This window comes from Phocoena phocoena, chromosome X (genome assembly GCF_963924675.1).
Source record: "Phocoena phocoena chromosome X, mPhoPho1.1, whole genome shotgun sequence".
Classification (NCBI taxonomy): domain Eukaryota; kingdom Metazoa; phylum Chordata; class Mammalia; order Artiodactyla; family Phocoenidae; genus Phocoena; species Phocoena phocoena.
In genome coordinates, this window is record NC_089240.1 from 87,033,936 (window position 1) to 87,178,114 (window position 144,179).

At 42.0% G+C, this 144,179-nt stretch overlaps 1 protein-coding gene and 2 pseudogenes across 1 annotated transcript; 1 reads left to right on the forward strand and 2 right to left on the reverse strand.

Annotated features, from left to right (window-relative positions):
* The first annotated feature begins 24,919 nt into the window (after nt 1-24,919).
* LOC136142209 (AFG1-like ATPase pseudogene) lies at nt 24,920-28,186 on the forward strand (annotated as a pseudogene).
* Nucleotides 28,187-47,778: 19,592 nt separating this feature from the next.
* LOC136142210 (nuclear RNA export factor 2-like) lies at nt 47,779-55,047 on the reverse strand (annotated as a pseudogene).
* A 14,364-nt stretch (nt 55,048-69,411) lies between these two features.
* Nucleotides 69,412-92,865, reverse strand: LOC136142211 (nuclear RNA export factor 3-like). Its single transcript, XM_065900230.1, is given in 21 exon segments — nt 69,412-69,995; nt 72,324-72,382; nt 77,598-77,780; nt 78,318-78,390; nt 78,997-79,039; nt 79,135-79,250; nt 79,359-79,417; nt 79,524-79,631; nt 79,775-79,830; nt 79,916-79,984; nt 80,350-80,386; nt 81,264-81,373; nt 81,538-81,645; nt 81,768-81,856; nt 82,011-82,080; nt 82,186-82,266; nt 82,391-82,495; nt 82,603-82,686; nt 83,310-83,463; nt 83,684-83,840; nt 92,694-92,865. Coding segments are annotated over 21 exon segments (2,517 nt in total).
* Nucleotides 92,866-144,179: the final 51,314 nt, after the last annotated feature.

Below are 144,179 nucleotides of genomic sequence, written 5' to 3' on the forward strand. Positions count from 1 at the left end.
ATATCAAAAAGAATAAAATAATTAAGAATAAACATTACCAAGGAGTTGAAAGATTGGACATTGAAAACTACAAAATCTTCCTGAAAAAAATTTAAGGATACACAAATAATTGAAAAGACATTCTGTGTTCATGGATTGGTAGACTCAATACTGCTAAAATGTCAGTAATACCCAACAAGATCTATGGATTCAATACAATTGCTATCAAAATCAAAATCCCAATGATCTTGGTTTTTTTGCAGAAATAGAAAAACTCATTCTGTTTTTCATATGGAATCTCAAGAGACCCTGATTAGTCAAAACAGTCTTGAGAAGAACAAAGTTGGAGGTCTCTCACTTCCTCATTTCAAACTTAAGACAAATTTACAGTGATAAAAACAGTGTGATACTGGCAGAAGACAGGCATATAGATGAATGTAATAGAACAGGAAATCCAGAAACAAACTCTGGCATAAATGGACAAATGTTTTTCAACAACTGTGTCAAGACCATTCAATGGGAAAAGTACCATCTTTTCAACAAATATGAGGAAAATAGATATCCACATGGGAAATAATGAATTAATAATCTTACATTAAACCATGTGCAAAAATTAACTCAAAATGGATGAAAGACCTAAACACGAGAGCTAAAAGTATAAAACTCTTAAAAGAAAACATAAGAGACAAGCTTCATGACATTGGATCTGGCAATGATTTCTTAAGCATGACTCCAAAGCACAGGCAACAATGGAAAATAATAGATTAGACTACATCAGAATTAAAAATTTGGTACATCAGAAGTCACTATCAACAGAGTAAAAAGGGAAAATATTTGCAAATAAGATACCAAATAGGGGATTAATATCCAGAATATATAAAGAACTACAATCCAACAACAACAACAAAAACCCAATTCAAAAATGGATAAAGGACTTATAAAGACATTTCTCCAAAGGAGATATACAAACAGTAATAATCATATGAAAAGAAAAGATACTTGACATTATTAATCACTTGGGAAATGCAAACTAAAACCACAATGAAATACCACCTCACACCCATTAGAATGACCACTATAAAAAACAAAACAAAATAAAACAAAACAATCAAAAACCCAGAAAATAACAAATGGTGACAAGGATGTGGAGAAATTGAAGCCCTACTATGTGGCTAATGGGAATGTAAAATGGTGTATCTGTGGAACACAGTATGGCAACTCCTCAAAAAATTAAGTGTAGAGTTACCATATGATACATCAATTCCACTTCTGGCTATATACACAAAAGAATCTGTCAGATATTTGTACACCTATGTTCATAGCATTATTAGTCACAATAGCCTAAAAGTGAAAATAGCCAAGATGTCCATTTGATAGATTAATGTATAAATATAATGTGGTATATATATATATATATATATATATATATATATATATATGTATATATATACACATGCACACACAATGGAACATTATTCATCCTTAAAATAGAAAGATATTGTGATACAAGCTACAATATGGATGACCTTTGAAGAAATTTTTCTGAGTGAAATAAGATAGTCACAAAGGACAAATATCATATGATTCAACTTATATGAGGTACCTAGATTGGTCAGATAAGTAGAGACAGAAAGTGGAATGGTGGTTGCCAGAATCTGGGTGAGGGGAGAAGAGAGAGTTATTATTTAATGTGTACAGAATTTCAGTTCGGAAAGATAAAATTGTTCTAGAGCTGGAAAGCAGTGATGTTTGCACAACAATGTGAATATTCTTAATGCCACTGAACTGTATGCTTAAAATGGTTAAAATGGTAAGATTTTGTATTGTGTATATTTCACCACAATTTTTAAAACCTGAAATACTTACGTGTAAATTTTACAAAACATGTACAAGGCTTGTATGCTGCAAATTACAAAATAATTATAAAGGAAATAAAAATGATCTAAATAAATGGAGAGACATACTGTGTTAATAGACCAGAAGACACAACATAATAAAGATACAAAGTGGTGGGAAGAAAATTCTCTGAATAGGACACAAACTTCTAACACCAGATGTGGATGGGCGTAGCTCATAACATGAGTTTGCTGGCCGACATTTGAGGTCTGTGGGGTTTTTCCTTACCAAGTACTCATACGTGGTTTAATTCCATTGACTACAGTTTGTTTCATTTAGTGTTCCTCACATTGCATTTTGAAAGCAAGCTTGTTAAAAAACACACTTTGAGAATAACACACTCATTGATAAAAACTGTAAGCTAATTTCTAGCCTAGAAATTTCAGTTTCTATCATAGAGGATAACATTAAACAAGAGAACACCCCAAAAATGATCTAGACAGGCAGTAGGTATCTCTTTTTTTTTACATCTTTATTGGAGTATAATTTATTTACAATTGTGTGTTAGTTTTGCTTTATAACAAAGTGAATCAGTTATACATATACATATATCCCCATATCTCCTCCCTCCTGCGTCTCCCTCACACCCTCCCTATCCCACACCTCTATGTGGTCACAAAGCACCGAGCTGATCACCCCGTGCTATGTCGCTGCTTCCCACTAGCTATCTATTTTACATTTGGTAGTATATATATGTACATGCTACTCTCTCACTTCGTCCCAGCTTACCATTCCCCCTCCCTGTGTCCTCGAGCCCATTCTTTATGTCTGTGTCTTTATTCCTGTCCTGCCCCTAGGTTCTTCAGAACCTGTTTTTTTCTTTTTAGATTCCATATATATATGTTAGCATACGGTATTTGTTTTCCTTTTTCTGACTTACTTCACTCTGTATGACAGACTCTAGATCCATCCAACTCACTACAAATAACTCAGTTTCATTTCTTTTTATGTCTGAGTAATATTCCATTGTATATATGTGCCACATCCTTATCCATTCATTTGTCGATGGACACTTAGGTTGCTTCCATGTCCTGGCTATTGTAAATAGATCTGCAATGAACATTGTGGTCCGTGATTCTTTTAGAATTATGGTTTTCTCAGGGTATATGCCCAGGAGTGGGATTGCTGGGTCATATGGTATTTCTATTTTTAGGTTTTTAAGGAAACTCCATACTGTTCTTGATAGTGGCTGTAACAATTTACATTCCCACCAACAGTTCAAGAGGGTTCCTTTTTCTCCACATCCTCTCCAGCATTTATTGTTTATACATTTTTTGATGATGGCCATTCTGACTGCCGTGAGGTGATACCTCATTGTAGTTTTGATTTGCACTTCTCTAATGAGTACTGATGTTGAGCATCCTTTCATGTGTTTGCTGGTAATCTATATATCTTCTTTGGAGAAAAGTCTATTTAGGTCTTCTGCCCATTTTTGGATTGGGGTTTTTGGTTTTTGATATCTAACTGCATGAGCTGCTTGTAAATTTTGGAGATTAATCCTTTGTCAGTTGCTTCATTTGCAAATATTTTCTCCCATGATGAGAGTTGTCTTTTCGTCTTTTTCCCTTTGCTGTGAAAAACCTTTTAAGTTTCATTAGGTCCTATTGTTTATTTTTGTTTTTATTTCCATTTCTCTAGGAGGTTGGTCAAAAAGGATCTTGCTGTGATGTATGTCATAGAGTATTCTGCCTATGTTTTCCTCTAAGAGTTTGATAGTGTCTGCCCTTAAATTTAGGTCTTTCATACATTTTGAGTTTATTTTTGTGTATGGTGTTAGGGAGTGTTCTAATTTCATTCTTTTACATGTAGCTATCCAGTTTTCCAAGCACCACTTATTGCAGAGGCTGTCTTTTCTCCATTGTATATTCTTGCCTCCTTTATCAAAGATAAGGTGACCATATGTGTGTGGGTTTATCTCTGGGCTTTCTATCCTGTTCCATTGATCTATATTTCTGTTTTTGTGACAGTACCATACTGTCTTGATTACTGTAATTTTGTAGTATAGTCTGAAGTCCTGGAGCCTGATTCCTCCAGCTCCATATTTCTTTCTCAAGATTGCTTAGGCTATTCAGGATATTTTGTGTTTCCATACAAACTGTGAAACTTTTTGTTCTAGTTCTGTGAAAAATGCCATTGGTAGACTGGTAGGGATTGCACTGAATCTGTAGATTGCTTTGGATAATATAGTTATTTTCACAATGTTGATAATTCCAATCCAAGAACATGGTATATGTCTCCATCTGTTTGTATCATCTTTAATCATCTTTAATTTCTTTCATCAGTGTCATAATTTTCTGCATACAGGTCTTTTGTCTCCTTAGGTAGGTTTATTCCTAGATATTTTATTCTTTTTGTTGCAATGGTAAATGGGAGTGTTTTCTTGATTTCACTTTCAGATTTTTCATCATTAGTGTATAGGAATGCCAGAGATTTCTGTGCATTAATTTTGTATCCTGCTACTTTACCAAATTCATTGATTAGCTATAGTAGTTTTCTGGTGGCATCTTTAGGATTTTCTATGTATAGTAGCATGTCATCTGCAAACAGTGACAGTTTTACTTCTTCTTTTCCAATTTGTATTCCTTTTATTTCTTTATCTTCTCTGATTGCTGTGGCTAAAACTTCCAAAACTATGTTGAAAAATAGTGGTGAGAGTCAGCACCCTTGTCTTCTTCCTGATCTAAGTGGAAATAGTTTCAGTTTTTCACCATTGAGAATGAATTTGGCTGTGGGTTTATTGTATATGGCTTTTATTATATTGAGGTAGGTTCCCTCTATGCCCACTTTCTGGAGAGTTTTTTATCATAAATCGGTGTTGAATTTTGTCAAAAGCTTCTTCTGTATCTTTTGAGATGGCCATATGTTTTTTATCCTTCAATTTGTTAATATGGTGTATCACATTGATTGATTTGCATATATTGAAGAATTCTTGCATTCCTGGGATAAACCCCACTTGATCATGGTGTATGATCCTTTTAATGTGCTTTCAGATTCTGTTTGCTAGTATTTTGTTGAGGATTTTTGCATCAGTGTTCATCAGTGATATTGGCCCGTAGTTTTCTTTTTTTGTGATATCTTTGTCTGGTTTTGGTATCAGGGTGATGGTGGCCTCATAGAATGAATTTGGATGTGTCCCTCCCTCTGCTATCTTTTGGAGTTTGAGAAGGATAGGTGTTAGCTCTTCTTTAAATGTTTGATAGAATTCACTTGTTAATCCATCTGGCCCTGGGCTTTGGTTTGTTGGAAGATTTTTACTCACAGTTTCAAGTTCAGTGCTTGTGATTGGTCTGTTCGTATTTTCTATTTATTCCTGGTCCAGTCTTGGAGCATCGTGCTTTTCTAAGAATTTGTCCATTTCTTCCAGGTTGTCCATTTTATTGGCATATAGTTGCTTGTAGTAGTCCCTCATGGTCCTTTTATTTCTGCAGTGTCAGTTGTTACTTCTCCTTCTTCATTTCTAATTCTGTTGATTTGAATCTTCTCCCTTTTTTCCTGATAAGTCTGGCTAATGGTTTATCAGTTTCCTTTATCTCCTCAAAGAACCAGCCTTTAGTTTTATTGATCTTTACTATTGTTTTCTTAATTTGTTTTTCATTTATTTCTGATCTGATCTTTATGATTTCTTTCCTTCTGCTAAATTTGGAGGTTTTTTGTTCTTCTTTCTCTAATTGCTTTAGGTGTAAGATTAGGTTGTTTATTTGAGGTGTTTCTTCTTTCTTGAGGTAGGATTATATTTCTATAAACTTCTGTCTTAGAACTGCTTTTGCTGCATCCCATAGGTTTTGGGTCATCATGTTTTCATTTTCATTTGTTTCTAGGTATTTTTTGACTTCCTCTTTGATTTCTTAAGTGATCTCTTAGTTATTTAGTAGCTTATTGTTTAGCTTCCATGTGTTTTTATTTTTTACAGTTTTTGTCCTGTAATTGATAACTAGTCTCATAGTGTTGTGGTTGGAAAAGATGCTTGATATGATTTCAATTTTCTAAAATTACCAAGGCTTGATTTGTGACTCAAGATGTGATCTATCCTGGAGAATGTTCCGTCTGTACTTGAGAAGAAAGTGTATTCTGTTGATTTTGGATGGAATTTCTTGTAAATATTGATTAAGTCAATTTGGTCTAATTGTCATTTAAAGCTTGTATTTCCTTATTTATTTTCTGTTTGGATGATCTTTCCATTAGTGTATGTGGGGTGTTAAGGTCCCCTTCTATTATTGTGTTACTGTCAGTTTCCCCTTTTATGGCTGTTAACATTTGTCTTATGTATTGAGGTACTCCTATGTTGGGTACATAGATATTTACAATTGCTATATCTTCTTCTTGGATTGATCCCTTGATCATTATATAGTGTTCTTCCTTGCTTCTTGTGATATCCTTTATTTTAAAGTCTATTTTGTCTGATATGAGTATTCCTCCTCCAGCTTTCTTTTGATTTCTATTTGTGTGGAATATCTTTTTCTATCCCCTCACTTTCAGTCTGTATGAGTCCCTAGATCTGAAGTGGGTCTCTTGTAGACAGCATATAGGGATCGTGTTTTTGTATCCAGTCAGCCAGTCTGTGTCTTTTGGTTGGAACATTTAATGGATTGATATTTAAGGTAATTATTGATACGTATGTTCCTATTACCATTTTACTAATTGTTTCGGGTTTTTTTTATTTATGTACTTTATTTATTTTTGGCTGTGTTGGGTCTTTTGTTGCTGCACATGGGCTTTCTCTAGTTGTGGGGGGGGTTCCCCCTTCGTTGTGGTGCTCAGCCTTCTCATTGCAGTGGCTTCTTTTGTTGTGGAGCATGGGCTCTAGGCACGCTTAGGTTTCAGTAGTTGTGTCGCATGGGCTCAGTAGTTGTGGCTCGCCGACTCTAGAGTGCAGGCTCAGTAGTTGTGGTGCACGGGTTTAGTTGCTCCACAGCATGTGGGATCTTCCCAAACCAGGGCTCAAACCCATATCCCCTGCATTGGCAGGCGGATTCTTAACCACTGCACCACCAGGGAAGCCCCTTGGGTTTGTTTTTATAGGTCTTTTCTTTCTCTTGTGTTTCCTGCCTAGAGAAGTTCCTTTAGTTTTTGTTGTAAAGCTGTTTTCTGTGGTGCTGAATTCTCTTAACTTTTGCTTGTCTCTAAAGCTTTTGATTTCTCCATCGAATCTGAATGAGATCCTTGCTGGGTAGAGTAATCTTGGTTGTAGGTTTTTCCCTTTCATCACTTTAAATATGTCCTGCCACTCCCTTCTGGCCTGCAAAGTTTCTGCTGAAAGATCAGCTGTTTGTCACATGTGAATTCCCATGTATGTTATTTGTTGCTTTTCCCTTGCTGCTTTTTTTTTTTTTTTTTTGCGGTACGTGGGCCTCTCACTGTTGTTGTGGCCTCTCCCGTTGCGGAGCACAGGCTCTGGACGCGCAGGCTCAGGGGCCATGGCTCACGGGCCCAGCCGCTCCGCGGCATGTGGAATCTTCCCAGACCGGGGCACGAACCCATGTCCCCTGCATCAGCAGGCAGACTCTCAACCACTGCGCCACCAGGGAAGCCCTCCCTTGCTGCTTTTAATAGTTTTTCTTCATGTTTAATTTTTGTTAGTTTGATTAATATGTGTCTTGGCATGTTTCTCCTTGGGTTTATGCTGTATGGGACTCTGTGTGCTTCCTGGACTTGATTGAGTATTTCCTTTCCCATGTTGGGGAAGTTTTTGACTATATTCTCTTCAAATATTTTCTCAGACCCTTTCTTTTTTCCTTCTTCTCCTGGGATGCCTATAATGCTAATGTCAGTGCCCTTAATGTTGTCCCAGAGGTCTCTAGACTGTCGTCCATTCTTTTCATTCTTTTTTCTTTATTCTGCTCTGTGATAGTTATTTCCACCATTCTATCTTCCAGCTCACTTATCCGTTCTTCTGCCTCGGTTATTCTGATATTGATTCCTTCTAGAGTATTTTTTTTTTCATTTTTTGTGTTGTTCATTACTGTTTGTTTGCTCTTTAGCTCTTCTAGTTCCTTGTTAAATGTTTCTTGTATTTTCTCTATTCTATTTCCGAGATTTTGGATCATCTTTACTATCACTACTTTGAATTTTTTTTCAGATACATTGCCTATTTCCTCTTCATTTATTTGGTTTTGTGGGTTTTTATCTTGCTCCTTTGTCTGCAAGATATTTCTCTGTCTTCTCTTTTTGCCTAATTTACAGTATTTGAGGTCTCCTTTCCCTAGGCTGCAGAGGTGTAGTTCCTCTTGCTTCTGTTCTCTGCCCCCGGTGGTGAGGTTGACCCAGTGTGTTGTGTAGGCTTCCTGATGGGAGGGCCTGGTGCCTGTGTTCTGGTGGGTGGTGCTAAGAATTTTCCCTCTGATGAGCAGGGCCAGTATCAGGTGGTGAGTTTTGGGGTGTCTGTGAGCTTAGTATGACTTTAGGTAGTCTGTGTGCTGATGGATGGGTTTGTGTTCCTGCCTCTCTTGCTGTTTGGTGTGAGGTTTCCAGCACTGGGAGCTGCAGGCAGGTGGGTGGAGCTGGGTCTTGGGTTCAGAGAGAGGCCTCTGTGAGAGCTCTCGGTGATTAATCTTCCCTTGGGCCAGAAATTCTCTAGTATTCCAGCGTCCAGGACTTCATATTCCCACCCCAGAGCCTCAGGGCCAACTTCCGGTCGAGGAACCAAGACCCTGCAAGCCACTCGTCATGGCAGTAAAGGGGATATAACAAAAAAAAGTAATCAAAGCCCCAGACAAATCATAAAACGTAGAATCAAACAAACAAAACAGAAACAAGGAAATACACACACACACGAAACAAAAACAGAACCAAATAAAACAGAAAGGAAGGGAACAAAAGCAAAAGAACTGAAGAATGAAATCACACAATTTAAAAGAAAAGTAAAAAAAAAAAAAACGAAACCAAAGCAGAGTACCAACTGATATGTGAAGCTAAGAAAAAACAAACTGACAAAAATGATTTTAAAAAATTAAAAAAAGAGAAAGGGGAAACAAGACAGAACAATAGAAAAGCAATGTAGAAATAGAAACATAAAAAATTAATATATATATATTAAAGAATGAAAAAAAGACAAAAAAATACCCCCAGAGAAATGGTAAAAACAAAATCAAACAAACAAAAAGAGAAACAAGGAAACACACACATGCAAAAGAAACAAAAACAGAACCAAATAAGACAAAAAGCGAGAGAACCACCAGACAAACAGAACTCCCAAACGAAATCAAACAATTTGAGTCACAACTCAGAAAAACACAAAACCTATAAACAAAACCATAGCAGTGTGCCAATTGAAGAATAAAGCAAGGAAACAGAACAATCTGATAAAACTGATTTTAAAAAAATAAAATAAAATGAAAACGGAAAAAACACAGAACAACAGAAGAGGAAAGTAGAAATGGAAATATATAAAAAAAATAAAATATGCTATAAAACACAAAGATCTCAAAAGACTGAATAGGGCTTACGTGGTGGCGCAGTGGTTGAGAGTCCACCTGCTGATGCAGGGGACACAGGTTCGTGCCACGGTCCGGGAAGATCCCACATGCTGTGGAGCAGCTGGGCCCGTGAGCTATGGCTGCTGAGCCTGCGCGTCTGGAGCCTGTGCTCCGCAACAAGAGAGGCCACAGCAGTAAGAGACCCACGTACCGCAAAAAAAGGAAAAAAAAAAAGACTGAATAAAAAAATTTTTTTTAATATGAAAACGGACTTCCCTGGTGGCGCAGTGGTTATGAATCTGCCTGCCAATGCAGGTGACATGGGTTAGAGCCCATGACCAGGAAGATCCCACACACCATGGAGCAACTAAGCCCATGTGCCACAACTAATGAGCCTGTGCTCTAGAGCCCACGAGCTACAACTACTGAGCCCATGTGCCACAACTACTAAAGCTCACACACCTAGAGTATGTGCTTCATAACAAAAGAAGCCACTGCAATGAGAAACCCACACACCACAATGAAGAGTAGCCCCCGCTCGCCATAACTAGAGAAAGCCTGCATGCAGCAATGAGGACCCAATGCAGCCAAAAGTAAATAAATAAGTAAACAAATACTAAAACAACAACAAAAAACAAACAAAAAAGTGCTTATATAAATTAAGTACACTTTTTTCAGAAGTATAGAAACTAACTGAAATATTTTTCAAATTCAAGTGATCTAGGTTAATCTTTAGTAAATAAAAAGCTAAATTTGTTGGTTTAATTAAAATAAACACATCAGAGTAATCATTATTAAATATAATGCAGATATACAACTTTCATTTTATCTGGGTATAGTAGTCATAAGTTCAAGTTATCTGTTACAGAATTTGTTGGCAAGAAAAATAAATTAAGATTCTTTAAAACGTGGCAACAGGTCCAAAATGGAGTCACTTATGGTAAGCCCTGCCAAACCAAGACTTCATTACTGTTTTGGCTTTCCCAGAAATGGAACCTTATACCAGTCAATCAGGAATTGCCTGATCAGCACTTGTTTGGTAATCTGCCTAATAGATCTCTTCTGTCCTCTGAAGAAAAGTAATCTGGCAATAACCAATCTACTTTGTTGCCTATATAACCTCCTTATTCCTACTCTCTTCCATGTATAAGTCATTTTCTACAGCTCTTCAGAGCTACTTTCTATCTGCTAGATTGAATACTGCCCAATTCATAAATTACTGAATAAAGCCAATAAGATCTTTAAAATATATTCAGTTGAATTTTGTTTTTTAACAAGATGATGGTTAGCTGTTTAATACCTCATGAAATTTTCATGAGTAACCTAAACATAATTGTTAAGAATAAGTAAAATAAATAGAGGTAAGTAAGATAAAAGTTTACAAATGAACATTTCAATAATAACTATGCTTTATGGTATATCTACTTACAAATAGTCTCCAAAATCTTTTTGGTAGCTTGAAACCTTAAAGTAACTAAATTAAGTTAAATGATGAATATTCATTGAATATCTAGATAATTTCCATATAAGATAATATACTGAAACATTGGTTACTGAACATAGGCTTACCTACTTTTTATTACAGAGGAACTAAAGATATTTGGGTCAGTTAGTCAATATATTTTATGGCAAATTAAAAAAATTTACTATGAAGAGGAATATACTTCTAGAAATTATGAAATGTATCTATAAATTTGCTAATCCACAGAATGGTAATTTAACAGGCAGTCCACGATTACTTCTTGGTTTTAACTAGAAATTAAGAATTCTAAGGGTTAAGAATTCTTATCAGTGTATGTAATTAAAACTTTCAAAGTAATAAGGGCAAAAGAAAACAACTGCTTAAGAAAAGTGGGTAAGGATATTAGAATGTGTTTTTTGAATAAGGAAAGGTATGAAGGACATGTTTTTTTCCTGAGGGAAAAGGAAAGTAATTTTGTCCTAAAGTAGACTGGCTGGCTGTTCCAGAATGAAAGAGAAGAGAAAATACAGTACAAAACCTGAATGTATAGAAGGTTTGTGGAAAAGGAATCTTGAGAAAATAATTGTATGTGTGGTCAAGCTTGTTAAATTGGAATGAATTTATTTTTGTTTTTAAAGAATGAGTCTTAATATCAAAATTACATTGGTGTAAAATCAGAATTTGGTTTTCTCTCTGTTAAAAAAAAACATTTTCTTGGACTATTGGTCTTATCTTGATAGCTGTTGGGAAAGGTTTTTCTTCACCTTTTCGTAGTCTGCCTGGTCAACAAAGATTTTATGTCATACCAAAATGATTTCCTGTGCTTCTTGTTGTCTTTATCAGGTCTTTGGTTACTTGGGAAAACTGAGTCTTCTCGATATTAAAAGTGTGAAGTTTTCTTCACAACTATGTCACCTTCTGTATTTGCCTTTAAAATCTTCTATTGTCACTTTGGTTAAATAAATAATTAGTTATTTCATAATGATCTATGATCCTATTTAATCAAATGCTCAAACCTTTTGACATTTTTGACAACTTCCCAAAACCAAATTATGAATGGAATCTTTTTAACCTTAAATTAACTTTGAGATTTCTCAGAGGGCTTCTGGAAAATCTCAAAGGTTTTGTCTCTCACCTGGTAAGATGTTAAAATTATTAGGTTTATTGGATATGGTGAAATACATGGGAAGCATTGTCAAATAAGTGATACTAAACCTTCTTAGGTTATATCTGTATGGATATATGTTTTTAATATGTGTTCCAGAAATTGTATGAAAGTCCCAGAAATCTAGTATGTCCTGGTATAATGTTATCAGTCATAATTCTGGTTATTATCTTGATATGTTTTATGTCACATAAATAACCAAATTTCATAGTCAATTTCATTATAATAAACTCTCATCAGGTATTTAATCATGGGCATTTAAAATTTTTTTTGTCATTTACAGACAGTTGTTGTTTTACTCTGATGCTTTTGCAAAAGTGATTCATCTTCATAGAGATTCATGGAGAAAACTCTGAAAAGTACTATAGAATACAGGTTTCTGAAAACTTTAAGGGCATACTACTGACTGGGTAAGAATTTCCAGAGCTCTAATGGAAAAAATAGATTCAAGCAGAACAAGAATTAATAACATGGGTTGAATGAACTGATGGGGATGATTATAATTTTCATGACTTTTTTATGACTTTTTATGTTAAACACTGCTGGTTCTTTAATGTTTTTATTTACAAGTTTAAAGAAACCTTTTTCTTTTAAGCTGTCTATGATGTATAGCAATTTGATAAAGTATACCTTTGTGAACAGAATTGAAACATTTCATTTTTCTCCGTATCTGATCCCTCCAGAATTAGGAAATTTGTTGAGTGTTCTTATTTTCATGGCTATTTAGTTATTTGTATAAATTCAGTAAGAATCTGTTTTTAGAATACAATTTGAAACATTGTTTATATTATGGCTTTGACAGAATATCATAATTCAGAATATGCATAGAATATAGACCACACAACTTTAAGGAACTGAGGCTGACTTTATGGAGCCAGTAAAGCCTCTTGGAAAACCAGCCTGTTACCTTGCTTGCTGGGTTCCCAGCAGCTTTCCCAGGTAAGGAAGGAAGGTCTCTTCCTGCAGGTCCGGAAACCTCAAGAAATTGAGGAGACTTCAAGAAGAAAGGAATTAACCCAGATCTATAGGTATTGTAGGCAAAGTTTGATGGCAAGTCTTAGGCTTGGCTTCTTAGCCTCAAGAGGCTTTTAAATGTCCAACTGAGATTCCTTTTAAAAAGTTCCAGCAAAGAAAAATTTAAAATAGCCTCTGTGGTCAGTCACTACTCTTGCTACAGTTATGCAAACATCAGGCCGAGTTTAATGAGACTAGACCTGTTTTGCAAACAAATTGGTCTTACTGTGATTATCTTTAATAGAAGTGGTTGTAGAGAGAAGAAGATGTTTAGTAAAAAAGTATAAGACATCCTTGTGGATATCAGGTTCTATTCATGTTCATTATCTTTGGGGTTTTGTTATCTACCTGTAAATTGGACTGGATCCTGAATTCTTCCAGTTTCCTCAGATACTGGCTACAACTCTCCAAACTAACACTTCCAATTTTCTCCCACCCTTCTGACATGAAATCAATAAGAACAAAGACTTCCTTTCAACCTCCTTGAAAGGGACCATACCATGTCCCCCTCACTATCCAGATAGCAGCCAAACTGCAGGCACTCGAATCTTGACCCAAGATTCAAGAGTCAAGTTTCAGGAATTACTTCCAGACTCTTGAAACTGCATAAGGGCTGGAGATCTAAACTTAAAATTGACTAGGGAGGTTCCTCAGCATCTTGAGGCATCTAGAGGTGGACAGCTCTCCCAAGATCACAGGTCAAGATCCTCATCTCCAATATGAAACTTTTATTCCTCTTGCCTTTTTGGTACTTGCTTTTTCTCTCTGTTAATGCATGGGAAGACAATGCCTCTTAACTCTGGCAACTATTGCTGAATACAAAAGAAAGGTCATAGTTATACAACAGAGTCCCTAGACTTTTCTTGCTAAGATGGCTTTAGATAAGAGATTTCCTTTAGATTACTTATTGGCTGAACAAGGAGCAGTCTGTGCCATAACAAATACCTATTGTGGTACCTGGATAAACACCTCTGGTATTGTAGCCAATACAAGGAATTAACAAACAAGACACTTAGCTAAAACAAGTTGATGCCTTTCCAGGTACATTCTTTGATTTATTTGATGCCAACTGGTTTGGTTCATGGGGGCCCTAGCTAAAGAGTATACATTACTCTCTTGGTATTATCCTCCTGATAGTCATCATTGTAGTCTCCCTGGTGCTCTGTGTTCTCTCAAAGGTCTTAAATGCATGTTCACAGCCATCAGATGGTCTCACTGTGCTTGAAGAAACAGGAACAAGATGAACAATGAGATAAATAGCAAAAGTAATTCGTCTGTGGACCTGATATGATAATCTACAAGTTTTCATGGTGAGACAGGAACAATTTTGATGGTGACTGAGAGTGCCACTCATACCAAAAGGTGGAATTGTTAAAGTAATTAAACAAGGGGGCCATTAGAGGTGGCCCTAATGCCATGGTGGCCCATGTAAGCAAACCAAAATCTAAGCCTGTAAATGCCTCAAGGTTACAAAATCAAAAACCAAGGACAACCAACCACAAACAGCCAAGTGAGCCTTAAGCTGTTGCCAGCCAAATAATTTCTTTTCTTTGTTTCCGTACCTTCCCTAAGTAACCCATTCTACTGGCTCCTGTCAGTGGAGCACTCCTATTCACTTCCCATTTGGTGCTCAATTAGAATCAATCTTTGTTCAATTAAATTTGTAAAAATTTTAATATGCCTCAGTTTATCTTTTAACAGAACTCAAGAAAAGAAGAATAGTCTATTATCTTTTCCCAGATATTTACCATCCTGTTCCTTTTCCTCTGCAGGTATAGTCATACTTCTGTCTAAAAATAAAATTTCATCTTTCTTACAGTGTTATACCCTGCCTTTCTTCACTCGCAACACAAATTGAATGTCATTCAATGTCAATAAACATCCATTTGCATCATAATTTCAGTGCTTACAAGAATACTAATGGCCCATAAAAACATGCAAGTATTAAAATTAGCCAACATTTGTTTTGGGTCAAGTAACATTTATTCTCAGAATTGCAGTGTGACATTTTTCATCCTTATTTTACAGATGAAGATAGTAAAGAACTGGGAGGTTAAGTACTTTGCCTAAGCTAGCATACTTAGAAAGTGACACATCATGGATTTGGACCCAAATAGCATGGCTCCAGAGCCCATGAATATTTAGGGTGATAGAACTTGAGGCACAGAAGCACACAGATTAACTATCAAGTTTCAGCCACATAAACCCAAACTGAGACACACTTATACATACAAATGCATTATCAAAAATTGTACTCAGCTTCTTTCCTCCATAAATGGGTATTCCTTGAATATATTTCCAAAACACTAAAATCTCAAGTAACTTATTTATCTGTAAAAAGTATTTTCTATTTTCAAATTTTTCTCTTAATAAATTTTCCTGTTTACAATTCTTCAAACAATACAGAAATGTATATTTATAATATGAAATTACCCTGACTCTCCCTTCTGCTTGATACCTGTTCTCTAACCCAAAGGTGTCCACTCTCAATAGATTGGTGCATTTTCTCCAGATGTGTTTGTCTGTAGGTGAAATATTATCGTAATCAGAGATACACAAAAATATTTATTCATACATGTTTTCTTTTTCAGTACAGAATCCCATTATTCATATTCTGCAACTTGCTTTTTTTTCATTGAAAATAACAGCTCTTTATGTTTTCATGTATTTTGTTAGCTAATGTGTCTTCAAATGGTACTTGGTATATATATTGTTCTTTACATGAATACTCCATTTATATTTGTACTATCCATTGCTGTGAAGGGTAACAGAACATGCCACCCAAAATGTGCTTCTGTGGTGTAAGGAATATTTTGAGCTGATAATTTTAAGAAACAGCAGACACAAGAAAATCTCTAAAAACAGAGTAGAAGTTACCCTTTTGTAAGGAACATTTACATTTATAACGGAAATCTCCACTAGTAAGTGTCTCCCTCTCTGTTCTTCCCTCTGAAGGAGGACTTGAAATCACATGAAACACTTGTCAATGGAGAAGGCACCAACTTTAATCGGCATAACAAACCTTACCCTTGTTAACCTTGCTTTTCTTGGTAACCTCGAATAACTGGCCTCTCCTCCCACCCCCAACATCTTTCTTTGCCTTTGGCTGAAGATTGTTTTAAAGGTGGTGGCTTGAGCCATCTCAAGGAGTTATTCAGTTTCCCTGGGTATCTCCCATGTGTACATGAAGTATACATATTAACAAACTTATTTGTTTTTCTCTTGTTAATGTCTTTTATTACAGGGGGTCTCAGCCAAGAGCTCTGAAGGGTAAAGGGAAAATTATTTTTCCTCTCCTACCATTTTGGCAACCATGAAGGGCTCCACTGGGGCACCTCACTTGCTCTGGAGTCTACAGATGGGATCCTGAAAAACTGGCAGAAGCTGGCTAAGGGTAAGAATTCTTACCAAAGTCAGCTCTCCTGGATCTCTGCCTGTAGTGTCCAGTCAAGAGGGGAAGGTTAAAATCTTACAGTGTCTCTTCATTTCCAAATTCCAATTGGCAGAAGAAAGACATTTGTAAGATTTAATTCTTTGAATTGTGACTGGTGAATTTGGTTTTAGGTACCTGTTGGCTATTGATCCTTTTCCTCCCAGGGACAGCTATCACTTTCCTGTTTGTCTTGTATGTTCTGAGAACTTGGCTTGGCTTTCTGCCTGCCCAGGGCACATAAGTTGTCATTTCTTGTGTGTGCGGGTGGTTCGAACGTCAGGATATAGGCCCCAAGAATATAGTCAGAAAGAAATGTGGGTTGCACCCCATTTGCAGCTAGTGTCCTACTGACTGTTGCCTACTCTTAGGGGACATATCGATAATTACCTTGAATGTAAATGGATTAAATGCTCCAACCAAAAGAAACAGACTGGCTGAATGGATACAAAAACGAGACTCATATATATGTTGTCTACAAGAGACCCACTTCAGACCTAGGGACACATACAGACTGAAAGTGAGGGGATGGAAAATATATATACCATGCAAATGGAGATCAAAGGAACGCTGGAGTAGCAATACTCATATCAGATAAAATAGACTTTAAAATAAAGACTGTTACAAGAGATAAGGAAGGACACTACGTAATCAAGGGATTGATCCAAGAAGAAGACATAACAATTGTAAATATTTATGCACCCAACATAGGAGCACCTTGATACATAAGGCAAATGCTAACGGCCATAAAAGAAGAAATCGACCATAACACAATAATAGTGGGGGACTTTAACACCCCACTTACACCAATGGACAGATCATCCAGACAGAAAATAAATAAGGAAACACAAGCTTTAAATGACACAGTAGACCAGATAGATTTAATTGATATTTATAGGACATTCCACCCACAAGCAGCAGAATACATTTTCTTCTCAAGTGCACACGGAACATTCTCCAGGATAGATCACATCTTGGGTCACAGATCAAGCCTCGGAAAATTTAAGAAAATTGAAATCATGTCAAACATCTTTTCTGACCACAATGCTATGAGAGTAGAAATCAATTACAGGAAAAAATATATATAAAAAACACAAACACATGGAGGCTAAACAATATGCTACTAAATAAGAGATCACTGAAGAAATCAAAGAGGAAATTAAAAAAATACATAGAAACAAATGACAAAGAAAAAGAAGGAACATTTAAACAATAATTATCCTAGGCCTTTGATAATAGGCAAATATGCACCAAAACTCATTCTTAGAGAAAATTTACATCTTTTCTCAGTGCCTTTGAGATGTTGACTTTCAACTCTGTCTTCTCTAGGACCTGAGAGCATCTCTTTTAAATGCAAAGTTCAGGGAGGTGATTCTTGTCAGAAGTTAAAGAAATAAAAAAGGAGCTATTTAGAAACTAGACAAATGAAAAAATCTTAAAAGTCTTCTCTAAAAATAGTGGTAAAAAGCTTTAGCCATCTGAGCAGATAACCTTAACTTTTCCATCTGCCAGAAACACAGTTTGAATCCAAGTGTTTTATTATAAATTAGTGAGTTTTAAACTATTGTACCTATATCATTGCTAAATTTAAAAATGAAAGCTATATCTTTATTTGTCTGTATGTCTATGTGTATGTTAGAGATGTGTGATACTTCTCTACCTCCAAATGGTAAAAGATTTGTAAAAGATCTCTATTTGATTGGCTTAAAGTAAAATAAGTACTTATATAAATTAAGTATCGCTAAACTCTCAGAAATAAAATAGAAACTAACACAAATGTTTTTCAAGTTCACATGATCTGAGATAATCTAAAGTAAATAAAAACTGGTTTGTTTGTTGGATTAATTAAGACAGACATGTCTTCAGAGGTATCAACATTAAATATAATGCAGATACAACTTTTGTTCTACCTAGATGTACGAGTCATAAGTTCATGTTATGTCTTACAATATGTGCCAGCAAGAAAAATAACAAGATTATGGCTAGCTGCTTAATGTCTTGTTAAAATTTCATGAGTGATCTCAACATAATTGTTAAGAGCAAATGAATTAAGTAAATGTACATAAGATAAAAGTGTATAAAAGAACTTTCAAACAGTAATTATTTTTTAAAAAAATATTTATTTAATTTATTTTTGGCTGTGTCAGGTCTTAGTTGTGGCACGTGGGATCTTTCGTTGTGGCACGCAGGCTCTTCATTGCAGCACGCGAACTTCTCTCTAGTTGTGGTGTGTTGACTCCAGAGCACGTGGGCTCAGTAGTTGGGGTGCGCAGACTCTCTAGTTGTGGTGCATGGGCTCCAGAGTGTGTGGGCTCTGTAGTTGTGGAGTAATTATGTTTTATAATGTCTCCTTAAAAATAGTTTCCCAAATTAGTAACTTTTAGTAACTTACAACCTTAGAATTTTGCTGAGTTAAATTATGGATATTCTTGTAATATCTAGATCATTTCAAAATAATACACTGAAACATTAATGGCTAAACATATGTCTAGGTTTACCTACTTTTGTCCCGTTATTAAAAAGGAACAAAAGATATTTGGTCTTGTTAGCAAAAATGTCTTGTGCCACATTGAAAGTTTGTACTATGAGGAAGCACATGCTTTTAAAAATTATCAAATGTATTCATAAATTTGCCAATCTACAAACTGTTGGTACGGAACAGACAGTTCACAATTGCTTACTTCCTAGTTTTCACTAGAGCTTACGGTTTGTAAGCATTAAGAATTCTAATTAATGCATATAATTAAAACTGCTAAAATTACTATGGGAAATTATTTCATCTCTGTATGTAAGAAAAGTAGGATGTTTGGGGATAAGAAAAGGTGTGAGGTATGGAGATGCATTTTTGGTAAAGAAAAAGCTAATTTTGTCCTACAGTAGAAGGACTTGTTGTTTCAGAATGAGAAAGAGGAGAATACAGGACACACTAAATGGATATAGAAAGTAGAGGAGAGAGAAAGAGAAATTTACTTTGTATGGTCGAGCTGGCTAAAATTGAATGAATTTATTATAAAGGTTTAATTTTTTATTTTATTTTTTTGGATATATTTTTTTAACTTTTTATTTTATATTGGTGTATAGCTCATTAACAATGTTGTGATAGTTTCAGGTGCACAGCAAAGCGACTTGGCCATACATATACATGTATCCATTCTCCCCAAAACTCCCCTCCCATTCAGTCTGCCACATAACATTGAGCAGAGTTCCCTGTGCTATACAGTACACCCTTGTTGGTGATCCATTTTAAATATAGCAGTGTGTACATGTCAATCCCAAACTCCCTAACTATCCCTTCCCTCCATCCTTCCCTCCTGGTAACCATAAGTCTGTTCTGTAAGTCTGTGAATCTGTTTCTGTTTTGGAAATAAGTTCGTTTGTATCATTTCTTTTTAGATTCCACATATAAGCGGTATCATGCAATATTTCTCTTTCCTGTCTGACTTACTTCACTCAGTATGACAGTCTCTAGGTCCATCCATGTTGCTGAGAATGGCATTATTTCATTCCTTTTTACGGCTGGGTAATATTCCATTGTATATCTGTACCACAACTTCTCTATCCATTCCTGTGTCGATGGACATTTAGGTTGCTTCCGTGTCTTGGCTATTGTAAGCAGTGCTGCAATGAACATTGGGGTGTGTGCATCCTTTAGGACCATATTTTTCTCTGGATGAATACCGATGGGTAGGATTGCAAGATCATATGGTAGCTCTATTTTTAGTTCTTTAAGGAACCTCCATATTGTTCTCCATAGTGGCTGTACCAATTTACATTCCCACCAACAGTGTAGGAGGGTTCCCTTCTCTCCACACCCTCTCCAGCATTTATTGTTTGTAGACTTTTTGGTGATGGCCGTTCTGACTGGTGTGAGGTGATATCTCATTGTAGTTTTGATTTGCATTTCTCTAATAATTAGCGACGCTGAACATCTTTTCCTGTGCTTGTTGGCAATCTGTATGTCTTCTTTGAAGAAATGTCTATTTAGGTGCTCTGCCCATTTTTGATTGGGTTGTTTGTTTTGATGATATTAAGCCACATGAGCTATTTGTATATTTTGGAGACTAATCCCTTGTCAATCACATCATTTGCAAACATTTTCTCCCAACCTGTGGGTCGTCTTTTCGTTTTATTTATGGTTTCATTTGCTGTGCAAAAGCTTTTGAGTTTAATTAGGTCCCATTTGTTTATTTTTCTTTTTATTTCTATTACTCTGGGAGACGGATTGAAAAAGATATTGCTGCAATTTATGTCAGTGTGTTCTGCCTATGTTTTCCTCTAGGAGTTGTCCCGTCTCATATTTAAGTCTTTAATCCATTTTGACCTTATTTTTGTGTATGGTGTTAAAGAATGATATAATTTTATTTTTCTTACATGTAGCTGTTCAGTTTTTCCAGCAACATTTGTTGAAGAGACTGTCTTTCCACCATCGTATAGTCTTGCCTCCACTGTCATAGATTAATTGACCATAGGTGCATGGGTTTATTTCTGGGCTTTCTATCCTGTTCCATTGATCTATATTTCTATTTTCATGCCAGTACCATACTGTTTTGATGACTGTAACTTTGTAGTATAGTCTGAAGTCAGGGAGCCTGATTCCTCCAGCTCCATTTTTCTTTCTCAAGATTGCTGTGGCTATTCAGGGTCTTTTGTGTCTCCATACAACTTTTAAGATATTTTGTTCTAGTTCTGTGAAAAAATGCCATTGGTAATTTGATAAGGATTGCATTGAATCTGTAGATTGCCTTGGGTAGTGTAGTCATTTTGACAATATTGATTCTTCAAATCCAGGAACATGGTATATCCTTCCATCTGTTTGTCTCTTCTTCGATTTTCCCATCAGCATCTTATAGTTTTTGGAGTACAGGTCTTTTGTCTCCTTAGGTAGGTTTATTCCTAGGTATTTTATTCTTTTTGATGTGATGGTAAATGGGATTTTTTCTTGAATTTCACATTCTGATCTTTCATTGTTAGTGTATAGAAATACCACAGTTTTCTGTGTATTAATATTGTAGCCTGCAACTTTACCAGATTCATTGATGAGCTCAGGTAGTTTTCTGGTAGCATCTTTAGGATTTTCTATACATAGTATCATCTGCAAACTGTGACAGTTTTACTTCTTCTTTTCCAACTTGGATTCCATTTATTTCTTTTTCTTCTCTGATTGCCATAGCTAGGACTTCCAAAAACTATGTTGAATAAAAGTTGTGAGAGTGGACACCCTTGTCTTGTTCCTGATTGAAGTGGAAATGCTTTCAGCTATTCACTATTGAGTATGATGTTAGCTGTAGGTTTGTCATATAAGGCCTTTATTGTGTTGAGCTATGTTCCCTCTGTGCCAACTTTCTGGAGAGCTTTTATCATAAATGGGTGCTGAATTTTGTCAAAAGCTTTTTCTGCATCTATTGAAATGATCATGTGGTTTTTATTCTTCAATTTGTTGATGTGGTGTATCACACTGATTGATTTGTTGATATTGAAAAATCCATGCATCCCTGGGATAAATCCCACTTGATCATGTTGTATGAACCATTTAATGTATTGTTGGATTCGAATTGCTAGTATTGTGTTGAGGATTTTTGCATCTATGTTCATCAGTGATATTGGCCAGTAATTTTCTTTTTTTGTGGTATCTCTGTCTGGTTTTGGTATCAGGGTTATGGTGGCCTCACTTGAATGAGTTTGGGAGTGTTCCTTCCTCTGCAATTTTTTGGAACAGCTTGAGAAGGATAGGTGTTAGCTCTTCTCTAAATGTTTGATAGAATTCGCCTGTGAAGCCATGTGGTCCTGGGCTTTTGTTTGTTGGAAGATTTTTAATCACAGTCTCAATTTCAGTGCTTGTGATTGGTCTGTTCATATTTTCTATTTGTTCCTGGTTCAGTCTTGGGAGACTGGACCTTACTAAGAAGTTGTGCATTTCTTCCAGGTTGTCCATTTTATTGGCATAGAGTTGCTTGTAGTAATGTCTCATAATCCTTCGTATTTCTGTGGTGTCAGTTGTAACTTCTCCTTTTTCATTTCTAATATTATTGATTTGAGTCCTCTCCCTTTTTATCTCGATTAGTCTGTCTAAAGGTTTATCAATTCTGTTTATCTTTTCAAAGAACCAGCCTTTAGTTTCATTGATCTTTGCTGTTGTCTTCTTTGTCTCTATTTCATTTACTTCTGATCTGATCTTTATGATTTCTTTCCTTCTACTAACTTTAGGTTTTCTTTATTCTTTCTCTAGTTGCTTTTGGTGTAAGGTTAGGTTGTTTATCTGAGATTTTTCTTGTTTCCTGAGGTAAGATTGTATTGCTATAAACTTTCCTCTTAGAACGGCCTTTGCTGAATCCCATAGGTTTTGGATCATTGTGTTTTCATTTTCATTTGTCTCTAGGTATTTTTTTATTTTCTCTTTGATTTCTTCAGTGAACCATTGCTTGTTTAGTGGCATATTGTTTAGCCTCCATGTGTTTGTGTTCTCTATAGTTTTTTTCTTGTAGTTTATTCCTAATCTCATAGCATTGTGGCTGGAAAAGATGCTTGATATATTTTCAATTTTCTTAAATATACCAAAGCTTGCTTTGTGGCCCAGCATGTCATCAGTCCTGGAGAATATTCCACGTGCACTTGAGAAGAATGTGTATTCTGCTGCTTTTGGATGAAATGCTCTATGAATATCAATTAAGTCCATGTGGTCTAATGTATCATTTAAGACCTGTATTTCCTTATTGGTTTTCTGTCTGGATGATCTGTCCATTGATGAAAGTGGGGTATTAAAGTCCCCCACTCTTATTGTGTTACTGTCAATTTCTCCCTTTATTGCTGTTAATATTCCCCTTAAATATTGAGGTGCTCCTATGTTGGATGCCTATATATTTACAATTGTTATATTTTCTTCTTGAATTGATCTCTTGATCATTATGTAGTGTCCTTCTTTGTCTCTTATAACAGTCTTTATTTTAAAGTCTACTTTTTTCTGATATGAGTATTGCGACTCCAGCTTTCTTTTGATTTCCATTTGCATGGCATACCTTCTTCTGTCCCATCACTTTCAGTCTGTATGTGTCCCTAGGTCTGAGGTGGGTCTCTTGTAGACAGCATATATACGGGTCTTGTTTTTGTATCCATTAAGCCAGTCTGGGTCTTTTGGTTGGTGCATTTAGTCCATCTACATTTAAGGTAATTATTGATATGTGTGTTCCCATTGCCATTTTCTTAATTGTTTCGGGTTTGTTTTTGTAGGTCTTTTTTCTTCCCTTCCTCTTTTGCTCTCTTTCCTTGTGATTTGCTGACCATCTTTAGTGTTGTGTTTGGGTTACTTTTTCTTTTTTGTGTCTGTATCTATTGTAGTTTTTGGGTTCGCTGTTCGCATGAGGTTGTGATATAGCCGTCTATATATGTACAGGGTTGTTTTAAGTTGCTAGTCTCTTTCCCACCTAGAGGAGTTCCTTTAGCATTTGTTGCAAAGCTGGTCTGCTGGTGCTGAATTCTCTTTGCTTTCGCTTGTCTGTAAAGCTTGTGGTTTCTCCATTAAATCTGAATTAGAGCCTTGCTGTGTAGAGTATCTTGGCTATAGGTTCTTCCCTTTCATCACTTTAAACATATTGTGCCATTCCCTTCTGGCTTTCAGAGTTTCTGCTGAGAAATCAGCTGATAACCTTATGGGAGTTCCCTTGTATGTTATTTGTCATTTTTCCCTTGTTGCTTTTAGTATTGTTTCTTTGTCTTTAATTTTTGTCAATTTGATCACTATGTGTCTCGGCGTGTTCCTCCTTGGGTTTTTCCTGCCTGGAACTCTGCGCTTCCTGGACTTGGTTGACTGTTTCCTTTCACATGTTGGGGAATTTTTCAGCTATTATCTCTTCAAATATTTTCTTGGGTCCTTTCTCTCTCCTCCTTCTGTGACCCTGTAACGCGCATGTTGATGTGTTTAATGTTGTCCCAGAGGTCTCTTAGGCTGTCTTCATTTCTTTTTTCTTTATTCTGTTCCATGGCTGTGATTTCCACCATTCTGTCTTCCAGGTTACTTATCCGTTCTTCTGCCTCAGTTATTCTGTTATTAATTCCTTCTAGTGTATTTTTAATTTCAGTTATTGTATTGTTCATCTCTGTTTGTTCTTTAGTTCTTCTAGGTCTTTTTCAAACATTTCTTGCATCTTCTCCATCCTTGCCTCCATTCTTTTTCCGAGATCCTGGATCACCTTCACTTTCACCATTCTGAATTCTTTTTCTTGAAGGTTTCCTATCTCCACTTCATTTAGTTCTTTTTCTGGGGTTTTATCTTGTTCCTTCATCTAGGACATAATCATTTTGTCTAACTTTCTGTGGTTGTGGTTTTCATTCTGCAGGCTGCAGGACTGTAGTACTTCTTTCTTCTTCCGTCTGCCCTCTGGTGGATGAGGCTATCTAAGAGGCTTGTGCAAGCATCCTGATGAGTGGAACTGGTGGTGGGTAGGCAGGGCATGCTCAGTAAAACTTTAATCCACTTGTCTGCTGATGGGAGGGGTGTGTTCCCTCCCTGTTGGTGTTTGGCCTGAGGCAACCCCACACTGGAGCCTGCAAGCTGTTTGGTGGGGCTAATGGGGGCCTCCGGGAGGGTTCACACCAAAGAGTACTTCCCAGAACTGGTGCTGCCAGTGTCCTTGTCCCCATGGTGAGCCAAAGCCACCCCCCACCTCTGCAGGAGACCCTCCAACACTAGCAGGTAGGTTTGGTTCAGTCTCCTGTGGGGTCACTGCTCCTTTCCCCTGGGTCCTGGTGTGCATGAGACTTTGTGTGTGCCCTCCAAGAGTGGAGTCTCTTGTTTCCCCCAGTCCTGTGGAAGTCCTGCAATCACATCCTGCTGGCCTTCAAAGTCCTGTTCCCTGGGGATTCCTTCTCCTCTTGCCGAGCCCCCAGGTTGGGAAGCCTGACACGTGGCTCAGAACCGTCACTCCAGTGGGAGAACTTCTGTAGTATAATGGTTCTCCAGTTTGTGAGTCGCCCACCCAGCAATTATGGGATTTGATTTTTTCATGGTTGTGCCCCTCCTACCATCTCATTGTGGCTTCTCCTTTGTCTTTGGATGTGGGGTATCTTTATTTGTGGGTTCCAGCGTCTTCCTCTCAATGGTTATTCAGAAGATAGTTGTGATTCCAGTACTCTGGCAAGAAGGGGTGAGCACACATCCTTCTACTCCCCCATCTTGAGCCAATCTTCCATAAATGTTTAAATAATAAGCTTTAATATCAATAGTATATTTATGTTAAAATAAAACTTAATTTTCTTTCATCTGCTATGAAGACAGGGTTTCTTTGACTGTAGGTCTGCTCTTGATAAGAGATTGGGAAAGGTTTTTCTGTACCTTTTAAATAATCTGCCTAGAAAGGTGATAGTTTTTCTCCTTCCAAAATAATTTCCTGTGCTTCATGTTGTGTTTATCATGTCTTTCATTACATAAGAAAACTGTCTTCTCAGTATTAAAATAGCTAAGTTTTGCTCACAACTATGTAACCTGCTGTATTTGCTTTTAAATTCTTTTATTGTCACTTTGGTTAAATAGATAATTAAGTATTGCTCCATAATGATCTGTGATCCCATTTAGTCAAATGTCCCTTTCTCTTAAACTATCTATAACCCCATGTTACTTTGGGGATCTCAAGAAGAGATAAAAAGAGCAAAAATCATTAGAAAACCTTGGTGTCTACTATTCATGGATAAGTACTCTTAAGAGGTGAGTGTATATTTGTTTTCAGAAATTTTGTTATGCAAATATAACCTGCAGTTTTAAGATGAGCAATGAGATGATACCCTACATACGGTTTTGTAAACTGCTTTTTTTCTACAAACATCATATTATGGAGGTCAATTCAAGCCAATCAGTATAAGCCCACATAATAATAAAATGGCCTTAAGCACTAATGGTCAATTTAGGTATGATAATAATAAGAATGGTTAATATTATTACTGACTTCCTCTGGCCCTACAGTGTTGTAAGTGCTAAACCTATACTTGGTCATTTAATTCCCACCACGTCCTGTGAGGAGAAGCTACTGTTTCTGAACTGTAACCATCAGGGAACTGAGGCACAGTGATGGCAGTGCTAGCCAGTCACAAGATTAAGATATGAACCAATTCTGCATGGCAGCTGAGCCCCACACCTAACTAGTGCACACTAGTGCTTCTCATCTGATAACATTACTGTTCATCAGGGCACAGCGAAATAAAACTAACGTCCCATGGTTTTTTCTCAGTTAGCTGGGCAAAAGTTTAAACGACAGATCTTAATCAGTGTGGTTTGGAATTTGGAGACCTGTGTCCCGTTATATTGTGGAAGGGGCTCCTCCAACATTCTGTCTCCCTTCCTGTGCCTCAGGGATGTTCCCCTACTAAAGTGGATAACTTCCCTGTGCTTGGAGCAGAAAATGTTTATGTTTCTCCAGCCTTTTTAATATTTTGTATAATTTCAAGGGCAATGGGAATTTATCACAGTTAAAAATAGATAACATACAAAGGGAAATAAGATAATAATACCTCAAAGCCCACCATCTGAAGAAAAGCCCTTCTAGGCGCTTAGCGCCGAGCCGGCTGAGAGGAAGATGTGTTGGGTGCAGGGCTTGGGCTGCTGCCCTCGCCCCTTCGGTCACCGCCCCTGGAAGCCCCTTTTGTAAAGCCTATACAGTTCAGACCCCCAAGAGTATGTCTCCAACTGCTGCTACAGAGGTTTATTCAAAAGCTTTAGCTGTTTGCCATGGACCACTGGACCTCTGTGACTTTCTGATCAAAGCTCGTGAGCTAAAGGACGATGAACATCACAGAAGAGTCATACAGTGTTTGCAGGAATTACATGAGGACCTTAAAGGATACAGTATAGAGGTAGAAGGCCTTTTCTTTCTAAGGTACAGGGAAAACAATGGTGATGGACGTGTTTTATGCTTATGTGGAAACGAAGAGGAAAAAACGGGTTCATTTTCATGGTTTCATGCTAGATGTTCACAAAAGAATACACCACCTTAAACAGAGTTTGCCATAAAGGAAACCAGGACTCATGGCTAAATCATACGATCCAATAGCTCCTATAGCTGAAGAAATCAGTGAAGAAGCATGTCTCTTATGCTTTGATGAATTTCAGGTCACTGACATTGCTGATGCCATGATTCTGAAACAGCTTTTTGAAAATCTGTTCAAAAATGGGGGTCATCGGGCTTCCCTGGTGGCGCAGTGGTTGAGAGTCCGCCTGCCGATGCAGGGGACACGGGTTCGTGCCCCAGTCCAGGAAGATCCCACATGCCGTGGAGCGGCTGGGCCTGTGAGCCATGGCCGCTGAGCCTGCGCATCTGGAGCCTGTGCTCCGCGACGGGAGAGGCCACAACAGTGAGAGGCCCGTGTACCGAAAAAAAAAAAAGGGGGTCGTTGTTGTGGCAACATCCAACAGGCCACCAGATGTTCTCTATTAAAATGGACCCCAAAGAGCTAACTTTGTACCATTCATAGCTGTCCTGAAGGTCTCTGAGGCAATGAGAGAGTGGAATGCATGTATGCGGGCAATGCTGTATTTCTTTCTGGAATACTGTAATATGGTCCAGCTAGATTCTGGGATAGATGATCAGAAAAGGGAACTTCCTGCTGCATGAGATCTCTACTATCTCACAAGTGAAGCTGACTTGGAGGCTGTCATGGATAAGTTGTTTGATGAGCTGGCTCAGAAACAAAGTGATTTAACTAGACCAAGGATTCTAAAAGTGCAAGGCAGAGAGCTGCGGCTGAATAAAGCCTGTGGAACCGCTGCCGACTGCACATTTGAAGAGCTATGTGAGAGAGATCCCATCCAGGATACCACATTACCTTTAGTCATCATGCCTCCTTAGATTCCTCTTAGTTGTGACAATTTCTCAGACTTTCCTTCTTTTTGATGACCCTGACAGTTTTGGGGAATACTGGTCAGTTATTTTGTAGACTGTCCCTCGAATGGGATTTGTCTGATGTTTTTCTCATGATTTGACTGGAATTGTGGGCTTTGGGAGGAAGACCACGGAGGTCAAGTGCTATTTTCATTAGATCATATCAAGGGCACATATGATCAATGTGACTTAACACTGTTGATGTTAACCTTGATCACACTTGTCTGAGGTAGTGTTTGTCTCCACTATAAAGTTACTCTTTTCCCCCTCTTTCCATAGTGAACTCTTTGGAAGGAAGTTCTTGCTGAGTTTTCATGTAGCAACAAAGAAGAAAATCCACAATTATTTAACAAGGCTGTTAAAATACTTTCCCCTTTTCCAGCTACATATTTGTGTGAGGCTAGATTTTCTTATATGACTCAACCAAAGCAACATATAACAATAGTCTGACTGTAGAAGCAGGTATGAGAATTCCACTACCTCCTATTACGCCAGACATTAAAGAGGTTTGCCCAAAGCATAAAACAATGCTACTCTTCTTACTATTTTCATTTTAGAAGTATAATTATTTTCATAAAAATGTTATTTCTGTTAATTTTATGGGTTGAATATAATGGTTTTATCATTGTTATTTTAAATAAATTAATAAATATTTTATTTTTAAAAAGCCCTTCTAATGTTTTCATCTGCATTATATTCCTCCAGAATTATACTTATCCAGGTATTATATATTTATACATGTATGCATACATTTATATATTTACATACAAATCATAAGATCTCATCTTACGCTTAATCTTATAACTTATCTCACTGTAGTGGGTTGAATTGGGTGCCCCCCAATATTTCCAAATCATAGCACCCCCATACCTTAGTTGGACATAGGGTCTTTGCGGATATAATGGTTAAAGATCTCAAGAGATGATCGGATTTAGGATGGTCCCTAAACCCAATGACTAATGTCCTTATAAAAGAAAGGAGGGAGATTTCACACACAGAGGGAAGGCCATGTGAAGACAGAGGCAGAGACTGGAGTTATGCTGCCACAAACCAAGGGAAGCCAGGAGCCACCAGAAGCTGGAAGAGGAAAGGAAGAATTCTCCTCTGGGGCTTCCTTGGTGGCGCAGTGGTTGAGAGTCCACCTGCCGATGCAGGGGACGCGGGTTTGTGCCCCGGTCCGGGAAGATCCCACATGCCGCGGAGCGGCTGGGCCCGTGAGCCATGGCCGCTGCCTGCCAACACCTTGATTTCAGATTTCCGGTCTCTAAAACTATGGGATAATGCATTTCTGTTGTTCTAAGCCACGAAGTTCCTGTTAATTAGTAACAGCAGCCCTAGGAAACAAACACACTCACTAACCGTATACCCCAAATGTCATTGATTGTGAATAAACACCACTCTGTATCCTGTGTTTTTGTGTGTGCCTGTGGGGATAGTAATGATAATAAAGATATATGCAAAAAATAAATATGGCTAAATTTTTAAACTCCTAATGATTTTTACTGTATTGATTCATTTAATGCTCCAGGCACCCCTAAGAGGTAGATACAGTTGCTCAACCCCATTTTCTGGATGAAAAACTGAGGGACGGAGAGAACTTGGCCTAGGACTACACAGTTAGAGAACAGGACAGCTTGGGTTTGTACCTCACGCTCCAGAGCCTGGGAAACTGTCAAAGATTTGTTGTTAAGTAACAGAAGCAGTCTGCATAGCATGTATAATTTAGGAGGTCATTAAGGCAATTTTCATGTATTAACATATTTAAACAAATAGCTGGACCTAGTGACCTTGGTGAGAGCACGTTCATTGCAAGATTCAATAGTGCAGTGAGATAAGAGGTTAGTGGGAAGTGAAGAATGTTAACCGGGAATGCAGAAAATGCTTTCTGGAACTTTGATTTTGAAGGACGGGGGAGAAAGGGAGAGAGAAACAGAGGCAGACAGAGAGAGAGAGAGAGAGAGAGAGAGACAGACAGACAGACACAGAAAGAGAGAAGGCCTGTGACTGAATGGGGAAAAGGGGTCCAAAGAGGGATTTTCTTTTACATCTTCAGTTCCTTGAAAGTATAAAAGTTAACATTGCAGGAGTCATGTCATCTCAGATTTAACCTTTGAAAGAAATTTCCCATATTTCCCTCTTATTTCCACTTTAGAGTTAATGGGATGCCTCCAATGAACAGTATGGGTTTTTGAGCTCAATATATATTGAGCTATGAGTGATAGGAAGAATGGATAATTGTGTGTCAAAGAAATGGTAGTAATTTGTGGATCTTTGCCTCTCAGGGAGGCAGCAGGTGGCTGAAATCCTGGTGCGACATGATCTGAGGACCCCTGCACAGTTGAATGGGAAACAAGTATAGAATTTTCCTATAAACGTATTAACATACAGAGCCGTCCAGGAGAAGCAATTAGACAAACACCGCAACTCGCTGCCCTGGTGCCATCTCTCACTGAGCTCACCAGGTGAATCAAAGGCAAGCCTGTCTTCCCAGCGTGGGGAACTGGGTTAGGGTCTGCTCAGAGGCACAATGTTGGGCAGCTCTTAGGAGCTTCTGAGTCTCCCACGAAACTAGAGATCCTTCTGTCTTTAAAACTTTGAACTCAAGGCATACCAGAGAGAGATTTGCTTCCTTCATAAACATATCTACATTCTCATTAGGAGAAAGACTGAAAAATACCTTTCTACAGTGCCTGCCTTAGCCCTAAGACTCAGCCAGCCCCTGCTACTGAGTCTTGACGTTTAAAGAGCCCTTGAAGTCCCACAATGTACCATATACTTTGAACAGGTTTTCTCATTTTCTCCTTGGGATGGCTGTGTGACAAAAGGATCCCAAGTCCCATTTCATAGACAACAAAGCTCAGGCTCATAGAACCGACAGCACCTCTCCAGATAAGTGGCAGGATTCAAATGAAGTTACATCCCTTGCCCTAAGGAGAGAGAGGACACAGGGCAGCCTCCCTTTGAGAAAATGGGCTTCCAAGGCTTGAGAAGTGAGCATCTTACACTCCCCTGATATTGTGGCCCCATGGGTACTCACCCAAAAATCCCTCTTGACGATGAAGATGATAGGGCACGTATGTGTGCACATACATTCTTCACGTTATAAACATTCATTACATTCAATTTTATAGAAGAACAAAGTAGCTTTTAAAATTGAATTGACGGTGTGTGTATGTGTGTGTTTCTATATGTCCTATGGCTTGTACACTCCACTTCACAATCTTTATCTTCATATCGGACCAGAGCTTGATTCCTATCTCAGATTTAGATATGCCAGAAAAATGGTAGATGCAGAGAAATTGCCACCAGTAAGTGAGAAAAATTCCGGAAAACACTGGCTAACACCATTAACCCAGAGCCCAAACTTCGTCCTCACTCTCCTCGGCCAAGCTCCCTGGTCGGAGCCTCAGAGCTGCAATCCTGGACCTGACCAGCAGGTGGCTTCCACCTCCATTTTTCTTTTACAAAGAAAATGAGCACATGAGGCCAAGAATAAGAAGATCTTGGAATGTTTTGTTTACTAAGACACTAATTATGTTTGTGAAACTTATATGTATTACTAGAGCAGTCCCATCTGCTGTTGACCCGAAAAGAACATCGAGTTCATTGAGGTATCTCCTTCCGTCCTAAGCGTAGGTTGAAGTGTCCACACTGCAGACGGGGGGGTCCCTCCCAGAGAGTAGGGTGTTCACCCTCCACCCCCACCCACCCCGTAGAGTCTGTCCAGAACTTTTCCCACTCCCTGTCATACCCTGTCCATGACACTGGACACAGCCGCCAAGACCCCGCTCTGGAGCCCCATTCTCTCTTCCACCTCCCACCAGTCCTGTAAAGCCCTTCAACAGCCGACCGTGGCCAACACGCTACTGCCACCTGCTATTTCGTCTTCGTATTCAAGACCCGGAGTATATGTTTTTACACTCTTCTTTTACACCTAACAGGTTTTTCAGACAAAATTAGAATCATTCTATACATAGGTTCATGGGCTGGGTTTTGAGGAAGAGGATGGTATTTTTTTGCTCTTTGAATGAACGTCTTTGTAGAGAAGTTTGACAATGGAGGTACGATGGTGCCACCTCGTGACAGTGGACTGAACTGCAGCATGAACATCGCTGAGCCAGAAGGTGGGAGGGAAAGGCCTAAATCCAGAGAGCTTTCTGGAAGTCTGGGTGGAAAAGGGACACACTCCGGGTACAGGGATACTGAGGTATCTAGACAGAAAGTGCAGCCTCTTTCTACGCTGAGTAGAGCTGAGTAGAGTAAAGCTCTATGCGATTTCAACAGAACCATTTTTATTTTTATGTTTTAACAGAAAGATTTTTTTTTATTTTTAAAGACCTCTGGATAAAGAGGTATACACCTGTATAAGCAAAACTGGATCCCTGTCATTTATGATCATTGTAACCCATCTTGGCATTTATTGTGACCATATTTCCATGTAGATGAGTTTCTGTGATAACATTTTAAGTTACTTGACAATAAAATTTCACTTTTTGTGTGTGTGTGTGTGTGTGGGGTACACGGGCCTCTCATTGTTGTGGCCTCTCCCGTTGTGGAGCACAGGCTCCGGACGCGCAGGCTCAGCGGCCATGGCTCACGGGCTCAGCCGCTCCGCGGCATGTGGGATCTTCCCAGACCGGGGCACGAACCCGTGTCCCCTGCATTGGCAGGTGGACTCTCAACCACTGCGCCACCAGGGAAGCCCTCACTTATTTTTTTATATTGGCCTGTTGTTGCATTATATGAATGCTCCAGAATTCACTTTTCCAGTACTAGTGATGTAAATATAGTTCCTTTACCACGTTTTCTATTACAAACTATAGTGCGCTTAACATTCTTGTTCATATAGATGCAGATATCTTAGTAAGCATTTTTATAAGTTCCGGAGGTGTTCTTTCAAAACAATGAAAAAACTATTTTATTTGAACAAACTCTTACTATTTTATATTTCTAACAATACTATATGAAAATTCCTGTTTCTGCACACTTTAGAAATAATGTGAATCGCTGCTAATCTGATAGGCAACAAATCCTCCCTCCTTGTCGTCACTATAACTCGTTTTTGCTGCCTGACTAGAATTCCATCCTATGGATGTGACATAATGGAGTCTCACAACCTCGTGTCATTTGGAATTCAGTGTTCCTTATATTCCCCATTGTCAAGGCTGTGTGGATGGCATTTAACTGCGCTGAAGGGCACAGTTCAGGATTCATGTGGCTATTTGCACATGAGCGGAATGTGTCCTCTTTGAGCACACATTGCGCTCTCTTGTGAGAGTCCTAGGATTCAAAATGCAGCCTGGTCGATGTATGTATATGGTGTGAGTGTGTCAGTGTATGGGTGCATGTGTGTGTGTGCGCACTGGCAACCACATTTCCTTCTGTTTCTTTCAACCCCTTCATGGCCTTGCTTCTCATTCGCTCTCCCTTCCTAAATCCAGGCCCAGGAATGAAGGTAGGGAATTATCAGGATGGCAATCCTTATAACCAGCTCCTATCACCATCCTTAACTACGTCCGTCCTGAATGTAACTTGCTTGTTATGGTGGTACAAAAGAAGACCAGGCCAACATCATACTTTATTTTTCATTTTTAAATTTTAAACAGCTTTCTTTGGGTAAAGTTTACAGGCAATAACGTTCACACATTTTAAGGGTACAGTGTGATGATTTTTAGTAAATGCATGCAACCATCACCATAACTGAATTTTAGGCATTTCTGTAGTTCCCAAAACTTCCATAATGCTTGAAAACACTGAAGCCCCGTACCCATACTTAGTACCAGGCAAGCACTGATTTGCTGTCTGTCTCTATGGGTTTGCCTATTTTGAACATTCCCTATAAATTGAATCATATAGTATTTGGTATTTTATGTTTGACTTTTCACTTAGCATAATGGTATCAAGGATCGTATATGTTGTACATGTATCAGTGCTTCATTCATTTCATGGCTGAATAATAGTTTGTTGTATGACTATGCCAAATTTCACTTGTGCATTTCTCAATTGATAGGCATGTGAGTTGTTTCCACTTTTCGGGTGTTATGAGTAATGTTACTATGAATATTTTTCTCCGATTTTTTATGAAGACGTGTTTTTATTTCTCTTGAGTATGTAACTAGAACCGGAACTGCTGGGCCATACGGCCCCTCAACACGTGAGACAACATTAAAATTTCAGATGACTTCATTCCATAATTGGAAATACCTTGAGAAAAAAAAAAAAGAGACAGGTGAGACAGAGTCTAGTGAGGAGACCCTAATAAACATTGTTATCCTGCTGTAGACCTATTTGTAAAATCCCTTTCAATGATGCAAAAGTATGAGACATGTGGGGGACATTTTCAACTTCATTTGAAAGCCTACTGTCTATAGCACACACTTCCCCATTACCTGACTTGGTCTCCATGGAAGGTGTTTTACAGTTCTAGATTTCAGGTAACTGACAGTATCAGTTTGCAATGTAATCCTTGTCTGTAGACAAGCAACTTAATTGTATCCTGGCTAGGGAAACCTCTGTCTCCATTTGGCCATGCATTTCAACACTCATGATGTATAAATGTGACAAAAAGGTGGTTGTTGACTTTGGCAAGATAAATTTCAGTGGAGGAGTGGAGGGACGTCCCCATTAGATGAGAGATGAAGACTGAGTTGCAGGGGAGGTCGGGGGATGTGAACTGAGTATCAAGAATTCATTGTAGATCTTTAGTTGCAGAGTGCAGAATATATATGTAAAGAGGTCAGTAGCCAGAAATGTGGACAGAGGCCCACAGCATTAAATGATGTTCTATAATCACCATTTATAAGATACTTGAGCAGCTTGAAATCTCAATGAGAAGGATCTATCTCTTCTTAGATTTAACATCTGAATTGACCACACCAGCCTTCCCACACTTTATTTCCTTGTTTCCATTCTGGAGAAGCCTAAAACTTACTGAAGGGATAGTGTAGAGTTTCTTCTTAATGTCTGTTAAACGTATGAACGGATGAATAGGTGAATGCACGACGTGTCAAAGATGTGCTAAGAATTTAAGGATTTTTATCCCTGAGTGCAGAGCTCCTCATGCAGATGACTGAGCCCATGGTGGTGGGTGGCTGAGAGGATGCAGCTTCTCAGGACTCTGCAACTGACAGCTGCAAGATGGGAGCCCTCAACTTCAGTGTTCAGAGGCACATTTAGGCAGACTGCCACACCTTATGTCCTGGAGGGATCCATCCCTGACCTGAGCAGGTGAGTTCACAGACAGGCTTGCCTTCCATCTGGGGGAACGAGACTACTGTCTGCTCAGAAGCTTGCTGTGGTCCAACTCTTGTGCCATTTCGAAAGACTCAAGAACGAGCAGATCCAGCTCCTCTCTAAACTTGAGCTCAACATATATCACAAAGAGATATTCTCAATCTCTTTCTAGGGATACACATTGTCCTTAGGAGGCCCCAGAGGACACACACACACACACACACACACACACCCTGGAGCCTTCATGCAGGCAGTAGCCCTAGGAGAACTTGCTGGCTTATAAGGCCGTCACTCATGGTTTGTTAGGTTGCCGATGTCACTGGACCTTTTTGCATTAATAACTAATGCAAATGATGATTAGCAGAAGAGTCTGCATACTAGGGATACTTTTAAATAACCTTACTATCCAATTAAATCTGATGACAATAAGAGAATTTCTATGTTCATGTTTTTCAAGTGTAACAATAAACTACTGAGAATTTCCAGTGTGGGGGTGCATATGGGGAATCCTACAAAGTCTGATATTGCTGATGTACAATACAACTTTTTCACAGGTTGATTTATCAATATGCATTAATGAATCCAGGAACTTTTGACCTTCATGCATTTGGAGACTGTTCCTTCAATTATTCATCCTCAGCATAACACCTGTCCCTCTATTATACTGTGCATATTCCTTATGTTGTCTGGGAATTCACTTTCAAACACTAATGACCTAACCACATTCCCTTGTCTCTACAGAACAGGAAATTGAAGTACAGTGATGTTCACCGACTTGCATAAATACAAGCAGGACTATCAGCCTGGCACCGGAAGTGAAGACAGATTTCAGAAGTGACCCAGATCAGCAGGAAAGCAAGACTTATTTGAATACAGTGTCGTGTGTAGCTGAGCATCATGCAGTCTGCACTTGGACATACAGGGTGTCAGTCTCTGCTTTTCCTCTTAAGAGAAGGATGACCCCCAGCCAAGTTGCTTAACCTCTGTACATTACTGTTTCTCCAGCTACAACATGATGTAAAGACATGTTATTCTCTACCTTCCAGGAATGTTGTGGAAAATACATGAGATAGAAAAAATGCATGCATTCACAATAGATAAGTCCCTATGATTTTCTGGGCCAGAGGTCCTGCCCTAACATATAACGCTTCCGTTCCAACCACCCTAAGACTATTCACAAATGGCCGTTCAAGTACAAAGTAATGCAAGGACTTATGCCTACTGAATTCATTCAACACAGAGTATAATAATGTCTGAAGTGTAGATTGGAAAGGAATTACGTAGAAATAATAGCTTCTTCCATCCCATCTAAGGTCTCCAAAGTGCTTTCCCAGATGGTACCTCATTAGCCTCTACATCTGAGAGGTTTTATCCAAAAGAATGGCCAGCATAGGGGAAACGATTTACCCAAGAACCTATGATGTGCCTGGCCCCCAGTGATTTACTGTAGTGTTCTTCTGCAAAGCCCATTCTGGCTGGGTTACAGTACATGTTATTCTTTTTTTTTATTATTGAAGTATAGTTGATTTACAATGTTGTGTCAATTTCTGCTGTACAGCAAAGTGATTCAGTTACACATATATATTCCTTTTGACATTCTTTTCCATTATGGTTTATTACAGGATATTGAATATAGTCTCCTGTGCTATACAGTAGGACCTTGTCGTTTATCCATTCTATGTATAAATAGTTTGCATCGGATAATTCCAAACTCCCAATTCGTCCCTTCCCCACCCCCTCTCCCGCTTGCCAACCACAAGTGTGTTCTCTGTCTGTGAGTCTGTTTCTGTTTGATAGGTAAGTTCGTTTGAGTACACATGTTATTCTTAAGAAATTAACATAATTATTAAAAGTGGAATGGGAAAAGATATGAAATAATGTGAAATGGACCAATGGTTTTCTTTCACACACCCAATGGAAATGCTGGAGTCAGTTTTCCTTTCTCCTAAATTATCTGAGAAATGACTCCAGCACAGAGAAATGACACTGAAGTGAATACGTAATGAAAACTTATACGTTTCCCTTCCATTTAATATTTCCACATTATTGTCTTATAATCATGCTGTTTGGATTGTATCAAGGGGATCTCCTTTAAAGGAAGGTCAGGTACGAGATAAGACTATTCATCCCTATTCAGCACTATATGTATCATCTGCCCAACTGACCTTTTGCTCCTCACAGTAATTGTCTAATATGGATAGAATTGTTTCCATTTTACAAGTGAGGAAAGGCAAATTCAGAGATACTGTGACGCAGCTTTTATAAAATTTCCCATCTGCTTTTCACATCCCTTTTTTGCAGCCTCTAATGATCATTGCCTCGAGCTACATTTCATAAAAGGTTGCAAAAGCATGACGTACAAATTCTTTAATTGCTTCTGCATGTATTGGCGGAAATTCTTTGATAAAAGAATTCTTCCCTCAACAACTATGCGTAGGTATAACAAGCACAGGAAAGGCAACGTGTATATACAGTTCACTGGCAATATTTGCACTTTCAAAAATCAGGTGTTTCCCTAGGATTCTCAAAGGTGAGCAGTGAGATGGTTTTGTTGGCTTTTTTTTTAGAGTGTCATAGATGTTTCTATATTTGACGTGTTTTAGTGCATCATAGTCATTAATATTTTTGATGTTCAAATTGTTCTGTCTTTGGCCAATGGGAGGCCCTGAGGTTATGAGTCTTTCTGATATAATTTCTGGTATGAGAGTTCAGTCCAGACTCACCTGGTACAATCCTTACCTAGACCAAAAATCAGGCATTTCTCCAAGGAAGCCTGGTTCTTTTAGTGGGAAATTCAGTCTAGGGACTACAGTTACTGATTACTACTGTGTTGGTCATTGTTTCTTGCCCTTTCAGTGCATACAGCCAGTAATATAGGTTTCATATTTAAGAGAATCTACGTCATTGGCTTGCATCCTGGGCTGCTCTTCTGTCCCCTTATAGGTACGCATTTTTATCATCTTTTGTATTAACTGTACAGTTCTTAAAATATAAGGAAATATAACATACACTTGTTTTCTCCCCTTTCATATGTAAAAGCTGTCATATTCTACACCAGTGCTCTCCAACAGAAACTTCTGTGGAGATGGGAATGTTCTGTATCTGTGCTGTTCAACACAGCAGTCATTAAGTACCTGAGTCTTATTCAGGAATTGAACCTTTAGCACCTAAAACGTGGTAACTCTGAGTAACTGATTTTTTAATTTCATGTAATTTGAGTTTAATTTACTGTAAATAGCTACTTGAGGCTAGTGGCCGTCATATTGGACAGCAGCAGCTCCACACACTTCTCTGCACCTGGCTTTTATCACTGAACAATATATCCTGGAGATGACTCCACAACAGTACAGAGAAGGAGTCTTCATTGCTTTTTACAACTGCACAGTCCTCTCAGATGTAGATGGACCACAGTTTATTTAACCAGCCCCTTATTGGTGGATATGTCTTGTTTCTGGCCTTCTGCTGTATGAATTGTTCTGGCAGGAATGGCTTTGTGTTTATGTCTTTTTACATTGTTAGTTTGGGATAGGTTCTTAGGAGAGACATTGCTGGTTCCAAGGGTAAGTACCCTGGTAATTTCATAACACCGTATCAAATCCCCTGGCTAGGAGTTATACCATGTTACATTACCACCAGCAATGTACGTGATTGTCTATTTCTTCACTGACTATGTAAATGATGAGAAGAGGCATCTCGGCTTTTTGGTTTGTTTGTTTTTTTCTTTGCATCTCTTAATCCAGAGTTAGGTTTCACACTTTTTAACATGTTTAAGGAACATTTTTCGGGGAAATCCTTTTTGTATCTAGTGCCCTTTCTCCTTCAGAATGTTCTAATTTGCCCTTGCTTTTCCATAATCTTTCTACTACAAGGTAGATAACCTTTGTCATTGATGTAAGTTGTATGTTTCCCAATTTGTAATTTTTCAGTTTAATTTGCTGATGGGATGCTTTCTGCCTTACAATTTTTAATGAAATCAGGTGTACTATGGTTTTCCCTTATTGCTTCTGGATTTGAAGCCATATTTAGAAAACTTTTCTTCACCACTAGCTTTTAGAGGAATTTATTGTGGATATATGTTTGTGGACAGGAGAGAGAGAAAGGGATCATATTTGAGCGTCAGGTGTAAGAGGAACCCAGAAAAGAAGTGACCGTCATGTGAGAAATATGTGAAAACCATTTCACTAAGAAGTCAAGAGAATTAGGCATTTGGACCAGAGTCTTGGTCCTGTGTTTGTCTTGATAGCTCGGTCTCTACTCTTTTCTGTCTCTTGTGGGTATGGATCCAGGCTCCCCCTGACTGGCAGAGAAGATCTTCATGAAGCAGGAACTCCATGTCACCTCAAATGGACCTGTCAGATGACTAAATGGATAGAACCACCCTCTTAGGGATAAAACATACAAAACCAGTTCCGAAATGTACCACTCTGACAGAGCAAAGGTCTAAGAGAAAGTAAAACCTCCAGCTGGAGCCTGTGAGGAGAAGCAAAACTGAAAGCAACACTGTTCACCTCATCCTTGACTCTCTGAGTGATGTCCCGTCCGGGAAGGTTAAGAGCCTACTCGTCCTATGCAAAAGGACGGGGGTTTGAGTTAGAAGGTGCCACAGTTTCCCAAGTTATAGCCTCTCCCACTAAGCTACATCATTTCCTGTTTCCATGCTGGTTTCCAGGACCCAGGGTCAAGCTTGGACTAATCGTGCTTAGAATGGAGCCTGAGGTCATGGGGCTCCATAGGGTGGGCACTAACATCCATCTGGTTTCCTGGGGGCTTTTCCAGTTATGCAGGTCTGGAGATGAAGAGAGGGAGGTTGGGATGCAGATAAGGAATTGGACTGACAGTTCCTGCCACATGGTAAACACTACACATTAATAAATGAATGAGAAGCAGGGTAGAAACTACACATACGCCCTTTTAGTCTTTCTATACACATCTGAATGTTTCAAAGTAAGTTAAGATCACACTGTACTTGTTTTTTTCCAACAGACTTTGAGGAAACTTTTCACTTCTGTTTTTAAAATATATATTTTCCATTGAGGGGAAAAAGAAAAATGTGTAGAAAATGGAGAGCGATGCCACCTAGTGACCAAAGTCAGAACTGCAGGTGTAAAAGTCTGAACTGGGGGCTTGGCAAAGGATGGGGGATGGAAAGGACTGTGGTGGTGGTGGGGAGGCGAATGAATTTCATCCTAAAGGCAAGATTTCTAGACTTCACACTGGCAGCGATCCTTCTGTATTCATGCCCATGCTGGGATCTTCAAGCACTGGGACTGGAAATCTGGCCCCTAAGTGAACTGAGTAGAAAGCTGCATGAGTTAGTGTATGAATAATTGGTGTAAAGAAATTTGAGACAAAGGGACATATACAAATACACACACATACAAAAAAACTGTCAAGTTAATTCTTTTGATCTGCTTCCGAAGCCATGAATATATGAATAGCGTATTGGTAATCAGTTTGCAATCTTTTGTATTTTCAAACAAACCAAACGTTGTATTTTACTCAATGTTTCCATTCGGGAAACAGCATAGAAATGCAAAGTTATAAAATAAAAACATCTTCTACCTTCAACAATCCACACTCAGTGATTTATTATCAAAGAAATCTGTTTAGTGTCTAAGTCAATAAATGTATTTCTACACTATTATTTTGTGACTTGGCTGCTGATATACCTGTTTAACAAAACTTTATCTCAGTACTTTGTTAGGGCACCAATGAATACTTCTCTTTGTTTAACACGTATGGAAAAATATAGACATGCGTTTTTAGAAACCAAAATTACATTGCCACACCCATCTGTCCCTACCTTTTGCCCACCATAATACAAAGAGAGCTTCTCTTAACTTATAGGTGCCTACTTTCCAGATTTTTCTCTGTATGTAATGCACTAACATATTTAATCACCCTCATATACCCATGTTCATATATATTCTTTTGCAGAAAAAGGGTCATCATATTTTACTTTGTACATCATGACAACCCTGTTCGCTTAATATGATTCATTTCCTATTAATTTATTTAGTTTGGTTTCTTTCCAAGTGGTTTTTCTGTGCATCCGCTCTTGATATCATTGACCTAACTCTACTGTTTAAGAATATTTTGTACATTGAAGAGATAAACCTACGTCTGAATACAATATCCCCCAGATTTTCATACACCTTTTGTGACTTTTGAAATGCACAGGATATCTAATCCTTTTTAATGAGCTTTAGTGTTTTTATTTCACTTCACGTTGTTTTAGAGAGAACTGAATAATAATGCCTTCTGAGATGTCGAATGTCAGTTCACAGGGTAATATGTAACTCCAGATTACTTTGTGTAACTCCAGAGTACTTTGTGTAACTCCAGATTATGAATCCTGGAGCAGCAATTGGTAAGGTTGTTTCTAGGTCACGTTACTTAACTTGTAAGTTCTGTTCCCTGAAATGAATTCAGCAAGGTAGCAGGGTAAAAGATTAATATACAGAAATCTGTTGCATTTCATTACACTAATAATGAAATATCAGAAAGGAAAGTAAACAAATAATCCCATTTAAAATCCCATCAAAAAATGCAATACCTAAGAATAAACTTAACCAAGAGGTGAAAGACCTATATGATGAAAACTATAGGACATTGATAAAAGAAATGGAAGGTGATTCAAAGATATGGAAAGGTGTCCCATGCTCTTAGACTGGAAGACTTAATATTGTTAAAATGGCCATACTACCCAAATCAATCCACAGACTTAATGTAATCCCTATCAAAATACCTGTTACATTCTTCACAGAACTAGAAATAATAATCCAAAAATTTATATGGCACCACAAAAGACCCAGAATTGCCAAAGAAATCCTGAGGAAAAGAACAGAGCTGGAGGCATAACCTTCCCAGACTTCAGGTTATACTACAAAACTACAGTAATCAAAACAGCATGGTACTGGCACAAAAACAGACATATAGATCAATGGATAGAATAAATAGCCTAGGAATAAACCCACCCACCTATGGTCAAGTAATTTTCAATAAAGGAGGCAAGAATATACAATGGAGAAAAGACTGTCTCTCCAACAAGTGATGCTGGGAAAGCTGGACAGCTCCATGTAAATCAATGAAATCAGAACACTCCCTCACACTATATACAAAAATAAACTTGAAATGATTTAAAGACCTAAATATAAGACGTGACACCATAAAACTCCTAGAAGAGAACATAGGTGAACCAATCTCTGACATAAATCGTAGCAATATTTTCTCAGATCAGGGTCCCAAGGCAAAATAAATTAAAGCAAAAATAAACAAATGGGACCTAATTTAAAATCTTTTGCACAGCCAAGGAAGCCATCAACAAAATGAAAAGACAACTTATGGAATGGGAGAAAAATGCTTGCAAGTGATGTGACTGACAAGGGGTTAATATCCAAAAATATACAACTCCATATCAAAATATAAACAACTCAATCAAAAAATGTGCAGAAGATCTAAATAGATATTTTTCCAAAGGAGACATAAAGACGGCCAACAGGCACATGAAAAGATGCTCAACATCACTAATTACTAGAGAAATGCAAATCAAAACCTCACGAGTCAGAATGGTTATCATCGAAAAGTCTGCAAATAATAAATGCTGGAGAGGGTGCGGAGAAAAGGGAACCTCCTACACTGTTGGTTCGAATGTAAATTGGTGCAGCCACGTGGAGAGCAGTATGGAGGTTTCTTAAATAGCTAAACACAGAGCTGCCATAGGATCCAGCAATCCCACTCCTGGGTGTATATCCAGAAAGAAATGAAAACTCATACACACACACACACACACACACACACACACACACACACAGGACTATTACTCAGCCATTTGCAGCAACATAGTTGGACTTAGAGAATATTATACTTACTGAAGTCAGACAGAGAAAGACAAATATTATATGATATCACTTATATGTGGAATCTAAAAAATAATACAAATGAATCTATATACAAAACAGAAACAGTCTCACAGACATAGAATACAAACTTATGGTTAGCAAAGGGGAGAAGGAGGGGGGCGGGACAAATTAGGAGTATGAGACTGACAGATACAAGCTACTATACATAAAATAGATAAAGTAACAAGGAGTTATGGTAATAAAGTACGGGGAATTGTAATCAATATTTTTTAATAACATAATGGGAAATAATCTGATATCCGAATCACTTTGCTGTGCACCTGAAACTAACACAATACTGTAAATCAACTGTACTTCAATTTTAAAAAATACACACAAAAAATTCTGATTCTGATCATTTATAAGTACCTATTGGTCTTGAAAAGAGTCTAGGATTAAATGAGATAAAATGTAAAATCCCTTTCATATAGTAGTTGTGTACATGTTAATATCCTACCATTCAGGTTCTCTTTCCAAAGGGCAACAGCTTGTGCTGCTTTCTGGGTCCAGTTCAGCACCTCAAGAATCAACTAGTCATTGTGGCCCCCACACCCAGTCCTCTTGGCCCACGGAGTAGGATTTCATCCCTACCATCATCTTCATGTCCAATGGGGAGCATGACACAGCCCAGATTCCACATCAGGCGAGGTTTCCACTATCAGTCTTTTAAGCCCTGGAATTCTATCATCTAAAACAGGAGGCTGCTGCTTGATCTGTGTAGAGGGCAAAGTGTAGACATGTGACCCTGGAAAATTTACACATTCCGTGAGTCTGAGGTTGGCCCTCTGTAAAATGGGACTAAGGGCGCCTACTTCTCGACTTGTAAGAAGAAAAGGAGAAAACCTCAAAGAATGTCTGGCAGGCAAGAGGACTTTGAGATATATTACTCCTGGCCCACCTTGCCTCCTCTGTCCTATAAAATAGATTTGAAACAGCATCTGGAAATGTAGCAGCAAGAAGTGAACTTTGGTGCCATCTCATCATTTCCTTTTTCCTCATGCTTTCTTGTCCCCTTTTTTTCATTCTAGTTTGACCAGAGGCAATTTCTTATTGAGCCCCAGGAAGAAGGATTAGCACAGAAGAGCAAAGAACAGGAACAGGTCAGCTAGACAGAAGTCATCAAACGTATGTCCAGTTCCAGAGCCATCAACTGACCACAGGACCTGGGTTGAGTCTCTTCCCCTGTGTCGGCCTGAGTCCTAACATAGAAGTACACTCAATATAGAAACAGGGGTTAGGGGTGGGGCCTTTTCGGTCAGAAGACCAGGATTTGATACTGGCAACCATTACTGGCTGGTTGACTTATCTTGAGCAAGTAATTTATCTAATATGTGTGCCATAATTGTTGCTATCTTTTATTACTATTGTGGGTTTATTCTTTCAGTTTTACGAGTATTATTATTTTTCTTACCACCCAGCCAAGTGTGAATGGTAGGAGTGGTGATTAGCACAAAGTTAGGGACGAACCCAACTGAGGCTGGAGAATATAGGAAGTGAAGACAGAGAATGGAGGTGAAGTAAGCAGACAAGCCCTGGGCTCTCTCTGGGTGCCAGGCCCTGTGCCCAACCTTTCACGACTCAGGGAAGGTTCTTACCCAACAGCACTCCTGGTTCTCAGCTGCAGACAGTGGCGACCTGGGGGCTGCCAGGGAGGTGCCCAGATGAAGGACTATACCCTTATTAGCTCCCTCCCCACTGAAGACCACCAGAGCTGCCTCTCCATTGCCATCTCCCTGCTCTTGGCTTCTGGGTATTGGAGTAGGTACCCCGTGGAAACTTCCACACCTGACCCTTGAAGGGCTTTCTCCTCATACAAAAGATACTCTACCTTCCTCAGTCCTCAAAGGTTGTCCTGAACAACTTACATTCCCACCAACAGTGCAAGAGGGTTATGACACAGCAATCCCACTACTGGGCATATACCCTGAGAAAACCATAATTCAAACAGAGTCAGGTAGCACAATGTTCACTGCAACACTATTTACAATAGCCAGGACATGGAAGCAACCTACGTGGCCACTGACAAATGAATGGATAAAGAAGATGTGACACATATATACAATGGAATATTTACTCAGCCATAAAAGGAAACGAAATTGAGTTATTTGTAGTGAGGTGGATGGACCTAGAGTCTGTCATACAGAGTGAAGTAAGTCAGAAAGAGAAAAACAAATACCGTATGCTAACACATGTATATGGAATCTCAAAACCAAAAACGGTTCTGAAGAAACTAGGGGCAGGACAGGAATAAAGACGCAGACGTAGAGAACGGACTTGAGGACATGGGGAAGGGAAGGGTAAGCTGGGACGAAGTGCGAGAGTGGCATGGACTTATATACACTACCAAATGTAAAACAGACAGCTAGTGGGAAGCAGCTGCATAGCACAGGGAGATCAGCTCGGTGCTTGGTGACCACCTAGAGGGGTGGGTTAGGGAGGGAGGGAGGGAGATGCAAGAGGGAGGCGATATAGGGATATATATATATATATATATATATATATATGTAAATATATACATATGTATATATATATATATATATATACATATATATATATACACATACAGGATTCACTTTCTTACACAGCAGAAACTAACACAACGTTGTAAAGCAATTATACTCCAATAAAGATGTTTAAAAAAAAAAGTTGTCCTGCACACTAAGGAAGGGGGACTCTGAGGTAAAGAAGGAAGTGCCTGCCTCTCAGAGGTATGTCATCTCCACGTTTTTACCTGACATATTGTACTTTTATCACTAATGACTTTATACATTTCCTATACACAGCCCGTCGATACACACACACAAACACACACACACACGGAGATATGCTGTCAACTCCATTTGGTTCTACTTTACCTCCCCCGTGAAACTGAGCACAGTGAATGCTTTTCCAAGTTAATGAATGCATGTGCGCGTGTATGTGCACTATCATATTCATCAGTAGGGGTTTTGAGGGAGTACCCCTTGGGCCTGTTATATCCGGGGAGAACAAAAGGACCATTTCTCCAGGCCTGGAAGCCCACTGTCTAAAAGGGAGGCTGCTCCACTGTCCTCTAGAGAGGGCGAGGGATGGAACCTCATTCCCAAACTCCCACTTACCTGGATAGGTGATAGAAGCTATATGAGGAGGAGTCTGTCATCTGTGAAATGGGACTAATCTTTAACACAGAGCTGTCCTGACGGGTGAATGAGAAAACCTGGGGCCAAGGCAGGCACTGTGGAAAGGTGTTTCTCATTGTTTCTCCTAATGAGAATATAGATATCTTTATGAAGGAAGCAAATCTCCCTCTGGTATGCCTTGAGTTCAAAGTTTTAACGACAGAAGGATCTTCTTGGGAGACTCAGAAGCTCCTAAGAGCTGCCCCACATCGTGCCTCTGAGCAGACCCTAACCCAGTTCCCCACGCTGGGAAGACAGGCTTGCCTTTGATTCACCTGGTGAGCTCAGTGAGCGATGGCACCAGGGCAGCCAGCCGTAGTGTTTGCCTAACTGCTGCTCCTGGACTGCTCCGCCTGCTAATACGTTTATAGGAACATTCTAGACCTGTCTCCCATTCAACAGTGCAGGGGTCCTCAGATCATGCGTCATCCAGCCACGTCACACCACAGTTTCAACCATCTGCTGCCTCCCTGTGACACAAAAACCTAAAAAGTACTACCATTTCACTGAAATACGATTGTCCCTTCTTTCATTCACTAATAACTAAATATATATTCCGCTTAAAATTTATACTATTCCATTTGAGGTGTCTCATTAGCTCTGTAGTAGAAATAGGATAAGAAGGAAAATTAATATATGGGCAAATTTAAGAGTTAAAAATGAGCTGAGATGGCTCCTTCACATTAGCTGTTAACTTGCTCAAGTTTCAAGGCACTGAAGATTAAATAATCCCTCCTTGGACCCCTCTTCCCCATTCAGCTACAAGCCTCTCTTTCTCATTGTCTCAGTCTCTCTATTTCCTTCTCTCTCTCCCTCTCATGATGAGATCTCATTTTCTGTAGATAAATATAGAAATATATAAACGTGCATAATAAATATGTAAACACCTATGTAAGCAAACTTACAGGAAGATATGATGAAGGTGAAAACATTCAACGGTTACCTCTGGGAGGTATGTTTTGGGGTAATGATATTTTTCCCTTCCACATACACTGTGACATATATGGTGGAATGAACCTCATGCACACTCCTGAACACCCAACTGTCTGTTAATACAGAAGCAGCATCCATGAAATTAATAAAAATAATACAAGGCTGCTCAAAATAACTAGGTAGCATTATATGTACCACGGATGAAATGTTCAGATTAAAAATGACTGAAATAAACAAGGAAAACAAATTACCTTCAAGTTCCCATTAATCACTCCTCTACTCCTCCCAGCTCCCTCCTATCCCCATGCAACCCCAGCACTCACTTCTGAGACCACTAGCGGTTCATCTCAGATGGGGTGGAGGATGCCTGCATAATGTTCTGCTGCTGCTGGGAGAGGGGTGCATGGAGCTGGAGGTGGGTGTAGACAGTGGGGTGGAGAACACACTGTGGGTCTCACTGGGGTCGGCATCCCTCACAAACAGCTCGTCATTCACGATGCACAGACTGAAGGAAAAATGGGCCCTCAGACAACTGATGGATGCACACCCACACCCCCAACACTGACTCTGCTCCCACTGGCACTCAGCAACCAGATTCCTTCCACGCGCCTCCCGTTTCTGTCTCCCAGGTTCCTTGACTGGTACCTCCGCCCCTCCCCGCAGAGCCCACCTTTGGAGGGACTGTCTACCACCTTCACTTGATTTATAGGTTCATCCCCAACCCAGGGGCAATTTCGCATTTACCCTTTACCACAGTGCAAGGAGTGGACAGTCTGATCCCCATTCTCGGAAGACAACACTGAGTCACACAGAGGTCATGTGAATTGACCAAGGTCACACAGCGAGTGAGTGTTGGGTCAAGGAAAGAACCCATAGGCCGATCCCAGAGCCCACGCTCTTCCTAACCACTAGGCTACACTGCTCCTGGGATCTCCCTGCTGGCTTTCCACAATACTGAGTAAACCTAAGGTCTGCACCACCACATTCCCACGCCCCTGAGTCCAAGCGGGGATGGGCATTCCCGCCCACAACAGGGCTCTCACCTGGCGTAGCGGGCAGGGGTAGCGATGAAGGTCCGGGTGAAGGCACGCACACAGCCCTGAGAACTTCCTTCCACTTCAACAACAAACAAATTACAGCACCCCTTACAGCTGCATGTGCTGTACACGCTCACATGGCGGTCCCCAGTCAGGGTGTGACTGGACACTCATGCTGAGAGGGCAGTTGTTCACGGGGGCCAGGGTGTCGGGAATGGGGAGGGCAACTGTAGGAGCAGTCTGCGCCCAGTGACAGGGCCCCTGACGACCACTACACAAGTTCATGGGATGCATTTTTCACAGCTGCCCAAGAGGTGGATACTACTACCCAATTTTGCAAATGAGGAAACTGAGACCTTAAGTAACGGCCCAAGTTCTCAGAGTAAGTATCTGGGTTGAGAGCCACCAAATGCCACAGCCTGTGTCCCCAAAGCCCAGGGTGTGCAGGGCAGACAGGCATGGACACAGCTCAGACCTGGATTGTCTGTGGGAAGCCTGAGGGCAGGAGAACACAGTGGGGAAGGGGAGGGGAGAGGAGGGGCGGGGAGAGTAGGGGAGGGGAGGTGGGGGAGGGCAGGTGGGGAGGGGAGGGGTGGAATGCAGGGAAGGGAAGGGAAGGGACAGGAGGGGGAGGGGAAGGGAAGAGAAGAGAAGGGGAAGGGAAGGGAAGGGGTCAGGGAAGCTAGGTGGTTCTGGGAGTGAGCCTGGCCAGGGGGAGGCAGCAGTGGGGCATCTGCGCTGGGGGTCTACACACACTCACCTGCCTTGAACACCCCGCTGACGGAGAAGCAGAGCATCGTTTTCTGAAAGGGAAGAGCCCAGGTGCCCAGTCACCACCTCCACCTCCCACCCACCTGCGGCTTCCTGGGCCCACCCGAGGGAGGAAGCAGGCGCTCACCGTCTGGAACCACGTGTCCACCACGAAGGAGCTGAAGGCATGCTGAGTCTTGGGCAACACACAGAGGGTGTGCACAATGACACGTTTTGTGTGCTTCAGCAGCTGGACCCGCAGGTCTGTGAGGGGAGGGGAAGCGAGCGAAGGTCAGGGGCTGCCACGCCCTGGGCCCTATGATTGACCCCTTCACCACCCTTTCCCACCCAGTCTTCCCATCACACACTCACAGGGGTGCTTGAGCTTCTTCATATTCCTGCTGTCCTTGAAATACTCGCACAACCTGCTTCTAGGAGACAAAGAGCAACAGTGGGTGGTGGGTGATTGCAGGAGCTGGCCTGTGTCTGCTAGGGAGCCACACGGCCTGGGAGCACAGCCTGTGCTGTGATACTCACGGGGCTGGGTCCTCGGGGTGGAAGGGAATCGTCAGGGAGAAGCAGGCCTCCTCGTGATAAGCACCCGCGAGAACCTGTCTGTCTCCATAGTCATGGATCAAGTAGTACCTAAGGAGGAGCAATGAAGACAGTCTATCTGTGTGGTCTGGACCTCAAATGAGACTTGAAAACTCCCCTGAGCAGACCCGTGCTTAGGTGGCCTCACCTGTCCTAGCCCTCCCCTTGCTCAGCTTCCCTGAGGTACTTACTGCTTCAGGAATTGCAGGACTAGGCTCTTCAGCTTATCAGATACAAAGCAGCTTCCCTGGAATCAAATGGCACTTGAGACTATGCAGTAGAGAAAGGCTCCCTGCAACACCCCAAATGTTTGATCCTCTTCCTCACCTTGCAGGGCTTTACTATGTAGGGAGTGTCAACGTCAACGGTCACTGGTGACGGTAACTCCTGGCCATCCTGGAGAAGGGAAGAGGAAGTCAGCAGTGGAGACCAGGGGAGTGGCCCTGGATGATCCGGGAAAAGGATGGGCCCAGGAGGGTGAGGGTCAGAGGTCAGGTGTGAAAGGGCCCTGGAAATTCCATGGGAAAGCTTACAGTGGATGTCTTCATCATGAGGTCCTGGAAGTCTCTAGTGTTATATTCAACTTGTGTGTGTGCGTGTGTGTACTTATGGGTATTTTCCCAGCAAGTGTATCCATGTCATTTTCAGGAGTCCATGTCCCCCAAAATGGTTAAGGTTCCGATGCTAATATGTGATCTAGGCAAGACCCAAAGGGCTTGAGGGCAGGTGCAGAGGCCACCGACATTCGAAAGAGACAATGATTTACGTAGGCACTTACCAGGCGTAACAACTTCGGGAAACATTCTCTGATGGCCCTGTCCAAAACCAAAAATAGAGAACAGGTGGTTGATAGTTCAAGGTTGCAATGCTTCCTTTGAGTTAAAACAGTAATACCATAAACAGAGATCAGTGTGTTCTGGCCAATCCAGCAGCACCCTTTGCCCACCTCTGCTCCTGATTTTAAGGGTTTTCAGTCCACTTGCCTGTTGAGCACTGAGCATCTGTCATCTTACTGTATGAAAGGCACTGTCTCCTCATCTCTCTCAGTACCTTCACTTTAATATTCCTTCCCTTCCTCCCTTCCTCTCCTTCGCCTAGGTAGCTCCCACCCAGATTACTCGGACTCCCTTCTCCAGTGCCACAGGGACCAGCATTTCAAACCCGTGCTGCAGGGCTTCCTTCTCCTCCCTCCTTTCCTCCAGGGCCCACTGAAGGCTGTGGGGAGAAGAGGGGATGGAGTGGGAGCCCGGGGCTCTGCTACCTCACTGGGGGTCCAGCACTCTGGCAAGACCTGGACACCCCCCAGGGATGGCCCAGGATGCTGGGCCCGCGAGGTGAGTGAGGTGGGGCTCAGGGAGGGAGATGGAGGGGATGAAGACAGAAAGGGAGTGAAGGTAGGAAGGGAGAGATGAAAGAGACATAGGGGCACAGAGACAGGGGAGAGAGAGACAACAAAGGGAAGGGAAAGAAGCTCTCCCGTGGTCGGGGTCAGGGAAGAAGAGAGAAGGAAGGGGAAACGGCACACCGGTTGCGGCTCTTCACCTGCCCCAGAATCGCCCAGACACACCGGGTAGGAATGGAAAATATGCACATGTTGGGCTGGGGGCCCACTGGATGCTAGCTGAAACTTTGTCACCTGTGTGAGCTCAGCCAGACTTGGGCATGGGAAACCGAGCAGCCATGGGGGCAGATCTTCCTCAGAAAGAGGAAAGGGTCAGGTCCCAGCTCAGTATGGGGCTGAGGATCCGTGGCCCCCTCTGATGATCACTGTCTTCTCTCCCGATGACCCCTGCACCTGTCTGAGTTGGTTCTTTATCTGAGGAATCATACCTGTCTCAGGCTGCCCAGGGCTCCTGTGAAGGACCAGGCAGAATGATGTGACATGTGCAGGGAGGGACGGGAAGTGCCCCTCAGAGGCCTGTCCTTCTGTCTCCTCTACCACCTCTGCCCTCTGCCTTCCACTCCTGCCTCGGGAAGCCCTCTGATCACTGGCGGGGGCCCACGTCTGGCCCCTTGACTCAGGGAGCCCTGCTTTTTCCCAAGGAGGGTCCAGCTCCTGGCACTGGGCCAGCAGAATGGATGTCATGACAGCAGCCACCCATGGCCTCAGCCCTCAGCATGGCACAGGAAAGCCCCCATGTCAACATGGGAGAGGAGGGGGGATCCCTTTTGAGGAAGGGGAAGAGGGCCCCTCTCAGAACGGGGGAGGCAAACCCCATCTCAGCACGAAGAAGGAAGGCTTCTCTCAGCAAGAGGCCGTGGGCTGGAGGACCCTTCTCAGTCCAGGGCGCCAGCATCTGGATCAAGGCTGGTCGCTCCTGGTCCTGGTGAGGAGGAGAAGCCCTGCTTCCTGGGGCACACTCTTGGGAGGCCTTGCTGGAATATAGCTGGGCGCAGAGAGCTGGAAACAGACCCCAGAGCGCCTGCAGAGGTGCGCAGGTCAGGGGAAGGAAACTCCTCACTGGTGATAGGCACAGAGAAAGCAGAAGGTGGGGCCTGTGATCCTCCAGAAGACCAGGGCTGCCACCTTTGGCAAAGGGGCACTGTCACAGATAGTCTAGGCTCCCATGGGTGAAGGTCACCGAGAAGGGTGACAGGGTGTTCACACTGACCTTACATAGGTGGATTGGTCTGGGAAGGTGTCACACAATGGGTTCCCTTGCAGCCACAGCTCTTCAAGCTTCAGCCCTTGCATCTTGCTCAACTCCCACACAGACGTCAGCTGAGAAATATGGCGCGGAAGTGGGAAAAGGAATCCCAGGGAAAGAGGGACATCTGGATCCCTGCACCCCCAGACCCCTCCCTCCCACACAGGTACCTTCACCTGCCTCCTGTCATCACTCTGATGGCCACTAACATGCTCGCCCCCCACTCTCAACCCAACTTTGACCTGGCTCCCTCTTCTCACCTCATTTTTGGAGAGGTTCAGGATCTTGACCGTGGGGGCCATCTGTATAATGTCAGACAGGCCATCCAGCTGGTACAGTTTGTTGCTGCTCAAGTTCAAGGACAACAGCTTTGGGGCAAGAAGAGGTAGAGTGAAGGTTACTATCTAGGACCTTGGAGACAAATCTGCCCTCCACCCCATCCCTTCCACCCCCTACCCTAATACCAGCACTGGGCCTACAGCCTCACCTCAGGGAAATACTTTTCGATGACCTGCAGGGTGGCAGCCATGCAGTTTCTTCGATTCAGAAATATATCAATATCATAGCACACCAAGTCTTCAGGAAGGAGAGGGGAGGGAATAGGATGGCTGAGTGGGGTGTGAGGACAGCACCAGCCCCTCCCCGCGTTACCATCCCTAAGTCGCCCTCCGGGAAGACCCCTCTGCCCTCACCCGCCCTAGAATTACTGCTGTCAGCCGTACCTGGGTCAAGGCGGAGCCTCCGGAGATCAAGAGCTTGCTGGGAGACATCAAATCGTTTGCTCAAGGTCAGCTGCGGAGAGATGGAGAGAGCCGCTCTGAGGCTGTGGTGGTTGCAGGGAAATCGGGGGCGAGGGGGACGGGGTCTGGAGGAAGGAGAGTTGGGTCTGAGCGCTGGCACACTACTTGCCGTGAGTCTCCATTACCTTTAGCTGCTCAATTTCTTCTGGCTTCAACTTATCCCGCACAGAGTAGGGGACAGCGGAGGGGCTGACAAAGACAGGTATCTGCAGGAAGAAGAGGTGGGGTAAGCACCAGGAACTCTAGTTCCAAAGAAGACAACCAGCCCCTGGCCTGTACTCCTTCCTCAGGATGAGGTACACGTAACGCCCTCGACACACCTTTCGGCTCTCCTCGTCACGAATCTTGTAGCTGACATCCATCAATGCAGAGGCAGTGCTAGCTTCCTGGACAAAGAACTGAGCCCCATTTCGCATAAAGTGGAACTACAGGGATTGAATGCAACAGCAATAGTATCAGAAGCCAACAGACCCTGCTGAACCAGGTCTCTCTCTCTCCCCCTTCCCTGTGCCCACGCATCTCGCTTCGGCATCCTCTCTTACGTCCACTGGAGTGAAGGGGACACTGCAATGGCTCTGGATTGACTTCATTAGCCATGTCTTGTCATACTTTATCGCACAAGGAATCTAAGGATGAAAAGAAGGCATGGGAGAGAGGACAGACAACAGGGAATTTAGGCTGTAGGAGGAACCTTTTCCTGTTCTTTTCCGGCCTTCTACTGAGCTTGAAAGGGCTTGTAAGGAAGGGACCACTGGCATGATTTCTTATGGGTGTGCATAATACGGATTTCCTAAATACTCTTCTCTCCAGTCAAACTCTCTTCCACATAATCAAGGTGTCAGAGATGATCTTCCTTTTATAAATTTCCAGGAGATCCTACCAAGCGCACACACTGCTTGTCCCTCAGACAAGGTCTCCAGAGGATCGACCCTCTGTCTCCCACACTCAGCTTGCCAAACTGAGACCTCCAATGTGGAGTTGCTCCATATCCTTGGCAGTAGTTTCCACCTTTGCTTTGAGACAGGCTCCTCCGTTCTCCTCACGGTCAGCCTGTTCCCTTTACATTGCTTCTCCGAACCTGCCCTTAGATGAACAAGACTGTTAACTCCTGGTAATAAAAAGGACAGATTACAAACTGTCCCCAGGGAAAGAAACCAGCATCTCTACATGAGACCAACACAACTCCCCCTGCCTTTTCTCTCCTGCACATTCCATACGTTTTTCAGCATACTCACTGTGACCCTGAACCAGCTGCCTGGGGTTCCATCTTGTGTGTTCTCCCCCATTTCACTCTCCAGAGGTTTTCTGTTTCTGCACACAGTAGTACGCATGTGGCCTTCACTGTGCCATTTCACTCCTCTCTTGTTGCCTCGGATGGTACAGGGAGAGCTGCAGGGGGCACATGTAGAGAAGGATGGTGAGTGGCCATAAGTGCTAAGAAAGTCTTCTGTACACCCTCGTCTCTTTGACACCAGCTCTACAATTAGGATTGCTCAACCATTATTTCACTTCTAGCATGCTTCAGTTTTGCAGTGAGAGAAGAAAAACAAGTCCACGGAGCGTGAGAGAGGTGCATCGTCCCAGGGGCTGCTGTGCACAAACCCTGCTGCCTGGTCACTTACTGTCTTACTTTGGGGTCCTCCTGGACATCCCTCTTCACCACGTTTCCATCATCCTCCTGGAGGTGTGAGGGCTGAGGCTTACATCTATCATGTTCACAGTGAGGGCTCCTCTCACCAGAATTACCTGGGAAATAACTCCAACCTTTCTTTCTTCCTTGAGGTGATCTACCACCATCACCGTATTCTGAAAAGAGGAACAAAAATACAAGTTTGCAGACACATCTGTGGTCCACTTACCACGTACCATGTCTTAGGCTAACAGCATGGTAGGGCAGGCAAAGTGCCAACCTGGCCTAAGGGACCAGTCCCACAAGCCTCAGAAACGACACTCTTCTGCCTGTCCAGAGAGGACAGCCTTATCCGACAGATGGCACTATCAGGAGAAGAATCGAGGAGGAGCAGGATGAGGAACAGGACGACAAGGAGGACAAAGAGGGAGGAGAAGGAGGAGAGGACAACTGCGCTGAAACTTTTAAAACAGTGGAGCAGGACTGATAAAGAACCGAGGTGTATGCGTCCATGGGTTAGACTGGACACCAGTCATATATATACCAGGAAGGCACCCGAATCTTGCTTTCTCTCAGGACTTTCCAGCAACCACACCAATACCTCTCTCGTGCTTCCCAAATCCAATGAGCCGCCAAACCGATTCCACTAACAACCAGCAAGCTAGCTGGACTTCCTTTGCCAGTGCACTTGGAGCTTTAATGTCAGGTGGCACTGATGTAACGGCCTCCTGAACTGTCTCCCTCCCTCCAGCCTTGCCCTGAACAATACTCTGTTGGAAAGAGCCAGAGTGAGCTCTCTATTGGGCCAGCCTGAAATGCCTTTCAGCTCAGCAGGCAACTCTTCCTAACTTCAGCCCTTTTCTAACAAGGGTTTGAATGATAACCTGGAATGATGTGTCAACCACCATTTCCCAGTGTTTAGGGATTCTTCTTTTTGCTTTCTATTACTGGTGGCTAATTTGATTCCATCATGGCCAGGGAACACACTCTGGGAGATTTCAAGTGTTGTTTTTAAATAATTTTATTTCTTTATTTATGGCTGCGTTGGGTCTTTGTTGCTGCACACGGGCTTTCTCTACTTGCGGCAAGCGGGGGCTACTCTTCGTTGTGGCGCATGGGCTTCCCGTTGCGGCGCCTTCTCTTGTTGCGGAGCTTGGGCTCTAGGCACGCGGGCTTCAGTAGTTGTGGCACGCGGGCTCAGTAGTTGTGGCTCGAAGGCTCTAGAGCGCAGGTTCAGTAGTTGAAGCGCACGGGCTTAGCTGCTCCGTGGCATGTGGGATCTTCCTGACCGGGACTCGAACCTCTGTCCCCTGCACTGGCAGGCGGATTCTTAACCAGCACACCACCAGGGAAGTCCCTCAATTCTTTCTGAATTTACTGATGCTTGTCTGATGGTCGAGGAGATGGTCTAACTTGGTGAATGTTACAGAGACCCTCGGGGAAAAACCTGTACTCTGCTGTTGGTGGGCGGACTGTTCTCTTTATGTCATGCAGATCTCGTTAGTTTACTGTGTTATTCAGGTCTCCTATATCCTTGCTGATTTTCTCTCTAGTAATTCTGTCACTTGCTAAGAGGGAGGTGGGTGTGGAAGGCCCCCACTATAAATATAGATCTGGCTCTTTCTCCTTTCAGCTCCACCCGTTTTTCCTTCGTGTACTTTGAGGCTCTGTTGTTTGGTGCGTACACATTTAGGAACTTTATGTCTCCCTGGTGTACTGATCCTTTCATCATTCTGTAAGGCCTCTCTTTGGCTCTTGCTCATTTTCTTTACTCTGACATCTACTGCACTGGATACTGAAGCTACAGCCACGCTTAGAAAGTGTCCTGGTTATATCTCACCTTGTATTCACTCCTAGCAGTTGTGTTGCTGTTCACCCCTCCACCCACAAGTTCTCTTCTCCAACATATCTAATTCACCATGGGAAAAGATTTGGAAGTTTTTCAGCACCCGCAGAAATAAGATCGTGTCAATTCTCTCTCCCATGGGTGGATTCACTGAGGATATTTTATTTTTAACGCATTCCACTGAAACAGTGAACCAGCAGATAATCATACTAGTGGCTTGTGGGGAGGGAGGATTATGGTAATTACACTGTTACAAACCAGCTTCCTTTGGGTTGTAATACTTAAGGTTCTCTAGGTTTTTGTGCTGTGCCTTTTGTACATTAACTATTCCATGTTGTCTCAGGGCACGCTTATGAGCAAAGATCCGCCCACTGCTGATCACTTCACGATGGAGTGATTACGACCAGGCCTCAGATGAACTCCTCTGGGGAGCCCTCGCTTTCCCTGTGTGGCCCGCTGCCAGGGCAATCCTGCTACTCACAACCTTGGGACTTTCCGTGTGTGGCACTGGAAGTGAAAGGAAACACAGATAGGGCATTTGACCCACAAATGCCACTTGCTCAGTCCCCAAACCTCGGAGGGGGCCTGGCGTGCTCTCTTTCTCCCACACTCCACATCCAACTGGTCAGGAGATTCTCTCGGCCCCTCTCTCAAAGTATGTCCAGAAGCCAGCCACTTCTCACCACCTTCATTACCACCACCCTGGCCAAGATACCAACAGCTACCTCCTGGACTGTACTGCTGTCCAGCTGGCCCCTCTGCTTTCATCCTTGCTCCCTTACCTGTCTCTTTTCAACCCAGCAGCAGAGAGCAAGTCAAATCATTTCACTCCTCTTCTCAACACCACATAACAGTGGTTTGAAGCCCACCAACATGTTCAAAGGCCAGGAGTTCATAATGACACTCATCAACAATAACAACAAAGAGGAACCTTATTGGTGACCTTTGGAGAATGCCGGGCAACCAACTCGTTTTCAGGAAAATCCAGCAATGAAAGGGAAAAATTCACATTTTAAAGGGAGCAGTAAGGGCATGTGGTCTACGTACGGTGTATAGGAAGAGTCAGAGTCATTTGCAAGAACCCACTTTCCTTCCGAAATAACGTTGCCGAGGGGAAAGCGTAAAAGGGAGCTATATAACAGCTACCGCAGTGCCCCAGCTGACCAACTACGTCGGGTGCCTGAACAGGGCTAGAGACCTCCCTCATCAAGGTGATTCAGACACAAGCAATCTCAGACATCGACTTGTCAAGTATTTGATAGAATAATCCAGTGAAGTTCTGTCACTTACTGCGTATGTGATTTTAGGCGAGTAGTTTACCTCTCTGAGCCTCAATTCCATCATCCGGTAGTGCTGTTTGCCAGGTGTTTCCATTGGTCCCTGTTCCGGCGACCTGGAACAGCTGGTACTTCTTGACCTCCTTTGTTTGGGCAGGGCTGTGTATGTGACTGGTTCTGGCTAATGGGCTGTGAGTGACATGTGCTATTTCTGGGCCAGAACATACGCTTGTTGGATTGAGACCTTGCAGGGTCCTCTTCCCCTCAGGCACAGAGACTGACAACTTTCTAGATGAAGGCTGCTCTGTCAGTTTGGGTCTCCAAGTCATTCCAGTAAGAATGGCTCAGACCCCCAAAGCCCACCATCCTGTGAGGGGCATGCACCTGCCATGGACATGTAGTCGAAGTGAGGAATGAGCCCCTGAGATACGGGGACTGTCTATTACCACAGCATAATCTAGCCTATCTTGATTCTTGTATCTTATCTGTAAATTAAAATAACATCCTCTCAGGATTTTTCTGAGGATTAAATGAGAAAACTGGTATGACAAGGTTGCCACAGTGATTGACATAAAACAGGAACTCAAAAAATAGCAGCTATAATGATTAAATAATAATAACAAACTAGTTTTGAAAAAGACTGGATAATTGGTATAAAATGAGAGCTATTTCATCCACTCATCCTTACGGGTAAGTTGTATCACTTCTTCAAGAGTGGGGCATTTTATTTTATTTTTAAGACTTCTAATGACTAGCACATATGCACTTATTGCTTGCCGTCATGATATCAGAAACATAAATTGAGGTTATATGTAAAGAATGAAAAACTGGAAAGATTAAGCAAAAGAGAGAATGACTAATGACATAAGATAACATGAGTTAGCAATAAGTGGTTTCTTAATGACAAGAACAGATTATAATTATTAGTAAGCATACATTCTTCTTAGTAAACAAAGGTACAAGGTATTAATGCGGCAGAAGAGATATACTTTGAACAGGCTTTCCCAACAGGTTTTCTGAGGAACACTAGTACTTTCCACAGTGGTCTGTGGAAAAATGTTCCTTTCCCATATAGCTTGAGAAAACTACCTGCTACAGACTGAATGTTTATGTACCAACCTAGTCTCCAAGGTGACAGTATTTGCAGGTAGAGTCTTTGGTAGGTGATTAGGTCACGAGGGAGATGCCGTCATGAATGGGATTAGTGCCTTTACAAAAGAGGACCCAGAGAGCTCCCTTGCCCTTTCTGCCATGTGAGGATACAGCGTGAAGACAGCCCTTTATGAACCAGGAAGCAGGCTCTCACCAGACACTGAACCTACTGGTGCCTTGATTTTGGACTTCACAGACTCCAGAACCATGAAAAATAAATTCTTGTAATTTGTAAGCCACCCGGTCCACGGTGTTCTACTACAGCAGCCTGAACAAGCTAAGACACTATCCTATTCTTTGAGATTCAAGTGGCATATTATCTTTAAAATATGACAATATAGAAATCCTTTGTACCTTCATTATTGTATGTCCCATATTTCTTCAATGGATAAAAACATTTTTGTTGCTGCTGTCTCTCAGACATAGTGTCTTGTAGAGCAAACCTGAAAGTGCTGAAATGAGAGGAAAGAAATGGCTATTATATAATACAAAATATATGTATCACCCCTTTAACCATCTCTCAAACCATATTTAAATCCCTCACAAATGTAAACACCATCTCTTACTTGCTGCATTTTACTCATTAAGTACCATCTACGTGATTTTTATGAAATGTATCATCTATAATTTTACTTAATATGGTTTTCTTAAATAAATTCACTGTTTTTTCCCACATGAAGGAAAGGGGAGAGCTTTCAAGGAATTTAACAAGGAATGGTTAGAAAATCAGGAGGAAAATCAGAAGCCAATAGTGTCTGGCTGGACTAATTTAAGCCATTTAGAGGGTCCAAGCGGAAAAAGATTATGGCATCCCACCCCCCACACACTTTGAAAAGCTACTGATCGGCAAAGCAAATACAGAAAACAAATTCTGAACCTTAAGGTGCTGGCTACTTCCACACTTTTACTGAAAAAATATCAAATTAAACAAAGTCTCTCTCCTTGCCTCTCTCTACAGAACAAATTAAGAGACAAAAATTCACATCAGATTTGAAATCATCGATACGAACTGGCATCTAGGATTTCTCTGGTGTTCCTAATAACAAACGTGGTCTGAGGAGCACAGAGGATGCCATCACATGGCAGGCAGTGAATACGAATATGGAAGAGAGATAAGCAAGAGTAGGGCTTTAATGTGGGGGTTGGGAACGAAGGGGGAAGGGAGGGGTCCACCCAGTTTCCCGAGCCTAGCTGCTGAGAGCAGCCCACGAACGCCTGCCGCCCGCTGTCCCGCCAATTCTGAGTAAACCTCTAGTACCGGCGGGCGCCCCTCCTACCCGACTACCGCCTACCGTCTACCGCCTACCGTGGCAGAATATGAAAGCCGGTGGAAAGGTTGGCATCAGAGCCAGAGCCTCATCAAAGTTCCCCCTCAGCCAGGACAAGTACCTTAATTCTAAACGTCTTCTTCACCTCTCGGTCTGACTCCTCAGAAGGCTAAGCCGAGCTACCCACCATTCGGCAGGCTCTCCACACGCTGAAAGGGCGCCCCCCTCGGTCGCGACCTTACGGCGTCACGTGACTGCGGGACCTACGTAACGTAACGTAACGTAACGTAACGTACCGTAATGCACCGCTGTGGGGCCCTACCTGACTTCCAGGGGCTTGGCTGGCGGAGGCCACGGAGTAGAAGGATGCAGGTGACCTCAGGGTTCAGGAGCTCTCAATCGTGAACTGGGACCAAGAGAAGTGAGCCTCAGGAGACCACAGCATGTCCCATGACCGTAGAATATACACAACCAACAGCCGAAGGGTAGGTGCGGTGTTCACGTGACGGCAGGCGCTTTGCCTGCCATGTGATGGTAGCGGCCACATCCGTGTTGACTCAGGGATCTGAAGATTCTGGTAGCCAGCAATCTTCACGAGATAGAGATGGCTGAGCCTGATGTGTGACCAAGGGGGATATGTGACCGACCATAGCATCCATACGACTCTCAGAAGCAGGTCACCTTTGTGACTTGGAGGGCTGAGGCTTCCACATGCCACTAGCTAGTGAGGGCCACGTGACAGGATGAATCCACATGATGGGCAGGGTTTAGGAGTCTGCCATGCTCTAGCAACTTGAAAAGCTGGATCTACCACATGATCATAGTGGCAATAGGTCCAGAGAGACTACACAAGCTCAGGGTTTAAGGGCTCATGGTGCTGACATGGCCAGTAGGTCTGGGCCTGCCACATAACTGTCAGGGCCTGCCACTTGATGGCCGCATCCGCGTGACCATAGCCTTAGGAGCCCACGGTGCTCAAAAGCTGGGTCAGCCTCCTGAGTGTAGGATAGTGACAGTAGGGTTCTCCCGGCTGCATGTTTCAGGAGGCCGTTCTCTTCGCGAGACCTGGAGATCTGAGATTGCCCACATTCCTGGGCTTCCCGTTGATGGTGGTGCCTCTGGATGATCTTCCTCAGAACACAAGCTGGCTTCACCTGCCCCAACCCCCTTTTAATGTGCTAATGTGCTTCTTTCGTGTGCTGATTCTGTTTCCTTATAACACGTGAAATTTAACACATAAATTAACACATAGCAATGGACTAGGTCCTCCCTAAATCCATAACCATTGCCATAATTTGGGGACCACTTCAAAAACCTAAGCGGTGGGTACAGGTAAGCTTTGTTGTCGTAATTTCATGCAAGTCTAAGAGAAAGCAAACTCAATAAGTGAATTTTAGCTGTTAATTTGAAAAACAAATGTATATAATGATTACTATGTGTCAGGCACTTTAAAACGTCAACTCCTTTAATACTGGCAATTCTATAAATGAGGTACTATGATTATTATTCCAGTTTTCAAAAATGAGAAAGTGGAAGCAGAGATGTGTTAAGTCACTTGCCTAAGAGGTAACCGAACCTACAGGTGCCAAACCAGGGTTTACTCCCAGGCACCCTGGCTCCAGACTTTGTGTTTTGATCACCCACAAGAGTCTCCAAAGAAAATTAAGAATAATTCAGCCTTCCTTATTCAGACTAACTGGAAAGCCATCTGCAGTTACTGAAAAGTTGAGATCATAGAGGACCTCTTTAAAGTGCCATTTAAATAATTTCCAGTAATTAGAACTAATCCAAGCTGAAGCCAGGTAAGGCCCTCGGATTCATTTTAAGGTATAAATATAAACATCCTTAATAAGTGAAGTATTTCTATATATAAAAGTTGGTATAAAATGCTAGACGTTAGTTGAAAACGTTTTCTTCTTTTATTTTTAAACATTCTAAAGAGAAATATTGCAGACTTTATGGCTCTTTTTCTCTAAAGAGAAATATTGCAGACTTTATGGCTCTTTATGGAATTCCAAAAGTTAAAAGTGAGCAGAATCTGAATTGATATTACTGCATTTATATTTTGTTTGCATCTTCCTAGAAAGGACAGAGAAAGGGAAAGGAGAATATACAATATAGTTTTGGTGTTTTTTTCTTATTGCAGTTTTACAAACACCTCTTTTGCTGATTTGTACGGAAAACTGAAGATCTGTCTGTATATCCAAAAGAGATTTGATGTGATCTTGCCTGTTTGCTGGCTTAGGCAAACTTAATGCTATACAAGCAGTGGGATTATTTTGCTGGCACCCTGCAACGTGGCATGGCTACATAAATAACCTGAAGAAAATACAACAGACCAAATTTTGCACCATGGTTAAATTTGAATATACTAGTAAGGATAACAGACTGTGTTTGTAGTTCTAAGCCTGTTGAAGGAAGTAGTGATTTTTTGGAGTGACTCTGTTTGGGCACATTGCTGTTACTTAGATAATTTTGGAAAATTATTTATGGGACACATGTAAATGCAGGGTATGAAAACGGAGCCACGTGTTTACAGTAGAGCCTATTATGAAACCTCAAGATGGATTTAGGAAGCATCTGTATACAATCACTGGATGGAATCCGACATCAAGACCTGATGTCTGTTCCAACTGTAGCTTATGTAATGGACAAATCCACTAACGGTGATTGAGGTCAACTTCTTTCACCAAAAGGCAAACCCTGGAGTTCTAATTATAACTTTACTTGGGAAGGGTCAGATATTCTCCTGTCAGAACTAAAGGTCGTATCATTTATTCTTTCCCTGCGATGATTACCAGGAGTTATTTTAGGATTTAAAAATATATTTAGTTACACCAGTGGGTGCCCGTCAGCTCTTTGTAACATACATTGGGGAAGGGACGCTAAGGCTATGGGTAAACACCTGTATGAACACAGCTTATATGAGCTAGGCAGTTTAGGCACTGCATGTATCAGGTGCTGTGTCTGTTTAGGTGAGGCAGGCTGATAAGCTATTCTTCTTGAATGTTGTTTGGCAAGGTTTACTGGGAACAACTTCTACTTCTTTTATATTTCTGTTTTGGGGTGGACGTTTAGGAGGTCAGTGCTAGTGGCTTTGTTTAACACAGAGAAATGGGAAAGGAGAATAACAGACATTTGTGATGCTGCTAAATTAAACACAAATACTCAAATGCTTTTGGTTCAAACACAAATATGTACAACTCAAGTAGAGAGCCTATGTGAATTTACTTTCAGAAAGTAAAATTGACTTCATCTGGTAACATTATCCAAGAGAACTTATGAGATATTGCTGTGCCTTTATAGAAATGGTAATCGAAACATGTTTTTCTTTGTTCCTTTAAGAAGCTCGTTAATTAACTAGAAGTGACTTTACTGTCAGTGTCAAGCAATGGGAAAGAAGAGAAGCAATTGTAGATAGTGCTCCCTGTCAGAGTACTCAGTGTGCTCCCTTCCCCCAGCACAGTGTAAATTTTAACAGCTCTAGGTGATGAGCCCAATCTTGGGGACTACCACCGCCTCTAAACAGAAACTTACATCCACTGTGAAAACTTCTTTTGAGGCCAAAGGATGGAAAGGGGCGAGAAGGCAGGGATTCCTTACAGGGTTTTTGCTCATAAACTATGTCATTTGTGATGGTATGATTCTCTGGTACAGTTTGAAAATCGCATCCGCGTGAAAACCACTTAACAATTAAATAAGTGTGTTTCAAGGCTTTAAAACTTATCAGACAGGGAGAATTGAAGTGGTCCTAGCTTGGCTCTTGTTATCCACTCATTGTAACTATTTTTTTGCCACACCCCCCCAAATAATTCTAACTATAGACTTTGAAAGCATTGTGAGATGGGTTTTTACATAAACAGCCACATTGTTTTCTTGTTACGATATCACACCGCCATCTACTGCTGGTGGGTATGTTCCCATATGATGTAAATGAGTGACCTTTGCCAGTTTTCTTTAGAATAAAAGCAGGCTTTGAGGACTAAGTTCTATCAATGAACTTTGCATTTCCGTGACATCACCAGATGATTTTTAATAATCTACTTCATGTAGCCTCTTTGGGTCCAATGATAATCTAAAATGTACATGATGCTCTACCTTTTTTTTCCGCACAAAATCTGGAAAAACATGGCATATCCTGTGCTCTCTAAAAACTGACAGGCACTTGCAATAGTTGACTATCACTGGATTCTGAAATTCTAATTTAGTCTAGTGTATCTGTTTTTATATGGGACACTTTGATGCAATTCAAAGTCTCCCAAATAGGGAGGGGTATCAAGATGGTGGAGTAGGAGTATGTGGAGCTCACCTCTCCCCACAAACACATCAAAAATACCCCTACACGTGAGGCAATTCTCACAGAAAACCAACTGGAAACTGGCAGAAGATCTCCTACACAACCAAAGCTGCAAGGAATATCTCTACGTATCCAGGAAGGGCAGAAAAAGATTTTAAAGGCATGAGGACGGTCCTGGCACCCCTGGGAGAGATCTGTAAAGGAGGAAAGATACACATAGGCAGACACTTGCCCCGGGGATCCCCCTTGCCTGCTGGAAAAGCCGCTGGGATAGTTGGAGGGGCTGCAAAAGCCTAAATTCTACTCACAAGGAGCGCATGCATGCTGGCTTGCTAACAATCAGGGCAGAGAGAGACTGGCACTGGCGGCTGTTGCCTTGTTGCACTTCCCAACCCAAAGCACACACAAGGTGATGGGGCCTCAGATGCACACAGCAGGTGAGCATTGAATCTTAGGTATACAGGTCCAGGGAGAGGACTTGATCTAGATGTGTCGAGACAGCCCGGAGGGCCTGGGGTACGGTCTGGGCCAAACCAAGGAGCCCATGGTGAGCCCGCACATAGCGGGGTCAGGCCCTGCCACAGTGCCCATTGTCAGTGTGCACACAGTGGGGGCAGGTCTGGCTGTGGTGGACTTTGCCAGCACATGCACCAGATGGCACCATGGAAAGGCACAGCAGCTGGGCACTGCATCTCGGTTGGACGGGCTCTTGGCAGGAGTATGCAGCCGTTCATTTCACGGTGGGAGCACACTTGCTCCGCTCACACGACACCATAGCTTGGAGCCAGATCTGGAGCTGACAGGTCCTGGGAGAGGTCTGCCACAGAGGAAGCCCAGGTTCCAGGCAGCGGCACAACCACCTCAATTCCTGCAGCCACAGGGCCCTGGCCGCCAGCACCAGCCTACTCCACACCACAGCCCAGCACTAGGTCTGGGATGAAAACACAACAGAGCAAGGGATGCAACCTTGGGCTGCTTCTGGGCAGGACCATAGATGCCTGCACGGGAGGCATATAGGTTTGTGGTGACCACACGGACCTCATTAGCTTCAGTGGTCACCTCCTTTGCATCTGGGCATGTGCTCAGGAGCAATGGAACCTGACTGAACCTGACCCTCAGGGCTCCTACTCCAACAGCTGGGAAGCAGACCCCAGCCCCAACAGGGCTGTGACACCCATCGAGCAAAGAGGAGGCCCCAGCCAACAACCAGTGCAGCCTCCGGTCAACACAACTTCAAACACACCCCCTATAAAGGGAACAAGGGCCAGCACACTTTAAGGAAATACATGGCAAGCACCCACACCAAAACCAGCCCTTGCACGAAAAATATTGGACTCATACCGTCTACACAGGGATCTCCCACCTAAAAACACCCCTTCAAGAACACAGTAGATTCATGCTTCTCCTAAATTCAGAGAGAAAGAAAGTTAAGTGGAATGAAAAACAGAGGAACTCTTCCCAACGAAAAGAACAAGAGAAATCCCCTGAAGGAACAAATAATGAAAGAGACCTCACCAGTCTACTAGTCCCCAGATTCAGAAAGGAGGTAAGAGAAAGGCTAAAGAAATTAAGAAAGATTATTGATAGAAATGCAGATCTCTGCAACAAGGAACTAGAAACTCTAAAGAGAAATCAATCAAAACTAGACACCTCAATTGCCAAGACAAAAAACAAACTAAAAGCAATAAATAGCAGACTAACCAAAGCAGAAGAATAAATAAGTGATCTGGAAGATAGAATAATGGAAATCACCAAATCAGAACCGCAGAGAGAAAGACAAATTTTTAAAAATAAAGAAAACATATGAGACATTATATAAGAAATATATGAAAGATTATATTATCCTTTATATAGGATAATATAAAGCATGCGTAACATGCATAATCATAGGCATAATGTGCGCAGTCATATGCATAATAGGGGTACCAGAAGAAGAGGAGAGAGCAAAGGGGATAGAAAATGTATTTGAAGAAATTATGGCTGAAAACTTCCCAAACCTAAAGAAGAAAACCGATATCCAGGTACAGGAAGCACAGAGGGTCCCACACAAGAAGAACCCAAATAGAGTGACACCAAGACGTAGCATAATTAAAATGGCCAAAGGGAAAGATATAGAGAACTGCAAAGTCAACTGGGAAGCAAGGTTTAAAATGGCAGTAAGTACATACTTATCAATAATTACTTTAAATATCAGTGGACTAAATGCTCCCATCAAAAGACAGAGTGGCTGAATGGATAAAAAAACAAAACAAAACAAGAATGTACAATATGCTGCCTATAAGAGATTCACTTCAGGGCACAAGACACAGACAGATTGAAAGTGAGGAGATGGAAAGCTATTTCATACAAATGGAAACAACAAGAAAGCGGGCTTAGCAGTACAGATATCAGACAAAATAGACTTAAAACAAAGTCCATAAAGACAAAGAAGGACATTATATAATGATAAAGGGATCAATAGAGAAGAGGATGTTACACTAGTTGGCATATATACAGCCAATATAGGAGCACCTAAATATGTAAAACAAATAGTTACAAACGTAAAGGGAGAAATTAACAGGAATACTATGATACTAGGAGACTTTAACACCTCACTGACATCAATGGACACATCTTCCAGACAGAAGATCAATACAGCAACAGAGGCCCTAAATGACACAGTAGACCACTTGGACTTAATTTATATCTACAGGACACCACATCACCCCCATAAACAGAATACACATTCTTTTCAAGCGTTCAAGGAATGATCTCTAGGAGAGGCCACATACTAGGTCAAAAAACAAACCTCAACACAATTAAGAGGATAGAAATGACTTCACGCATCTTTTATAACCACAGTGTTATGAAGCTAGAAATCAACCACAGAAAGAAAAATGGGAAAACAACGAATACATGGAGACTGCACAACATGCTACCAAAAAACCAGTGGGTCAATGATGAAATCAAAGAAGAAATCAGGAAATACCTCAAAACAAATGACAATGAAAACACAACCATCCAAAATCTATGTGATGCAGCAAAAGCAGTTCTCATAGGGAAGTACATAGCGATTCAGGCCTTCCTCAAGGAACAAGAAAAATCTCAAATAAACAGAAAGAGAAAAAGAATTAGAAAAGGAAGAATCAAAAAAATCCCAAAGTCACTTCTTTGGGAAAGATCAGAGGGAAAGAAATAAAATAGAGATAAAAATAGAAAAGATCAATAAAACCAAGGGCTAGATTTTTGAAAAGACAAAGAATATCAACAAACTTCTAGCCAGGCTCACCAAGAAAATAAGAGAAAGGGCCCAAATAAACAAGCTAAGAAATTAAACAGAAGCAACAACCAATACCACAAAAAACAAAAAAAAAAAGCCTCAAAAACCAAAACACATAAGAGAATACTATGAACAGTGATATGCCAACAAATTAGACAACCAAGAAGAAATGGACAAGTGTCTAGAAATATACAGCCTGCCAAATTTGAGTCAAGAAGAAACATAATTTGAACAGACCAATCACTAGAAGTGAAATAGATTCTGTTATTAAAACAAAACAAAAAAACCTCACTGCAAACAAAAGTCCAGTACCAGATAGCTTCACCAGTAAATTCTACCAAACATACATAGAAATTATACCTATACTGCTCAAACTCTTCCAAAAGATTGAAGAGGAGGGAACAGTCCCAAATTCATTCTATGAAGGCACCATCACCCTGATACCAAAAGCAGACAAAGATACTACCAAAAAAGATAATTACAGGCCAATATCTGTGAAGAATATAGATGCAAAAATCCTCAACCACATATTAGCAAACCGAATCCAACGCTACATTAAAAAGGATCATACACCGTGATCCAGTTGGATTCATTCCAATTGCTCTGATATCTTTAATTTTTGCCATTTTAACTACAGTGTGTCTTGGTGTGGTCTCCTTTGGCTTGACCCTGTTTGGGACTCTCTGTGCTTACTGAACCTGGATATCTCTTTCCTTTCCCAGGTTAGGGATGTTTTCAGCTATCATGTCTTCAAATATGTTCTCTGCCCCTTTCTCTTTCTCTTTCTCTTCTCCTTCTCAGACCCCTATAATGCAAATGTTAGTACACTTGCTGTTGTCCCAGAGGTCTCTTAAACTGTCCTATTTCTTTTTCTCTTTTTTTCTTTTTTCTATTCTGCTTGAGTTATTTCTACTACTCAGTCTTCCAGCTTGCTCGTCCATTCCTCTGCATCATTTCATTTACTGTTGATTCCGTGTAGTGTATTTTTCATTTCCGTTATTGTATTCTTCTCTGTGTGGTTCTTCTTCATATTTTATAAATCTTTGTTAAAAACTTCTCACTCTGTTCATCCAGTCATCTCCTGGGTTCTTTGAACATCTTTACAATCATTCCCCTGAACTCTTTATCAGGTAGATCGCCTATCTCCCCTTCACTTAGTTCTTCTTCTAGGGTTTTATCGTGTTCCTTTGTTTGGGATAGATTCCTCTGTTGCCTCATTTTGTCCAATTTGCTATTTTATTTCTCTGTGTCTGTTAGGTTGGCTGCATTTCCCAACCGTAGAGAAGTGGCTTTTTGTAGGAGACGTGCTGTGTGTCCCAGCCGAGCTCTCCCCTCTGGTCACCAGAGCTATATGCTCTAAGGGTGCCCCCTGTTAGGGCTGCATGTGTCCTTCTGTTATGACCGGCACACTACTGTGGGTGGTGTGGTAGGTGTGGCTGGCCCCTGGTCCAGTGGGTTGCCAGGCCCTGCCTTGTGCAGAGGCTGGTGGCCACTGGCGAGTGAGGCTGGGTCATGAGGCTGCTGGCTGCAGTGCCCCAGGAAGTCCCGGGATTAGCGCTGGCCCACTGGTGGGTGGTGCTAGGCTCTGCAGTGGGTGGTGGTGGGGCTAGAGGTCCTGTATCTAGTGTCAGCCTGCTGGTGGGCAGGGCCAGTTCCACATGGCTGCCTGCCGGGTTTGGGGGTGTCCAAAAGCTGGTGTTGGCCCACTGTTGAGTGGGGCTGGATCCCAGGGCAGCTGGCTGAGGGGTGTCTTGGAACTGGTGTTGGCCTGCTGGTGGGTGGGGCTGTGGCCCAGGGAGTCCTGGAGCTAGTGCTGGCTCGCTGGTGGGCAGAGCCAGGTTCCTGGGTCTCTGACTGCAGGGCCTTGGATTCCTGAAGCTAGTGCCGGTTTGCTGGTGTGTGGGGCCAGTTCCTGACATGGCTGGGTATGGGGTCGGGGGTGTCCTAAAGATGGCGTCATCCCACTGGTGAGTGGGGCCAGATCCAGGAGCAGCTGGTTGAGGGGCCCAATGTGTCCCAGAGCTGGTGCCAGCCTGTTGGTGTATGGGCTGGGTCCTGGTATGCCAGGCGGCAGGGCTGCAGTGGTTCTTGGGCTAGTGTTCCCAGAGGAATATTCCTTTTTGCATATTTACAAATATGTACATTAACAGAAGATGTTCTTTAATTTCATTACATTTTCATGAGACTGAATTTCTTCTAAAAGCTTGAAGCTTTTAAAGATATTCCATATTGAAATTTAATGGTGCTCTTTAAAGAAAATTGTTGCTGATCATAAATGTTGACAATTTTCTTGCTTCTCACCTTTCATACCTTTATGAACTCTGTGTTGTATGTGTACAGAATGGTAATACTTGATAAAATTGTAACTATAAAGAATCCATTCCCTTCTAGTCAAACTATCCTGACACAATAATATCAAAGTACGAGAGTAAAGAGAAAGCTTTGTCAAAAATTTGAGAAAGAAAAAGAGATTTCAGTACGCTGCCATGGATGCCTTTGTGGTTCTTCCTAAACTTACTGCAGGGGTGAGAGCTCTAGTGCTTTGTAGCTCCCCATTCACTAATTCAATGTAGGTATTTCCTGAATAGAAGTATTTGTTACCCGGAAAGACATAGTAGTTGAAAACCATTTGAGCTTCAGTACTGTGGGTTTTATGCTTATGTTGATAATTGTGCTTTCAAATGGTGCCTGAAGGTGATAATTTTGTTTACCTATGCAATATATATTCCTCATCTTCCTAAGTGGTCTCAAATTTTCATTAGTGCCTTTCCTCCCTCATACAATCAGTCACATGTTTGGGGGGAATTTGCCTGCTAGTTCCAAGGGTGAGACCAGAGTTACTCTAGATCTCACGCAATAATCCTATGTCCCTAGCCACAGTCATTGGTTCAAGATTGGGCCTGAGTCTTTATATCTTTGAGCCACTGGATCAACTAACCTAAAGTCTCCTCTCCCTCTGGGCTCTCAGTTATATAAGCAAGTATCTTTCCTTATCGTATACACAAAAGTGGATTTTACTTTCTGTTACTTGTAACTTTGTTACTTACTGCTATATATGTTTTTGAAGATATGTTATCAGGTGAATGTAAGTTCAGAATTTGTTATCTTCTTAATACATTTTCATGATTTGATAGTAGCCTTCTTGGTTGCAATCGCTTGATGTCTATTTTGCCTGAGAGTAATACAAATTAACCACGTTTCTTTCAGTTTTACTGATCATTGGTATTTTTTACCATCACTTTATTGTCATCCTTTCTGACAGTCTACTCTACCTGCTTCATGAACTACTGAAACACGTTCATAATGCCTGTATTAGACTGTTCAGACTGCCACAACAAAAATACCACAGACTAAGCGGCTTAACAACAGAAATTTGTTTCTCACAGTGCTGGAGGCTGGAAGTACAAGATCAAGGTGTGAGCAGGGGTGATTTCTTCTAAGGCCTCTCTCCTTGGCTTGAAGATGGCCATCTTCTTGCTGCTTTTTCACATGGTTGTCCCTCTTTGTATACACACTTCTGCTGTCTCTCTGTGTATCCTATACTCCTCTTCTTATAAGCACACCAGTCAGATGGGATTAACGTCTCCCCTAACAGCCTTAAATTCACTTAATCACCGTTTAAAGGCCCTATCTCCAAATCCAGTCACATTCTGAGTCACTGGTAATTAGGGCTTCAGGATATGAATTTTGGGAGAACACAGTTCAGTCAAAAACAAAACCTAATGTTAAGATGACGTTATCATAGAAAACAAGAGAGCAGAGGCAGGAGCAATGATGCGGAGCAGGCAGGAGGATGGTATGTTAGGCTTTCATTTTCCTATAGCTTCTCCAGTTCCTAAAATTCTCCAATGGCCAATGAATCCCAGGCATTTGCCTGAGAAATTTGCATTGCTACTACCTCAGCCTGGACCTAAAGGATGGGAACTAGTATTCCACACTAGTTAGTAGCTCACAGCTTAAAATCTAACACTTTCCTATTATCAATAGATCTGCCATTTTCTTCCAAGATACTTCACCCTTCTTATCCTCAGCTTCTTAATTAGATACAGAGACAAAATAATTAGTCATACAACTCCAACTGTGAGAATTAAATGAAATTGAGATCTACTTCTGCACATAATCAGGGCTGATTGCTGGGTGGAAGGTTTGGAAAGCTGTTTCCTCAGCCATTTATGCACAGAATGTTCAGGCTCATTCTATTCTAACAGCTCTATGTTCTAGGTCATGCCACAGCATTGTCAATGAGGCATGCAGAAGGGAAAGAGTTGCATCTGTGCACTGGGGTTAGACCTTTTGGGGGCCCAATTATCTCACCAAATACCTCCCTTACTATTTAGCAACCAGAGCCACTTGCAGTTCTCTATTTCGACTCCTAATCTTCTGGAAGACAGAGACATTGTCTGAATTTGTTCATGGTCCTATCTTCCCTTCTTAGCACTAAGCTTGACATGCACTAGGCGCTTGAATGGATGAATAAGTGGATGAATGATAGTTATATTCCACACATATATCTTTATTCTCTGACAGTTCGTAGCCCCTGGCAGGTCAGAGCCTTAGGCTTACAGCTAAGTCCAGTGGTTAGGACTCGGTGCTCTCACTGCAAGGGGCCCAGGTTCGATCCCCGGTTGGGGAACTGAGATCCTGCAAGCCGCACAGCACAGCCAAAAAAAAAAAAGAAAAAAAGATGGATGCATTACGTTGAACACAAATTATAGCTCAGTGAAGTTGGCTTTTAATATGTCTTTGTATCCCTTCCAGAATCTAGAGCTGTGTCATGCTCATATGTGGAATCAACCTGTATTTTCAGATTGAACTGTACAGTTGGGTTTTTCGTGTGTTTGCTTGCATGCTTGATTTTTGTTTTGTTTTGGGTTTTTTTTTTTGCCACAGCCAAGAATGTTCTCAGGATCTCCTGACTTATACATCCAACCACATGCTCCCCACCCAGATATTTCATAGGCTCCACAAACGACATGGTCAAAACAGAACGGTCAGTTTCCTGGCATTGCACCGAAGCTGGTCCTCCATTCATTTCCCCATCGAAGAAAACCGCCCTAACCCAGCTGCAAAAATCCACATTCCAAGAGACACACTTAATTCCTCTCTATCCTTACCACAAATGTGGACTTCATCAACAAGTTCAGTACTTCCAAGATACATCTCATTTCAAACCCCATCTCACCCCTTCCATTGCTACGACTGCGGTCTACGAGACTGTAACCTCTCACTGTCATGTGTGTAGTAGCCTCCTAATCTTGTCTCTTGATATTACAGTTGCTCTATTTCCGTCTGTCCTCCAAGGAACATTTAGAATGAGCTTTAATAAAGTAGATTATAATAATAATTCCCTTCCTTTCAGAAAGCACCCAATAGCTCCATCATAATAAGAACAAAACCCAGAGTCCTTACTATGGCCCACAGGACCTTCTGTTTGGGCCCCTGCTACCATTCTCACCTCATTTTCTAACACTGTCCTCCCAATACACACTGGCATACAAGCTGTTCCTTAAAACTGCCAAGCTTGCCCATATCTTAGGGCCTTTCGTCTTGCTCTTCCCTCTGCCTCGAGGGCTCAGGTCCTATATCTTCCCACTGCTGACTGTGTACTTCTTGTTATTTGAATATTAAATCTAAGTTACGTCTTCAGAAAATCCTTCCTTGCCTTCCCCACCCTAGTCATTCTCTGTCACATTTTCCCATATTATTTTCTTAATGGCTCTTAAATCTTGAGTGTATCAACCCCTGTAGAATGTGAGCTCCATGAGAACCATGACCCTGTCTGTCAGGTTCTCTGATTTATCTCCAGTGCCTATCACAGTGCCTCACATATCATTGGTAACCAATAAATATTTGTTGAATGAATGACTGAGTGAGTGAATGACGTAGATTAAGCATGCTAAGTTGTGAGGACTCAGGCATAGTCTGGGACATGGGATTTGGGAGGATGGGAGAGTGAGCTCAGGTGTCTCTGAAGCAGCAGTTTTGTTTAAACCCATGAAAACTGTGGTTGGAAAGCTGGGTAGAAAGGACATGATAATTGACGTGGTGCTTCTAGCTGCCTTGGGTATGAAAGTGTAGCCTATGTTCTATACCTAGTCGCCTTCTTTCTTAATAAAAGAATCCTAAATTTATTTGGGACAGTAATGTTTCCAGTAAAAGACCACATTTATAGCCTCCTTTGCAGCCAAGAATGGTCACATGACCAACTTCTACCTATTGAGGTGATGGCAGAAGTGTTGTATAGTAGTTCCAGGAAGGTGGCTAAAAGGGAGATGAATTTCTCAGACCCAGGTATTTCTCATACCATCTGTTGTGAACTGAACTGTGTCCTACCCAAATTCATATGTTGAAGCTTTAACCCCTAGTACCTCAGAATGTGACTGTGTTTGAAGACAGGGCCTTTAAAGAGGTGATTAAATTAAAATGAGGCCGTTAGGGTAGACACTAATCCAATATGATTGGTTTCCTTATAAGAGGAGTTTAGGACACATAAAGAGAAACCAGGGTGTGTGCACAAAGGGACAGCCATGTGAAGAAGGAGTAAGAAGGAGGCCATTTGCAAGCCAAGGAGAGAGGCCTCAGAAGAAAACAAACCTGTGGACACCTGGATCTTGGACTTCTAACCTTTAAAACTGTGAGAAATAAATTTCTGTTGTTTAAGCTACTCAGCCTGTGGTGTCTTGTTATGGTAGCCATAGCAAACTAATACACCATCAGATAAGGTTTTCAAGTTTGACAGCTCATTAGAATCAACTGGGGTGAACCTTAAAGATACTGATGACTGGGCTTATCCCTAGAGGCTCTGATTCAGTTGGTTGAATCTGAGCATTCGAGGGGATCCTAATGGATATCCAGAGTTGAAAACCACACGTCTAGGAGAATAGTTTCTTGCACTCCATTGAGCAGGCTGAGAGTGATGAATCTAGCATCGTTTAGAAGGCATCCCCCCGTATCTCCCTCCTTCCACTGTGTTTCCTCTACCCCATATCCCCCGTCTTTTTCTGCCCTATCCAGATCTCCACAGATGGACCCAGAGATGCCCCCACCTCTTAATCCTGTTCCATATCCAAGTTCAGTCCTAATTTGAGGAACATTTAATAGCTTCAGCCCCACTTCTGCCCTCCCTGTCAAGAAAAGTGAGTCTCGAGGGGCCTCACATTCTCTTACTCTGCCTGTTAGCCAGAGCCAGGGCAGCTCTCTAGAGGTAACTTCTTGCCTCTTAATCCAATTATAAAATGGATGAAAGACATGAACAGAGGGCAAATGGGCTTAGGAAAAGCTATTCAACATCTTTAGCCATCATGCAAATGCAAATTAAAGGCACCATGAAATGTTAAACCCACCTATCAGAATGGCTGAAAAAAAGAGTGACAAAACCAAATGCAGGCAACACTGGATAAACTGAGTCACTCACACATTGCCAAAGGGAATGCAAAGTGGTACAGGCCGTCTGGAAAACAATTTGGCAGGTTTATCAAAACGAAACATGCGATTACCAAATGATACAGCAGTTGCACTCTGGGCAATTTACCCAGAGAAATGAAAATTTATGTTTACACAAAAACCTTTACATGAAGTTCATCACAGTTTTACTCACAATAGTTAAAAAGTGGAAATAGCCCAGATGTCTTTCAACGGGGGAATGGGTAAGCAAACTGTGGTACATTCACACCGTGGAATCCTATTCAGCAATAAAAAGGAACAGACGATAGACACACTTTACAACTTGGATGGATCTCAGGAGAATTATGCTGAGTGAAAGAAATCCATTCCTAAAGGTAGTGTACTATATGATTCCATTTCTATGACATTTAGGAAGTTATAATAGTGTTTGACAGAGTTTAGGGATGTGGGATCAGGAAGAAGGTGGGTGTGGCTATAAAGGCTAACATGAGGGAAACGTGTGGTGATGAAACAGTTTTTGATCTTGTTTGTGGTGATAGAACACCTACACTGCTGGTAAAAGTGCATGGAATTATTAAATATATAAGTATTATACACAAGTGTTCTAACACACAAATGAGTGCATGTAAAATGGCGAAATTGTGGTAAGCTCAGTGAATTCTACCAATGTCCATTTCTAAGTTTCGATACTGTACTAAAATAATACAAGGTGTTATCATTAGGAGAAGGTGAGTGATGGGTATACATGACCTCTCTACACAATTTTTTGCAACTTTTGGTAAATCAATAATTATTTCAAAATATAAAAGTTAAAAAAAACAACACTGGAGTTGTGGGGAAAATAGTCTTAGGTACAGAACCTAAGAAACTAATAAATATGTTAACACAGTTTTAGACCTGTTAAATAATTAAGAAATCCATAATTAATGGAGTAAATATGGTACTTTACTTGCTAAATCCCTTATATTTGTTTTTAGAAGTGAACATCAGAACGGTCACAACTTGTGAGTACTGAAGTGGTGGGGAGAAGGTTATCGGGAGGCAAAGCGTGGATTTTAGTGTTGTCCAGGAATGGAGTCCTTACTCTATAATTTTCAAGCACTGTGTAGGTTGGATATAAATGCTAGAGACTGCCAGGGATGATGTGGGAGATGGGACCTTTTGGTCCTGGCCCCACTAACTCATGGTTGGGTCAGGGGAAAAGCAATACAAGACACACAGCATACAATGTGCAATGTTACTCTTTAATATAAAGATGAACAAGGATCATGCGTTGGAAAAATAAAAACCAATGGGCAGGCCTACACGGTAAACTTTGGCTTCCTGATTAGCTGGACTGCAAGCTTAGTCATGGATATGGCTTCAGTTAAGAGAAGAGAGGTGACAAATACGATGAGGATGAAACTGACATCTAAAGGCTCCTTTGCAGAAATTTGTTCTCAAGATCCCAGGTCAGTGGATGAGGGTCACATCTAGAATTTTGCCCTTGGACTGAAGAAAGTAAAGAGAAAGAATTGGGATGTCAGCAGAGCCAGCAGCCGTGAGTGTCAACCCCAGGGCACCTGACTTCTGTCCACCTTCACCTTCCTGAAACCCTAGAGGTCTATTTCTTCTTATCTCTGAATTCTCAGAATTCACTTTTTGAAGAGTAAAGAAATTTTTAGCTCTGGTATAGTCTAGTCATTGTACTGAAAGCACCTCTAGTGGGGGAGGATAGATGACCTCCCTTAGGACCAAACTGGAGACACTTGACCACACAACTTCACTGCTACATCTATGCTACAAGAGCAAGCCTTCAAGTTTACCAACATGTATGTACCAGAATGAGCAGATGCCACTGCATGTAATGCTGAAAAAGAGGCGAAAAGCTAAATGCCTATCAATAACAGCTTATGGCTTCCTGGAATTCAATTGTTTAATATATTGATCTTAGAAAGAATAATGTAGCTTCACATATACTGAGAAGAAACTATGCTGGCACTAATAATAAAAGAAGTTTCAAAACAGCATATAAGATAGGATACCTGTATTTTACAATACATGGAAATGTATTAGTATGAAATTAGGGTATTTCTCACAAGTAAACGTTTGTAAGGAAAAATAGATTTAAAATAGCTACCTGAAAATTCCCATTAATCACCCCTCTACTCCTCCCAGCTCCCTCCTATCCCCATGCAACCCCAGCACTCACTTCTGAGACCACTAGCGGTTCATCTCAGATGGGGTGGAGGATGCCTGCATGATGTCCTGCTGCTGCTGGGAGAGAGGGTGCATGGAGCTGGAGGTGGGTGTAGACAGTGGGATGAAGAACACACTCTGGGTCTCACTGGGGTCGGCATCCCTCACAAACAGCTCGTCATTCAATATGCACAGACTGAAGGAAAAATGGGCCCTCAGACAACTGATGGATGCACACCCACACCCCCAACACTGACTCTGCTCCCACTGGCACTCAGCAACCAGATTCCTTCCACGTCCCTCCTGTGTCTGTCTCCCAGGTTCCTTGACTGGTACCTCTGCCCCTCCCCGCAGAGCCCACCTTTGGAAAGACTGTCTACCACCTTCTCTTGATTTATAGGTTTATCCCCAACCCAGGGGCAATTTCGTGTTTACCCTTTACCACAGTGCAAGGGGTGGGCAGTGTGATCCCCATTCTCAGAAGAAGACACTGAGTCACACAGAGGTCATGTGACTTGACCAAGGTCACACAGCGAGTGAGTGCTGGGTCAAGGAGTGAACGCATAGGCCGATTCCAGGCCCATGTTCTTCTTAACCACTAGGCTACACTGCTCCTGGGATCCCCCTGCTGGCTTTCCACAATACTGAGTAAACCTAAGGTCTTTGCCACCACATTCCCACGCCGCTGAGCCCAGGCGGGGATGGGCATTCCCGCCCACAACAGGGCTCTCACCTGGCGTATCCGGCAGGGGTAGCAATGAAGGTCCGGGTGAAGGCACGCACACAGCCCTGAGAACTTCCTTCCACTTCAACAGCAAACAAATTACAATACCCCTTACAGCTGCGTGTGCTGTACACCCTCACACAGCGGTCCCCAGTCAGGGTGTGACTGGACACTCATGCTGAGAGGGCAGTTGTTCACGGGGGCCAGGGTGTCGGGAATGGGGAGGGCATCTATAGGAGCAGTCTGCACCCAGTGACAGGGCCCCAGACGACCACTGCACAAGTTCACAGGATGCATTTTTCACAGCCGCCCAAGAGGTGGATACTACTACCCCATTTTGCAAATGAGGAAACCGAGAGGTTGAGTAATGGCCCAAGTTCTCAGAGTAAGAATCTGGGATGAGAGCCACCAAAATCCACAGCCTGTGCCCTCAATGCCCAGGGTGTGCAGGGCAGACAGGCATGGACACAGCTCAGACCGGGGTTGTCTGTGGGAAGCCTGAGGGCAGGAGAACACAGTGGGGAAGGGGAGGCGAGGAGTAGGGGAGGGGAGGGGAGGGAAGGGAACGGAAGGGGAAAGAAAGTGAAGGGAAGGGAAGGGGTCAGGAAAGCTGAGTGGTTCTGGGTGTGAGCCTGGCCAGGGGGAGGCAGCAGTGGGGCATCTGCGCTGGGGGTTTACACACACTCACCTTCCTTGAACACCCCGCTGACGGAGAAGCAGAGCATTGTTTCCTGAAAGGGAAGTGCCCAGGCGCCCAGTCACCACCTCCACCTCCCACCCACCTGCGGCTTCCTGGGCCCACCCTAGGGAAGAAGCAGGCGCTCACCGTCTGGAACCACGTGTCCACCACGAAGGAGCTGAAGTCATGCTGAGTCTTGGGCAACACACAGAGAGTGTGCACAATGACACGTTTTGTGTGCTTCAGCAGCTGGACCCGCAGGTCTGTGAGGGGAGGGGAAGCGAGCGAAGGTCAGGGGCTGCCACGCCCTGGGCCCTATGATTGACTCCTTCACCACCCTTTCCCACCCAGTCTTCCCATCACACACTCACGGGGGTCCTTGAGCTTCTTCATATTCCTGCTGTCCTTGAAATACTCGCACAAGCTGCTTCTAGGAGACAGAGAGCAACAGTGGGTGGTGGGTGTTTGCAGCAGCTGGCCTGTGTCTGCTGGGGAGCCACATGGCCCGGGAGCACAGCCTGTGCCGTGATACTCACGGGGCTGGGTCCTCGGGGTGGAAGGGAATCGTCAGGGAGAAGCAGGCCTCCTCGTGATAAGCACCCGCGAGAACCTGTCTGTCTCCATAGTCATGGATCAAGTAGTACCTAAGGAGGAGAAATGAAGACAGTCTATCTCTGTGGTCTGGACCTCAAATGAGACTTGAAAACTCCCCTGAGCAGACCTGTGCTTAGGTGGCCTCACCTGTCCTAGCCCTTCCCCCCTTGCTCAGCTTCCCTGAGGTACTTACTGCTTCAGGAATTGCAGGACTAGGCTTTTCAGCTCATCAGAACCAAAGTAGCTTCCCTGGAATCAAAACAGTCCTCAGGACCATGGCTGACACCCCCTTCTCAGGCACCACTTAAAACCCGGCTTGATCCTCCGTCCTCACCTTGCAGGTTGGTAAGCGCTTGCAGGCTTCAATACCACACTTAGCCAGTGCGGATGTCTCCTGGTCATCCTGGGGAAGAGAAGAGGATGTCAGCAGTGCAGACCAGGAGGTGGTGCTGGATGATCAGGGAAAAGGATGGGCCCAAGAGAGGGTGAGGGTCAGAGGTCAGTGGTGAAAGGGCCCTGGAAATTCCAAGGGCAGGACTACAGTTTGGATCATCACCATGGATTCCCCAAAGCCTATGAAGAATGCGCTTGTAGAAGATCCAGAGCGTTTGTCAGGTTCCCACAGGGACTGTACCATCCCCCTCCACCCAGGACTTTGAAGGGTCAGTTTCAAAACTGTAACTGGGGCAAGACCTAATGGGGTTCAGAGTAGTTTGTGGGTGCTGTCAGTGCCAGTTAGAGGAGTCAGTGAACAAGGAATACACTTACCAAGGTTAGTAACTTGGGGAACAATTCCAGGATGGAGCTGCCAAAATCAAGACAAAACAGAAAAGTCAGTGAAACTGTGGAGGTGACCCTCCTCCTCATGGGAGCAAGTACACCCACACCACAGCGTCCCAGGCTTCCAGGGCCCTGAACACGTCCCCCATTGACTGACACAGAGGGAGAGCAGGCCCTACCTCCCTCCCCACCTCCCTCCCTCCCTTCCTCTCCTTCCCCTGGGTAGCTCCCCCACAGACTGCCTGGACTCTCTTCTCCAGTGCCACTGGGACCAGCATTTCAAACCCATGCTTCAGGGCTTCCTTCCCCTCCCTTCCTTCCTCCAGGGCCCCACTGAAGGCTGTGGAGAGAAGAGGGAATGGGGTGTGTGCCCGAGGCTCTGCTACCTCACTGGCGGTCCAGCACTCTGCCAAGACCTGGACCAAGACCTGGACTCCCCCCTTGGATGGCCCAGGGTGCTGGGGCAGGGAGGTGAGTGAGGTGGGGCTCAGGGAGGGAGATGGAGGGGGATGAAGACAGAAAGGGAGTGAAGGTACGAGGGGATAGATGAGAGAGACATATGGGCCTAGACACAAGAGAGAGAGAGAAAACAAAGGGAAGGGAAAGAAGCTCTTCCGTGGTGGGGGTAAGGGAAGAAGAGAGGAAAAAGGAGAAATGGCGCCCCATTTGCAGCTCTTCACCTGCCCCAGAATGGTTCAGACACAGCACGTAAGAATGTAAAATATGCACATGTTGGGCTGGGGGCCCACTGGGTGCTGGTTGAAACTTTGGCAGCTTTGTGATGCAGAGAGGAGAGCATAGGGCCTGTAGTCCTCCCTGAGGTCCACGTCAGCTGCCCCTTGCAAACGGGCACTTTCGGGAGTAGCTCAGGCTGCCACCGGGTGACAGAGGATGCATCTGACCTTATGTTGGTTGACATATCAGGGAAGGTGGTGCACAGGGGGCTTCTGTCTGCACACATCCCTTCTGGCTCCAGCCGCTCACCCTTGTCCATCTCCCCTGCAGACTTCACCTGTGATTATGAGGAGGAACCACATGGGCCAGAGAAACAGAGCCAGGATGGCCGTGCACCCCTAGTCGCTTCCTTTTCCTACAAATCCATTTCCCTTCCTCTGTCACCACCACATGAGCCTTCCCACCTTCCCTTCAAAGACGGATCTGGGTACCACACCTCACCTCAGTGTTGGAGAGGTTCAAGTTCTTGGTGTTGGAAGCATTCGGCATAGTGTTGGACAGGCTGTGCAGCTGGTAGGGTTTCTTATTGCTCAGGTCCAAGGCCAAAAGCTATGATGAGGAAAGAGTTAGAGTGAGGACCCCAGCAGGGGATACCTGAGACAAATCTGCCTCTTCTACCTAATCTCTCCCACCATCACCACCTGCTCCAACATCGGGTCTAAGGTCCTCACCTTGGGCATATTCCCTGGACGGATCTGCAGGGAGGCGGCCATGCCAGTTCTAGGGTTTCGTGCCATTCCAGTATCAGGGGTCATCAAGTCTCCAGGAAGACAGGAGGAGGGAAACGGGGGCTGAGAGGCTCCTGGCTGGTACAGCTCCAGCACCAACCCCTCCCCGAGTTACCATTCCTGAGTATCCTTTCCAGCCAGACCCCTCTGCCCTCACCTGCTCTACAATTACTGCTGTAGCCATACCAGGGTCAGAGCGGACTCTCTGGATGTCAAGAGATTGCTGGGAGGCATCATATTGTTCCTTCACGGGCAGCTGCAGAGTTAGGGATGGGGTTCAGGGGCCTGAGGCTGAGGTGGTGATCGGGGGCAATAGGTGGGTCTGGCTGTGAGTGCACAGGTTGTGTTGAGTCTGCATTACCTTTATCTGCTCCACCTTTTCTGACCTCAGCTCCTTCAGCACAGAGTGGGGTGCATCACAGGGATCAACAAAGATAGATATCTGTTGAGAACACAAGAGGGGCTGGGTAAGCTCCAGGAAATCTGAGCCCTGGGATCAAGCAAGACCATGCCCCTGTCCTGCCCTCTTGCCCCCAGCTAGCCCTGCTCATGCCCTTGATACATACCCTTTCATTAGCCTCATTGTAAATCTTGCCGTTGACATTCTTCAGTGCGAAGGCAATGTTGGCATTCTCAACGAAGAACTGGGCCTGCATTTTCTCATAGTGAAACTGTAGGGAGAGTGACAAGAGAAGCATAATATGAGACCAGAGCCATTTCTCATCTGGGCCTGCCATCTACCCCGTTTCCTCTCATCGGCCTCAATGTCCTCTCTTACTTTGACTGGGGTGAAGGGGACACTGCATTGCTTCTGAATCAAATTCAGCAGCCACTTCTCTTCATATTTAATACCGAAGGGAATCTAGGAGCCAAAGAAATAATTGGGGAAAGAAAAGTGATACAATGGAATCCAAGGGTAAGATAAGACCCAGCTGTGTCTTGCTTTAGGACCTTTTTTCAGGCTTTAGGTAATTTCTTAAGATAGGACAATATCTGTTATCGCTAACTTTTACACCAGACATGGACTTCCTAAATACCCTTTCTTTCCATTTAAATACTTTTCCTGAAATAATCGACTTCATATCTTTCACATGTACTTACTTTTATAAAGTTCTAAGAGATCTTACCTAAGGCAGACCTAGCCCGCCCCTCTGACGAGGACCCCAGAGACTCAACCTCCTCCCACACTCAGCTTGAGCCAAACTGCGTCTTCTGGTGTGGAGTTGCTCCATCTCCTTGGCAGTAGTTTCCTCCTTTGCTTTTAGACAGCCTCTCCCATGCTCCCTGCAGTCAGTCTGCTCCCTTTATATTGCTTCTCTGAACCTGCCCTCACATGATCTAGGAAGTTAACTCCTAGTAATAACAAGACAGATTACCAACTCCACTGCCACGAGAGAAAAGTTCCCAGCATCTCTACACGCGCCCAACATGACTCTCTCTGTCATCTTCTTCTACATGTTAGGTCCATTTAGCCAGCACACTCACTCTGATCTTGAACCAGCTCCCCAAGGTCTCATCCTGCCTGTTTCTCTCCATTCTTCTCTCTGGAGGCTTTTGCTCTGTCTCCTTGTTAACATGGGTTTCGTCTTGTTCCTGAAAATTGCCTCTCCGATGACAGGATGGAATGGCATAGGGAGCACTGTGGGGAAGTGGAGAGAAGAAAGTGGTCCGTATAGTCTTGGGAAGTCTTCTCTACATTTTCCCCAATGATAGCAGAGCTACAATAAAGACTGCTCAACCGTTAACCTGATCCCATCATTCCTCACTCTTCCAGGTTAGAGAGAAGAATGACATATTTAACTACAAGGTTTTGTTTTTCACTGGTTCATACTGGTCAGCCATGCTGCCTCGTCACTTACTATCTTGCTTGGGTGTCCACGTGAGCATCACTTCTTAGTGATTCTCTATCTTGCTGCTGCTGGGAAGTGGCCTGTTGAGACCAGTAGTTGTGTCTCCTTCGGTAAATACCCCGGCATCTTGCTTTTCTTTGTAAATTGTTCACTTGATCAATGTTCTCTGAAATTAAGAACAACACATCAATGGGCCCAGTACCAGAAAAATTCCTGGGAAAGTTCTCATGGCTAATGAAGAAATATCACTGGCTTTATAATCTAAAGAGAAATGTATCACAGTGCTAAAAAAAGGCTTAGAAACTTCATTGTGTTTCTGCTTCTCAGGAAATGAGAGGTGGGCAGCATTCACAGCCAAGAAGAAAACAAGCACAGAGGAAAGGGTCTGGACCCAGGGTTTAGTCTGTGATGTTAGTCCCTGCTCTGCTTGGATCAGGTTATGTGACCTGGGACAAGTGGCTTTTCATCTCTAACTCTCTCTTCTCTGCTCGGCTCTTGGGACACAATAAAACCTACCCTGAAATCTACCCTGGTGTGATGTTTCAAGGGTCAAATGTGACCTCCCTGCCTGACGGAAGAATTAGAGATATGAAGGATAGGTCCAATGAAAAGATCCAGAATGGAGCCTGGAGAGACATAACATGGAGAATACCAAAAGCGAGGGGGAGATAATTAAAGGAGATGCAGTGAACATACCTAACACATGGTTAATGTGAGTCCCAGAAAGAACGGGAGGGAACAGTGGAGAAGTGGTATTTGAAGAGATATTGGTTGAGAAGTTTCCAAAAGTAACAAGATATCAACTCAGTGTAACAGTATTATTGTAATAGGAGAAAAAGTATGCTTTAAGGAAAAACAGTCCTAAAATATGCATTCATTTCATCATCATGTAAGAAAAACTCGGAAAATATGTGACCAGAAGACTCAAACTCAAAGAAATGTTACAGGCTCTTCTTTGGGCAGAAGAAATATCCTCCCAGGTGGAGGCACGTAGATACAGGAAAGAAAGTCTAATCACATTTGTGAATATGTAGGTAAATTTAAATGAGTGTTGACTATATAACACAATGATAGTAATTTCTTCTGGGGATTTAAATATATAGAGAAGGAAAATGCATGACAATAAATTTGGAGGGTATATGGAATCAAAGTGTCTCAAGGTCCCCTAATTGTCTGAGGAGTTTTAAAGAACTAATTAACTAACATTAGACTGAAAGGGCAAAAATGTACATTGTAATCTGAAGGGTAAACACTACAAGAATGGCAAAAGAATGTTTACCTAGCCACATGAGGTAACAATTTAATAGTTATAAAATGTTAATCATTTCAAAGGAGAGGAAAGGCAAAAGAACTGAGAAGGGGCAAAAATAAACATACAGTAAGATAGTATATATAAACCAAATTACATCTACTTTTACATTAAAAATTTCAGATTAGTATTCCAAATAGAAAGACAGCTATTATCAGACTGGACAAGAAACCTTCCATCAAATGCTCCTGAAAAGAGACACATGCAAATTTTAATCATCTAGAAAAGTTGAAAATAAAAAAATGGCAAAATGTATATACCTTTTCCACAGTAACCTACAGAAAGCTTGTATAACCCTATTAGTAAAAGAAAAGGTACACTTTAAAGAAAAAAGCATCACTAGAGAAAGAAGGAGATTTCTTTGTGATAACAGGTTCAATGCAATAAGGAGATATTAATATAAAATTCTAAATTTGTATGCATGTCCTAAAATAGAGCCAAAATATGCAAAGCAAAATCTAACAGAAATAGAGCATGGTCAAATTCACAGTCACAGTGGGAAATTTTAACACAGCTCACTGAGTGATGCACAAAATGGCAGACAAAAACCCAGCTAGAGGGAGAAGGTTTCAAAATGTTACTTAAGTTAACAAATGTATTTAATTGACATAGAACAATGCACATAACAACTATTCATCGAACATTCCAGAATAGATCATATGCTGGGCAACAAAGCAAGCCTCAGTAAGCTTCTATGGACTAATACAATTTACCCTGACTAGTTAATGTAATATTCAGTGGTAATGGTGGGTTTTCTCCCCCTCCCCCACCTCATATACATCCAAGGGATATTAGTTTACACAATCCCATGCCCCACCTAGGTGACCCTCCCTACTCTCCAAATCCTAGACCTGAGAAGATCACATGACTTGTGCCTTTTTCTCAGCCAGGGGAAATAATTCACCTCAGCCATGGCCATTTCCATAAGAGGGGAGGTTTTCCACATGGAATCAGGACGGGTGTGTCAGAGCCCACCTGGCCCATTTCCTCAAGAGAGTGGGAAATAGTGAGCCTGAGCCCTCCGCATGCCTTCTCTAAAGGGGGGTCGGCTTGTTGGGGTCCTGTGGGTTGGGGTTAGGGAGGGAACCCAGAACCCCTCCTGCCCTGTGGGGATCTGAGGACAAGGTCTCATGCTGACCAACTCACCCATGGGGTGGCCTGAAGGCAGTGATCTGTCACCACCCTCCTCACAGGCTGCTCGTGAAGAGAATCTGTGGGTCTGGAGCTGGAGGTTTGGAGAATATCAGGAAGGGCTTCCGAAGAAGGAGAGTGCAAGCCCCAAACCACTTTGTCAGAGCCACACAAACAAGATGGAGTCCTAACAGGAAGTCCCTTCCCCAAGGGCACAGAGGAGGAGAGCCCTGGGGGCCAGAGGAGACTTAACTTCCTGTAATTACTGCCCCCTGAGTTTGCTACCAGCCTAACACCCAGGGCACTCTCTCCAACTGTACCACCCTTGCAGAGGAGACCATCTGGAATCAGGAGGCTTAGGGGACCTTGATACTTCTGGTTACAAACACAGAGAGCTCTGTATGCCAGACTCTGGATCAGCTACACTACACTGTGTTCCTTCATTCTGCAAACCCAGATAACTCTGCGTGCCAGCTGTAGGCCAGACTCTGTACTTGCTACATTGCCTCTGTTCTTTCATGAATTCCTCACAAGGGGACTCTGATATCAGAATCACCAACTTTCCAAGGTTGCTGAGGCTTACTGAGGTGCTGGAGCTTGTCTAGGGTCATTCAGATGCTACCTGGGGAAACAGAGACTGAAATTGAGCTCCACGGAATGGAAGATGACTTCTCCAAGCATAGATTTACTAAGTTATTGCTGTAGTGTGGGAGATTGTCTTAAGTTAGTACAAAGTAACAATTTTCTGAAAACAGTCAAATGGCTGGAATTAACCTCAGCCCACCTCAGAGAGATAATACCAAAAAAAAAATACAAGAACCAAACAACAACGAACAGACCTGAAAACTATAATCGAAATAGCAAGCAGAGTTTTGTGGGTCACTGTAATGACAGTAAAAGAAAACAAATCATGTATTTTCCTTTTAAAAAAAAAAAAAAGTCCTCAATGTAGATAGATACCCCTAGTGGTCAGAGCCGGAATTGTCGCTCTGAAAGTTCCAGACCAGAGAGGTTTCAAGGCAGAGGGAAGGAGAGAGGAGATTGGGCTCCAGTGCATCAGTTAGACATTTCTGGAATTTTCCACTACTTTCTGGAATTTTCCACACCATGTCCACAATCCCTTCCTGGGTCTCTATGCCCTGAGAAAAGTCCAGCCACTGAGAGAGGTGAAGAAAAATCTGCACATAAGTGTGTGAACATTTTGGGGTAAAAGAAGTGTAAGACAGAAATGCACATACCACACAGATAAACTGTCAAGTCAAAAATTGGAATTTTGGGGCTTCCCTGGTGGCGCAGTGGTTGAGAGTCCGCCTGTCGATGCAGGAGACACGGGTTCGTGCCCCGGTCCGGGAAGATCCCACATGCCGCGGAGCGGCTGGGCCCGTGAGCCATGGCCGCTGAGCCTGCGCGCCCGGAGCCTGTGCTCCGCAACGGGAGAGGCCACAACAGTGAGAGGCCCGCGTGCCGCAAAAAAAAAAAAAGAAGACATACAGATGGCAAAGAGCAAATGACGGTATCACCTCACACCAGTCAGAATGGCCATCATCAAAAAATCTACAAACAAGGCTTCCCTGGTGGTGCAGTGGTTGAGAGTCCGCCTGCTGATGCAGGGGACATGGGTTCATGCCCCGGTCCGGGAAGATCCCACATGCCGCGGAGCGGCTGGGCCCATGAGCCATGGCCGCTAAGCCTGCGCATCCAGAGCCTGTGCTCCACAACCGGGGAGGCCACAACAGTGAGAGGCCTGCGTACCGAAAAAAAAAAAAAATCCTTGAGAGTTTCAGGGCACAATGGAAAAGGGCTTTAGACCAAAATATTTGAACATATGTTTGCTTATAGGAGATACCATGTAAAGTGCTTCTGGCCTAAAATAATTCTGTAAGTCATCGTTTTGTGGCAAATGAAGATTTTGTGGCAAATGAAGCGTTAAGGGCAGCCCACGTACGTTAAAACTAGTGGCAAAAACATTTCTTCTGCCTCTCCCTCCCATGGAGGGGATCCCATGGAAGGGATCATTTTCTCCCCTCCGTGGAGGTTAACTTTCCTCTGCTTCTACCTGGGCCCCACATGCCCAGCACATCCGCCCCCACACAGTTCAATCCCTGTGGCACTCCAGGCTTAAGGGAGTGTATTTTATCTCCATCATGAACTTCCAAGACCAAGACATGGATGAGAGGGTTGTTTGAGTACCCTATCTGCGTGGCATTGACACCAGGGGAATTCAAAACTGCATATGTGACCCAAAAACCTTTTATCTGTTACAAATTTATTTGAGAAATTGAAGGGAAGTTAGAAAAAGAAAACCTTGTCAATCCCAAACAAAAATGTCACATAGAAAGGAACGCAAATTATAGGAAAAATATTTTATAGGCAAATGTTTAATATTCTCGTACATAAATAAATCTGATTAGTAGTAAGAGTGTCTTTCAAAGTCTATTGAAAAAAATTAAGTAAGATCTATACATCACAAACATATAAAGATTAAACAAGTAAAAAAACAATTTTAAAAATATGTAGGTGTGTACATATATTTACATATGCACATAAACATACATAACATGAGGAAAAGTGTATACATACTGTGAGAAAAATTTGGAAGAATATATATATCATGTAAACCTGTTTATATAGTACTGTACACAGACAAATATATCTGGGGAATATAAACTAAACTATCAAGGATGTACATCTTGCTCTGTAACAAGATGAAAATAATATAGAAAAATATTTTCTCGAATACACATTCTTGCACTTCATTAGTTTATAAAGATAGCAGTTTGAAATCAGAAAAATAACTGATGTAAAATTTTATAGCATAGTAGTATATACCTGGTTGGGAATTTCACTACCAAAATAATAGGTGTGTGGATTAATGGTATATTTCTACATCTATATGCTTTTTCACATTACTTTTGTCTCTCAATTACACACATATAGGTTGCCCATCATAGTTGGGAGGGAGAGGCAGAAGAAATGTTTTTGCCACTAGTTTTAATGTACGTGGGCTACCCTTAATGCTTCATTTGCCACAAAATCTTCCAGAAATGTCACTCTGAATGAGAACTGGCTCCCTCCATCCTTCCAAAGATTCCTGCTGAGTGATGTCTAAGCTGCAATTCTAGACACGTGGACCATGGACAACAAAATGTGATTACTTATGTCAAAGGGATTGAAAATGGAGCCAGGAGGCTAGTAAGGAAGTAGGACTTACATATTTCTACCCCCAAATGCAACATAAACCTTTGACCTGGCCAACCTGAGACCGACTGGAACTTGTTTTCGTTATTCCCTGGAGACCAGAGCATGGCAACCAATCTGGTGCCTCAAGTGACTGAATGCCTGCCAGCACCAATCATAGTTCTGTAAAGATAACCTATATAACTTCTCTGGAATGTCTTTATATGTCACCTTTATAAACTCTTGCCATTTTTGTTTCCCTATGAGCACATTTGAGTTGCTACTCAAATCAGTGCCTCACAAATTATAATTCATAAGACCCTAAGTAAAAACTATTTTTCTTATCTGCAGCCTTCTGCATTTCTTGGTTGACAATATGCTCACCAGTTATCATGGACCGCCAATTTCTGAATTTCCTCCAGTGGAAAATTTGGGAAGAGGAAAGAAAAATTTATTAAAAGTTGCTTTGCATGGTGAGTGGTGGAAGAACACGTAAAATAAAATCAGACTCAAAGTGTTTTGCCTAACGACTTTCTTCTTCTCTATGGTTTCACAGATAGAAATCATAGTAATAACATAGGACTCCTCTTAGAGGGCTGGTGGTCAGTAAAGGCCTGAGGTGGGAGCAAGGAGGGCAGAAGGGGTTCAGGTACTTTCTACAACTGTCCTGTTAAGTTTCACAAAGGTTTTCCCAGCGTGACAAACTTCTGGGTAAGGGATTGCCACTCTGGATTTTCCAAATGGATAAACCAGGTTACAGGGTATTTCCTTCCTGTTATATCTGGCTAGTCTCCACCCTCTCCTCTTCTGCTGGCTAAAGCCTCCTTAGGCTCAGATCTCAGCTTAAACTTCACTTCACGTGAGAAGTCTCAGACATACCCTACTGGTGTGATTACCACTAGGCATCTAGTAACTCCACCACCTTTACCATCGCCAGACACATGTTTCATGTGAAAGGGGACCAAAAACTGTGAGCTCACAATGTTTCATAGGCTGTAGCATCACACAGTGGACTTAAGACGCTGAAATTTTCAAATATCTTGTCTGAAGAGTTGCCTCAGATTCTCTCTGCCACTTTTGAGAGGGATGCTGGGGACACAGGTCAGTTCAGCAACGGAAATGCAGAGTTCTTCCACAGACAGCAATCGGAACGTGTAGTTCAGAGAAGCTGAGGAGGCTGTGGATTGATGCTCCTTCCCCTACAAGAGCCCATGAGAGTACTACAACGAGAGTCTGTGATTTTTAGCAGGCGTAGTTTTGCATGGCAAAGACCAAATGAACCTTCCAGAGGTAAAATTCCAGGTTTGAAAGTTTTTGAATAATTTGCTGCATGGAATACTCTTAAATATATTTCAAAACATTTAAATGAATTTGGAAAATAGTAAAAGAAAAATTAAGGAAGGAAGCAAAATGTTCCATTAACCCAGGATGAGTTATCATCATTTTTATATTCTCATTAATTATGCACATAATAGGACACTGGCTTATCTTTTAATCTACACATAACACTTAATCCTTTTGACATAACTACAAACTCCATATTGTGACTCATTCTTTACTGATAAGGAAACCGAGTCTTAGATTTCAGGCCTGGCTGAGACTACAGCACTTTTGTGACCTACACAGTCTTGTGATTTCAATACATCCTGACAAGGACACTATGAGGGGAAGAATCCTCACTCCCGGGATGGGGAACCTGAGGTTTGGGACCTTAATGTCCCACGCTGCCCCATGTCATGCTCCTACTCATTGGCTGATTCCAGACTGGAACCCACATCTTCTGAACCTGAGGCCTTTGCTCTTCCTACTGATTCACTCAGCCTTGCCTCAATTATAGATACGGGTATACTCTGGAAATATTGTGAGCTTGGTTGCAGACCACAGCAACGTAGCAAATATTGCAATAAAGTGAGTCAAACAAGTGCTTTGGTTTCCCACTTCTTATAAAAGTTATGGTTACACTATACTGTAGACTATTAAGTGTACAATAGCATGAAGTCTAAAAAACAATGTACATACCTTAATTAAAAAATACTTTATTGCTGAAAGTTGCTACCAATCATCTGAAACTTCAGTGAGCCATAATCTTTTTGCTGTTGGAGGGTCTTGTGTCAGTTTTGATGGCAGCTGACTGATTAGGGTGGTGGCTGTTGAAGGTTGGGGTGGCTGTGGCAGTTTCTTAAGATGAGACAACAGTGAAGTGTGCTGCATCGATGGACTCTCCTTCGCAGAAACGATTTCTATGCACTGTTGTTTGAAAGCATTTTACCCACAGTAGAACTTCTTTCAAAATTGGGGTCTGCTAAATAGACATTTCTCCAAAGAAGATAGACAGATTGCCAACAAACACACGAAAGGATGCTCAACATCAATAATCATTAGAGAAATGCAAATCCAAACTACAGTGAGGTATCACCTCACACCAGTCAGAATGGCCATCATCAAACAATGTACAAACACTAAATGCTGGAGAGGGTGTGGAGAAAAGGGAACGCTCTTGCACTGTTGGTGGGAATGTAAATTGATTCCACCACTATGGAGAACACTGTGGAGATTCCTTAAAAATCTAAAAATAGAGCTACCATACGACCCAGCAATCCCACTACTGGGCATATACCCTGAGAAAACCATAATTCAAAAAGAGTCATGGACCACAATGTTCATTGCAGCTCTATTTACAATAGTCAGGACATGGAATCAACCTAAGTGTCCATCGACTGATGAATGGATAAAGTAGATGTGGCACATATATACAATGGAATATTTACTCAGCCATAAAAAGAAACGAAATTGAGTTATTTGTAGTGAGGTGAATGGACCTAGAGTCTGTCCTACAGAGTGAAGTAAGTCAGAAAGAGAAAAACAAATGCCGTATGCTAACACATATATATGGAATCTAAAAGAAAAAACAAAAAGGTCATGAAGACCCTAGGGGCAGGACAGGAATAAAGACGCAGACGTGGAGAATGGACTTGAGCACACAGGGAAGGGGAAGGGGAAGCTGGGCTGAAGTGAGAGAGTGGTATGGACATAATATACACTCCCAAATGTAAGATAGATAGCTAGTGGGAAGCAGCCACATAGCACAGGGAGATCAGCTCGGTGCTTTGTGTCCACCAAGAGGGCTGGGATAGGGAGGGTGGGAGGGAGATGCACGTGGGAGGAGATATGGGGATATATGTATATGTATAGCTGATTCACTGTTACACAGCAGAAACTAACACACCATTGTAAAGCAATTATACTCCAATAAACATGTTTAAAAAAACATTGGGTCTGTCCTCTCAAAGCCTGCCACTTTCTTTATCAACTAAGTTTATGTAATACTCTAAATCCTTTGTTGTCATTTCAACAATCTTCACAGCATCTTCACCAGGGGTAGATTCCATCTCAAGAAACCACTTTCTTCCTCATCCATAAGAAACAGCTCCTCGTCGGTTAAAGTTTCATCATGAGATTGCAGCAATTCAATCACGTATTCAGGCTCCTCTTCTAATTCTAATTCTCTTGCTCTTTCCACCACATCTGCAGTTACTTCTTCCACTAAAGTCCTGCATCCCTCAAAGTCATCCATCAACTTCTTTCAAACTTCTGTTAATGTGGATATTTTGACATCTTTCAATGAACCAGTAATGTTCTTAATGACATCTAGAATGGTAAATCCTTTCCAGAAGATTCTCAATTTACTTTGCCCAGATCCATCAAAGGAATCACTGTCTATGGCAGCTATAGCCTTATGAAATGTATTTCTTAAATAACAATACATGAGGGTTAAAACTACTCCTTGATCTATGGGTTGCAGCATGGATGTAATTTTAGCAGGCATGAAAACATTAGTCTCACTATACCTCTACATCAGAATTCTTGGGTGAGCATGTGAGTTGTCTATGAGCAGTAATATTTTGAAATAATTCTTTATTTTTCTGATCAGTAGGTCCCCAACAGTGGACATAAAATATTCAGTAAACCATGTTGTAAACAGATGTGCGGTCATTCAGTCTTTGTTCCTCCATTTATAGAGCACAGAGTAGATTTAGCATAATTCTTAAGGGCCCTAGGATTTTAAGAATGGTAAATGAGCGTTGACTTCTATTTAAAGTCACCAGCTGAATTAGCCCATTACAAGAGAGCCAGCCTGTCCTTTGAAGCTTTGAAGCCAGGCATTGACTTCTCCTCTCCAGCTATGAAAGTCCTAGATGGCATCCTCTTCCAATATAAGGCTGTTTTGTCTACATGGAAAATCTGTTGTTTAGTGTAGGCACCTTCATTAATTACCTTAGCTAGATCTTCTGGATAACTTGCTGCAGCTTTTACATCAGCACTTGCTGCTGTACCTCACACTTTGATGTTATGGAGATGGCTCCTTTCCCTAAACCTCATGAACCAACCTATTCTAGCTTGAAACTTTTCTTCTGCAGCTTCCTCACCTCTCTCAGCCTTCATAGAATTGCAGAGAATTAAAGCCTCACTCTGGATTAGGCTTTGGTTTAAGGGAATGTTGTGACTGGTTTCATCTTCTCTCCTGAGTACTAAAACTCTCCTCACATCCGCAGTAAGGTTGGTTTCCTTTCTTGTCCTTTGTGTGTTCACTGGAGTAGCACTTTTAATTTCCCTCAAGAAGTTTTCGTCTTAATTCACAATTTGACTAACTGTGTGGTACAAAAGGCCTAGTTTTTGCCCTGTCTTGCCTTTTGACATGCCTTCCTCGCTAAGCTTAATCATTTCTCTTTGGGAACTTATACTTTGAAGGGGAAGAGGGAGAGAGAGAGAAGGACAGAGAGACACCTGTGTCTGCATAAGGATTAGGGGCCCTAAGAGGGTTTTTTATTTTGTTGTTGTTGAATCTTCAACGCCATGAAGTTTGAGCAAGTTTAAAGTTTAATATGAAGGAGCAATCTCATCTCAGATTTAACCCTTGAATTTTCCTACATGTTCATTTCCTTCCTTATCTTCTTAACTTCTTATTTCACAATAGAGTTAATGAAACACTTTCAATAAACATGATGGACTATAATATAAATTTTTAGTTATTAATAATTAAAGAATGGACAATTGTGCCCAAAAACGCTAGTACTTCTTGGATTTTTGCCTCTCAGGGAGGCAGCGGGTGGCTGAAATCCTGGGGTGACATGATCTGAGGACTCCTGTCCTGGTGGCTGTGGGTCGGATTCAGAATTTTCCTATAAACATATTAACAGGCGGAGCAGTCCAGGAGCAGCAGTTAGACAAACACCGCAACTCGCTGCCCTGGTGCCATCTCTCACTGAGCTCACCAGGTGAATCAAAGGCAAGCCTGGCTTCCCAGCGTGGGGAACTGGGTTAGGGTCTGCTCAGAGGCACGAGGTTGAGCAGCTCTTAGGAGCTTCTGAGTCTCCCACGAAACTAGAGATCCTTCTGTCTTTAAAACTTTGAACTCAAGGCATACCAGAGAGAGATTTGCTTCCTTCATAAAGATATCTATATTCTCATTAGGAGAAACAATGAAAAACACCTTTCCACGGTGCCTGCCTTAGCCCTAAGGCTCAGCCAGCCCCTGCTACTGAGTCTTGACTTTTTTAAAGAGCCTTTGAAGTTCCACAGTATGCCATATACTTTGGGCAGGTTTTCTCATTCACCCCTCAGGACAGCTCTGTGACACAGGTATCGTGAGTCCCCTGTCACAGATGCCCAAGCTCAGGCTGACAGAGCCTAGGTCACCTGTCCAGTAAGTGGCAGGACGGGATGAGGCTCCTGCCCTCACCCGCCCTAGAGGACACAGAGCAGCCTCCCTTTTAGAAGATGGGCTTCCAGGGCTGGAGAAATGGTCGGATCACATTCCCTGCTATTGTGGCCCCGCGGGTACTCACTCAGCAACCCTTCTGGGTGAGGAAGATGACAGATGTCAGGTGGCATCATATCCACCTCCATTTTTGTTCTTTTTAAATGAAAAAGCGTGTATTTGGAAAGAGTAAAATATGAAACTGTTTACTATGATAGCAGTTCTATTTGGAGAATTTCTATTTATGTTGAAGCAGTTCCATCTGCTGTTGACTGCAAATCTATGTCGCGTGCACTGATTTATCTCTTCCCTCATTAATGTCTGCTGATGTACTTTGTGGACCCTACAGAGGGTTCCTACCAGAGAACACGTGTTAACCCCCATAACCCTACAGGCTGTACAGGCTGCCTAGTCCTTGTCTCACACACTCTGTCATCCCCTGTCAGGACACAGAACACTACTGTACAGGCTGCCCACACCACGATCCAAAGCCCCATCCTCTCTCAGTCACCTCCTTCCTGCCCTTTGCCTGCCCACCAACTGACAAGTTTCGCTGCTGCCACTTGGTGTTCCATCGTGTGCAAGCTCTGGAGTATATGCTTTCACAATCTTCATTTACACCTACCAATGTTTTCAGACAGAATTAGAATCATTCTGTACATATATTCATAGGCTGAATGTTAAGGGAAGGTACTGTATTTTTCGTTGCTGTTTGAATAAACTTATTTGTAAGAAATTTGCAAATGGCGGTTCTTTAGTGCCACCTGGTGACAGAAGCCTGAACTGCAACTTGAACATTGCAGGACAGGAAAGTGGGAGGGAGGGGCTGTGGCAAAAAGCCACAACAAAGAGCCTTTTGGAAGTCTGGGTGTAAAGCGGGGAATTCCTTGGGTACAGCTATACTAATTGCCTTTTTCTGGACATTGCATATAGATAGAATCATATACTATGCGGTCTTTTGCATATTTGGCTTCCTTCGCTTGGCATAATGTTTTCAATGTTCATCTATGTTATGGCATGTATCAGTACTTCATTCCTTTTTATTACCAAATAGTACACCACATTTTATTTACCCATTCTTTAATTGGTGGACATTTGGATTGTTTCCACTTTTGGCTGCTGTGAATAATGATGCCACATACATTTGTGTACAGGTTTTTATGTAAAAATATGTTGTCATTGCTCTTAGCTGTGTACCTAGGAGTGGAATTGCTGGGTCATATGGTGACTCTCTGTTTAACCATCTGAGGAACTGCCACACTGTTTTCATGACCCTGACAGTCTTGAGGAGTACAGGCATAGTGTCTTATTTTTCTTGTGATTAGCCTGTGGTTGTGGGTTTTGAGAAAGAATACCACAGAGTTGAAGTGCCCTTCCCATCACATCATATCTGGGAGGACATGGTACACACGTGACATCACTGGGTCACTGGAGATGTCGACCTTCATCAGTGGGTTAAGGTGCTGTTTGCCCAGTTTCTCCAGTGTACAGTAACTGTTTTCCATTTTCCTCCTCTGTTCTTCAGAAGTGAGACACTAAGTCTGCCCTACCCTCAGAGGTGGAAGGCAGATTTCAGGTTCACTTCACAGAGGCAGGGTATCACCATGTATTATTTGGAATTATTTGATAAACACAGTTACTCTCATCACCCATTTCTTTATTAATTCAAACATTTATTGATATCAATATGGATTGATGTATATGGATTCTGTAGGTTGTTTTTTTTTCTTACTTAATGGATACATCCCAAAAGAAAGTCAAGCATCATAATTTCTACAATGCAGTAAGAGAATTTTGACTTAACAGTCAGGAAACTGCAAAAGAGTTCCCTATACCTACCAGTATATTGTCCAAATATGGTATATCACACAGTGCTTTCAGACAATATATTTTCATGGCAGAGCCTGGAACAACAATATAATTTCAGACAATTTTATTCCATACTTGGTAATCCCTTGAGAAAGAAATAAACAGATAAAACAAAGGTTATTGAAGTGACCATAAAAATAATTATTGCTAACTTTCACTTAACATATTTGCAAAATCCATTTCAATGAAGTAAAATTATGAGATATGTCCGAGAAAATGTGTGCGTCATTTGAAAGCCAATTGTCAAAAGCACAGCCTTCATGTTATCTAACTCTAACTCCATGGAAGGTATGTTACAGCTTGAGCTTTTCGGTAACTGATTGCCCTGTAATGTAATTCCTTGTCTGTACCCAAGTATTTGAATTCTGCCCTGTGGAAGGGAAATCCTTTCCTCTTGAGGAAATACCTATTTGTCTCTATTTGAAAAATTATTTCAACATTCTGGATCTACAGTATAAGTGTGACAAATAAGTGGTGGTTGAGTTGGCAAGTGTAATGTCAGTGGAAGCGTGGAAGAACACAGCCCTGTTAGATGAGGGATGAAGACAGAGTTGGAAGGGAGGTGCAGGGAGATGTGAACGGAGGGTGCAGAATTCTTGGTAGAACTTCGGTGCAAGGGGAGAATCTATGTAAAGAGGACAGTAACTAGAGATGTGGAGAGGGGGATAGGGCTTGAAGCATATTTTAAAATCATCAATTATAAGAAACTTGAGCAGGTTGAAATCTTAATGCGAAGGAGCCATCTCTTCCTAGATTTAACAACTGAGCTTACCACACCTGCCTTTTCACACTTTAATTCCTTGTTTCCATTCTGGAGAAGCCTAAAACTCAACCAAAGAGATCGTGTAAAGTTTGGTCTTAATGCCTGTTAACTGGATGAATAGATGGATGGATGAGGATGTGTCAAACATGTGCTGGGTATTCACAGAGTTTTATGTCCCAGTGCAGAGCTCCTCATGCAGATGACAGAACCCGTGGTGTTGTGTGGCTGAGAGGATGCAGCCTCTCAAGACTGCAAATGATGGCCACAACATAGGAGGCATTTCAGTGTGGAGGACAGGGCTGCGCATCGCAGTTGCTGTGGAAACCTAACGTCATGGCGGCAACCGTGACGACTTTTTAAGGGAGACAGACATAAACTGGGGAAAAGAGCAGCTCCCACCTTCAGGTGTTTGGGACTCAGCTGAGGGTGTGGGTCCCTGGTGGGGGCTGGACCACGCTGGTGTGTGGGGAGACAAAGGGATCCACATCCAGGTCACCTCTTTCCCGCTTTGGGGCTTGGTGCCTCCGCTGTCTCGTAGGTAAAGCCACTGCGGTCCCTCCTGGCCCCAGTGAGTGTGGTGTCCTGCTCCAGGGGTGTCCGGGAGCCACTTTCCTTCTAAAGTAGGGGCACAGGAGGTGAGACAGGTATCAACTTAAAAAAGGTGCACAACGTGAGAGTTGCAAGTTAAGTTTTATTTGGGGAAAAATGAGGACTATAGCCCGGGAGACAGCATTTCAGATAGCTCTGAGAAACTACTCTAAAGAGGTAGGCGGGGGGAAGGTCAGTATATATGTGATTTTGGTAAAGGGGGAGTACATGCAATAAAGCACATATTTGTTTTTTTGCAGGTCTCGCGAGGGTTACTGCTAGTCACGAGGAGCAGAGGTCACCATTAAGGAATTTAGTGCTTTTCTAGATATGAGGAGATGCAAGAATTGGGCTCATAAAATCAGCTCCTGAAAATACCTAACTATCTGAAGACCTGTTCTCCCAGTTTTTCTCAGAGCACAGAGTGCCTCGTTCCTGATCTCCACCCTGAATTCCTTTCAGGGGGTGTTGAAGGTAATCAGCTGCAGCGGCAACTGATTTAATCCTTATAGAGGTAGATGGCAAGTGACCATGGCAAGTGCCAATTTGTAGTTGACACAGGTAATAACTCTCTCTAAGCCTCAGCTTCCCCCGTCTGTAAAATGGGGAGAAGAATGCTTTACCCACAGGATTGCTCAGAACATTGAATGATAACACGTGAGTAAGCTGATGGCCTTATCATTATTCCAGGATCATGAATGTTTGCATGGATTCAGGCCACTTCTTATTCGTTTTCCACTTTGTTCTTAGGGTACAAACAAGGAAAGGAGAAGAAATGGGCCTTGTGAGAAGGACATTATAACATGTGCTGAATCTGTCTCTCCCCGTGCAGCTCCTCATGCCAGTGGCCGAGCTCATAGCAGGTGTCTGAAGGAGGCAGGTTCTGAGGATCTGTGTCCTGATGGCTGCTGGAGCTTCTACTCCAGGTTTAAAGGCAGCGGCTTCCAGGAGACCCCAACATTTACATTTTGGGTTTTCCTACACTGATACTGGTTCCCACGGAGGTCTCTGCTGATGAGTTTTTGCTCTGGTAGGTTGTATTCTCTGTATTCAATTTTGGAGACAAATTCGCCTTGTGACCTCACGTCTCTGATAGATCTGAGAAGAGTTGATTTTTCAGTTTGTTTGGCTTTTTACTTGTTAGGATGGAGTGCTGACTTTGAAGCTCCTTACACGTCAGGCTAGAAACTGGACACCTATTTATTTTTTGATTTATCTATTTTGTTGCATGTGTCAATAGTTTTTTTTTTTTTTGCTGGGTAGTAATCCAGTATATGGATATGCCACATTTGCTTTATTCATTCACCTCTTGAGGGACATTTGGGTTGTTTCCACATTGGGTTTCTCTTAAATAAAGCTGCTGTGAACACAGGTGTGTAAGTCTTGGCATGGACATATGCCTTCTTCCTCTAGAATACATCCTTACCAGTGCAACAGCTGGATCATATGGTAGATGAAAGACTAACATTGTAAGAAACAAACTGTTTTCCAAGGTGGTCACACAATTTTCATTGCCACCATTAGTGTGTGAGAGTTCCATTCCCCACAGCCTTGCCAAAACTTGATTTGGTCAGTCTTTTTCCTCGTGACCATTCCCTGTCAGGTGTAGTGGTACCTAATTGTAGTTTTCAATTATAGTTCCTCAATGATGATAACAATGAGCATATTTTCATGTGTTTCTTTGCCATGACTATATCTCCTTTGATGAAGCATCTCTTGAAATCCTTTGTCAATTTATCTGTGAGTGTGTCTGTTTTCCTCTTATCGACTTTTGATTCTTTACTCTGTGTACAAGTCCTTTATCAGATACATGATTTACAAATATTTTCCTTCAGTCAGTGGCTTGCCTTTTCACAGGATGAGGTTTTGCATTTGATTTTCAGCAATCTCACCTTGTGGCTACAGGAAATAATGGTCGCCTTCAGGGCAAATATGGAAGCTTACAGATCATTTATGAAGTGCTTGAGCTGGGAGTTGCAATCCCTGAGCTCATCCTTTTCTTTCGCCATTTCGTCTAGTGACATTAGGAGCAATCAGCCAATCTCATTTGTTATTTTGCAAAACTTTTTGAAAGTATCATATACACAGTCACCCCACATCCTTTCTTCTTATAAGTGGTTGATTAGGTGTCTACAGTGGAGACACTTGGGTAAAATCTATTCCCAGATCACACCATGGACTATCAGAGCTCTCTTTACTACTGAAAATACAGTCCATAGCACCTTTAAATCTGATCAGATTAGAGAGCCAATTCCAGAAATCCAAGGTCAATTCACAAAACTTATGCTTAAATTTCTCTTCCTTTAGAACCACTTTTGGTACCAAAATCTGTATTAGCCAGAAACAGGACCAATAGAAGCCTGGGGGGAAGATGGCGGAAGAGTAAGATGAGGAGATCACCTTCCTCCCCACAGATACACCAGAAATACATCTACACGTGGAACAACTCCTACAGAACACCTACTGAATGCTGGCAGAAGACCTCAGACCTCCCAAAAGGCAAGAAACTCCCCACGTACCTGGGTAGGGCAAAATAAAAAAGAATAAACAGAGACAAAAGAATAGGGACGGGACCTGCACCAGTGGGAGGGAGCTGTGAAGGAGGAAAAGTTTCCACACACTAGGAAGCCCCTACGTGGGCGGAGACTGTGGATGGCGGAGGGGGGAAACTTCGGAGCCGCGGAGGAGAGCACAGCAACAGGGGTGGGGAGGGCAAAGCGGAGAGATTCCCGCACAGAGGATCGGTGCCGACCGGCACTCACCAGTCGGAGAGGGCTGGGAACTGAGGCTCGGGCTTCGCTCGGAGCACAGGGAGAGGACTGGGGTTGGCGGCGTGAACACAGCCTGCAGGGGGTTAGTGCACCACGGCTAGGCGGGAGGGAGTCTGGGGAAATGTCTGGACCTGCCAAAGAGGCAAGAGACATTTTCTTCCCTCTTTGTTTCCTGGTGCAAAAGGAGAGGGGATTAAGAGCGCTGCTTAAAGGAGCTCCAGAGATGGGTGCGAGCCGCGGCTAACAGCGCGGACCCTAGAGACGGGCATGAGACGCTAAGGCTGCTGCTTCCGCCACCAAGAAGCCTGTGTGTGAGCACAGGTCACTATCCACACCTCCCTTCCGGGGAGCCTGTGCAGCCTGCCACTGCCAGGGTCCCGGGATCCAGGGACACCTTCCCTGGGAGAACGCATGGCGCACCTCAGGCTGGTGCAACGTCACGCCGGCCTCTGCCACCGCAGGCTCGCCCCACACTCTGTACCCCTCCCTCCCCCTGGCCTGAGTGAGCCAGAGCCCCCCAAGCAGCTGCTCCTTTAACGCCGTCCTATCTGAGCCAAGAAGAGACGCCCTCCGGCGACCTACATGCAGAGGCAGGGCCAAATCCAAAGCTGAGCACCAGGAGTTGTGCGAACAAAGAAGAGAAAGGGAAATCTCTCCCAGCAGCCTCAGAAGCAGAGGATTGAATCTCCACAATCAACTTGATGTATCCTGCATCTGAGGAATACATGAATAGACAACGAATCATTGCAAATTGAGGAGGTAGACTTTGAGAGCAATATTTATTATTTTTTCCCTTTTCCTCTTTTTGTGAGTGTGTATGTGTATGCTTCTGTGTGAGATTTTGTCTGTATAGCTTTGTTTCCACCATTTGTCCTAGGGTTCTATCTGTCCGTTTTTTTTTTCTTAAAAAAATTTTTTTTCTTAATAATTTTTTGTTTTAATAACTTTATTTTATCTTATTTTACTTTATCCTCTTTCTTTCTTTCTCTCCCTCTCTTCCTTTCATTCATTCATTCTTTCTTTCTTTCTTTCTACTTTTTCTCCCTTTTATTCTGAGCTGTGTGGATGAAAGGCTCTTGGTGCTGCAGTCAGGAGTCAGTGCTGTGCCTCTGAGGTGGAGAGCCAACTTCAGGACACTGGTCCACAAGAGACCTCCCAGCTCCACATAATATCAAACGGCGAAAATCTCCCAGAGATCTCCATATCAACACCAGCACCCAGCTTCACTCAACGACCAGCAAGCTACAGTGCTAGACACGCTATGCCAAACAACTAGAAAGACAGGAACACAACCCCACCCATTAGCAGAGAGGCTGCCTAAAATCATAATAAGCCAGAGACACCCCAAAACACACCACCAGACGTGGACCTGCCCACCAGAAAGACAAGATCCAGCCTCATCCACCAGAACACAGGCACGAGTCCCCTCCACCAGGAAGCCTACACAACCCACTGAAACAACTTTAGCCACTGGGGACAGACACCAAAAACAACGGGAAATATGAACCTGCAGCCTGCAAAAAGGAGACCACAAACACAGTAAGATAAGCAAAATGAGAAGACAGAAAAACACACAGCAGGTGAAGGAGCAAGATAAAAACACACCAGACCTAAAAAATGAAGAGGAAATAGGCAGTCTACCTGTAAAAGAATTCAGAATAATGATGGTAAAGATGATCCAAAATTATGGAAATAGAATAGAGAAAATGCAAGAAACATTTAACAAGGACCTAGAAGAAATAAAGATGAAACAAGCATCAATGAACAACACAATAAATGAAATGAAAAATACTCTAGAAGGGATCAATAGCAGAATAACTGAGGCAGAAGAACGGATAAGTGACCTGGAAGATAAAATAGTGGAAATGGCTACTGCAGAGCAGAATAAAGAAAAAAGAATGAAAAGAACTGAGGACAGTCTCAGAGACTTCTGGGACAACAGTAAATGCACCAACATTCGAATTACAGGGGTTCCAGAAGAAGAAGAGAAAAAGAAAGGGACTGAGAAAATATTTGAAGAGATTATAGTTGATAACTTCTCTAATATGGGAAAGGAAATAGTTAATCAAGTCCAGGAATCACAGAGAGTCCCATACAGAATAAATCCGAGGAGAAACACACCAAGACACATATTAATCAAACTGTCAAAAATTAAATACAAAGAAAACATATTAAAAGTAGCAAGGGAAAAACAACAAATAACACACAAGTGATTCCCCATAAGGTTAACAGCTGATCTTTCAGCAGGAACTCTGCAAGCCAGAAGGGAGTGGCAGGACATTTTTAAAGTGATGAAGGAGAGAAACCTACAACCAAGATTCCTCTACCCAGCAAGGATCTCATTCAAATTTGATGGAGAAATTAAAACCTTTACAGACAAGCAAAAGCTGAGAGAGTTCAGCACCACCAAACCAGCTTTACAACAAATGCTAAAGGAACTTCTCTAGGCAAGAAACACAAGAGGAGGAAAAGACCTACAATAACAAACCCAAAACAACTAAGAAAATGGGAGTAGGAACATACATATCGATAATTACCTTAAATGTAAATGGATTAAATGCTCCAACCAAAAGACACAGACTGGACGAATGGATACAAAAGCAAGACCCATATATATGCTGTATACAAGAGACCCACTTCAGACCTAGAGACACATACAGACTGAAAGTAAGGGGATGGAAATATATTCCATGCAAATGTAAACCAAAAGAAAGCTGGAGTAGCAATTCTCATATTAGATAAAGCAGACTTTAAAATAAAAACCATTAGAAGAGACAAAGGGCACTACATAATGATCAAGGGATTGATTCAAGAAGAAGATATAACAATTGTAAATATTTATGCACCCAACATAGGAGGACCTCAATATATACGGCAAATACCAACAGCCATGAAAGGGGAAATTGACAGTAACACATTCATAGTAGGTGACTTTAACACCCCACTTTCATCAATGGACAGATCAACCAAAATGAAAATAAATAAGGAAACACAAGCTTTAAATGATACATTAAACAAGATGGTCTTAATTGATATTTATAGGACATTCCATCCAAAAACCACAGAATACACATTTTTCTCAAGTGCTCATGGAACATTCTCCAGGATAGGTCATATCTTGGGTCACAAATCAAGCCTTGGTAAATTTAAGAAAATTGAAATTGTATCAAATATATTTCCCGGCCACAACAGTATGAGACTAGATATCAAGTACAGGAAAGATCTGTAAAAAATACAAACACATGGAGGCTAAACAACACACTACTTAATAACTAAGTGATCACTGAAAAAATCAAAGAGGAAATCAAAAAATACCTAGAAACAAATGATAATGGAGACACGATGACCCAAAGCCTATGGGATGCAGCAAAAGCAGTTTTAAGAGGGAAGTTTATAGCAATACAATCCTACCTTAAAAAACAGGAAACATCGCCAATAAACAGCCTAAACTTGCACCTAAAGCAATTAGAGAAAGAACAAAAAACCCCCAAAGTTAGCAGAAGGAAAGAAATCATAAAGATCAGATCAGAAATAAATGAAGGAAATGGTAGCAAAGATCAATAAAACTAAAAGCTGGTTCATTGAGAACATAAACAAAACTGATAAACCATTAGCCAGACTCATCAGGAAAAAGAGGGAAAAGACTCAAATCAATAGAATTAGAAATGAAAAAGGAGAAGTAACAACTGACACTGCAGCAATACAAAAGATCATGAGAGATTACTACAAGCAACTCTATACCAATAAAATGGACAACCTGGAAGAAATGGAAAAATTCTTAGAAATGCACAACCTGTGAAGACTGAATCAGGAAGAAATAGAAAATATGAACAGACCAATCGCAAGCACTAAAATTGAAACTGTTATTAAAAATCTTCCAACAAACAAAAGCCCAGGACCAGATGGCTTCACAGGCGAATTCTATCAAACATTTAGAGAAGATCTAACACCTATCCTTCTCAAACTCTCCCACTACATAGCAGAGGGAGGAACACTCCCCAACTTATTCTACGAGGCCACTATCACCCTGAACCAAAAGCAGACAAGGATGTCACAAAGAAAGAAAACTACAGGCCAATATCACTGACGAACATAGATGCAAAAATCCTCAACAAAATACTAGCAAACAGAATCCAACAACACATTAAAAGGATCACACACCATAATCAAGTGGGGTTTATTCCAGAATGCAAGGATTCTTCAATATACACAAATCAATCAATGTGATACACCATATTAACAAACTGAAGGAGAAAAACCATATAGTCATCTCAATAGATGCAGACAAAGCTTTCGACAAAATTCAACACCCATTTATGATAAAAAACCCTCCAGAAAGTAGGCATACAGGGAACCTTCCTCAACGCAATAAAGGCCATACATGACAAAGCCACAGCCAACATCGTCCTCAATGGTGAAAAACTGAAAGCATTTCCACTAAGATCAGGAACAAGACAAGGTTGCCCACTCTTACCACTCTTATTCAACATAGTTTTGGAAGTTTTAGCCAGAGCAATCAGAGAAGAAAAGGAAATAAAAGGAATCCAAATCAGAAAAGAAGAAGTAAAGCTGTCACTGTTTGCAGATGACATGATACTATACATAGAGAATCCTAAAGATGCTACCAGAAAACTACTAGAGCTAATCAATGAATTTGGTAAAGTTGCAGGATACAAAATGAATGCACGGAAATCTCTGGCATTCCTATACAGTAATGATGAAAACTCTGAAAGTGAAATCAAGAGAACACTCCCATTTACCACTGCAGCAAAAAGAATAAAATATTTAGGAATAAACCTACCTAAGGAGACAAAAGACCTGTATGCAGAAAATTATAAGAAACTGATGAAAGAAATTAAAAATGATACAAATAGATGGAGAGATATACCATGTTCTTGGATTGGAAGAATCAACATTGTGAAAATGACTCTACTACCCAAAGCAATCTACAGATTCAATGCAATCCCTATCAAACTACCACTGGCATTTTTCACAGAACTAGAACAAAAAATTTCACAATGTCTATGGAAACTCGAAAGACCCCGAATAGCCAGAGCAATCTTGAGAACGAAATACGGAGCTGGAGGAATCAGGCTCCCTGATTTCAGACTATACTACAGAGCTACAGTAATCAAGACAGTATGGTACTGGCACAAAAACAGAAATATAGATCAATGGAACAGTATAGAAAGCCCAGAGATACACCCACGCACATATGGTCACCTTATCTTTGATAAAGGAGGCAGGAATGTACAGTGGAGAAAGGACAGCCTCTTCAATAAGTGGTCGTGGGAAAACTGGACAGGTACATGTAAACGTCTGATATTAGATCACTCCCTAACACCATACACAAAAATAAGCTCAAAATCGATTAAAGACCTAAATGTAAGGGCAGAAACTATCAAACTCTTAGAGGAAACCATAGGCAGAACACTCTATTATATAAATCACAGCAAGATCCTTTTTGACCCACCTCCTAGAGAAATGAAAGTAAAAACAAAAATAAACAAATGGGACCTAATGAAACTTCAAAGCTTTTGCACAGCAAAGGAAACCATAAACAAAACCAAAAGACAACCCTCAGAATGGGAGAAAATATTTGCAAATGAAGCAACTGACAAAGGATTAATCTCCAAAATTTACAAGCAGCTCATGCAGCTCAATTAAAAAAACCAAACAACCCAATCCATAAATGGGCAGAAGACCTAAATAGACATTTCTCCAAAGAAGATATACAGACTGCCAACAAACACATGACAGAATGCTCAACATCATTAATCATTAGAGAAATGCAAATCAAAACTACAATGAGATATCATCTCACACCAGTCAGAATGGCCATCATCAAAAAATCTAGAAACCATGAATGCTGGAGAGGGTGTGGAGTAAAGGGAACACTCTTGCACTGCTGGTGGGAATTTGAATTGGTACAGCCACTATGGAGAACAGTATGGAGGTTCCTTAAAAATCTACAAATAGAACTACCATATGACCCAGCAATCCCACTACTGGGCATATACCCTGAGAAAACCGTAATTCAAACAGAGTCATGTACCAAAATGTTCGTTGCAGCTCTATTTACAATAGCCAGGAGATGGAAACAACCTAAGTGTCCATCATCGGATGAATGGATAAAGAAGATGTGGCACATATATACAATGGAATATTTACTCAGCCATAAAAAGAAACGAAATTAAGCTATTTGTAATGAGGTGGATGGACCTAGAGTCTTTCATACAGAGTGAAGTAAGTCGGGAAAAGAAAGACAAATACCGTATGCTAACACATATATATGGAATTTAAGAAAGAAAAATGTCATGAAGAACCTAGGTGTAAGACAGGAATAAAGACACAGACCTACTAGAGAATGGACTTGAGGATATGGGGTGGGGGAAGGGTAAGATGTGACAAAGTGAGAGAGTGACATGGACATATATACACTACCAAAAGTAAAATAGATAGCTAGTGGGAGGCAGCCGTATAGCACAGGGAGATCAGCTTGGTGCTTTTTGACCACCTAGAGGGGTGGGATAGGGAGGGTGGAAGGGAGGGAGATGGAAGAGTAAAGAGATGTGGGGACATATGTATATGTATAACTGATTCACTTTCTTGTAAAGCAGAAACTACCACACCATTGTAAAGCAATTATACTCCAATAAAGATGTAAAAAAAAATAATTAAAAAAAATATTCCAACCAGCAGTGTGTGAGAGTTCTTCTGCTCCATAGCCTTGCCAACACTTGCTATTTTCTCTTTCTCAGTTGTTTTTGTTCTTGTAGGCACGTGGTGGAATATTATGTGGTTTAAAGTTTAATTTCTCTAAAATCTTAAGTCTCTTTACATCCAAATACCCTCCTCTTCTTTTAATCTCCATTTGTTTACTTCAACTGGATCTTTTTCATGTGAAAGTTTGCATTCTGAATTATGCTGATTGTATCTCTATTGTGCCATTTGTTCTGTTCCTCTGGCCCATCCTATTTCCTTTAAATTGGTAATTACTGTACATATAGAGGCTTGCTCGGATTCAGATTTGTGGAAAGAGTACCTGAGAAGTGGTGTACTTCTTATAGCCCTACGTCAGGAGCCTCATCATGTCAGGCTGTCTCTCCTCCTGTACCCTTGAGACTGATCACTGGGTCCAGGTGCTATCAGCCCGGTCCACCAATTATGAAATTTCCCATCTGCCTTTTAACTCATGGCTTTTGTAGCCCCCTAAAGATTATGGCCTAGATCTACATTTCATTAGTGGTTGTAAAGGATGATGTTTTAATTTTATAATTTATTAGCTAGAATTCTTCTATAAAACAAACTTCCCCTCCTTAACTACAAGGTTACCTTGAGGTCTGGTCCACACAGAAGCGAACAATGAATGTTTACTTCTTTTACAGTATTTCCACTTTCAAAAATAGTGATTTGTTTCCCTGGGATCCTCCAAAGGTGAACAGCGAGTTGGTTTTATTTGTTCTTTCATAGATGTTCATATATTTCATGTTTTAATACATTGCAGTCATTAATGTTTTTGGTGTTCAAATTTTTCCTTCCTCAGTCTCTGTAACCCCCATCGTTTGTGCCTTTTGTGTCCTTGACAAACTTTCTGGTAATGGAATCTGGTCTAGACTCATCTGGTACAATCCCTATCCAGACCTGGTATCAGCCATTTCTCTAAGGAAACCTGGTTCCTTTTAGTGGGAAATGTTTTTATAACATTCAGTCTGGGACAAGAGTTGCTCATTGCTACTGGGTTGTTCTTGTTTCTTGTCCTTTAAGTGCATGGAGCTGGTAAATATGTATTATATTTGTTATGAGACTATGTATCATGTCCTTCCATCCTGGGCTGCTCTTCTGTCACCTATAAGAAATCATTCATATCGGTTTTGTTTTAACCTTTCCAAAAAATATAATCAATTATAACATGTATATTAGTTTTCTCCCCTTTTCATACATAAAAGGTGGCATATTATACTCCAGTGCTGTGCAATAGAAATTTCTGCAGAAATGAAAATGCTGTGTAACTGTGTGTCCCACACAGTAGCCACTGGCTACCTAAGAGGCTGAGCTCCTAAAATGTGTCTACTGTGACTGAGGAACTAATTTTTAAATTATTTAATTTAATCTAATTAAATTGTAAATAGTTAAGTATGGCTAGTGGCTACTGTATAGACAGCAGCAGCTCTACACAATTTTGTGCACCTTGGTTTTTCACTGAACAATATATCCTGGAGATGACTCTGTAGCAGTACAGAGAGGGAGTCCTCATTGCTTCTATAACTGCATAATCCACCAGATGTAGATGGACCATAGGTGATCATCCAGCCCTCTGTTGGTGGACATGTCAGGCATAAGAGCAACCCAGAGGGGAGGTCCATCTTGTGAGAAATCTGTGAAAACTATCCACTAAATCAGGAGACTTAGATGTGCAGATCAGGGTCCCGGTCTGGGCTTGTCTTTGAGAACTTGGTCTCTATGCTTTCTGTCTCCTGTGGATCTGGGTCCAGGCCCCCACCACTGGGAGACAAGGTCCTAAATGAAGCAGAAACTCCATGTCACCTCTGATGGGCCCCTCAGATAACTAAATGGGAGGGACCACCCTCCTAGAGATAAGACAGCCACAAAATCACTCTCAAAATCTATCATGCAACCTGGCCAAGAGCTAAGAGAAAATAACCCTCTAGCTTGCACCCATGACAGAACCAAGACTGAAACCACACAGTGTTATTACCTTGACATTCACTGTCCTTCTGGGAGGGAAGTCTCGTCAGGAGAAAGTAGTAGCCTCTTAGGGCTCTTCAAGAGAACAAAGGTGTGGGTTATGAGTTGCCTCGGTTTCCCAAGTACAACCTCTCCCCTCTCAACAGCATTATTTCCTGTTTAGATGCCAGGTTTCCTGGACTCAGGGTGAAGCTTGGACTAAACTTGTTTGGAATGGAGTCCCTTTGAGGTCATACCTCACCACCCCATGGTGTGCGCACTAGCATCCACCTTGCTGCCTGTGGATGTCTCCAGTTACCCAGGTCTACTGATCAGGAGGGGGAAGGTATGGGATGCAGATGTGGAATTGGACTGACCATGCCTGGTACACAGTAGACACCTAATTCACATTTAATAAAGAAATGAGATGCAGATGCAGGAGTAAGCCGGAAGTGAAAGCTACCTATATGTCCTTTCATTCTTTTTATACACATGAATTCTTCAAGGAGCAGTGGGATTACACAACAGCCTCTAAGTAGATGTGTGTGACACTATAGTGGGTCATCTATAAAATGGTACATTGATACCTACCTCGCAGGTCTGTTGTGAGGAGAAATTAACAAACCAATAAGAAAAGGGAACCCTCATACACTGTTGCTGGGAATATAAATTGGTGTAGCCACTATGGTCGATAATATGGAAGTTCCTTAAAAACTAAAAATAGAACTACTATATGATACAGCAATTCTACTCCTAGATATATATCCAGAAAAAATAAAACACTAATTCGAAAAGATACATGTACCCCAATGTCCATAGTACATTGTTCATTATTTACAATAGGCAAGACCTAGAAACAACCCAGGGTGGAAGAAAGCACCCAAGATGGTGGAGTAGAAAGACCCTGAGCTCACCTCCTCTCATAAGCACACCAAAATCACAACTATCTGCAGAAAAAACATCAATGAAAAAGAAAATGGAACCTACCAGAAAAGATCTTCCACAGCTAAAGACATAAGGAACCACAACAAGATGGGTAGGAGGGGCGTATTCACAATATAATCAAATCCCATACCCCATGGGTGGGCGACCCACAAACTGGAGAATAATTATATTGCAGAGGTTCTCCCACAGGAGTGAGAGTTCTGAGCCCCACGTCTGGCTCCCCATCCTGTGGGTCTGGCACCAGGAAGACAAGCCCCCAGAATTTGTCTTTGTAAGCCAATGGGACTTAATTGCAGGAGCCCCACAGGGCTGGCAGAAATCGAGGTTTCACTCTTAAAGGACGCACACAATCTCACACGTGCCAGGGCCAGGACAAAAGCATTGATTTGATAGGAACCTAGGCCAGACCTACCTGCTGGGCTTGGAGAGTCTCCTGTAGAGGTGGTGGGGGGAGTGGCTGTGGCTCACCCTGGGGACATGGACATGGTGTCAGACATACTGGGGAATATTCAACCCTGTGAACACTCCTGGCAGCTGATATATTGGCTCATTAGTTCCAAGACCTGGTGTCAACCAACAGCCTATAGGCTACAGTGCAGGGACACCTCAGGCCAAATATCCAACTGGGTCAGGACACAGTGCCATCCATCAGCAGACAGGCTGCCTAAAGGATAAAGAGCCCATAGCCACCTCTGGACACACCCCTAGACACAGCCTAGCCCACCAGAGTGCCAAGATCAAGCTCCACTGAGCAGTGGACAGGCATCAGACCCTCCCATCAGGAAGCCTACACAAACCTCTAGACCATCCTCAACCACCAGTGGGTAGACAGCAGAAGCAAGAAAACTACAATTCCACCATGCAGGCCAGACCCTACCCCAGTACCAGCTGGGCCCTGACTCTGCATGCTAACAGGCCTACGCAACCTTCAGGACACCCCGGACCCCATACCCAACTGTGTCAGGAACCACCCTCCCCCATCAATGATCTGAAACAAGTTCTGGGATCCCTGGGCCCTGCAGCCAGACTCCAGAAACCAGCTCTGCCTGTCACTAGTGTGGCACTAACCCCAGGATCTAGCTTCACCTGCCAATGGGTGAGCAATAGCTCCAGAGGCTTTGGGACACTGGCTTCACCCACCAGTGAGCCAGCACTAGCCCTGGGGCCCCCTAGGATTCCTCAATGAGCCACCTCATGATCGGACCCTGCTAAACAGCAGCCAGCAGCATCAGTACAAGGCAGGACCTGGCAACCAACCAGACTAGGGCCAACCAGGCCTACCAGGCCACCCACAAAGTCAGCGCACCACAACAAAAGGACCCATACAGCCCTCTTAGGGGGAACCCCTAGAGCATATACGTTGGGTGATGAGAGGGGAGTGCACTGCTGGGACACATAGGATGCCTCCTACAGAGGGTGAATTCTCCAAGGCTGAGAAACATAACTAACCTACCAGATACATAAAAATACAAATAGCAACTTAGACAAAATGAGGCGGCAGAGGAATATGTTCCAGACAAAGGATAAAGTTAAAACCCTAGAAGAACTAAGCGAAGTGGAGATAGGCAATCTACCTGAGAAAGAGTTCAGAGTAATGATTGTAAAGATGATCAAAGAACTTGGGAGGAGAATGGATGCACAGAGTGAGAAGTTAGAAGGTTTTAATAAAGAGTTAGAAAATATAAAGAACAACCAAACAGAGATGAAGAATATAATAAATGAAATGAAAAATACACTAGAAGGACTCAAAAGTAGACTAAATGATTCAGAAAAACGGATCAGTGAGCAGGAAGACAGAGTTGTGGAAATCACTGCTGAAAAACATAAAAAAGAAAAGAGAATGAAAAGAAATGAGGACAGTTTAAGAGACCTCTGGGACAACATCAAGCACACTAATATTTACATTCTAGGGGTTTCAGAAGGAGAAGAGAAAGAGAAAGGTCCCAAGAAACTATTTGAAGAGATAATAGCCAAAAACCTCCCTAATCTGGGAAAGGAAATAGTCACCCAAGTCCTGGAAGCCCAAAGAGGCCCATACAGGATTAACCCAAAGAGGAACACAACAAGACACATTGTAATCAAAATGACGAAAATTGAAGATAAAGAGAGAAGACCAAAAGCAGCAAGGGAAAAGTCACAAGTAACATACAAGGGAACTCCCATAAGGCTATCAGCTGATTTTTCAGCAGAAACTCTGCAGGCCAGAAGGGAGTGGTGCAATATATTTAAAGTGATGAAAGGGAAAGCCTACAACCAAGAATACTCTACCCAGCAAGGCACTCATTCAGATTTAATGAAGAAATCAAAAGTTTTACAGATAAGCAAAAGCTAAAATAATTCAGTACCACCAAACCAGCTTTATAACAAATGTTAAAGGAACATCTCTAGGTGAAAAAGAAAAGGTCATGACTAGAAACAAGAAAATTATGGAATGGAAAAGCTCACTGGCAAAGGCAAACATACAGTAAAGGTAGGAAATCATCCACACACACAAAGTTAGTAGGGAGGTTAAGACAAAAGTATTAAAATCATCTGTATCCACAATAAGCAGTTAAGGGCTACACAAAACACTTAAGTGTAAAATATGGTATCAAAAACAGTAATCATGAAGGAAACCAAGATGGCAGAGGAGTAGGGGGATGTGGAGTTCATCTCTCCCCACAAATGCATCAAGAATACATCTACAGATTAAACATTTCTCACAGAACATCAGCTGAACACTAGCAAAAGACCTTGGACACTGGAAAGGACAAGAGAGATCCCTGATGAAAGATGAAAGAAAGAAGGGAAAAAGAAGAGGAGAGGAGGCAGGATGGGATCTGCACCCCTAGGCGGGTGGGAGCTAAAGCAGAGGAGAGGTTCCTGCATCTGAGGAAGCCCCCTCACCAATGGGGAAATCAGTTGGGACAGAAGGGGGAGCATCTGAGGCTGCTGGAGAAGGGTGACACAGCCGGTCTATGGAAGACAGGACAGAGTGAGACTTACACAGATGGTCCGTGCCACAGCCCTGTGCGCCCCAGACTGGGATGTGTGTCCACCATACATGGGGTCTGAGAGCTGGAACCTGGGGATTGGAGAGCAAACTGTGGGGAGGACTGCTGTTGGCTGTGAGGAGACAGCCTGAGGGGATGGGAGGGAGGAAATCCGCAACCAGGAATGCTTGTGGAGGAAACCCAGACTGCCATAGAAGCAAGGCTCCACTGCTGAATGACACGCAGGGGGTGCAGTCACCATTGCAGCCTCTTTCTCCACGCACCGACCCCTCCCCCCCAGGTGCTAGGAAAAGCTCCCACCAGGGCGGGCCTTCTCACACCTGCTGCCAGGCACTAGGAAAGGCTCCCACTAGGGCTGGATCTCTCGCACACGTGGCCGCTGGCTTTCTCACACAGCTGTCGCCACCGGGGCCCCTGCGACCCAGGCAGTTGTGCCATCTCCACACCCTGCCCTTGCCGGGGCAGACCTGAGTGCTCCAGGGAAGCCTCGGGAGCAGAATAATGTGGGTAGCCCACAGGCAGAGGTGGGGCAAAAAACACAGCTGAGCCCCAGGGGCAGGGTGATTAAGGAAGAGGAACAAAAATCTTTCCATGAAGCTGCACAAACCACAGATTAAATCCCCATGATCAGCTTGGTAAACCCTGCATCTATGGAATATCTGAATGGACAATGAATGTTCCCCAAACTGAAACCGGTCTAGTTCTAGCAGCTGTGGGCTTTGGGGACTAGTACACACAGGAGATGGGCCAGGTCAGAGTCTGAGCTGCCCCTACAGTGCCCACAGAGGGACCAGACACCTACCTAGAGGTTTTTGGAGGGCCTCGTAGGGAGGTGGAGGGTGGCTGTGACTCATGGTAGGGGCAAGAATACTGACAGCTGAGACCCCAGGAAAATAAAATTATTACTAGCTTTTAATGTTTTGTTTGTTTTGTTGTTTTATTATTATTTGTTTTTATTTCCTTCTTGTCATGAAGAACCTAAGGGCAAGACGGGAATAAAGACACAGAGAATGGACTTGAGGATATGGGGAAGGGGAAGGGGAAGCTGGGATGAAGTGAGAGAGTGGCATGGACACATATACACTACCAAACGTAAAACCGATAGCTAGTGGGAAGCAGGCTCATAGCACAGGGAGATCAGCTCAGTGCTTTGTGACCACCTAGTGGGGTGGGATAGGGAGTGTGGGAGGGAGACACAAGAGGGAGGTGATATGGGCATATATGTATATGTATAGCTGATTCACTTTGTTATAAAGCAGAAACTAACACACCATTGTAGAGCAATTATAATCTAATAAAGGTGTTAAAAAATGTGGTATATATACAATGGAATACTACTCAGCCATAAAAAAGAATAAATTAACACCATTTGCAGCAACATGGATGATCTAGAGATTATCATAGTAAGTGAAGTCAGACAAAGACAAATATCACATAACATCACTTATATGTGGAATCTAAAATATGACACAAATGAACTTATCCATGAAACAGAAACAGACTCACAGACATAGAGAACAGACTGGTGGTTACCAAAGGGGAAGCGGGGGGAGAAAGCAAGTAGGAGTTTGGCATTAACAGATACAGATACACACTACTCTATATAAAATAGATAAACAACAAAGACCTACTGTATAGCACAGGGAACTAAATTCAATATCTTGTAATAACCTGTAATGGAAAAGAATGTAAAGAAAAAGAATATATACATATATATATATATATATATATATATATATATATAACTGAATCACTTTGATGTACACCTGAAACTAACATAATAATGTAAATCAATTATACTTCAAAAAAACCCAATAGATGATATCCAACACATACTAATGTAAAACTTCAACAAATGTATGTATGGTTTCTCCTGTGTTCTCCCCCAACAAAAGAGATGACTTACACATGAACAATTCATAGAGATCATTGGGATTTGCAGTAGCAGGAAAAGAAATGTATACATATTTATATGATTGATTAGCTTCTGTGCCATTTCTTTGTAGATGAGTTAGCTAATTATGGTGAGGAAGAAGCAAATCATCCCCTCATTATTTTGTGTGTATGTACAATATAATGATTCTATATATATATATATATATATATATATATATATATCGTGAAATGATCACAACATAAGTCTAGTTAACATCCATCAACTTAACATAGTTACAATTTCTTTTCTTGTGATAGGGACTTTCAAGATCCATTCTCTTTAGCAACTTTCAAATATGCAATACAGTATTTTTAACTGTAGTCTTCATGTTGTACATTACATCCCCTGACTTACTTATTTCACAACTGAAAGTTTGTACCTTTTGACCCCCTTCAACCATTTTGCCCATCCCCACCCCCAACCTCAGGCAACCACCAATCTGTTCTCTATATCCATGAGCTCAGGTTTGTTGGTTTGCTTGCTTTTTGTTTTCATTTTTTGTTTTTCACATTCCATATATAACAGAGTTCTTATGGTATCTGTATTTCTCTATCTGATTTATTTCATTCAGCATGATGCCCTCACGGTCTATCAGTTTTGTCCCAAATGGCAAGATTCATCCTTTTTTAAAGCTGAGTAATTTTCCGTTGTATATAAACAGTTTCTTCATCCATTCACCCATCGATGGACACTTAGATTGTTTCTATGTCTTGGGTATTGTAAATAATACTGCAGGTTAACATGGTGGTGCAGATATGTTTTTAAGTCAGTGTGTTCATTCTCTTGGGATAAATATCCCAAGAAAGTGGAATTGCTGGAACATGTGATAATTCTATTTTTAATTTTTGGAGGAACTTCCATGATGTTTTCCATAGTATGTGCACCAATTAACATTGCCATCAACAGCGCCCAAGGGTTCCCTTTTCTCCCACCCTCGCCAGTACTTGTTATTACTTGTCTTTTTGATAATCGCCATTCTGACAGGTGTGAGGTGATATATCATTACGGTTTTGATTTGCATTTCCTTAATAATGAATGATGCTAAGCATCTTTTCATGTACTTGTTACCTTTTCTATGTCTTCTTTGGAAAATTTTCTTTCAGATCCTTTTTTTTAAAATCAGGTCGTTTGGGATTTTTTGCTGTTGAGTTGTATGAGTTGCTTAAATACTTTGGATATTAACCCCTTATCAGATATCATTGCTTTTTATTTGATGGGTGCTGATCTTTTTTACCTTTCATTTTGACATTGGAATAGCAGCCTCCCATTAATCCCCAGAAAGGAGAAAGGACAATAACAGAGTATAAGGATGGGTCTGCTGTACAATAGACTGAAAACAGGAGACTTGAGTCCCAAATATCAGATTGGTTTTTGCCTACAGGACCATGGGGAGTCATTTTCCCTGTCTGGTCTCAGCCCTAACACAGAAAAACATTGCATAGCCCAATGGTTAGAGTGTGGGGGGGGAAACTTGGGCATATTTAATTACTGGTTTCATGACCTTTAGCAAATGTTGAGTCTCCAGATAGATGAGACACAAATGTAATGTCTATGCATTACTTATGCATACATGGAGACTATAAGGAGAGAGTTATGGACTGAATTGTATCTCCCCAAAATTCATGTTGAAATCCTAACCCCTAGTACCTCAGAATGCGGCTGTTTGAGGAGATATGGCCTTTAAAAAGGTTATTAAGGTAAAATAAGTTCATATGGAAGGGCCCTAAACCAATATAGCTGGTCTCCTTAAAGGAGGAGATTAGGACACAGAAAACACAGACCTCGGAATGACCACGTAAGGATACAGCAAGAAAGTGGCCATCTGTCAGCCAAGGAGGGAGGCCTCAGGAGAAACCAAACCTACTAAAACTTTTACCTTGGGCTTCTAGCCTCCAGAACTTTGAGAAAATAAATTTCTGTTGTTTAAGCCACCTGTGGTATTTTGTTATGGAAGCCCTAGAAATCTAATATAGGGAGGAAATGCACAAACATGATTTTTAATTTTTTGCAGTATGTGGGCCTCTCACTGTTGTGGCCTCTCCCGTTGCAGAGCACAGGCTCTGGACGCGCAGGCTCAGCGGCCATGGCTCACAGGCCCAGCCGCTCCAAGGCACGTGGGATCTTCCTGGACCGGGGCACAAACCTGTGTCCCCTGCATCGGCAGGCGGACTCTCAACCACTGCGCCATCAGGAAAGACTTGTTTGTAGATTTTTTGATGATGGCCATTCTGACTGGTGTGAGGTGATACTGTCATTTGCTCTTTGCCATCTGTATGTCTTCTTTTTTTTTTTTTGCGGCACACGGGCCTCTCACTGTTGTGGCCTCTCCCGTTGCGGAGCACAGGCTCTGGACGCGCAGGCTCAGCGGCCATGGCTCACGGGCCCAGCCGCTCTGCGGCATGTGGGATCTTCCCGGACCGGGGCACGAACCCGTGTCCCCTGCATCGGCAGGCGGACTCTCAACCACTGCGCCATCAGGGAAGCCCCAAACATGATATTTTTAAAAAAAAACTTAATGAGTGGTAGATGGCAAATTGTTTATTAATATCTGGGTTTGGCTATAGTTTTCACTTTTTCTAAATTAGTATGGATCATCTTCAAAATCAGAATTAAAGCGTATGGAGGAATTCCTGGGTAGTCCAGTGATTAGGACTCTGTGCTTCCACTGCAGGGGGCGTGGTTTTGATCCCTGGTTGGGGAACTAAGATCCTGCATGTTGTGTGGCACAGCCAAAAAGATAAAAAATAACAAAATAAAGCTCATGGAAACAGCGGCTGGTAGGAAATATTTCAGACATAGAGATAGTATAGAAAATAGTATATCAGGGAATTCCCTGGTGGCCAATGGTTAGGACTCTGCGCTTTCACTTCTGTGGCCCAGGTTCAATCCCTGATCGGGGAACTAAGATCCCACAAGCTGTGCAGTGCAGCCAAAACAAAACAAAACAAAACAAAACAAAAAAAGACACTGGGGATCTCTCACCACACCAGAAACAACCATGTTAGCACCATGATCTTGGCCTCTAGAACTGTAAGAAAAATTTTTAAATAAATAAATAAATTTTAAAAACACCGTCTTTAAAAAAAAAAGAAAATAGTATATCAGACTGCAGTATACTCACATTAAGAAATAAAACATTACATGTAGAGGTGAAAGTCACTGGTGCACCCTTCTATGATTTCCCAGAGGTAACCATTATCAAGATATGGGGGGTTTTACTCTTGAAATCTTTCTTTACATTTTCTCCTCAAGTGAAGTATAGTATTGCTTTGTTGCATGTTTTACTCATAGATGCCTGGCTCCCTAATGGAAAAGGAGAAAGGAAGAAACATAAGGAGGACAAATCCACATTCACCTCTCAACAGTGTGGCCTGCCATTTATGCTTCCTTGCCATGTGAATTCTCTTCCCAGAGTTTCTAAAATGGACACACCCATTGTCTCACTTTATATGCTGTAGGTAGCACCAATAGAATATTATTATCCACCACATACTATTTTCAGTCACTTTTTTATCTGCTGTGTCAAAATCTTAGAGTTCCCAGGTGCCAGGTAGCCCAAAACAATGATGCAGTGTCTCCTGAACATGAAACTTCTTCCCTTTGTCCAGGCCTAATTTTCTGTCTTTCATTCACACTGTTGTTTATCTAGGCCTGTACCTCTAGAACCTAATATGAGCCAACCGGATGAAAGAAGACTGATTGCAGGGAGTTAGTTTTCCTGTGTCCAGATTAACACCCAGATCCTTCAGTTGGTTTAGGGAGGCAGGCTGTTTAGAACTTGAGCTGAATTTGTATTACAAGTGTTGGCCATGTGTATATATTCCTTTCCTTTTATTATTTTTATTTGCACAAGGAAGTACTTCAAAGGTGTTTTCATTCACTTGTGTTGATTGTTCCTGGGGACTTACCTGAATGATCCTGTGACTAAACTTCCCCTGAATTCTCCCTTCTGGAAACTGTGGGGCCGAGTGCTGGGTGATCTCATGCAGCTCCTCACCCTTTCCCTCCCCTGTGGCACTTACTGCTTTGCTAAATGGGTGGCAAAACTGATGAACATGCCTTCAATTCAAGGGGCTTTATTTGGAGGGAACAGAAAGAAGCATGCTGTGAAATTTACTTTCATCTCTTGACCTTCACTAAAATCCTGGGAAGTGGAGACATTGTCTGACTGCTGAATGTAAGGTTTATTTGAGAGACATACTTGCCCCTCCACTAGGCATCTTTTATGTCCCTGAAGCTGCCCAGTTGGGACTGTCATGTGGTATATTCATGAACTACTTCTGGAACCATGCGATTACCTAATTCCCTTGGCTTAGGCATGTTCCTCATTCTGACGCTGACCAGTTTCCTGGGCTGGAGCTGTTTTTTTTTTTTTTTTTTTTCACTTCCCAAACTAAGACACTTTTTTTTTTTTTTTTTTGCGGTACGCAGGCCTCTCACTGCCTTGGCCTCTCCCGTTGCGAAGCACAGGCTCCGGACACGCAGGCTCCGGACGCGCAGGTTCCGGACGTCCAGGTTCCGGACGCGCAGGCTCAGCGGCCATGGCCCACGGGCCCAGCCGCTCCGCGGCACGTGGGATCCTCCCGGACCAGGGCACAAACCCACGTCCCCTGCATCGGCAGGCGGACTCCCAATCACTGCGCCACCAGGGAAGCCCAACTAAGACACTTTTGTTGTAAATAAAAATAGAAAGTGCAGGAGACGGGAAAAATTGTTTGAAACCCTTAAAGCCTACTACGTATGAAAAAGCACTGTTACCATTTCTTCAGATATTTTCTCAGAAATTTTACTTTGCAAATGTTACTGTATTTAAGAATGTAAATGAGATAATATCCTTACACTTTTGTAAAATGACTTTTTAATATAAATATCATATTAATTCATGCCAATCAACATAAATGCACATAATAATAAAAATGGCAGTAGAAACACTAATGGCCAATTTATATATGATAATCATAAGAATTTTAATTATAACTGCTAACTCCCTCAGTTCCCCACACTGTGGTAAGTGCTAAACCTGTACTTGCTCATTTAATCCTCATCACAACCTATGAGGAGGAGCTCCTGTTGCCCGACTAACCACCAGGGAACTGAGGCACAGTGATGGCAGTGCTAGCCAGTCACAGGACTAAGGATATGAACGGATTCTGTGTGGCAGCTGAACCCCACATCTAACTAGTGTACACTAGCGCTTCTCATCTGATGAGACACTCAACCTTACTGTTCATCAGGGCACAGCAAAATAAAACTAATTAAGGTCCCATGGTTTTGTTCTCAGTTAACTAGGTAAAAGTTTAAAATATTGATTTTAATCAGTGTGGTTTGGAATTTGAGGACCTGTGTCCTGTTACATTGTGGAAGGGGCTCCTCCAGATCTTGCTCCCTTCCTGTGTCTCTGGGATGTTCCTATTCTAAAGTGAATGGTTTTTCCTGTGCTTGGGGCAGAAAATGCTTATGTTTCTCCAGCCATTTTAATATTTTATGTAATTGCAAGAGCAATACGTATTTATTATAGTTTAAAATAGGTGATATAGAAAGATAAACAAAATAATAATACCTCAAAGCCCACCACCGAAAGAAAAGCTCTTCTAATGTTTTCATCTGCATTATATTCCTCCAGAATTATTCTTATGCAGGTATTATATATTTATACATGTATGCATACATTTATATATTTACATACAAAGCATAAGATCTCATCTTACATTTAATTTTGTAACTTATCTCACTGTAGTGGGTTAAATTGTGTGACCCCCAATATTTCCAAATCATAACACCCCCACACCTTAGTTGGAAATAGGGTCTTTGCAGATGTAAATAAGGTAAAGATCTCGAGAGATGATTGGATTTAGGATGGTCCCTAAACCCAATGACTAGTGTCCTTATAAGAGAAAGGAGGGAGATTTCACACACACAGAGAAGAAGGCCATGTGAAGACAGAGGCAGAGACTGGAGTTATGCTGCCACAAACCAAGGGAAGCCAGGAGCCACCAGAAGCTGGAAGAGGAAAGGAAGAATTCTCCTCTGGAAGCTTCAGAGGAAGCTTGGCCCTGCCAACACCTTGATTTCAGATTTCTGGTCTCTAAAACTATGAGATAATGAATTTTTGTTGTTCTAAGCCACGAAGTTCCTGGTACATAATTAGTTACAGCAGCCCTAAGGAAACTAATACACTCACTAACTACATATCCCAAATGTCATTGAATAAACATCAGACTGTATCCTATTTTTTCATGTCTATGGGGACAGTAATGCCAAAAAAGATATATTTTAAAGATTAATATGACTAAATTTCTCTTAGTTGCTATTGATTTTTATTTTTATTTATTTATTTTTTGCAGTACACGGGCCTCTCACTGGTGTGGCCTCTCCCGTTGCGGAGCACAGGCTCTGGACGCGCAGGCTCAGCAGCCATGACTCACGGGCCCAGCTGCTCCACGGCATGTGGGATCTTCCCGGACCGGGGCACGAACCCGCGTCCCCTGCATCGGCAGGCGGACTCTCAACCACTGCACCACCAGGGAAGCCCTAGGTGCTATTGATTTTTATGTATTGATTATATTGTTGCTAATCCCCATTTTTTTAAAAGATTTTTTTGATGTGGACCATTTTTAAAGTCTTTATTGAATTTGTTACAATATTGCTTCTGTTTTATGTTTTGGTTTTTTGGCCACGAGGCATGTGGAATCTTAGCTCCCCGACCAAGGATCGAATCCATACCCGCTGCACTGGAAGGCAAAGTCTTAACCATTGGACCACCAGGGAAGTCCCACCAATCCTCATTTGATAGATGAAAAACTGAGGAACAGGGAGAACAAGGACTTGGCCCAGGACTGCACAGTTAGGGAGCAGGACAGCTTGGATTTGTACCCAGCACCTCCTGCTCCAGAGCTTGGGAAACTGTCAAAGATTTGTTATGTGACAGGAGCAGTCTATACAAGCACACTTATATTGGGCATCATTAAAAGTAGTAGTATTCATATATTAATATATTTATATAAAATATCTGGACTTAGTGACAAAAAGTAGCTTGTGACCTTGGTGTTGTTCATTGTATCAACAACATGAGCATGTTCATTGTAATCATGGGGGCAGAATTGATCTACAGTGAGATAAGGAGACAGTGCGAATGAAGAATGTTTACAGGGAAAGCAGAAAACTTTCTGATGTTAATAAGGAATGCAGAAAACTCTGGCAGTTTGATTTTAAAGAGGAAAAGAGAGAGCGAGAGACAGAGACAGGGACAGGGACAGAGATGGAGACAGAAAGGCTTGTGGCTGCATGGAGATGAGGGTCCCAAGGAAGGATTCTTTTAAAACCTTAATTTCCTTGAAAGTTTCAAAGTTAATATGCAGGAGCCATATCATCTCAGATTTAACCATTGAATTTTCCCATATTTCCCTCTTATCTCCACTTTAGAGTTAATGAGATGCCTCTAATGGAATAGTATGGGTTCTGAGCTCAAAATATATTTAGTTATTAGTGAATGGAAGAGTGGATAATTGTGTATCAAAGAAATGGTAGTACAAATAATAAATGCTGAAGAGGGTGTGGAGAAAAGGGAACCCTCCTACACTGTTGGTGGGAATGTAAATTGGTGCAACCACTATGGAAAACTGTATGGAGGTTCCTCAAAAACCTAAAAATAGAGTTGCCATATGATCCAACAATCCCACTCCTGGGCATATAGCCAGACAAAACTCTAATTTGAAAAGATACATGCACCCTAATATTCACCGCAGCACTATTTACAATAGCCAAGACATGGAAATAACCTAAATGCCCATCAACAGATGAATGGATAAAGAAGATATGGTACACATACAATGGAATACTACTCAGCCATAAAAAAGAATGAAATAATGCCATTTGTGGCAACATGGATAGACCTAGAGATTATCATATTAAGCAAAGTAAGTCAGAAAGAGAAAGACAAATGCCATATGATATCACTTATATGTGAAATCTAAAACACGACACAAATGAACATATCTACAAAACAGAAACAGATTCACAGACAGAGAACAGACCTGTGGTTGCCAACGGGTGGTGGGCAGGGAAGGTTGGGAGTTTGGGATTAGCAGCTGCAAACTATTATTATACAAGATGGATAAACAACAAGGTCCTACTGTATATCATAGGAAACTATAATCAATATCCTGTGATATTGATGCAAGAGGGAGGAGATATGGGGATATATGTATATGTATAGCTTATTCACTTTGTTATACAGCAGAAACTAACACAACATTGTAAAGCAATTATACTCCAATAAAGATGTTTAAAAAAAAAGATACCGAGGGCGGGAAGATGGCGGAAGAGTAAGACGTGGAGATCGCCTTCCTCCTCACGGATACACCAGAAATACATATACACGTGGAACAACTCCTACCGAACACCTACTGAAGGCTGGCAGAAGACCTCAGAGCTCCCAAAAGGCAAGAAACTCCCCACGTACCTGGGTAGGGCAAAAGAAAAAAGAAAAAACAGAGACAAAAGAATAAGGACGGCACCTGCACCAGTGGGAGGGAGCTGTAAAGGAGGAAAAGTTTCCACACACTAGGAAGCCCCTCCGCGGGCGGAGACTGCGGGAGGCGGAGGGGGGAGCTTCGGGACCGCGGAGTGGAGCACAGCGACGGGTGCGGAGGGCAAAGCGGGGGGATTCCTGCACAGACGATCGGTGCCGACCGGCACTCACCAACCCGAGAGGCTTGTCTGCTTACCCGCCGGGGCGGGCGGGGCTGCGAGCTGAGGCTCGGGTTTCGGTTTTGGACGGAGCGCGGGGAGAGGACTGGGGTTGGCGGCTTGAGCATAGCCTGGAGGGGTTGGTGCGCCACGACTAGCCGGGAGGGAGTTCGGGGAAAAGCCTGCACCGGCCGAAGAGGCAAGAGACTTTTTCTTCCCTCTTTGTTTCCTGGCGCGCGAGGAGAGGGGTTTAAGAGCGCTGCTTAAAGGAACTCCAGAGAAGGGCGCGAGCCGCGGCTAAAAAGCGCAAACCCCAGAGACGGGCGCGAGCCTCGGCTGAGGGCGCGAGCCCCCGAGACGGGCGCGAGCCGCGGCGGGAAGCGCGAGCCCCCGAGACGGGCGCGAGCCGCGGCGGGAAGCGCGAGCCCCAGAGACGGGCGCGAGCCGCGGCTGAAACTGCGGAGCCCAGAGACGGGCGGGAGACGCTGGGGCTGCTGCTGCCGCCACCAGGGGGGCTGTGTGCGAGCACAGGTCACTCTCCGCGCCCCTCTTCCGCGGAGCCTGTGCAGGCCGCCACTGCCGGGTTCCCGGGATCTGGGGACAGCTTCCCGCACGGCGGGTCTCAGGCTGGTGCAGCGTCACGCCGGCCTCTGCCGCAGCGTCACGCCGCCTCTGCCGCCGCAGGCCCGCCCCGCACGCAGTGCCCCGCCTTCCCCCATCCCCCAACCCCCGGCCTGAGTGAGCCGGAGCTCCCGAATCAGCGGCTCCTTTAACCCCGTCCTGTCTGAGCAAAAAAAACAGACGCCCTCCAGCGATCAGCGCGCAGGGGCAGGGCCGGGTACAAAGCTGAGCTCCTGTGAGCTGTGAGAGCAGGGAGGAGAGGGGGAGGTCTCTCCCGGCAGCCGCGGAGGCGGCGGATTGAAGCTCCACAATCAACTTGATGTGCCCTGCATTGTGGAATACCTGAATAGACAGGGAGTGAGCCCAAATTGAAGAGGGGGAATTTAGGAGCGAGATCGGTGATTTTTTTTCCCTTCTCCTCTTTTTGTGAATGTGGGCATGTATGCTTCTGTGTGAGATCTTGTCTGTATACTCTTGTTTCCACCATTTGTCCTAGGGCTCTATCCGTCCATGGGTTTTTTTTTTTTTTTTAAAAAAAAAAAAAAAATTTTTTTTTAATAATTAATTTTAATTGTAATAACTTTATTGAACTTTACCTTCGTTCTTTCTTTCTTTCTTTCCTTCCTTCCTTCCCTCCTTTAGACAACTAATCACCCCAAATTGAGGAGGTGGTCTCTGGGAGCAGGATTTATGATTTTTCCCCCTTTGCCTCTCTTTGTGAACGTGTAGGTGTATGCTTCTGTGTAAGATTTTCTCTGTATAGCTTTGCTCCCAATAGTTGTCCTAGGGCTCTATCCTTCCATGGTTTTTTAAAAAAAAAAAAAAATTTTTTTTTCTTTCTTAATAATTAATTTTAATTGCAATAACTTTATTGTACTTTACCTTTGTTCTTTCTTTCTTTCTTTCCTTCCTTCCTTCCCTCCTTTAGACAGCAAATCACCCCAGGTTGAGGAGGTGGTCTCTGGGAGCAGGATTTAGGATTTTTCCCCCTTTGCCTCTCTTTGTGAACGTGTATGTGTATGCTTCTGTGTAAGATTTTCTCTGTATAGCTTTGCTTCCAACATTTGTCCTAGGGCTCTATCCGTCCATGTTTTTTTTTTAAAAAAAAAAATTTTTTTTTTCTTAATAATTAATTTTAATTGTAATAACTTTATTGTACTTTACCTTCGTTCTTTCTTTCTTTCCTTCCTTCCTTCCCTCCTTTAGACAGCGAATCACCCCAGGTTGAGGAGGTGGTCTCTGGGAGCAGGATTTATGATTTTTCCCACTTTGCCTCTCTTTGTGAACACGTATGTGTATGCTTCTGTGTAAGATTTTCTCTGTATAGCTTTGTTTCCAGCATTTGTCCTAGGGTTCTATCTGTTCTTTTTTTTTTTTTTTTTTTTTTTTTTTCTTTTTCTTTTTTTTTTTTGTTCTAAATATTTTTTAGTACAATAACTATATTATACTTTATTTTATTTTTACTGTATCTTCTTTCTTTCTGTCTTTTTTCCTTCTTTCCTTCCTTCCTTCCTCCCTTCCTCCCTCCCTCCCTCCCTCCTTTCTTTCCTTCTTTGCTTCTTTCTTCCTTCCTTCCTTTCCTCCTTTCCTTCTTTCTTTCCTCAAACTTCTACTAATTCTCTCTACATTTTCTCCTTCTTTCCCTCCTACCTTCCTTCCTTCCTCCCTCCCTCCCTCCTTTCTTTCCTTCTTTCTTCCTTCCTTCCTTTCCTCCTTTCCTTCTCTCTTTCCTCAAACTTCTACTAATTCTCTCTACATTTTCTCCTTCTTTCCCTCCTTCTTTCCTTCCTTCCTCCCTCCCTCCCTCCCTCCTTTCTTTCCTTCTTTGCTTCTTTCTTCCTTCCTTCCTTTCCTCCTTTCCCTCTTTCTTTCCTCAAACTTCTAATAATTCTCTCTACATTTTCCCCTTCTTTCCCTCCTTCCTTCCTTCCTTCCTCCCTCCCTCCCTCCTTTCTTTCCTTCTTTGCTTCTTTCTTCCTTCCTTCCTTTCCTCCTTTCCTTCTTTCTTTCCTCATACTTCTAATAATTCTCTCTACTTTTCCTCCCTTTTATTCTGAGCCGTGTGGATGAAAGGCTCTTGGTGCTCCAGCCCAGGAGGCAGGGCTCTGCCTCTGAGGTAGGAGAGCCAACTTCAGGAAACTGATCAACAAGAGACCTCCCAGCTCCACATAATATTAAACGGTGGACATCTCCCAGAGACCTCCATCTTAACACCAGCACCCAGCTTCACTCAACGACCAGCAAGCCACAGTGCTGGACAACCTATGCCAAACAACTAGCAAAACAGGAACACAACCCCACCCATTAGCAGAGAGGCTGCCTAAAATCATAACAAGGCCACAGACACCCCAAAACACACCACCAGACGTGAATCTGCCCACTAGAGAGACAAGACCGAGCCTCATCCAGCACAACACAGGCACTAGTCCCCTCCACCAGGAAGCCTACACAACCCGCTGAAACAACCTTAGCCACTGGAGACAGACATCAAAAACAACGGGAACTACGAGCGTGCAGCCTGCAAAAAGGAGACCCCAAACACAGTAAGATAAGCAAAATGAGAAGACAGAAAAACACACAGCAGATGAAGGAGCAAGATAAAAACCCACCAGACCTAACAAATGAAGAGGAAATAGGCAATCTACCTGAAAAAGAATTCAGAATAATGATAGTAAGGATGATCCGAAATCTTGGAAGTAGAATAGACAAAATGCAAGAAACAGTTAACAAGGACCTAGAAGACATAAAGATGAAACAAGCAACGATGAACAACGCAATAAATGAAATTAAAAGTACTCTAGATAGGATCAATAGCAGAATAACTGAGGCAGAAGAACGGATAAGTGACCTGGAAGATAAAGTAGTGGAAATAACTACTGCAGAGCAGAATAAAGAAAAAAGAATGAAAAGAACTGAGGACAGTCTCAGAGAGCTCTGGGACAACATTAAACGCACCAACATTCGAATTATAGGGGTTCCAGAAGAAGAAGAAAAAAAGAAAGGGACTGAGAAAATATTTGAAGAGATTATAGTTGAAAACTTCCCTAATATGGGAAAGGAAATAGTTAATCAAGTCCAGGAAGCACAGAGAGTCCCATACAGGATAAATACAAGGAGAAATACGCCAAGACACATATTAATCAAACTATCAAAAATTAAATACAAAGAAAGCATATTAAAAGCAGCAAGGGAAAAACAACAAATAACACACAAGGGAATCCCCATAAGGTTAACAGCTGATCTCTCAGCAGAAACCCTACAAGCCAGAAGGGAGTGGCAGGACATACTGAAAGTGATGAAGGAGAAAAACCTGCAACCAAGACTACTCTACCCAGCAAGGATCTCATTCAGATTTGATGGAGAAATTAAAACCTTTACAGACAAGCAAAAGCTGAGAGAGTTCAGCACCACCAAACCAGCTTTACAACAAATGCTAAAGGAACTCCTCTAGATAAGAAATGCAAAAGAAGGAAACGACCTATAATAACGAACCCAAAACAATATAGAAAATGGGAATAGGAACATACATATCGATAATTACCTTAAATGTAAATGGACTAAATGCTCCCACCAAAAGACACAGATTGGCTGAATGGATACAAAAACAAGACCCTTATATATGCTGTCTACAAGAGACCCACCTCAGACCTAGAGACACATACAGACTGAAAGTAAGGGGATGGAAAAAGATATTCCATGCAAATGGAAACCAAAAGAAAGCTGGAGTAGCAATTCTCATATCAGACAAAATAGACTTTAAAATAAGGACTATTAAAAGGGATAAAGAAGGACACTACATAATGATCAAGGGATCGATCCAAGAAGAAGATATAACAATTGTAAATATTTATGCACCCAACATAGGAGCACCTCAATACGTAAGGCAAATACTAACAGCCATAAAAGGGGAAATAGACAGTAACACATTCATAGTAGGGGACTTTAACACCCCACTTTCACCCATGGACAGATCATCCAAAATGAAAATAAATAAGGAAACACAAGCTTTAAATGATACATTAAACAAGATGGACTTAATTGATATTTATAGGACACTCCATCCAAAAACAACAGATTACACATTTTTCTCAAGTGCTCATGGAACATTCTCCAGGATAGATCATATCTTGGGTCACAAATCAAGCCTTGGTAAATTTAAGAAAATTGAAATTGTATCAAGTATCTTTTCTGACCACAACGCCATGAGACTAGATATCAATTACAGGAAAAGATCTGTAAAATATACAAGCACATGGAGGCTAAACAATACACTACTTAATAATGAAGTGATCACTGAAGAAATTAAAGAGGAAATAAAAAAATACCTAGAAACAAATGACAATGGAGACACAACGACCCAAAACCTATGGGATGCAGCAAAAGCAGTTCTAAGGGGGAAGTTTATAGCAATACAAGCCCACCTTAAGAAGCAGGAAACATCTCGAATAAACAACCTAACCTTGCACCTCAAGCAATTAGAGAAAGAAGAACAAAAAAGCCCCAAAGCTAGCAGAAGGAAAGAAATCATAAAAATCAGATCAGAAATAAATGAAAAAGAAATGAAGGAAACGATAGCAAAGATCAATAAAACTAAAAGCTGGTTCTTTGAGAAGATAAACAAAATAGATAAACCACTAGCTAGACTCATCAAGAAAAAAAGGGAGAAGACTCAAATCAATAGAATTAGAAATGAGAAAGGAGAAATAACAACTGACACTGCAGAAATAAAAAAAATCATGAGAGATTACTACAAGCAACTCTATGCCAATAAAATGGACAATCTGGAAGAAATGGACAAATTCTTAGAAATGCACAACCTGCCAAGACTGAATCAGGAAGAAATAGAAAATATGAACAGACCAATCACAAGCACTGAAATTGAAAGTGTGATTAAAAATCTTCCAACAAACAAAAGCCCAGGACCAGATGGCTTCACAGGTGAATTCTATCAAACGTTTAGAGAAGAGCTAACACCTATCCTTCTCGAACTCTTCCAAAATATAGCAGAGGGAGGAACACTCCCAAATTCCTTCTACGAGGCCACCATCACCTTGATACCAAAACCAGACAAGGATGTCACAAAGAAAGAAAACTACAGGCCAATATCACTGATGAACATAGATGCAAAAATCCTCAACAAAATACTAGCAAACAGAATCCAACAGCACATTAAAAGGATCATACACCATGATCAAGTGGGGTTTATTCCAGGAATGCAAGGATTCTTCAATATACGCAAATCTATCAATGTGATAAACCATATTAACAAATTGAAGGAGAAAAACCATATGATCATCTCAATAGATGCAGAGAAAGCTTTTGACAAAATTCAACACCCATTTATGATAAAAACCCTCCAGAAAGTGGGCATAGAGGGAACTTTCCTCAACATAATAAAGGCCATATATGACAAGCCCACAGCAAACATCATCCTCAATGGTGAAAAACTGAAAGCATTTCCACTAAGATCAGGAACAAGACAAGGTTGCCCACTCTCACCACTCTTATTCAACATAGTTTTGGAAGTTTTAGCCACAGCAATCAGAGAAGAAAAGGAAATAAAAGGAATCCACATCGGAAAAGAAGAAGTAAAGCTGTCACTGTTTGCAGATGACATGATACTATACATAGAGAATCCTAAAGATGCTACCAGAAAACTACTAGAGCTAATCAATGAATTTGGTAAAGTAGCAGGATACAAAATTAATGCACAGAAATCTCTGGCATTCCTATATACTAATGATGAAAAATCTGAAAGTGAAATCAAGAAAACACTCCCATTTACCATTGCAACAAAACGAATAAAATATCTAGGAATAAACCTACCTAAGGATACGAAAGACCTGTATGCAGAAAATTATAAGACACTGATGAAAGAAATTAAAGATGATACAAATAGATGGAGAGATATACCATGTTCTTGGATGGGAAGAATCAACATTGTGAAAATGACTCTACTACCCAAAGCAATCTACAGATTCAATGCAATCCCTATTAAACTACCACTGGCATTTTTCACAGAACTAGAACAAAAAATTTCGCAATTTGTATGGAAACACAAAAGACCCCGAATAGCCAAAGCAATTTTGAGAACGAAAAAAGGAGCTGGAGGAATCAGGCTCCCTGACTTCAGACTATACTACAAAGCAACAGTAATCAAGACAGTATGGTACTGGCACAAAAACAGAAAGATAGATCAGTGGAACAGGATAGAAAGCCCAGAGATAAACCCATGCACATATGGACACCTTATCTTTGATAAAGGAGGCAGGAATGTACAGTGGAGAAAGGACAGCCTCTTCAATAAATGGTGCTGGGAAAACTGGACAGGTACATGTAAAAGTATGAGATTAGATCACTCCCTAACACCATACACAAAAATAAGCTCAAAATGGATTAAAGACCTAAATGTAAGGCCAGAAACTATCAAACTCTTGGAGGAAAACATAGGAAGAACACTCTATGACATAAATCACAGCAAGATCCTTTCTGACCCACCTCCTAGAGTAATGGAAATAAAAACAAAAATAAACAAATGGGACCTAATGAAACTTCAAAGCTTTTGCACAGCAAAGGAAACCATAATCAAGACCAAAAGACAACCCTCAGAATGGGAGAAAACATTTGCAAATGAAGCAACTGACAAAGGATTAATCTCCAAAATTTACAAGCAGCTCATGCAGCTCAATAACAAAAAAACAAACAACCCCATCCAAAAATGGGCAGAAGACCTAAACAGACATTTCTCCAAAGAAGATATACAGAATGCCAACAAACACATGAAAGAATGCTCAACCTCATTAATCATTAGAGAAATGCAAATCAAAACTACAATGAGATATCATCTCACACCAGTCAGAATGGCCATCATCAAAAAATCTAGAAACAATAAATGCTGGAGAGGGTGTGGAGAAAAGGGGACACTCTTGCACTGCTGGTGGGAATGTGAATTGGTTCAGCCACTATGGAGAACAGTATGGAGGTTCCTTAAAAAACTACAAATAGAATTACCATATGACCCAGCAATCCCACTACTGGGCATATACCCTGAGAAAACCAAAATTCAAAAGGAGTCATGTACCAAAATGTTCATTGCAGCTCTATTTACAATAGCCCGGAGATGGAAAGAACCTAAGCGCCCATCATCGGACGAATGGATAAAGAAGATGTGGCACATATACACAATGGAATATTACTCAGCCTTAAAAAGAAATGAAATTGAGATATTTGTAATGAGATGGATAGACCTAGAGTCTGTCATACAGAGTGAAGTAAGTCAGAAAGACAAAGACAGATACCGTATGCTAACACATATATATGGAATTTGAGGGGAAAAAATGTCATGAAGAACCTAGGGATAAGACAGGAATGGAGGCGCAGACCTACTGGAGAGCGGACTTGGGGATATGGGGAGGGGGAAGGGTGAGTTTTGACAGGGCGAGAGAGAGTCATGGACATATACACACTAACAAACGTGGTGGGGTGGATAGCTGGGGGGAAGCAGCCGCAAGGCACAGGGATATTAGCTCGGGGCTTTGGGACAGCCTGGAGGGGTGGGAGGGGGAGAGTGGGAGGGAGGGAGATGCAGGAGGGAAGACACATGGGAGCACATGTATATGTATAGCTGATTCACTTTGTTATAAATCAGAAACTAACACACCATTGTAAAGCAATTATACCCCAATAAAGATGTTAAAAAAAAAAAAAAAAAAAAAAAAAGATACCACACACACACACCAAAAAAAAGAAAATTAGGGGACAAGGGGAAGATGGCGGAAGAGTAAGACGCGGAGATCACCTTCCTCCCCACAGATACACCAGAAATACATCTACACATGGAACAACTCCTACAGAACACCTACTGAACACTGGCAGAAGACCTCAGACCTCCCAAAAGGCAAGGAACTCCCCATGTACCTGGGTAGGGCAAAAGAAAAAACAGAGCCAAAAAATAGGGACGGGACCTGCACCAGTGGGAGGGAGCTGTGAAGAAGGAAAGGTTTCCACACACGAGGAAGCCCCTTCGTGGGTGGAGACTGTGGGTGGCGGAGCGGGGGAGCTTCAGAGCTGTGGAGGAGAGCGCAGCAACAGGGGTGCAGAGGGCAAAGCAGGGAGATTCCCGCACAGAGGATCAGTGCCGACCGGCACTCACCAGCCCGAGAGGCTTGTCTGCTCACCCGCCAGGGCGGGCGGGGCTGCGAGCTGAGGCTCGGGCATTGGTTGGAGCACAGGGAGAGGACTGGGGTTGGGGGCGTGAACACAGCCTGCAGGGGTTAGTGCACCACGGCTAGCCGGGAGGGAGTCCGGGAAAAGGTCTGGAGCTGCCGAAGAGGCAAGAGACTTTTTCTTCCCTCTTTGTTTCCTGGTGTGCGAGGAGAGGGGATTAAGAGCGCTGCTTAAAGGAGCTCCAGAGACGGGCATGAGCCGCGGCTAAAAGAGCAGACACCAGAGACCGGCAGGAGACGCTAAGGCTGCTGCTGCTGCCACCAAGAAGCCTGTGTGCGAGCACAGGTCACTATCCACACAGCCCTTCCGGGGAGCCTGTGCAGCCCGCCACTGCCAGGTTCCCGGGAACCAGGGACAACTTCCGTGGGAGAACGCACGGCGGGCCTCAGGCTGGTGCAACGTCATGCCAGCCTCTGCCGCCGCAGGCTCGCCCCGCACTCCATGCCCCTCCCTCCCACCCCCGGCCTCAGTGAGCCAGAGCCCCCGAATCAGCAGCTCCTTTAACCCCATCCTATCTGAGCAAAAAACAGATGCCCTCTGGCGACCTACACGCTGAGGAGGGGCCAAATCCAAAGCTGAGCCCCCAGGAACTGTGAGAACAAAGAAGAGAAAGGGAAATCTCTCCCAGCAGCCTCAGAAGCAGCGGATTAAAGCTCCACAATCAACTTGATGTACCCTGCAGCTGTGGAATACATGAATAGACAACGAATCATCCCAAATTGAGGAGATGGACTTTGAGAGCAAGATTTATGATTTTTCCCCTTTTCCTCTTTTTGTGAGTGTGTATGTGTATGCTTCTGTGTGAGATTTTGTCTATATAGCTTAGCTTCCACCATTTGTCCTAGTGTTCTATCCATCCTTTTCTTTAAATTTTTTTTCTTAATAATTATTTTTTATTTTAATAACTTTATTTTACTTTATCTTTCTTTCTTTCTTTCTCCCTTCCTCGCTTTCTTTCTTTCTTCCCTTCCTTGCCTCCTTTAGACAATGAATCATCCCAAATTGAGGAGGTGGACTTTGAGAGCAAGATTTATGATTTTTCCCCTTTTCCTCTTTTTGTGAGTGTGTATGTGTATGCTTGTGTGTGAGATTTTGTCTGTATAGCTTTACTTCCACCATTGGTCCTAAGGTTCTATCTACCCGTTTTTCTTAAAAATTTTTTTCTTAATAATTATTTTTTAATTTAATAACTTTATTATATTTTACTTAATTTTAGTTTACTTTATCTTCATTCTTTCATTCTTTTTTCCTTCCTTCCCTCCTTCCTTCCTTCCTTCCTCCCACTGTCCCTTGCTCCCTCCCTTCCTATCTCCTTTCTTTCTTTCTTTCTTTCTGTCTTTCCTCTTTCCTTCTTTCTTTCTTCTTTTCTTTCTTTCTTTCTTTCTTCCTACTTCTACTAATTCTTTCTCTCTACCTTTTTGCCCTTTTATTCTGAGCCGTGTGGATGAAAGGCTATTGGTGCTGCAGCCAGGAGTCAGTGCTGTGCCTCTGAGGTGGGAGAGCCAACTTCAGGACACTGGTCCAAAAGACACCTTCCAGCTCCACATAATATCAAACGGTGAAAATCTCCCAGAGATCTCCATCTCAACGCCAGCACTCAGCTTCATTCAACGACCAGAAAGCTACAGAGCTGGACACCCTATGCCAAACAACTAGCAAAACAGGAACATAACCCTACCCATTAGCAGACAGGCTGCCTAAAATCATAATAAGTCCACAGACACCCCAAGACACACCACCAGACGTGGAGCTGCCCACCAGAGAGACAAGAGCCAGCCTCATCCACCAGAATACAGGCACTAGTCCCCTCCACCAGGAAGCCTACACAACCCACTGAACCAACCATAGCCACTGGGGACAGACACCAAAAACAAGGGGAACTACGAACCTGCAGCCTGCAAAAAGGAGATCCCAAATACAGTAAGATAAGCAAAATGAGAAGACAGAAAAACACACCACAGATGAAGGAGCAAGATAAAAACTCACCAGACCTAATAAATGAAGAGGAAATAGGCAGTCTACCTGAAAAAGAATTCAGAATAATGATAGCAAAGATATCCCAAATCTTGGAAATACAATAGACAAAATGCAAGAAACATTTAACAAGGACCTAGAAGAACTAAAGATGAAACAAGCAATGATGAACAACACAATAAATGAAATGAAAAATACTCTAGATGGGATCAATAGCAGAATAACTGAGGCAGAAGAACAGATAAGTCACCTGGAAGATAAAATAGTGGAAATAACTACTGCAGAGCAGAATAAAAAAAAAAAGAATGAAAAGAACTGAGGACAGACTCAGAGACCTCTGGGAAAACATTAAACACACCAACATTCGAATTATAGGGGTTCATGAGGAGAAGAGAAAAAGAAAGGGACTGAGAAAATATTTGAAAAGATTATAGTTGAAAACTTCCCTAATATGCGAAAGGAAATATTTAATCAAGTCCAGGAAGCACAGAGAGTCCCATATAGGATAAATCCAAGGAGACATATGCCAAGACACATATGAATCAAACTGTCAAAAATTAAATACAAAGGAAGCATATTAAAAGCAGCAAGGGAAACACAACAAATAACACATAAGGGAATCCCCATAAGGTTAACAGCTGATCTCTCAGCAGAAACTCTGCAAGCCAGAAGGGAATGGCAGGACATACTGAAAGTGATGAAGGAGAAGAACCTGCAAGAAAGATTACTCTACCCAGCAAGGATCTCATTCAGTGTTGATGGAGAAATTAAAACCTTTACAGAGAAGCAAAAGCTGAGAGAGTTCAGCACCACCAAACCAGCTTTACAACAAATGCTAAAGGAACTTCTCTGGGCAAGAAACACAAGAGAAGGAAAAGACCTGCAATAATGAACCCAAAACAATTTAGAAAATGGGAATAGGAACATACATATCGATAATTACCTTAAATGTAAATGAATTAAATGCTCCCACCAAAAGACACAGATTGGCTGAATGGATACAAAAACAAGACCCATATATATGCTGCCTACAAGAGACCCACTTCCGACCTAGAGACACATACAGACTGAAAGTAAGGGGATGGAAAAAGATATTCCATGCAAATGGAAACCAAAAGAAAGCTGGAGTAGCAATTCTCATATCAGACAAAATACACTTTAAAACAAAGACTATTAGAATAGACAAAGAAGGACACTACATAATGATCAAGGGATTGAGCCAAGAAGAAGATATAACAATTGTAAATATGTATGCACCCAACATAGTAGCAGCTCAATACATAAGGCAAATACTAACAGCCATAAAACGTGAAATCAACAGTAACACATTCATAGTAGGGGACTTTAACACCCCACTTTCACCAATGAACAGATCATCCAAAATGAAAATAAATAAGGAAACACAAGCTTTAAATGATACATTAAACAAGATGGACTTAATTGATATTTATAGGACATTCCATCCAAAAACAACAGAATACACATTTTTCTCAAGTACTCAGGAAACATTCTCCAGGATAGATCATATCTTGGGTCACAAATCAAGCCTTGGTAAATTTAAGAAAATTGAAATTGTATCAAGTATCTTTTCCGACCACAACGCCATGAAACTAGATATCAATTACAGGAAAAGATCTGTAAAAAATACAAACACATGGAGGCTAAACAACACACTACTTAATAATGAAGTGATCAACGAAGAAATCAAAGAGGAAATAAAAAAATACCTAGAAAAAAATGACAATGGAGACATGACAACCCAAAACCTATGGGATGCAGCAAAAGCAGTTCTAAGAGGGAAGTTTATAGCAATACAATCCTACCTTAACAAACAGGAAACATCTTGAATAAACAACCTAACCTTGCACCTAAAGCAATTAGAGAAAGAAGAACAAAAAAACCCCACAGTTAGCAGAAGGCAAGAAATCATAAAAATCAGATCAGAAAAAAATGAAAAAGAAATGAAGGAAATGATAGCAAAGATCGATAAAACTAAAAGCTGGTTCTTTGAGAAGATAAACAAAATAGATAAACCATTAGCCAGACTCATCAAGAAAAAAAGGGTGAAGACTCAAATCAATAGAATTAAAAATGAAAATGGAGAAGTAACAGCTGACACTGCAGAAATAGAAAAGATCCTCAGAGATTACTACAAGCAACTCTTTGCCTATAAAATGGACAACCTGGAAGAAATGGACAAATTCTTAGAAATACACAACCTGCCAAGACTGAATCACGAAGAAATAGAAAATATGAAGAGACCAATCACAAGCACTGAAACTGAAACTGTGATTAAAAATCTTCCAACAAACAGGGCTTCCCTGGTGGCGCAGTGGTTGAGAGTCCGCCTGCCGATGCAGGGGACGCGGGTTCGTGCCCCGGTCCGGGAAGATCCCACATGCCGCGGAGCGGCTGGGCCCGTGAGCCGTGGCCGCTGAGCCTGCGTGTCCGGAGCCTGTAAAAAAAAAAAAAAAAAAATCTTCCAACAAACAAAAGCCCAGGACCAGATGGCTTCACATGCGAATTCTGTCAGATATTCAGAGAAGAGCTAACACCTACCCTTCTCAAACTCTTCCAAAATATAGTAGAGAAAGGAACACTCCCCAACTCATTCTATGAGGCCACCATCACCCTGATACCTAAACCAGACAAAGATGTCACACAGAAAGAAAACTACAGGCCAATATCACTGATGAACATAGATGCAAAAATCCTCAACAAAATCCTAGCAAACAGAATCCAATAGCACGTTAAAATGATCATACACCATGATCAAGTGGGGTTTATTCCAGGAATGCAAGGATTCTTCAATATACACAAATCAATCAATGTGATACACCATATTAACAAATTGAAGGAGAAAAACCATATGATCATCTCAATAGATGCAGAGAAAGCTTTTGACAAAATTCAACACCCATTTATGATAAAAAAAAAAAACCCTGCAGAAAGTAGGCATAGAGGGAACTTTCCTCAACATAATAAAGGCCATGTATGACAAACCCACAGCCAATATCATCCTCAACGGTGAAAAACTGAAAGCATTTCCACTAAGATCAGAAACAAGACAAGGTTGCCCACTCTCACCACTCTTATTCAACATAGTTTTGCAAGTTTTAGCCACAGCAATCAGAGAAGAAAAGGAAATAAAAGGAATCCAAATCAGAAAAGAAGAAGTAAAGCTGTCACTGTTTGCAGATAACATGATACTATACGTACAGAATCCTAAAGATGCTACCAGAAAACTACTAGAGCTAATCAATGAATTTGGTAAAGTTGCAGGATACAAAATTAAGCACAGAAATCTCTGGCATTCCTATACACTAATGATGAAAAATCTGAAAGTGAAATCAAGAAAACACTTCCATTTACCATTGCAACTAAAAGAATAAAATATCTAGGAATAAACCTACCTACAGAGACAAAAATTAAAGATGATACAAAGAGATGGAGAGGTATACCATGTTCTTGGATTGGAAGAATCAACGTTGTGAAAATGACTCTACTACACAAAGTAATCTACAGATTCAATGCAATCCCTATCAAACTACCACTGGTATTTTTCACAGAGCTAGAACAAAACATTTCACAATTTGTATGGAAACACAAAAGATCCCGAATAGCCAAAGCATTCTTGAGAACGAAAAACGGAGCTAGAGGAATCAGGCTCCCTGACTTCAGACTATACTACAAAGCTACAGTAATCAAGACAGTATGGTACTGGCACAAAAACAGAAAGATAGATCAATGGACAGGATAGAAAGTCCAGAGATAATCCCAGGCACATATGGTCACCTTTTCTTTGATAAATGAGGCAGGAATGTACAGTGGAGAAAGGACAGCCTCTTCAATAACTGGTGCTAGGAAAACTGGACAGCTACATGTAAAAGTATGAGATTAGATCACTCCCTAACACCATACACACAAATAAGCTCAAAATGGATTAAAGACCTAAATGTAAGGCCAGAAACTATCAAACTCTTAGAGGAAAACATAGGCAGAACACTCTACGACATAAATCACAGGAAGATCCTCTTTGACCCACCTCCTAGATAAATGGAAATTAAAACAAAAATAAAAACATGGGACCTAATGAAACTTCAAAGCTTTTGCACAACAAAGGAAACCATAAACAAGACAAAAAGAAAACCCTCAGAATGGGAGAAAATGTTTGCAAATGAAGCAACTGACAAAGGATTAATCAAAATTTCCAAGGAGCTCATGCAGCTCAATAACAAAAAAACAAACAACCCAATCCAAAAATGCGCAGAAGACCTAAATAGACATTTCTCCCAAGAAGATATAAAGACTGCCAACAAACACATGAAAGAATGCTCAACATCATTAATCATTAGAGAAATGCAAATCAAAACTACAATGAGATATCATCTCACACCAGTCAGAATGGCCATTATCAAAACATCTAGAAACAATAAATGCTGGAGAGGGTGTGGAGGAAAGGGAACACTCTTGCACTGTTGGTGGGAATGTGAATTGGTACAGCCACTATGGAGAACAGTATGGAGGTTCCTTAAAAAACTACAAATAGAACTACCATATGACCCAGCAATCCCACTACTGGGCATATACCCTGAGAAAACCATAATTCAAAAAGGGTCATGTACCAAAATGTTCATTGCAGCTCTATTTACAATAGCCTGGAGATGGAAACAACCTAAGTGCCCATCATCGGATGAATGGATAAAGAAGATGTGGCACATATATACAATGGAATATTACTCAGCCATAAAAGAAATGAAATTGAACTATTTGTAATGAGGTGGATAGACCTAGAGTCTGTCATACAGAGTGAAGTAAGTCAGAAAGAGAAAGACAAATACCGTATGCTAACACATATATATGGAATTTAAGAAAGAAAAATGTCATGAAGATCCTAGGTGTAAGACAGGAATAAAGACACAGACCTACTAGAGAATGGATTTGAGGACATGGGGAGGGGGAAGGGTGAGCTGTGACAAAGCGAGAGAGAGGCATGGACATATATACACTACCAAACGTAAGGTAGATAGCTAGTGGGAAGCAGCCACATAGCACAGGGAGATCAGCTCAGTGCTTTGTTACTGCCTGGAGGGGTGGGATAGGGAGGGTGGGAGGGAGGCAGACGCAAGAGGGAGGAGATATGGGAACATATGTATATGTATAACTGATTCACTTTTTTATAAAGCAGAAACTAACACACCATTGTAAAGCAATTATACCCCAATAAAGATCTTTTTAAAAAAAAGAAAATTAGGGCTTCCCTGGTGGCGCAGTGGTTGAGAGTCCGCCTGCCGATGCAGGGGACACGGGTTCGTGCCCCAGTCCGGGAAGATCCCACATGCCGCGGAGTGGCTGGGCCAGTGAGCCATGGCTGATGGGCCTGCGTGTCCAGAGCCTGTGCTCCTCAGCAAGAGAGGCCACAACAGTGAGAGGCCCACGTACCTCAAAAAAAAAAAAAAAAGAAAATTAAAGGCTAATATCACTGATGAACAGAGATGCAAAAATCCTCAACAAAATACTAGCAAATTGAATCCAATACTTTAGAACGATCATACACCATGATCAAATGGGATTTATCCCAGGGATGCAATGATTTTTCAATAGCCACAGATCAATCCGTGTGACACACCACATTAACGAATTGAAGAATCAAAACCATATGAGCATCTCAGTACGTGCAGAAAAAACTTTTGATAAAATTCAACACCGATTTATGATAAAAACTCTCCAGAAAGCAGGCATAGAGGGTACATAACTCGACATAATAAAGGCCATATATGACAAACTCAGAGCTAACATCATACTCAACAGTGAGAAGCTGAAAGCATTTCTTCTAAGATCAGGAAAAGACCAGCATGCCCACTCACACCACTTTTATTCAACATAGTTTTGCAAGTCCTAGCCACAGCAATCAGAGATGAAAAAGAAATAAAAGGAATCCATACTGGAAAGGAAGAAATAAAACTGTCACTGTTTGCAGATGATATGATACTATACATAGAAAATCCTAAAGATGCCACCAGGAAACTACTAAAACTCATCAATGAATTCAGTAAAGTTGCTGGATACAAAATTAATATACAGAAATTGTTTGCATTTTTATACACTAACAACAAGGTATCAGAAAGAGAAATTAAGGAAACAATCCTATTTACCATCCTATATTAATTTTTATGTAGACAAATTGTCATATTTTCTCTTGGCTGTGTACCTAGGCGTGGAACTGCTGGGTCATATGGTAACTCTCTGTTTAACTGTTTGACGAACTGCCAGACTGTTTTCATGACTGACAGTCTTGAAGAGTACAGGCATACTTTGTTGGCATACTTTGTTATCTTCTCGTGATTAGACTGTGGTTGTGGGTTTTGAGAAAAAATACCAAGGAGTTGAAGTGCCCTTCTCATCACATCATATCTGCGAGGACATGGTACCCATGTGACACCACTAGGTCACTGGAAAGGCTGACCTTCATCACTGGGTTAAGATGCTGTCAAGTTTCTCCAGTGTACAGTAACTGTTTTCCATTCACCTACTCAATTCTTTAGAAGTGAATCACTAAGTCAGCCCTGCCCTCAGAGGTGGAAGGGGGAAATTTCACCTCATGGAGAGAAGGTATCTATATATATTATTTTTAATTGTTCAATAAAGAAAATTTATGTCCTCTCCCACTTCTTTATTAATTCATTTATTTTTATTAGTATGGATTCATGTATATTTTTATTATAAAGTTTGTGTTATTTTACTGAATGGATACATCCTAAAAATGTGATTTCTGTGATGCGGTACAAGTATTTTGACTTGAGTCAGGAACCTGCCAAAGCGTTACCACCACCATTATATTTCAACACTAGTATATTGTCTAATTGTGGTATATTAGACAATACTTTAGGCAATATATTTAACCATGGCAGAGTGTGAGACATCATTTTAGATGATTTCATTGCATACTTGGAAATCCGTTAAGAAAGAAATAAAAACAGGTAAGACAGAGTTTATTTAAATGACCATAAAAATTATTGCTAACATGCCTTAAGTTTATTTGCAAAATCCTTTTCAATGAAGCAAAAATATGGGATGTAAGGGAAAATGTATGCTTCATTTGAAAGTCCAATGTCTAAAGCACAGCCTTCAAACTGTCTGGCTGATTCTATGGAAAGTATTTTACAATTTGAGCTTTTTAGCAACTGGTAGCATTACAACATAATCCTTGTCTATGTACAAGCAAATGAATTCTGTCCTGGGGACAGAAATACCTCCTGGAGAAATACTTATTTGTCTCCATTTGAACCTTCATTTCAACATTCATGGTCTATAAATTTGACAAAGAGGTGGATGTTGACATTGTCAAGGTAAATTTCAGTGCAAGTGTGGGAGAACACAGCCCCATTAGATAAGGGATGAAGTCTGAGTAAGAGGGCAGATGCAGGGAGATGTGAGTTGAGTATCAAGAATTCTTTGTAGAACTTTGGTACAAAGGGAAGAATATATGCAAAGAGGACAGTAACTAGAGATGTGAAGAGGGGTTTGAGGCATTAAATTATGTTTTCAAATCATCAATTATAAGGGACTTGAGCAGGTTGAAATCTTAATGGGAAGGATCCATCTCTTTCTAGATTTAACATCTGAATTTACCACACCAGCCTTTCCACATTTTACTTCCTAGTTTCCATCTGGAGAAGCCTAAAACTTAATCAAAGGGATGGTGTGGAGTTTGATCTTAATGCCTGTTAACTGTATGAGTAGATGGATAGATGGATGCAGGATTTGTCAAAAATGTGCTGGGAATTCACAGACTTTTATCTCCAAGTGTAGAGCTCCTCATGCAGATGACTGAACCCGTGGTGGTGGGTGGCTAAGAGGATGTGGCTTCTTAGGACTCTGCAACTGACAGCTGCAAGATGGGAGCCCTCAACTTCACTGTTCAGAAGCACATTTAGGCAGACTGCCACACCTTATGTCCTGGAGGGATCCATCCCTGACCTGAGCAGGTGAGTTCAGACGGGCTTGCCTTTCATCTGGGGGAACGGGACTACTGTCTGCTCAGAAGCATGTTGTGGTCTAGCTCTTGTGCCATTTAGAAAGATTTAAGAAAGTATAGATTTGGCATCTCTCTAAAATTGAATTCAACATATATAACAGAGATATTTTTTACCTTCTAGGCATACACACTATCATTAGGAGCTCCCAGAGTCCACACACATACATACACACACACATACACTGGAGCTTACAAGCAGGCAGTAGCATTAGGAGAACCTGCAGGCTTATGCGGCTGTCACTCATTGTTAGGCTGCCTATGTAACTAGACCCATTTGCATTAAAAATAATGACAATTATGATTAACAGAGTCTTTTGTATAGGAGGAAAGCTTTTATTTTAAATAACTTTGGTATCTACTTAAATATGATGACAACAGATTTTCCATTTATCACGTCGGAAAGTATAACAATAAAGTATTGAGGATTTCCAGTGCGTGAGCATGTGGGGAAGCCTACACATTCTGATATTGCTGGTGGGGGCATCAGTCAGTACGTCTTTCTGGATTGATTTGTCAATGTGCATTAAAGAGTCTGTGCACTTCCAGTCTGTATGTATTTGGGGCCTGCTCCTTCAAGTATTAATCCTCAGCATGACAACTGTCCCTCTATTAGAGAGTGCATATTCCTTATGACATAGGTTGTCTGGGGAGTCTGCTTTCAAAATAACGGTTCAAACATACTCCCTTGTTTGTTTGTTTTAGCTTTACTGAGGTATAACTGATATACCAAAAAATTACACATGTTCAATGTATACATCTTCTTGAATTTGGATGTATGCATACACCCATAATACAATCACTACAACCAACGTTCTAAACATATCAATCACCTCCAAAATTTTCCTTATGTTCTTTTAACACTCTCCTGTTTTTACAGAATAGGAAATTGAGGTTGAATCAGGTTTGCTGACCTATAAATATATAGGCAGAACTAGCATCCTGGAATCAGAAATGAAGATACAGATTATAAAGGTGACACAGGTCAGCAGGAAAGCAAAATTTACTTGACTTTGGTGTGATGTGTGGCTGA